The sequence below is a fragment of the Falco rusticolus genome, chromosome 1 (genome assembly GCF_015220075.1).
Source record: "Falco rusticolus isolate bFalRus1 chromosome 1, bFalRus1.pri, whole genome shotgun sequence".
NCBI classification, from domain to species: domain Eukaryota; kingdom Metazoa; phylum Chordata; class Aves; order Falconiformes; family Falconidae; genus Falco; species Falco rusticolus.
Window position 1 is genome coordinate 107,063,021 of NC_051187.1, and position 125,972 is coordinate 107,188,992.

Sequence of the window (125,972 nt, forward strand, 5' to 3'; positions counted from 1 at the left end):
CTTGTCATCTCATAGAGCAGTATCTGTTGCAAGACAAAATGGAAGAATACCTATCTTTTAGTAGCATGCATATATGAGGTACAAATCAAATGTTTACCTATCAAATATGTACATGTACAAATGCTTACCTACTAAGTTTTTACACTCAGAGGACATTTTATATTTGCCTCTATTTTCTGGAATTAATTATGAATGCAGACTTACTCTCAAAGCTATCTTATTTTTCTGTTTCTCCCCTACTTTTTTTTTTTTTTTAAAAATACACATTCCTGGGTGTCTGCCTAAGGGAATTTGGATGTTCTCAAAGAAAGGGATTGCTTAGGTCTGTCTCAGCAAGGGGAAATGAGATGTGGTTTTGCTGGAAATTGCTACAGGGGAAAGAAAAGGATTGGGGAGGAATCTGAAGTATTAAAACCCATGTAAGTCCAACTCCCTGTTGTGAATTCGGCAGTAGTCTACAGCCAGTTATGATGTGTGTGTCTTGCCTTCATTCTCCAAAATAATTTGCATGTATGTTAAACACATCCCAACCTCAACCTCTAAAAATGTTAAAACCTCTCACGAATGAGCTTCTGTGTAAGTACTGTTGGATAAACAATACTCAAAAAAGTTAAGAAGCTAAAAAAAATAATTGGAAATGATAACCGAAGCCATGAAATGCTTTTGCCAGAGGCAAATAAATTCATAATCTTGTCATTGTACCATTGCACATCTTATGCAATATGCTTGTCTTAAATATTTATTTAGACATGTGCAATAAGATATGAAGCTATGGTTTCTGTAAAATCCCCTAGAGGAAGCTTGTAGAGCCAACACATCAGGGTTTTCTTTTGATGCTGTGTTCCGTAATACCCTTTGTATGTGCTTCTCAGCTCTACATATATAAGATTAGAAGCAAAACACATCAATTCTCCAAAAGAAATGTTGCCATATGGCTTGAGAGGTGGCAACACATTCCTTAGTGTACTGTCACTCCACATTTCTTGCCTCCTTGAAAATTTTGTTTGGAGGTAGGCACTAGCAGTAACAATATGGGACGACAATGAAGCATCACTTTGAGAGTGCATTCCACTCCTTCAGGTGCATCCTGGGGATTTACTATAAGCACCTACACTAAATGTACTTTCAAGCCATAGGTATACTCTTTGTTTCTTCATATTGGCATATATCCTTTCTCACAAATATCCCACAGAGCATATTCCCACTTGTAACACAGAACCCATCTGGAAATTCTTCCAATTGCACACAGTTGCTATTTCTTTGTTGAATATATTCAACAAAATGACCAAGCCAAATTTAAACTTTTAAACATAAACAAGTGAAGCACAAGACAGTCTTCCTCAGATCTGCGCAGCTTGTTCAACCCCAGCTAAGCAGTTGAATTAACATTTTTATTGGACACCTAAGGACTCCCTGACGTTTCATTTGCCCCAAAGTAAATGATTTAAAGTAGAATATTCAAAACACTTTATCAATTCTGTGAAAATGGCGATGCAGTTTCATCTTGTTACTGCTACACATCATTGTGGTCAACTATTTTCTTTGCATCACTTTGCAGTCTGTAACTACTCTGGACTTTGGGGACAATAGCATGAACACAGTGTTATCCACCTCCCCTTTTACTTGACGCTCTCTTCTGAAAATATTCTGAGCCATCTGTTGTCAGCACCAGTAGGTCTGCAGTCCCTACAAGTGTGTAGATTAGTTCAGGGTCAAAGCACACAAAAAATCTCTTTTCCCAAATCTTGCTCACTGTGTTGCCTTGCAAGTCACATCTGTCACAATCTGATCCCAAATATGCTATATGCCCACAACTCATCACAAAAGCCATGAGCTGAATGGTTCTAAGATACTAGGGTTTTTAATTTAACTTTTTTTAAGTGTTCTCACAGTGGATCAGAAAAAAAAAAAAATGAGTGAATGTTCTGTTCATTTTTAGAAGGTGTGTGTTTCCTTGCTTTAGTGTTTAGTAGTTAATTTACTTCAATGCCATTAACCACAGGGAAGAAACAGCCCTTGCGAGCATCAAGGAATGATTCCCAGAGACTGCCACCACTGCTAACAGACGGAGCTGTCACCAAAGCAAGTATGATTTAAATCCTAGCTGGGACTCCAGGAACTCCCCAAAGCAAGCTATCCAGGAGACAAATGATGAAGTAGTTCTCCACTTCCCAGTTTAGCAACACTATGGTGAAGACAATCCTGATAGCTTTTGCATTAAACAGCTTCAGGCTTCAATAAGATAGAACAGGTTTGGTAAACCTAAGCAAGGACCTATAGCTGGGGCTAGATGTGGTCAGATGTGGATTGTGATTTTTTTTTTTTTTTTCCCTGACAGAGGTAATATTTTACTGCCATAGAGCCTAACGAAAAAAAGAAGAAAAGAAAAAAAAAACAACAACCTAGGTGCCAGAACATGCCTTGTTCACTTTTGTAAGCAGAGGATCAGTTTGGGACTTGGGAACGATGTCCTCTGACAAGGACATTGCATCCCTCTCCAGAAACTCTGCTTAGCTTAGGGAAATGTAGATTGTATATCAAAAATAAATCAAAATACCACAGTTCTCTCTGGAATAAGATGAGATTAGAATACTGTACTAGAATACCAATGGGGAAGATGAAATTCAGTTTTGGCATCCAGAACCAAACTCTGCAGCATTAGCACATTTTTTGGCTCTCTTTCGGCTTTTTTAGCTAGTAGCACTGACTCTGCAATTACATTTTTCGTTTATTGCAAAGTAGTAATTATCGCTCCCTCTTTTATTCACATTTGTCACAGCAACTTCCAGTCAAGTGCAGAAACTTTTTACAAGATAAATGTGACTGAGCAAATCTGAAATTCAGCATCACTTCTCCCTCCCTTTCAAGGCAGCAGATAAAGACAAAAAATATTCCTGGAAGAGTAACTTGATTAATAAAAACATCTGTAGGCCCAATGCTGAAAAAAGCCAAACTCCTCCCCTTACCCTTTTACTAGGACATCTACCAATATAGACCGATAAATATCTCATTTTGCTAACAAACTAACATGAATGAAACAGCTGAGATATATATTGTAGAGAGGCTAGAAAAAAACCCAGATAAGCTACAAATGTAATTTTGTGTTAAAGAGGACCTATCACTGACAAATACCAATGATACTAAAATAGCTATAGGAGACATACTGTAATATAGGCATTGTTCAAGCCGATTTGAAAACTCATCTGATTACACCAATTCCAAAATGGATAAAATGGGAAACTGTATCAGGGATTTCCAACTAATAGCTTTCCTAACTAAATTTCAAAAGGTAGCAAAAACTCATGGTGGTCAGACTGCACTATCGGATTTCCTTAAAATTTACAGAAAGGTCAAATGGGTTTCATAAATCGAGTGTTAAAAGCTATATCCAAGGAATAATATGGTTAATGCCCAAGGCCTGATCATCTGAATATTCAACTATCCTATCACAGGTTTCCAGAAAAGCATCTGACACCATTGAACAGCCCTTATCCTTAGCAGTTCTCAAAAAAATTGTGCTTTGGACTAACAACATTCAAAAGGCTTGAAACACTATATAAAGTGCACTGATAAAACAGATGGATATAAATCCTGCCCCTTTCAGCAAAAACCGTAAGTGCTTCAAGGATGTCTGCTTCTTCTCCTTTTAACTTCTGCTTGGAGACAGGCACTACTTATGCATACTATGTCCATATTACATTTTATGCTATAGGTAAAATATTGCTAGCACGATCTTCAGGCAATCAGAACAGCTACAATCAATGTCATTGCTAATATGATGTGACTGAGAGGAGACATAAAATATACTTTCAGGTCTTTGCTGTACTTTACCTGTTCTAGTCCACTTAGGTGAACTTCCCCCCCCAACATCCTTTATTCACATATTGTATAAATTGTATCAATATTTTTCCAACCATGCATGATGCCTATCAAGCATATCCTGGAATAAATCATAGCAAAAGATGGGGGGATTATAATGACACGAGAATACTGAAGTCAAGAATACCTGTAGATAAGTAACAAAGTAATTTTCAGCTGGGTTTTTTTGAGATAAGCATCTACGTTCTCAGCATATTCTACCCTTGGTTGCCCTTTTCCCCTCATTCTTGCCCAACAACAAAAATTGTCAGCATGCACCAGGAACTGTATTTCCTGGCACAGAGGTCATACATACACGTTTTCTTAGCAGCTACTGACAGGCTGACTGTATGCCAAGTATTTCATTTCAACTATTCTATCTGCTGTCTACAAAATTAAGAACTTAGATTTTTAAAAAGACTGATCATTATTGTCCAGTCTCAGCTTCCCTTACACTCAGAAGATGTCTTTAATACAAACAGACTCTGGCCAAACAGAGCACTTTTGAAAATCCCCTCCTCAGTGACAGGAGAGAAGCACAAGCCACCATAACCACATTAAGAAATATCAGAAACATACAGGCAGTCTGTTATCCAGATCTTTTCAAACTTAATATCCCCACCCAGCAAAAATGATACAGACCAACCTCTGGCCCCATGTGGAGATGATCACAGGAGTGAGGGTTGCATTTCTAAATAGATCCTTATGCACTCTCCACAAAGACTGCACAAGGCAAGGCAGAGAACAAAAGGGGCCAGAACAGCAATTTGTTCTGTATTCTTCCAGGATTTTATTCTCTTTCGTTTTAAAACATTCAAGTCTTCTTTACCTTTTCATTACTTGCTCTAAGACCACTAAGAAAACAAGACACAATTGTTCAATTTCCAGATGATCTCCTATTATAACAATTTGGGCTTATGATAGGAAGACAAATATTCCTGTTATTGCTTGTTATTCTGCCAGTTGTTCTTGTTTTGGGTTGGTTTTTTTTCTGACAAAAAGCAGGATTGACAAACAGCGGAAACTACCCTCCAAACAGCACATTATTCCATTATAAATGCAAAGCTTCACAAGTGGCGATAATGTACAACAGAGCACAGGAGTCACCGGCATAAGCTGCTGCTGCTGCTATGAAAACTGGTTGGAAAATGTTGCTTTCCCCTCTGGCAGGGTGCATGCATGCCGTGAGCAGAACAACCAAGCTGTCGTTGGGAATTCTGCCCACAGGAAAGGCACATACCACACAAAAGGATAAATAAACCCCCAATTTTCTGTGAAAAAAACTCATCAGGAAACTTTCTCTCAACCTTTGTAGGGAGTGCAATGCCTCACTGCGGATGAGATTCAGTTGTGTAAACATAGGTATCAGTGGCATTTCAGCTGCCTCGGGACATGTGAAAATGTCTCTGTGAGGCTGACAAATGAGACAGGACCTCCTGCCCTCCTGGGCAAATGCAGGCCCAAGTGAGTTGCCCTAGGGCATCTTCCAGAGCACAATAGGGCTCAATGCTTAGGCAACTGAATCCCACCCACAATGTGTGCCTCACCAGTATCAGAGTCTGCATGTTCAGATCTATTAGGGTAAATTCAACTTTTGGTTGGTTGGGTGGGCAGGTTTTACTTGAGATTTTGAAATTTTAAAACAAGAGTGCAAAAAGCATTAGTGAAGCACAGTGGTAACAAGAAAAGGTACAAAGACGAAGGGGAAAAAAACAGAGGAGGAACATGGACTGAAGTGTAGAGTCCTGAGATATCCAGACAGAGGTCCCAAGGCAAGAAATCCTACCTGCAAAGCTCTCTTTTGCAGCCATCCACTCCTGCAATTGTCATTCACATTTGCATTAACTTTCTATCTCACCTTGGAGAGTGGAACAGCATCTGAATGCTGCACAGTGGTAACAAGTGGTGATAATCCCATGGATTTCCTTGAAGATATTATGGGAAATGAAGTTTTCACTGCCTGGCCCATGCTACTAATTTAAGAATGTGAGCAAGAGTACAGGGGACAGCTGGGAGGGAAGGATCTGCTTCTGATTAGAGGGGAGGAATATTGCACACTTTGCATGAAGGCTACAGGACCAGAAATCATCCAATGTCAGCATCTTCCTCTGAACTTTAATGTTACAGACTCCGTAGCCATCTAATTCCAGCTGATGCATTTAGGGGCAGCTGATAGGTGAAAAGCTCTGCTCTCCAAACACATATTCTGCACACGGTAATGCTTAGCCATTTTGGAGGCACTGTGCTATTCCTCCACCTGAAGAAGGAAAAAAAAGAGAAAAAAAAAAGAAAAAAAAGAAAAAAAAAGAGAGAGAGTGTGAATGTAAAGAATTTATTTCTTTGCTCATCCTGAGCATGGAGAATAACACTAATGCCTTGAAGATATCAAAAGACTTATTTCCTGAGAAATATTTTCTGAGTTACTTCAGAGTGATTTGCTAAGAGATCACCACAGCCGACAGTCAAAATAAATCAAATTACAAATCATATTGTACAAAGGTCCTCAGCTAAACTGCCAATTACACTGAAGACGACAGGTATTACAGTATGTATGTCATAAGTTCCCCAAAGTATTACATTTTAAGCAAGGGTAGAATATTACAGTCTTCATTCACCATTTCTCCCCATACATGTACAATATGCATCATAACTAGATACTGGGGTACAGTTGTAAGGCAGTAAGAATCCCAGTCCACCCATTACCTGGACTGGGCAGCCTCTCTGGGCTGCCTGCCAGAGCTGCGTTGCACTGGAAGCTCCACTAAACTCAGAAATACAAAAGTGAAGCACACTTAAAAACTCCCAGTATGAGCCATGAGTTTGTACTCACTTTGCAGTGGTATAAAATCGTTACATCCAGCACAGGCAAGCAGTGAATCAGTCGTTCTGCGCTGCATATGCACTCACACGACAGGACCTATCTTGCAGTCAATGTAATGTCACATTTTATTTCTAAGGAGCGGCCAATGTTTTGTCCCTCCTCCAAAAAAATCACAGAGGAATTTACACTGCAGGATGAATTGCAAAGCAAACACCCAAGACTACGATGCACTGAGCTACCTTCAAACTCTGAAACCATTTAGTTGAGACTGCGCAGCCCTTTCCCAAATTAAGATGACCTGAAAAGTGGGTTTGCTAACTCAGGCCAAGAGCTAGGCTCTGCTGCTTCAAGTATCAATGCTAGTTTATCTATGGTATTGAGTTGCACCTTATGGCCTCTCCTAGTTAGGGCTAACTTAGAGGTATTTGTGTTCCTCCTTTTCCAGTTACTTTTGTCCTAATTATTAGCACAGGTTTATAGAGAAACCTAAGCAGCAAATGCAAAGGTTTGAATATTATGAAGCACTGGGCTCAACGAGTATGCATTCTGCTTAGTTCAAGAAAACATGACAAATTCATAGCACGCTAATTTGTAGTAGTGTTAACTAATGTAGAACGAATTTGTGCATTTTAATATCACTGCAACAAGCATCGTCAGGATTCGTGGATGCAACCACTTAGCCCATTCAGGAGAAAAAAGAACGAAAAATATTAAATGGTATTTAATACATGGCATTTCATTAGATGCATATCACCTGATCCAGACAAATTTTATCACAGAGGTAAACAAACAAGCAAGCAATACCCCCAAATATTTGCAACTGTGCCATTAATGCTAAATCTCCTCAAATCTAACCCGTTTTTAAGGGGTTCAAGTTCAGACTGTTGGAATACAATGTATTCAATGTTTGATGCTACAGCCAGAAAAATACAGACATTACCAGTTCCAAGTCCTTGTCTCAAATGCCTTCCATCCAGACCTTTGGTATGGATAGAGAATATATGCTGTTCCATTTCATGTCAGTGTCTCAGTTTACTTTGCTTCTTGCTTTACATGCAACATATGTTCAGTTATTAGAGGTTTTCTGCATATTACATCACTTTTACAAGTGACCTCATGAACTTGCACCACTAATTCAAAAGGATTAGCGACATTTGCATGACATTTGCTCAACATTTCTTTGAACTTACTTCTACTAAAGGATGGGCTGTTGAACAGAAGTTCATTCTCCTGCAAGAATAATAGAAAATAGGCTTTGGTATCTGTTAAAAACATGTGTATCAGCAGGCAATCTCCTGTTACAACAGGGTATTACTTTTGATAACACACAGAACTTTGATCAAACCCGTATATTCAGTTGAAATACATTCACCCCTATTGTCTTGTGCAGTTCCAGTGGCTAAGCTACTTCAGTTTCAATTACTGCACCCTGGCTCTGACAGATCACAGAATAAAGTAGCCACAGTAAATTATTCAGAGTTCTAGATTATAGCTGTTTCCTAAGTACTCCTGCAGAACTTCAGTACACAAGGCATTCGGCAGTTTACAGTTCTCAAACAACATTTTGCACTGAAAATACGTTTTTCTTTCTTTAAAAACAGGCAATTTTTTGTACTTTAGAGAAAAATCTACTTTCAATTAAGATGATAAAGAAAACATGCAGCCATTTCTCATTTTAGATTTCTAATGTGTTACTTCCCAGTGTGGCAAATGTTTTCCTGTTCAGATTTGTAAACTGAGAAACACAAGGAGAATGAACTAAGGACTAGACAAAAAAGAAACAAAACAGAGAGTGCAGTGCAAAAACAATGTACATTTTTTTTAACTGAAAATTGTCTATGTTCCATCTGGCTGCTAAGACAACATCTTTGCTGTAGCATCAGAAGCAAAGGTTCATAAAGAGGTCACTTTTCCAATTTGGGATTCACAGCCTTGGGTTATAAAACCAGCTTTTCCAGGGATAAAGACAGGCACAGAATCCACCTTTTAAGACAGCAATGCACCTACCTCCCTGCCTCTCTCCTTACAGTGGCACATCTCTGACTGTAACAAACTCCTTTATTCCAGGCCATTGCTTTGCAAAACAGGAAAACTAAGGACAAAATTCAATCCAAGTTCCCCAAGATCAATGTGTACACTCCAGTCACTGAAATACTGGATAAAAGGAACAGATGTCAACTCCTTGTATCTGTTCTAAGGGAAAGCCGCAACCGCTGTTGTGCTGAATGTAGAGCAGTTTTCTATTAGTTATATTGCCGGGACTCCTCCTGATACGAGCCTTCAAGAGATATAGGAAGTTACGTGCCTAATACATGTGCCCTACAGACTGCAAGCATGAGAGAAAAGATCCATCTTGTCAGCAGTAAGTCACCTTCAGCAACAAAGAGCTGCAGGACTTTACTCATCTCTGGGAACAGTATTACTAACAACCAACACCCTCCCAGGTTTAGGAAGCAATTAAACAGGCCTTAGTAAACAACATGTTTTGGGTCTACATTTAAGCATTAAAAATACACTGTCACCTGTATATATTTCCCAGAAAACTGCAGTAAATATAATACAGTTATTTTTAAAAAAAATACATGGAATTAAAACATATTGACATTTCTGCCTTTATTCACCTCTTTCTACTTTCCCTTCTAATTACAACTTTTATTGGAGCTGAAACCACATTTTTAATAATTTTTGATCCACCTATAAGTACCTACGATATACATTCTGAACACATGTACAATCAAAAAATCTTTAAGATACTTTGTACCTAAATACTTTTTGCAACACACACATTCAGTTACAACCTGCTGAGACTAATACAAGTACTTTACATCAGGACATGGGCACAGAAAGAATAAAATTTAAAAACACTTTTTTGTTTCTTGGCATACTTGAAAAATATTTGCTTTAGAGATCTTCCCAGCTACATTGCTTCAAAAGCAATGGCAGACAGGAGAAAAAAAAAAAAAAAAAAGCATATGGCCTGAATAGGGTTAGATTTTCACAAAGGTGAAATCACTTATCTAAGTGTCTGTTTTACCCTTTGAGTTTATGAAATCTTTAAATCATTAAATCATGTTTACTTTATATAGACAGAAGCATTGTCAAGAAAAGAGAACTGCAACTCAACAGAAAGAAGAAAAGCAGCAAGAAGAACAGGAAAGTTTGTTTTCACACATATGAAGGTTATAAAAATGAAAAGAAAATGTATGTTCACAAAGCACGATCTATGCTTTCTACAACTGTTCTTCACATCCAGCTCTGGCTTCTCCCTTCTTCAACCACAGGGATGACCACTTTTCTTATTATGTGCATACAGCACTTAGCACAACTGTCTTGACTTTACTAAAATGCAGAGAACAAATCAGAAAACGGAGCACATGCATTTAATCTCAACAAATCTCTACAGAGAACATTTTCCCTGAAACAATCACCCCTTTAAAGAAGCATTCATCTTCCACCTATTTGCTGTGCTTCGTAAGATCTGTTTTATAGAGAGAAAGATGGGGGGGGTGGTGGTGTTTGAAATTAACTAAGTGTTATGTCAGTCCAAGAATTTGACACAAAACAATACAATATACTGTCATCCTATAAATCTAATGTGGGTTGGAAATTGGCCAGTGCTGCGCCATTTGAAATACAATTTGCATATTGTCACATATTTTAAATACATGGGTAATAATACATATCAAAAGCATATTTTTTGCACATGGGGAAAATAAAATAAAGGAAAACTAATTATAAAAACATAGCCAAATTTTAAGTTAACCCAAATCCAAAGAACAATCTCCAGGCAACCATAAATTACGTGGTGTCCTCACTCAATTGAAAAGCCACTGCTGCATCTATGGCTTGGGGGACAGAGATGGGAGAGTTCTGTTGATCAAATAAACCACAATACTTAATGCATACTTAATATTACATTGTTATTTGAGGAGATAATATAGGCTGAGAATGTTAATTTAGCCCCATGGTATACAGCAATTATCCATTGTCAGCTACTTTCTCATCATCTACCCTTAGATCCCACTGGCAGTAAAAACCCAATGCCAAGCAATGTCTGAGAAGACATAGATCCTCTGTGCCTCATATTTATCTACTGAAGGCTGACCAAACTAAAGAACATCTCTTCTGAAGCCGATGCTCACCAGATGGCTATTAATTTTAATGATAACAAAAGAAACAATAATGAATGTGTGCATTGCATTTCAGTTCAGTACAAAAGTTTACAAGTCCACTCTACTTACTAAAATAACCCTCCCCTCTTCTCCCACTAATAAAAAAACAAAATACAAATCACAATGCGGCTGTCCTATCTCCTAATAATTTACATGTGGGCCAGTATCAATCTCACGGTCGATGTTGAGCAATCTTTCTATGGTCAGCAATGTCTGTGTCCCTTCAGCTCGGTCACTGAAACAGATCTTCAGCTAGTGAAAATTCAACCTAAGTGTCTTAAACTGTGTATGTCTTAGTTCACACACTACTCCTAACAAGAGCTGACAGTTTCATTTTGCAGCACAGTTTTGATTTGTCAGTCTTTAAATTCAGTTTTTACCCTTTTTGCTTGGATGCAATTTCCTTCAAAACTTTATAACAAGATATGCTTCCACAGGCTGTAACTCATCGTAAAGAAATCTCTGATCTGGGAAGTTTAAAAATATCAGGGGAGGACTTTTAAAGCTGTTAACAAATGTTTCAGACTTGAATGCCAGAACCTAGGTTCAGATCACTGTTTACACACTTGATCCTCATGGGAATTTAACACACTTGAAAATGGCAGACCTTATAAGAAATAGTTGCAGTTTCTTGATTGACTGCTGCCTCCTGAAATCTTGCAGTTTTACAACTTTGCGTTTCTACAGTGAAATATAACTGAAGAATACTATTTGAGGGAAATTACTTCGTCTTGAATGCACTGGCATTGAAACACATTTAACTATAGCTAGATAAAAAAAATCAAGCACGTTCTGCAAATTATTATGTTCTCATGAATTTACCGGAACATGAATTCACTTATAACAACGTGACTTACTGCTTTTATCTTTCAAGATGCTAACTGGTAAGCAAATTCCAAAGTTACATGCCTGACTGCATAAAGAAGATGAATTTTGAATCATCTACAAATCCCAACCGCAGACCACTCATACCCTTCTTCAATAGGAAACAGAAAATTGCCACATGACTTATCAGAAATTCAATGCTATTTGAATTTTGAACATTAACACACTGAAAAATGTGACTACAAATACCAGCATTGAATATGTGAAAAAGAATATATTCAGCCTCATAGATATTCCTTCAGAGGATATATAAGTTAAATTACTCAAAAAGCTATTCACTGTAGACTTTTCATTCAGATGTAGTTAAAATGTAAGCAAGCCTTGAAAATTTTAGTTTGTTTTTCCACTTCCTGTGTTATGCAACGTACTCAAGTTACACAAGGCTGTTTTTTCAGCTGGATCACAACATGGTAGCATTTGCAGACCAGTGCTGATGTTTCATTAATGATCTCCATAACAAGAAGATCATTGTTTTCTTTTATGTAAATGCTGGCTAAGTTACAATCACATAAAAATTTACTACGTTCTTTTTGGTGGCCCAGTATCAGAGAGAAGGTCATGCTTCCTACCAGTTAGGACACTCGAACAATACACGTAGGCTATTTTGGGTGAGTGCCTAGTGATTAAAAAAGCCACATAGTTAATGAAGTCTGCAAGCAAAAGAGGAAATCTCAGCTGCTCATGTCAAATCAAGAAAAGAACTTGGTTTGTTAGGCGACATTCAAACTACTCCATATCAAAAAAGGTTTTGTACAGCTGAAACTCTTCTCAGTTGAAGAGTCCAATCTAATAGCTGACTGACTGTAGTTTCAAATTGTAGCTTTGCCACAGACTTCAGAGCATGGCCAGGCCAATTCATTATTTCATTCCTCATTTACCAACCACAAATGAGAAACAGCATTCTTCCTTTTTCTTAATTATTGATCTAAACCATACACTCACTAGTTAGGCGCAAAACAATACAAAGTAAAATAGCATCCCAGGCTGTAAGTGAGAACAAGGCAGAAGACCACACTGCACACATCAAATAAAACTGTAATTCTTATCAAGTATCATTTTCAATTGACAGTGAGGCTTTCAGTTCAAAAATCACTCACAAACATATTTCCCCAAATCAAAACATTTTAGCATGGTAATGAACTACTACCATATCAAGAGAAATAAAAATAATTTTAAAAAAATCACGCTCTACACAGAGTCACACCTAGTTTCAGGTACAAACTGGCAGGAAAATGCTGACCGTTCACGTAACACTCAAACAAGTTCAAGCTGAAAACAAAGTTTTCAGAACAAATGTTCATTTACACTGTTAGCACTAATCTTACTGAATGGAAAAACACGCACAAAAATCCACCCAGTGCCGCCCTCACACACAGACTCTGACCAATGCTTAGAGAAGCAGCATTTATGTAAACTGGAGATGCTTTAGGGAAAAAAATACCACAAGATATAACAAATAAAGTATCTGCAATAAACAAGTATCTTTTTTAAAAAATACCAAAAATAAACCATGACATTACTAACAAATACTTTCAATAAATTTGCCACATTTAATCTTCTAATTGCCTTTGCCAGTTTCCTGAGGCCACAAGTCACGTTAAGAAAATGCTGCCACTAGCTGCAGCCTACACAAGGACTGCCACACAATGGGTCCTCATCCCCGTGTCAGGCAGGCAGCAGAGAAGCACCCCCAGAAAGACACACCACCTAATCACCCCACACAGTGCCTCCTTCTCTCATTAGTATTTGTGGGTCTCATTCAGCTTTTTCTTTTGGAAATACTGAAATGGTAAATAACTACAAATGTAGTAAGGAACTAAGTACCTTGGTAGCTATATTCCCAGTCACTGCTTAGACATGTAATCACCAGCAGCCAGTCTCAAGCACTCTTCTGAATGAACCTAACAAAGCTGACTGCCTCTACCCATGCAGCTCTGAAAATGTTAGAAAAACATGGTTTAAAAAAGACAGTACTTTAGCAGTTCAGTAAAATAGCTACAGCATGCAGGAAATAGTGACAGCTACAGTGCATCAAAGCAAAAAATACATTGTAAGGTGTGTCAAAGACACCAGAACATAGATTTCCAGGGACCTTGAACTCTCTCTGCATAATTACTTATAACAAACTCAGATGCAAAGGAAGTGTTAACTTTTCCCTACAGAATAACATTCCTGCTTTTACCACTTGCAGTCACATTTTCCTAGGTCACATCTTATCCTAGTAATCCACATCAGTGCATAGCCACAGCAGTGAGAGTTTGAGCAGGGATCAAGATCTGGCAGGTGCCTCTGGAGGAAGGCTGCAAAAACACTGTGAAAAATATTGGTTCAAGTTGTGAAATCAGCAGGGAATACACCATTCATTTTGGGCTTTTGTTCTTCTTCTTGGAAGGAAAATAGATGAGTGCATCTTTCCAGATTTCTTGGAGACAGATCTAAACACAGAGAAAGACAGCCAGGAAAGAAAGGGTTGAGAAGCTGACATGTGTAAGAGCAACAATAACCTGAAGGGAAAAGGCAGAGAAGGGAAAAAAACCAAACTTAAGAGGGAAACAGATTTTGTATCATACCTAATATACTCCAAAAATTCTACTAAAATAAGAGAAAAGGTTCACTGGAATCAAGAACATAGTGGTAAAGTCTTCCAAGGGAAACGCTCCTGGTGTTTGCAACAGCTAAAATTCCAGTTCCCTCTATTTCACATGCAAAACCACCTCAACTTAGATGAAATTGTAAGTTCCTTCTGGATCTCATTTCCTAGTCTCCAAGATATTTTCTCATAAGTGTACATACAAATCTATGGAAATCTACCTAAGGTTCCACGAACATCTCTTTTCTGTAGCTTTTTCACTTGTAGCCTACACTTACCTCAGAGTCCTTTACCATGTACAGACAAAGATGTACTTTTACTAAGTGTAAGCAGCAAATCCAAGATGTACCACAGAAATTGTTAATTGCTGCTGTTCTCCCTCCAGGCACAGCCACATCAACACTTCGGTACTAGACAGCGAAAGCCATTTCAATAAAATCAGCAATTTTCAGCAGGTGATGCAGTAACAATAGCAGATGGTGCAAATAACCTGAGCTGCAAGGAGGAGAAAATCCATTCTGTTATTGTACATCTTTACCTCTACTAACTCCAATGTAAAATGTGGAGTCAAAAGGATCCTGTCATTAGGTGACAGACTGGATTAAACTTCATTAAGATTGGCTGGAATAACACTGGGCTTTCACTTCAGACAGTTTTATAAACCCATTAAAGATGCTTTAGAGAGTAAAATAAATGAAACATTGCATACCCTTTCATGAAAAGCATGAAGGCCTCCTCAAAACATGAGCTGCAAAGGTGGGGATGTTTTACTGGGTATTTTTTTGACAGATCTGTGTGTCTTTACGTTTGAAATGAGAAGTCAAAACAGTACAGACAAGAGAAAAGAAGGAAGTCAGAGAAGAATCATGCTTATACCTAAAAAAAAGCTTGGATTGAAAGAGAATGTTTTATACTAACCACTAACAAGAAATTCTTGTAATTGCACTCAAAGACTTTTTAGACTTTTTTTTTAATGTTTTGGGTGTTTTGGTTTTTTGGTGTGTGCTTTTTTTTTTATTTTTTCTGTCTTCAGAAAAACAGTTTTGTACCTTCCTTGTGAACAAATAAAATCTCACTGAAGATTTTCTTTACATTGCCATCAGTTTCCTCTCTGACTGGAAATTCCCTGCAAAGCCCCATATTTTGACTATTTCTGCTAGAGAAGAATAACATTCTTGCAGTCTGTTGCGAGCACATTCTTGCTAGTTATTCCAGCAACAGCACTGCAATACCAGAGCAACAAAAATTATGTGAGGAAAAAATTCAGACTAAAGGGGTACATTAGCATTCAAAACACAAATATGGGCAAATGGAAGTAAGAAAAAATCTGCTGCTCAGTCACCAATGCCTACAGCACTTTGAAACTCAGGAGAGAATGCTTAAAATAAAAGAAAAAGGAAAAAAAACCCTCACAAGCTAGGAGGAAAAAAAAAAAGAAAAATCAGGAGCTGGAGATTTCACAAAAGGAAGCATCATTTAGAGTGTTTCCAGAAGAAAAGGTTGGACGATGAGTTGAATGGAAAACTAAAGCGTGGTTCATTCAGTTTTGCGCTTAGATGACACGATGCATGCTTAACGACCCAATGTCTTTACAATGCTGCCTGCAATCTGAAGCTAAATCCAGAAATGTTTGTAGTGTATCCAAAAGAGATCATCTACCTTCTGTACATGGTCAGGAAGGGCTGCATTGAACGAAGCACCTCCGTAGGCACTCCCAGAAGTGCAATTCTGTGCATCACTGCTTTAACTATAGGTTTATTTGTGGGTATGCCAATACTATAAGCCTATATAAATACTATATTCAACAGATTTAAGATTTTCAAGGCTGAAAAAAGCCCCTGTGACTGCTCTTTTCTTGGCATTACCGTGCTTCAAAAACCCTTCAGACTAGACACAGATGATAGTGTCCATGGATTGATGGCAGTGTCAGCAGAAAATCATGAAGTATTTTAAGTAATGGACATGTATTATTGAAGTGTTGTTCCACAAAAGGAGACTGGTATGTCACCTGGAAAGAACTTGTGGCAGTGGTTGAATCTATAGGGTATTTTCACTGATATTGGCAACTGGTCAAGTGTCCAGAAATACTACTGTGCTATGATTTCAGTAGCTCAGAGGCCCGGCCACAAACCTGGTGACACAGATGCAAATGGTCAGGTTGGTATAGGCAACCTTTCAGTGCATGTTTATTTATACCTGCATGAAATATACATTATTCTCTAACATATTGTGGGGCTCTGGAGAATTAAGACTAGAGGTAGGCGCATCCCCTCTGACAGTGTTCTGCCTTTCTTGCCAGATTACTTCACATGCAGGTGACTATGCATTTCTCAGCTCTGTGCAGCATTTCTAGTTCTCTCTTGCTTTTCACATCAGTCACTTGTGGTGACAGAGGAACTGCAGTGCTTAGCTAATGAGATCTAAATTTCCAGTGACACTGCAAGGGATTTCAGTGTAAGGAAACACACAATTCATTAGCAGCTTTCCTCTTTTCCTCTACCTTACATCTATACCTAGACCTCCGTTCTGTTCTGTTGCTGAATCATTGTAGAGGTTAGCAAATCAGATATAAACAACTTGGTTCACAGAGGTCCTAAGTTTCCACAGTTCTTGTTCCAGTCAATGGAAGTTGCAAGTGTTTGGATTATCAGCAAAAAGGGCAATTAACTGCCTTGTGCTTCAGCTCCCACATCCATAAAATGGGAGCAGTTATTCTTTCCTTCTAAAGTGCCAGCAGAATCTTACATGAAAACTGCTGAAAACTTCCTCTTTCCTACAGACCATGGTGGTCTGTCATTATGCCAGCTCCTTTATCCAGTGTCAGTGCCTGCCTAGCTGCCCTTCTATTCAGTGCTGAGAGCTGGGCCTCTTTAGCCTGGAGAACAGAAGACTGAGAGGGGATCTTATCAATGTCTACAAATATCTTAAGGTCGAGTGTCAGGTGGACAGGGCCAGGCTCTTTCCAGTAGTGCCCAGCGACAGGACAAGGGGCAATGGGCACAAACTACAACACAAGAAATTCCAACCAAAGAACTTCTTTACCTTGAGGGTGCCAGAGCACTGGAGCAGGCTGCCCAGAGAGGCTGTGGAGTCTCCTTCTCTGGAGACATTCAAAACCCACTTGGACGCGACTGGGCAGCCTGCTCTAGCAGACCCTGCTTTAGCAGGGGTTGGACTAGATGATCTCCAGAAGTCCCTTCCAACCCTGGCCATCCTCTGTGATTCCGTGAAACAACCAGAGCAATGGGCTGGAAGTCCTCAACAGTTCCTTCCTACTTGCACACCTTCCCACACAGCTATTCATGCCACCTCTATCTGGCTACTTTCTTCCTTTTCTCAGAGCTGGGGACACCTGTTCTGTTGCAGCAGGACAGAGGTAAAAACATGAAAAAGGAAACCATCAGAGAGCTTATTTAAGAGTAACGGGGATCTGAATACTACCTTACTTAGCCTGATAATTACAAAGGAAATGGCAGCTGATCTAAATCATGATTGGGTAGGAGGTCGCCTTGCCAGCAAATATGATAGTGCTAGCAGGCTCTGTTCAGCAGCTCTTTTGCTGTAAAAATATTATTTCACTGAAGTGAAATATTTTGGCTTCACTCCAGTAATAACCAAGGCAGGCTATTGTTGCTCTGGAAGGAAATTTTGCTCACTGTGATGGAAGCAGCCACTGCCTACTAGAAAGAAAATTCAGCAGAAATATCTCTTTGTTCTAGTATTCTAGACTGAGCCTTGATTTCTCTCCCTGCTGTCAAAAAAAAGGAATACTCAGCAAGCAGGACCTTAGCAGCAGACAGTGGTTTGAATATATGTTGCCTTGGTCTGGCACACTGCCTATTAAAACAGTTAGACGTTTTCTTACAGCCATAAGACCTTCTAGCTTTATTCTGAGTCAGACAAGTTCACCTAAAACAAAGCACAGAGTGTAAGTTAGATCTAGTCAGAGTGCACACATTTTATTGCTGGAATCTAACGAGCATCTTAGAAATCCTGATGCTACAGTCTAAGAATATAAGATCATTACAAATAATGAAAACATTTTGATAATTAGACTGTCAAGCAGAAAGCCTAACAGAACACATTTAGATATTCAAACACACTTCAGCTGCATGTGCATCAGCCCTTTGGCGGCCAATATACTGAAAAGAACATATCAATAGTTTGCAGAAACAGAACACAGACAAGATTCAGCCAGACAGTACTATAATGCTAGACTCTTTTACTTCCTAGGTTGTCACTGACACTGTCACCTTATAAAGCAATACTGGGCAGCAATTAAGTAGGGCTGTTATTCACCACTAAGTTAGCAAAGGAAAAGAAATGAATGAGCTTTCCCAGGTTGCAGTAGTTCCAGATTGTCTCTCAAAGGGCTGCATCAATTACTGTCACTTATTTGTCAGCAGTATGCCATGATTAATTGGCAAGATCCACATTTTTGCGTGCCTTACGTCATACACAGCTCTGCTCCCCCATCTGTTTTTATTGGTGTTATACACCAAAACGTTCCACACCATGTACCTTGTCAAAGCTATATTAATGTCTCACAGTGGAATCAAGCTAAAACAACTTAAAACCCAACAGATTACCTAAATGTGCTGAAAATAAAGATGTAAAGAGAAGTGACTGAAAGATTTAGTAGAATTGAAAGTTGAGATGCAAAAAAGAGCAACAGACTTCAAGCTTTCTTCAGCAAAATGTTATGTTGGTTGAATAAGGGAATTTGTTGTCAGTACTAAAATATGCTGAGAAGTTTTTCTCACTAATTCAGAGTAAGTAGCACTTTACAAAAACCCCCATGACATTTACAAAGTATATTGTTACTTTGCAAGAACAAGTGTGTCGAAAATAGCCTTACGTTTCAGTTCCTCAGATCCTTCCTTTCCTATTTAGGATGGTGTTCGAATCCTTCTTCCTTATTTTCTGAAAAAAATCTGCATCCTGTGGACTTTCCCAGAATTCCAACATGCATTTAAATGTTTCCTTGGAGTCTTACTGAACACTTACACACGTGTATGTCCTAGGTAGTGAGTAAAAAAACCCCACACATACATCGAAGAGCACCACAGCAGGACAACATACGATAACACAAATTTATGGTTTTAACTATAATAAAGGCTTACTGATCAAAACATTATTCAACATTTATGTGGTCATTTTCATGTGAAGACATGAACTTGCTTTAAAAAAGAAGTCATTAAACAAATGTTATTTCCATTCTAGCCTTGACAGCCACCAGGACTTTTTATATGCCTCATGATACCCATCATCTTTCTGAAAGCTTCTACTCAGAAATTGTGCCATTTTGAGATTCCAAGTTTCATTCTTTCAAAACACACTTCTCTCTCCCCTAGCTGGAGAAAAGGTAAAATATCTGAAATCTTCACGTTCAGCCTCCAGAATCCATCTGCTTTTAGAATCCACCTCCTTAGAACCACAAGATCCATTGCAAAAGATGCTGTGAGGGACACTACTGCACTCACATCGGAATTATGCTTGCCCTTCCACACTTCCTGCCTTTCTGATCATCTGAAGCACTCAGCAAATATTTACACTATGACCACCTTCTGACTTTTTAGTTGCATTGACTTCCAAGTTCAGAATCATGAAAACAGTACAGTGAGTAATTAGAAGTCTCATAATTATTGCACTATCCATTAGTAATTCTGCAAGGTTGGCACTTGTCTGCAGTACAACAGGAAAAAGAAGCTGGTTAGTGCCCCTAAAGTTGCATGGTTTTAGTCTCAATATATACACCCCCAATTCAAAAGCATTATTTTTCTTTCAAAGGAACTACATTTTTAATACACTTCTGTTGCTTACCCTTTAGTTAGCAGAAGTAATTGACAGTCCAGGCTAAACATTAAACCACCTGTATATCCTCCTTCAGATCCTCCACAGCTGTGGAACATTCTCTCTGAACCTGAATCAGTCCTTCTGAGTGAGCTAGATGATCAGTTACTCTTCTGAAAGATCTCATTTTTCTATTCCTGTGTCAATGAAATAATGCAGGGGAGAAAAAAGGAAAATGAGATGACCTTTCAGGAAAGTGAATATTCCACATTGTGTTCCCCCTAACAACATTGTCAGGTATTTAAAGCTTCCCACTGGGAGAACCATTGCTCCATTATCAGCTGGGATAAATAAATTCCTCCCAATAACAAGTCCCCCCACAACCTACAAGTGATTTTATAGAAACAGTCTTCTGATAAGCTTTTTAATCCTTCACCTGAGAATTCTGATGCTAAACAAAGAACAAACAAAAGCACAGAAAAGATGATCCCAGCTTTACCAGTCAAAACTGAGCTTACAGTTTCAAGAGATGCAAATGGTCTGTAATATCAAATACAAATATTATCAAATACAACTAATGAAATTTTACTTCCATTTCCACACATGTCACAGTATGGTAACAGCATCTTCCTGGGCCCAGGAGCTGTGGTCTGTTGTGATCTCCTCCAAAGAAACAGCATAGGCTTACTTCAATGCCTTTCTCAGTTTTTATCTGTTGTTTCACTACTCAAAGCAGCAAGGTACTACCTCCACCGTCACCAAAGTGACCTCTAAAGCCTCTGCTGTAATACTGCAGTCATGAAAATTACCACAGACACCATAAAACAAAAAGTAAAGAAAACGAACAACAAAACAGGTTTTGACCTGAGGAATTACAGAGATTAGAACAAGGTCTACATGAGGCAGCAACACTGTACGGTAAAAGCTTAGTTACCAACAAGAAATTAATTTTCATAGGCTTTGAATATTTTTGCTACTTTCTCAAAAATTATTCTGCAACATCATGCAAATGATGCAAATGTAAGCACAGAGGAATAAGGTTAAGTTAATGAGACATTCAGGCCAAAATGCAGATTGCCATGCTTTTGTGATGGCTATATATATACCATGCCTGCATAGAGATCACCATATCGACACTGTTGGCTCTGACTGTTACTCATCGCACGCTGTTGTGCAGATAAGAACAAAGCTTGGCTCTGGGAGATCTGTCCGTTCCCAGAAGGCAGGTCCCCCCACCTTGGTGGTGCAGAGGTGGCCCGCGTGTCTCAGGTGCCATCAGCACCTTGGACAGGGTGAGCCTGGGCTCACAAGTGGCACGGGTGCTGCTCACACACAAAATACCAACACAAGAGGCACCCTGGTCACCACTCACACCCCGCAACAGCTTATGGACATCTCTGCTATGGCCCAAATTCTCATGGCTTGTACCAGAAACATGTTGAATTTTTCCAGTAGGTCAGTTTGTGTGCATCCAGAAGAGAACAGGACTCCAAAAAAAATAGCGCAATTGATGCAAGCTCTTGCCAGAGACACTTTTATAGCATCATTGGCTGCTGTGCTCATTGAGCTGTTGACAGCAGCAGCGGTAGAAAACTGAAGAGAAAAAGAGCAGGATTAGACTGGGCTTTTGTCTTTACCTCCGTTCTGTTATAATGCCCTTCAGAATGCTCCTCCAGAATGCTCCCTGGTGCTAGAATACCTCTTCCTTTGAGGAAACCAGGAATCTATTTCAAATTTCTAACCAAGAATCCACTTTTCACACTTAATTCCTGACTTTAAGCCCACACTACTCATTTCTCCTTTCTTGTCCTTTGTCTGTTACATTTTCCAAGATATAAGCCAAGAGGCTATTTATATTATTTTGCATTGACCATTATATTGCCATGATGATACTGTCTGACAGGTCATTTTACATTAGCCGAGTTCTTCTGTCCCAGCTGCACACTATGAACATAACACACATCTTTCTCTTAGTTCTGTTGCAAAATACAAAATTGCATTGGCTTAAAAACCAGAAACACAAAGAAAGTGACAGATAATTTGAACAATCCAAATCCACAGAATGTTTTGAATATCTAGGCCCAGATTTCCATTTTTATGTATTATTTACTATATTCTACCTTGCAGGCTTACATACACTAATCCTCCTGGATGTATTCAGCACAGAGAGTGATCCCTGGCCTCTAGCTTTGAAGCAATTTACTAGTTGTGCACACACAGCAATACTTTAGACAGAAATTATAGACAGTATTGGCAAAGTGTTATGCTGTAGAAGGCTCTGATCTGTTCACCTTATGACCTTAGAAAAAGTTCCCAGAGCTTTGAAATAAATCAGTGGTATTTCATATGCCTTGGTATTATCTTTCAATTTGTGGTTTCCCGAGACAGTCAAATTTCAAGAGCAACTATGTGACAGCAGGGGCATGAGAAACGAGAAGAACATGTAAAAGATGTGGCAGCTATGCCAGTTTGACAAATATGGTTTAAAAAACTGAACAAAACAAGTTCCCAAACCACAAGGTAGGTAGAACAATTCTTTTAGTCAAACAATCCACTCAGAAGAACTGCAGCAGAAGCCTAGAACACGCACTCCCAGTTTTTTTCTAGATAACGCAGAATAGTCATAAAATCATTACAAAGGCCTGTAGTCTTAAAACCTGTATAATATAAATCTAAAGTATTTAATACATTTAAAATCCACAAGAGGGCAGAAGCATAGGTAAACTGAAGAAAGTAGAAGAGACACAGACAGCAAACAGAAGCTCAAGACCCTGGTCTTCTGAAATACGTGGTTTGTTGGTTTTGGGGGTGTTTTTAAGAAAAATTTGACCATTTGGTAAGGAAAATAAGATTCATAATTGCATTTAGATTCATGATAGCATTTACTTAAACATATAACCTTGCCATATGGTGAAAACATGAAACCTATTAACCAGGTTCAGGCAATTCTTCCTTTCTTCTGAAACTGGCTTGCTTTAGTTTCACAGTCAATCAAAATGACCACAGTCATTCACATTTGTTCATTGATTTCAGCTGGAAAGTGATTAATCGCTGCCAATGATATAATGACTTCTAAAAATACACAGAGGAAGCCTGCACCCTCAGCTTGGCAGTGATATGATCAGTTTGTACAACAGCTAGCCAAACTCAAATAAGAGTTGCAACTGGAGAGTTTGGTTTCTCACGTACAGTATCTCACGCTGTTTGCTGATAGGACCGAACAAAATTGTCCTATCTGACTTGGAAGCCTAAAACTAATCTTCAAAAGACATTGAAGTATTTGGGGCTACAGCCATAAACAGACTTACTCCCAGACATTGTTTCACCCAGCAGAACCTACAGTCCTAAATTAGATACCAAGATCCATCTTGTAAAACACATGGGAAGTATGCAAAACTAAGCACAAGAGGGAAGCTGGCTCATGTAATCAGTATAAAGTCAGAGGAATGATTAGCCATTTCATTTCAAAGCAGGTAAGCATCTACCCGATTAAGGATTCTTTACTCTAAACCCTGTTCTCTGTGGTGCCCAAGGACAGACACAATTAGACAAGAAAGAAACCTGCCCACTGCAGCCTCTCTACTAATGTTATCATTATCTAGAATATGAAAAATTTTGTTTCAGTTTTCACTCTTCTCCATTAAAATAAGGACTCCAACATAGCTATTTTGGGATCCAAGCCATGGACAGGGTCAATATAGATCAGATGTGTAACTCGCACTTTGGAGAAGTCTGTTCATACACAGGGATGCTTCTGTTAGTCTCTGGACATGGAAGCCATATCCTGTGTTTCATTAACAGGTTGGTCAATGAACTTCATCAATGAAAGGCCTTCTTACTACTGTCAGTTTTTCCTCACAGATGCAAAGCAGAGACAGACTGTTCTCAGCCTAACACACAGAACAGGTTTTCATCCTTTCCAGTATCAAGGTGGACTTGATTTGCCTTGTTCAGTTGTTATGTAAAACTTAAGTCGTATACATAACATCTCTTTCCTATTGCGCACACATTTTGATCTATGTATATGCATGTACATAATTTTTTTAACTTAAATATATTGCTTGTGCCTGTTGTAAACACAGAACTCCATAACCACGCACTTGCAGGTGTATTGATTATAGCAATTTCTTTTTTTCACACCAGTATAAATCAACTTCCAAAAGCAAAAATAAGTAAGTATGAGATCAAAACAACAAAATATGTTCCATTTTCTCAGACTATATATTCCCAAAATCTAAGACAGCTATGGATTCACCTAAGGTATGTCTGAAATGGAACACACACCAAAGGATTCATCTGTGATCTATTTTGCTTGGTTTCTAGAAAATGCTGGTCTTTTTGTCTGGGTTTTATCAAAATATGGCTGAGGGATACAGAGCAGAAAAATATGATGGTAAAAACTTTATCCAGCCAGATCTGCTTTTAGAAAAAGGAAAGGCAAATGCCACAGCCATTTTAAGTGCACAGCAAATATGTAGCTCTAAATTCTTTTTGAGTAGAGTGCCTACCTAAGTTATTTTTATCTTTCTGAAAACATCTTTTGAAGCAAAACATTTAAGTATTTATCCTCTATTGATAGAGAGATGAACTATGGTTAAAATGAACATCCTCCTTGCGAACATGACAGTAGCCCGTAACCTCAGCATACCTTGCCAGACTCTAATTTATGAAACAGCATTATTAATCATAGGAAACTTGCAATTACAGAACTGACTACTGACTAGGCTTTTACAGTCACAAGGGAAGTTGCTAGCAATTATGAAAGTAGTCTGCTAGGAAACACACATATTAAGCTTTCTTAGATTCAATAAACTTACACCTTACTGATAACTTGATACAATGATCAGTACTATGCTCAGGAGTAACAATTTAAAATTAGGATGAAGGACTCTAAAATCTATTACTTTCCTATTTGTGGAAAAATCTTGCCTTGTAACATTTAACTGGAAACTGGTTGTTTTACTGGCTAAAGAGCTTTCTGCTTACTGATGGCATTTTATCATTGATGAATGAGACATTATTGAATGGGAAAATACCATCTTCTACTGTTAGTCCTTTAAAAAAAAATAAAATCATAAATCCTAAAAGATAAAGATATACTAATATATATAATGAAGTCCTTATACTAATGTGACTGAGAAAATAGAACCCTGTTCACCGTCCATAGTAAGCCATCACATGGCTGGTAGCTAGCTGACTGAAATCGAAATAGGATGATGCTTTGTAACACTTGTTGATTTAAAAAAAAAAAAATTAGACAAACTCAGCTGAAAGGGTAGATAATTCATATTGTCACTGAAAAGATAAAACAGAAAGGTACCATTCTGGTACAAAGCAAAGGCACTAACTTACAACATGGAAAGCCAACATTTTTTAATTTTCCTTCTGATGGGCCATCAATTCTTTAAGATTAAAAAGAAACCATCAAATTTGCATGCCAAGCATAGCAGGTTTTCCATCGGACTGAGAACACCCACCAACCAACAGCAATCCCCTTTGCCATCTCTCCAGTGATTAGATGAGTGATGTCAGTTTTGTGCTGACACAGGCAGCCTGCTTTTTACAGACTGATTTTTAGATTCAGGCAAACAAAAACAAAGCCCAAATCATTAATTTCATAGCTTTTTTCTGCACCAATCCGAATGTGAATTCTTAACTGATGGAAAGCATTAAAGCAAGGAGGAGAAATCACTGCTTCTACCCATCCTTGATGCACTGTAAAGGAGTGGGAAGAAGAATTTACAGAAGCTTTGGTTTGCAGGTCAGTACAGCTGGCCTCATTTGTAGCTCTAACAGAGGGCTTGCTGATCATTTGGTCTTTTTCTATATTGAAGAGCTAAGCCTAGCTCTTCATTCAGCCCTATCATCCCATACAAATATTTTGGATCTGGGTGAGGAGATAGTTTAGAAAAGGATAACCTCACCTGCTTGGCTTACCAAAACTACCCTTCAAGGCACAGGAAACTATCCATTTGAGAAACTATCATTTGAGAAAGACTCTTAGGCCAGGTCACTAAACATAACTGCAGGATTTTCTCTCAGACACACAGTGACTTTAGAAAACAAAAGCATAGGAAGAGATTTAACAGAAGGTGTTCTTACATGACTCAAGGTTGCTCAAATCACAAGAAAGGATATGAAAACTCAAGCCTCGGCACACTTTGCCCAGAATAACTAATTCAACAATCTTTTATTTCTGTAAAAGCAAAACAGCAGAAAATGGCCTCTGCACAAGTGGTAAGTGTCATATGACACAATTAAGTTATAAACTAAACTCTGTGCTTAAAATCAAAAGGAAAGGTAGCAAGTAACCCTGCTCAGAAACAGGAAGCTCCAATAAATAACATATACAAAATTAAATAGATATTTTCAACCTTAGTAGTATTATTCAGATTTTTAAATAATTTAGTTCTAAGTGACAAAGAAAGAAAACAAGGTAAAAGTGAGATCCGTAATGACAAAGTTTTTCTTCCGTGCCCAAAAGGCTTTTATTATTTCATCTCAGCAGATTCAATCCCCAGTCTACCTACTACGAAACTGAACAAACTGCATACAAATGTAGAAAATAATTTAGAGATGAATTCTTCTGAGTTTTATCACAGTATAAATGACCTATGTTAAAAAAGTCAGTGTATACAGACAAATGGACTTCCATGTTTTATAACATTTAGAAAAAAGATGACATTTTGTGAAATAACTGGTGCCTCTTGACTTGCCAAGTAGATTTATGATCTACCTTGAATTTGACAGATTAAGTTTGTTAAAGAATATTTTAAAGTCTGAGGCACTACACAGAAAATTACCACAGTACCAAAGAGTTAACCTGGATAATGTGGCAGTGAAGGTCTCTAATCCGGCAGCAACATTACCTCTTGTAGCACTTTCTCCCAGTTTTGTTTGAACAGCTGTTAAACTGGAAATTAACTTGTGGATTTAAAAGCTTACAATCTTTTCCTTGTAGAAGGATAACCAAAACACCAAACAAACCCATAAACCCAAAACAACTTTTACTAATGATTCCTTTTTTCTGAATGCCCTTCTCAAAGAAAAACAGAAGTGAGCACAACCTCTCTTCCATTATCATTCAGCAAACATGTTGCTTCACGCTGCAATAAATGGAACAAGAAAACTGTGAACTCACAGTTCACTACTTGCTAGATCTACCTGATGCTAGTTACTGTACAAACTTACTTCAGGGATTTTATAGCTAAAGGGTATGAACACATGATCAATGATACTTGAAGTATAGCTATTTAAGTTAACTATATTGCTCAGCAGCTGAAACACCACAGCTAACCATGTATTTGCTTGTGATTTGAGATGTTTATGTCTCATGGGAAACTAATCTTACACAGAACCAACATGACATTAATAAAAAGGCCACAGTCTTGTCTGATTGGTGTTCTCATGGGTTTTTTTAAACAAAAGAAATATCAAATTAAAACTGTGAAATTTTCTGGTTATTTGCAGCCACATTAAATAAACAGTCTCAAATACTCGTTTCTCTATGAGGTCCTACTACCCTGTCAGCAATTATCAAGCAATGCCCCTATTATTACTGCTACATTCAGTACAGTAACTCAGCAAAGGCAAGTGCAAGTGGCTATATAAGCAGAAAAAAAATATTTTGTCTTGAGGAGCTCAGAGGCTAATCAGGAAGAAAATAGTGATGAAGAAGAAAACAGAGATATAGCAGTTGGTCCAAGTGGCAGACAGTCAAAAAGCAGATCCTGGAACTGAATACCTGCAATGCTTCAGAGTTCCTCAGACATGTTCCAGCCTGGGCCTCATGCTGTTCCAGAGAGCGAAAAGGTCTCAGAAGCCATGGTTCTGTTAAAATGTCTTCTCAGATAAACATGATTTGTTTTGAAGATAAAGGTTTCAATTCTCTTCTCACTTGTATTCACATGACTCTATTAACTCAAAGAGCAAATGTTTCCCATCTATGCTTCTATTTGTACAGAACCGAGTTCCTGGTTACCAGGACATCGTCATTAAGAAAAATCTTAGGAACGCAACCAAATTCCAAAACGTACATAAATCCCACTGATTTCCAGGAGCAGACACACAAACCAGGCTTCAGAGCTCTGGAAAACTGATCTCATGCTATCAGACTAGACTGCCTTTTATATATCTGACCTATACAACAATTTATGCATATGCATGCATTCCTGTTTGTGAAACGTGAGATCACACCATTTCAAAAACCTAGGTGGCAACTCTTACTACTCTTCTCTTAAATTTAAGAATAATGCCTAACTCCAGGTTTTCTTCAGGTTAGTAGTTATAAAGTCTTACAGACTAAGACCATGAGGTTCCATTTTCATCCTTTAAAAACACCTCATCTGAGATTTCAGCTGTATACAGTAGAATGGTGGTAGAATCTAACTTACTTGAATTAGAACAGTTTCAGTTTGTATGTACAATGCATCTCATGTACATTCCTAAGATATACTGCTTAAGTAATTTATTAAAATCCTATTCCACTCAGGACACAAGAGGACTAAGAGCAGTGAAAACTCTCTCAGGACTCAGTTGACTCTGGTTACAACCAACCATTGCATGATCAGCGCAGAACAACTGCGTTAACCAAAATTCCAACAGAAGTGGTGAAAGTTCCACTTTAAAATGAACATACGTCTCAATAACACACTTCTTGCCCACTCCTGCCACACAGTCAAACCAAAAGGTGTTTGTTTTTGTTTAAGCTACAAGCACTTGATACCACTTTCAAGGTGGGCATCAAAACACACTAGTACGGACATTACTACTGGTAAGTGAAACACTAAGTAGCTTTGGGTTTGTTCATCTTACTACCTAGATTTTTCTGAGGCGATCAGACCCAGGAGACATGCAGTGATGGAGAGCCAAGAATATTTTCTTGCCTACCTCAGCTGGAGTCCATGGAGAGAAATGGGCCATGAAGTCTCTCCTCCACTTGTGACATGGGTGTTTCCCCCTGATTTCTTTCATCAGTGGAGGGTGATGAGTTCATATATCATACACAGCCTCTTACCATTCTCCTATTGTAACACAAGAGGTAGGTGAGTTTAGCACACTCAAAGAGGCATGCTACTTGAACATAACAAACAGGGGTCAGTGACAGTGACACAACATAGCAGCAAATGCTTTGGAAACACCAAGTTCACCTGTATGTTGCCTGCCCTTGTTCACAGGAAATTACAGATTCAGTAACACCTTACAAGGGATCGGGGATGGAAAATAGACTGAAAAAATAGCCAATAATTTTTAATAAAATGAAGACTGGCAGTCCCAGGTTGAAATGTTCAACAAATAATTTTCCAGGTCAAGGAAAGTGTTTGCCAGTGACAATTTCTCAGCTGTTCCTGCACATCCTTAAATTACTCCATTTTCTGTATGTGCCACAACACATACAGGAGACAAAAACAAGCTGTCAGAATTCAAACATATTCCAGAATATAGCTTTACAGCTGTAATTGCTATCATATTCTGAGCTAACTCTAGCCTAAAAAAAAATCAGGCAGATTTCAAATCTCACTGTAAAGAGAATCCCTATACTTCTGTGCAATGAGTATGTAACTGAGCTTAAAAAGTTTTATTATAACCTGATCATACACTGACAACAGCACACTGAGATCCTCCACCTCTAAAAGTGAAGCTTTAGAGGGACTATCATGCTACTTCTTTTAAACTGAAAAAATAAAATAAACTATGAGGTCTTTGAAAAATAATGGTATTAGTAGACAGTGACACACGTTAAAGGTTGTGATTTAAAACACAGACCAGAAACATATTCTTATAACACCACAAATTAACTCACAGAACATACAAATTCCTTCAACTACAGTATGTCTGTACATTCAAATACGATGACATAAAATGCCTGGCATGCATGTTAACTTACACTGTTTCTGCCTTTGTCTCATTTCTAATTAGGACTTGCTAGTGTAAACTAAAGGATGCATCAAATGCTTCGCAATCTTATAGACAAAACAAAATTATAACATTAGAAGTGTGAAGGGTATTTATCATATTAATGTTTTGTATCAGCTTTTGGCCACACATCTGATCAGAATGGAAAGCAGAAGGAACTAGCAAGACTGCTGCTGTTCCTAACACGAGAGAGTGAGATCTCTCCAAGAGGGGTCAACTGTAATTGAAAAAATAAAGAGAACAAATTCAATGTTATGATCTAGAAAAAACTATACAATGTAAGGGGGGGGTGGAAATCACAGCCTTCTAAAATTGTAGCAACTACATGTTATTTCAGGAATATCTCCAGCTTTTCATGTTATTCTCCAGTGCATGACTGACTATGGAAAAGTCAGTATTTTGACTAATGATTAATTTTGTCAATTTGCCGTAGTGGACAGTACAGTAAAGCAAAACAAACACACACACTACAAAATTAACAATTACCTTTTAACTAACAGGTTTCAATTTCTCATTTCTCAAAATCAGGTGACAGGAATGTTCCCTGTCTTACCAAGTGGGAGACTGTCAGTGGAAATTTTTACTCAAAGGAGAAGAGTTTCTAGTTTTGTTTTTTTCCTTTGATGTTGTGTTTCTTTGTTGTTGTTTGGTTTTCTTTAAGAAAGTTATAACCAAATACAAATATATTGCATAATGTAAGTCTGCATTGCATATGAACTCAATTATACAGTTCACCACCATGAATTCAGTGATCTGCATAACATTACCTCCAACTGCGAGAAATTCAAGCACCTCATGGAAAGAACAGGGCAGTTCTTTTCGCGGAAACACCTGCAGCTGCTGAGCCAGGTGCTGGCTCTGTAGGAGATGAGGCAGACCTGCAGCCACTTTAACACAGAAGGAAAGTTCCTGGAGACCATGATCAAAGAGTCATCACCTGGAGCTGGGCTTCAACGTCCTGCACCTACTTCTTGTGTTTCCCATGAAGGTCTCCCATTTGCACACTAATCTTGTCTCTCTCTTGTTCTATTGAAGCCATTAATAAGATCAAAGCTTCAGGTATTAACTGCTGCTATTGATTACATACAGCATGATTAATCTTAATACATATATTGTAATTTGTCCAGTAATAATTAAAAAAAAAGTACATTCTCCTCTTCATGTACTGACTTTCAGCAACTAGCTATTTTTCTCAAATATAGCTATTAATCCTAACCATGTAACACAACTTTGCAGCAAAGATCTCTGGCAAAAACTCCATGCAAAATATGTAAAATATACCACATTATCCTTTTTTTAATAGCATTGTCCCTCAAAAACTGCTTAGAAAATCTTCATTTTTGAACTTCTGGGGGCTTTTTTCCTTCTGCTGTTCTCTGTGCCTTAGTTTGCATTGACCAAATGGAAGAAGGAAAAATATAAAGGAAGAAAAATATAAAAGATTGTAATCTCAGTTTTTCTATGACTAAAATATTGTCAAACTGATGACTAAATTGATGTAAAAAAGCAAAGTCACCTTTGCAATGTTGTCCCATCCCGGTCATGTCAAAAAAGTCAGAACCTATTTCTCTGTTTTAGCATAGAGTTAGAACACCATCAGACATGTCAATATATGGTACTGATTAATTACCTGAACACTTAAATTATATTAATTTTTTATAATAACTGTAGCAACAAATTAAAGTTCTCTGGACCTAGAAATATACTAGTCTGATAAGCTCTCCAAATATATAAAAGCTCTCCAAATAAGGAGAAGACGTATTTTTTACTCAACTTTATAATGCCTATTATACTTGTCTTACACACATACAACATATTTGATTTATATGAACAAATGGTTTGTATGGAACTGGTAAAGACCCCAAGTTCCACTTACCTCTCAGGAAAAAAAAGGGCATGAAGACAACTTAGTATGCTTTGACACATAGGTGGTTGTCACAAACAAGAAAAATATGGTTACACTTCTTCAAAATCTGCAGGAATGGTAAACAATTTAGAAACAAATAAGTGTATTCATTTCCACAGGCAAACTGAAAGCAGTAAGATATTCACGTGTTACTGAATAATCGTAATGCATGAAACACAGCTGTGCAGTTTGCCTTCAAAACTTATACTGCAAAAAATACTACTATAATTATAGGAAAATAAGTTCTATATTAAAATTTAAAAGAGCATAAATATTATTATATAATGCCATAGAGTTTAAAACATAACAAAATTAGATAACATATACACGTAGCAATATGCCTTTCTGTCACAAACCAGTGTAACACCTAAGTCACTTGTTCCACACTGAACTGATACATTACAGAACAACATTATATGAAATTGGGTTCTCCATATGCAGGTCTTCTCCCAGACCCTCTTCATATGAATTTACATCAGTGTAATTCCTGTGATCTATTTTATACAATTACATTATGGTCCAGATCATATGGCTGGTGCCTTACTATGCTTTAGTCTTTTTTCCACTCAGATCAGCCTAGGGGACACTGGATTCCAATTTTAAACCTGCAGATACAGCTGAAGGTTACCCCTTTGCCTGCAGAGACCTTTCAGACAGCTCATTCAAGCTAACTAGTTATATGCAGTTTGAGCCAAGGATCCTAGAAATAAATGGGAAGACATCATTTCAATGTTTTCTGCAATGCTGAAAACCGTGACAGGTCCCTGCTCAACTTATTAGAGTTGCTAGCAGTAACTGACCTGGTTTCGTTAAGCAAAGGAACCTGTAAACCTGAGCATACATCTTCCTTGTAAATGAGAATGTCTGTAAACTTTTCTTTGTTGTCATGGAGTGTTATAGGCTTCCACAAGAAGCAAAGGGAGGTTGAAGATAAACTGTTTCATAACAAAAAAGGAAGCTTACTATAAAAAACTAAGACCCTCTGACACAGACCCTGTAATTATAATCACCCCTACTAGTGGCATGCCGTCTTCAGCTTCTGAGAAAAACACAGTGTCTTCTGCTTATTTCTGGAGAAAAGTAATAGCTTTGGAAAAGATTACTATTGGGATCCAGTGCTGGGTGTCAAAACTGAACATGTAACATACAGATGTCCATGCAGAACAGGATCCAAACTATTAGTAGAGAAGGAAGAAAGTGTTAATGATAAATATATCAACATCTATTGCTAGCTATTTCCACTGCTAGCAATACTATTGCTATTCCTTTTTTGCTCTTGTTAGAAAATCTGCCATGTGATAAACAGATTTGAGAGTCTACTGTGAGATAAAGAATTACGCTGTTCATTTCAGCATCGTTTTTCCTGCTGCAGTTCAGAAAGAAGCTGAATTTTTTCCCATGAAAACTATAAGCAAAATGTCCCAATGCAAGTTAATTTTACAAAACATTGCCAGGTCCAAAATGAATACTAACAGTTTACTAATGACAGACCCTTAATATTAACTGCTGTTAACTCAGGAATTTGACATGCAATCACTCTCTGAAGTTAGTTTCACTGTCCTTGTAGATAAAAATTTCTTTACTATCTAGCTGTGGTACAAAAGGGCCTTGTGGGAACTCTTTTCAGGAGTTTCACTGCAGTAAACAACCCAATCTGGTAATGTGTAGAATTTGATTTTTACTTAGCTGTAAAGCAGTATTTTTTCCAGTGCTCATTAACAGAATTAAGAAAACAAAGGTAGTTAAGTGGGATGAAAAAATCCAGAGCATCTGATTCAGCAGGAAGAAACACTCTGAGAAGCAGCTGTTCACCAAGAAATCAAATACATGTTAACTAGGCAACTGTAGCTGCTCAAGCCACTCTTGTTAAGACGTCTTTCCACTTGCCTTGCCAGTCACAACAATGAGTATGAATACAGTACTTAAACTAAATTGCTCAAAGTTTTCACTTCAGTCTTGTTTCACGTAACCAGAAGAAATACATCCTCCTCAGTGCTCATACAGTAATACTTCACGTGACAGATTTCCACAGTTTCTGTACCCACACATTTTGGCATCTCAAGAACCAATTCAAGTTAATGAGTTGCATCTAGTAATGAGAAAGCTGTAAATAAAATGAGACAAAAATCATGTTACAACAAAATGCAGAATTAAGATCTAAATAAAATATGCCTGGATGCAATCAGCAGTCAATTAGAATGACAAATTATGTGTGGTTTCAAATTAAAGAATTTTAATGGAGTCTTTAAGCTTAGATACAGAAATACAGTTGCAGACAGCCAAGGGTTTAGTTCCAAATGTCCAGGATTTCCAAGTAATGCAACCAATACCTAAGTTTCTTCAGGCTCTAATTGAGAAGGTGAACTTTGTTTAAAGCTTTCTTTTTTTGTCTTTTTTTTTTTTTTAACAAGGATAAAATTTTCCCAAAGTTCTTTTATCTTCAACTTTTTATTTTCAAGCTATGTTTTACTTCAGGTGAATACCTTCCTTAGGTTTTTATCCTACTAGTATATTTTAAAAAGTGGAGAAAATAAAATGTGAACATATTACAGTTGTTTCTCCTGACTATGCTTACTAGTCAGGTGAGAAGTCTGGAGTTTGTACACATACAAATGGAGTACTTTCAAACATGAGATTCATTCTTCTCACACAGGCGGTAATTAGCTGTCAGTTTCACCATGGACATTTTCCATGTGCACTTTGAGGTAGTCATTTCTTGTAAACTTCTTGTGGCAAAGCTGGCATTCTGCCATTGGTCGATTAGGGTTGTGAGTCAGCTTATGTCGGATCAGCATTTTCTTTAGGCTGAAGGACAGATCACAAACCTAAGGCAGCGAAGACAAGACAAAGACAAAAGAAGTCTTAAAATTTCAAGCATGTATAATGCTCACTATGTTACATCACTGAGGCCACAGTCACATATACCTGAATATATGAGTTGGTCTTTGGAAGAATAACTCCTTCAGAGAGCACCTTAAAGATTATTACTTGACTGGTACCTTTCAAAGTTGTACATTAACAATGGTACCACAGGCATGGGGAGGGGGAGTAAAATAAAAAAATAATAAAAAAAAGAGGAGAAAAGACTCAATCTTCAAAATACTGCCACACTGAGGTGTTACATTCTGTTTCGTTACAGTTTTTTAATAAACCTGTTGGTCTATCTGGGTTGCAGCAAAAATTATGACAAAACATCACAAGCCTCTGTCAATTCATATTCAAGTATTTCTTTCCTGACCTCCAGAATGACATCTGTGGGTTCCTAAAAAAAAATTAGTTCAAACTGCTCAGTTACAAGGAAGGAAGAGTAAGAAAAGAGGCTCTGTAAACTTCAAGAAAGGTTAATAATTATTATAGAAGAAACCTCATTGTTCCAGTTTTCCTCTGCCTGGCCAAGAAAACAGAAGGTATCCAGCAAATGAAGGTGCAACTCCGTTGCTTTATTATCTGGTGCGCTGCTTCCCTTCTTCCACTATGCTCCAAGGCACCAGGTTCATTCTGCCATTTGAATAAACGGATAGAGGGATGAGGGACTCTGCCATACTAAATCTATCAATTCCTATAAAAATTCCTGTGCTGAAGTCAAAATGAAAGGTTAAGAACAAGTTCAGCAAAGAGATTTTAGAATGAAAAGTTAAGAATCTGTAGGCAAGCCATCAAGTCAATTGAAATCACAGTCATAATGTCACATTCATCTTCCATTCAAGTACATACCGTATGCATGAATTTCCCAAGGGGGGGAAAAAGTACAGAAAGCATGCTCCTGATTTGACAAAGGAAATAGGCAAGAGTCTTATAATTCAGTAAGAATGAAAATCCATAGGTTTGCAATCTTAGAATTCCAGGTTCATTCCAGACAAAAGTGTCTTCTGTGCAGAGGAAACTCAGGGAACCCAGCACAATCCCTCTTTAGGAAAATGACGTTTTAAACTCATATTGGTATCAAACTACTAATGAAAATGCGGAATGATTACTGATTCTTTTCGAAACCAAGACAGACTAATGAAGCTGACTATCCAAGTAGATAATCTTGACCTGCAGTATATGTATTTTATGCCAATTAAGGCGAAAACATAAAAAGACCATAAAAAGGCCAATTGCCAGAGGCAAGTCTCGTACCCAAAATAATTTTTCCCCAGACAAGAAAGCTGTATGCGCTGTTGCAATGGAACGCTTTTGAATTTATGACATGACGTAATACCAAGGACTTTTATACAGCAACTGTAACTCTCCAAACTTTTTTCCCCTCAATGTATAATTACCTCTTTCAGACCCAAGCAACAGTCACCCTTTTGTTATGCGATAGTGAACGTCACTTTCAGCATCTTAATCAGGTCTTAATTTTGCTTTTGCCAAGTACCATTTTCTATTCTGCTTCCACAGAACACACAAAGTGAACTCATAACATTTATCTAATCATAACCATCATGCTTGCTCACAAGCCCCAACATGTTAAAAGTATCATATACTTTTAAACGCAACATATTTCTTGAAAGACAAGAAGACGATCAAGTATATATGCACACACAGAAGATAAATATGTGTTCTGTGTATCTTACACACATCTCCATTTTTGAAGTAAACAGCTTATGATACAGACTTAAAGTACATTTTTCCGTTTATAATGCTTATGTAAATAGTATAATGTGTCCTGCTGTTCCTTCGAGGTTCTAGCATTTTCTACCACCTAACTTCAAAAAGAACATGGAATGCACAGGACTATTAAAGATATGATACATTTTGTGCTGTACTTATGCATAAAAGTTTTAGGTTTGTTTTTGTTGGGTTATTTGAAGAGTTTGCTTCATATTTCAATTTTATAAGCAAGACTGACATTTTAGATTTACAACCGTGCTTGCTAATGTGACTTGAACTCTAATCAATCTCTTCAAAATGATCAAAGTTTTGATTGAGTAGGGAGGATGGAAAAGACTGACATTTGAAAGTAAGTGTAGGGTCAACTAAAAGCAGAGTGGTGGGAAATACTGTACTGGAAAGAAACCAGGACAGGCAGTACCTGACCTTTCTGCCCCCAAAGAATAATCTGTTGTCTCTGAGGCAACTGAAGTTCAATTGGCCTTCCAGTAAAAAGCAAGCTGGTCTTCAGAGACCAGAAATATAATACACTAGAAAAAAACACATTTTGTATTTCCATATTTCAGTTATTTTCACTTTTCTATGTGATTAATATATTACAATTTTCACCTTAAAATGGTAACATTCAATTTCCACTGTCACCAGTGGGATGTGAGAGCTTTCAGTTGTTAACAGTAAGTTCTGAAAATGCTATTGTTGACTGATAAGACACAGAAATAGCCACATAAATAAACCCTAGCACCCTCATCAAACAGGGTACAAGGATTACTTTTACGTGTAGCACAATCTTGTGCTGTAATACCTGCTCCATATGCCAGAGAGTAAGAAGAGTGAGAGAGAAAGAGGAGACATGGCTTTTATTTCTGATTCTGGAAGAAAATTCTATTTAAAGCAAAAATGCAGTCTAAAAAAATTGGTATATAATAGTTTATTGATAATTATTTATATATATATATATATTTATAATGGGTGGGGAGAGATGCCTTGAATAAGTGTCTATTCCTAAGTCCATAAAATACACATTTCAATAGCCGAAAGTTTTCTTTCTTCAGTTCTTTGGCACTGGTGGCAGTTCTTGTTTGTAAATGCTAATGGTACTAAGAAACAAAGAAAATCCTGGCAGCATATGTTAATATGTTATTTAGAAGAGCGAGCTGAATAGTTTCTGTGACTGCTTCTAATGCCACACAGGAAATAAGACCAAACCCCTCATCCTCTTAAAGACACTTATCTTTCATAGTGGCTTCATGTATGATTACATTTATGAATATAGTAATCATTGAAAACACAGCCCATTTTCTCACCTTTAAAGGATTCTTAGTAGGTCTGGGCATTGGACTTAGGGACTTTTCAATTAGCTTACTGAGCAAGGATATGTCAATAGTATATATGCCTTCACCTCCTAAGACATGCAATGGAAATTGGGAAATGAAAAAGTCTAGGAAACGGTAACAAAAAAGATTACGAACATGGGAAGTAGTCATGCAAAGTTCTGGAAACAGAAACGACTTCAGAGAAGCTGACTAAGAAGGAAATGGCACATGTACAGAAAGCAATGAATGGAATAGCTTTTAACCCTTTCTATTAATGAAAGAACTAAAAGATAGTTATTGAAATTCCATTGCAGTAACCTGACACACACTCCCCTTGCCAAAATCTCTTTCCACAGTTAAGAATATCTGGATCCTGTTGCTATAAATTACAACTCAAGTAATTATAAGAAAATAATGAGAACATTTACAGCTATCTTTAGCCAGATAAAAAATTGTAGGTGAGAATACTTGAGTGTAAAAAGCAATCTTTAGTATCAGGGAGCCAACAATAAACGTCTCCCATAGGTCCATTTTTCTGTAACTGTCCACTACTGTTTTTCCTGTAACTTCTGCTGAAACGTCTGGTAACATCCAACACGCCAGACAGCTCTGCAGGAACAGTCTGCTCTGGGTGACATTTACTATGTCCCCTGCATCTGCAGAAGCAGAAGCCAGATGAAATAAGGAGTAACTACTGAAAACAAAACTTTCAACACTCTCCAAGTGTGCATGAAGCAGCAGACTGCCATAGGCACCTAGGCAACTGAAGGGTGTATGAATGAATAGTAGAGGCAACTGCTGACCATGTCCAAACCCTGAAAAGTCAGCAATCTCTGCAATATGCAGCTGACGAAAGCTAGTGATGAAGAATAATTTTGGTGAAACATGGCAGTAATTTAAAGTATTAAGAAAATCTCCAGTAAATGAAGGCACATAAAAATTCTCAGAGAAGGACTAGGACTAGATACAGATTACAGCTGTTTCTAGAAATACTTTGATTTGGGAAAATACGGTTTATCTAAGTAATGAGGAAAACTGAAGGAATAATTGAAGCAGGAAAGCATGCTTTCATGCAGCTCCTACTTTCAATTAAAGAAAGAAAAAAGAATAAACATAACCACTGCCCCAAATTGGTCTGGAAAAGCACACTGTGAATTCAAGACCAGTGGATCCTGGATCCACAGTGTGCAAAAATTTGCATTTACACTGCAAGGTAGCCAACAGCTGATAAACAGCACAGCAATCTGAAAGCTGAAAAAATTATTGACAATGATTTCAAAATAGAGAAATTCTCAAGGTACTATCTAGAGCCAGGCTGAGATTATCCTAAAACAATACAGCAAATCTCCTGACCTGTAGACATCAGCAAAATATCATAGCTGCAATTTTTCATTAAATTACTGTTTTATTGTCAGTGAAATGTCACCAGATTATTTATTAAAAGCCAGATCGATTAACAAACCCTTAAGACTTTCCTGCTAAATGCTTATTCTAATTTTGCATCTAAGTTTAGATATTTGTGAACAAATGTACAACTGTTCTGACTGAGCCATCTAGGATAAGGCTGAAAGCTGGCAGTTCCCTTGTGACTAGTTCATTAAGAGCCAGTATCACAAAACAAAAGCACTTATACTAATTCTATACCCTGTTCTGATACCCTTCTCAAAATCCTTGAGCAACAACTTAAATTCTTGCATTTGATCATTCTGAAAGACATTCTTTTCCAACAGTTTCTGCACATTCAGCCTCCCCACCTACCTTCCAAAAACTGTGAGATACGTTGTATATAGGATGGGGTATACTGAATGAAAGGTACTTGACAGTGATCTATGAACTGTAATATGATACGCTGCATTTCAGCGCTGCAAGCATACACAGCAGCCATGATTTCTTCATTGAACAATAAAAAAACAACCTATGAGCAGATGTTGAAAACATCAAACCAGATTTCACTAAACAGATATTAGAGATTTCTGAATTCATATTTGTGTCACTTGAAAACATCAGAAGCATTCAGATTCCATGTAATGAATTAGATACTTTTTCCTGTATAAGCTAATCTCCAACTATTATCCTGCCATACAACTTATACAGGAACCCAATCAGCATGAACTTGTAACTTGCAACATCTAAATTGTATTAATAATGGTGAAAATTACTCTTAAAGGATGCAAAACTACAAATAAAAGTGTGTGCAACACTCTTGGCAACTGAAGAGGGTACATAAAATTCCCTGAATGGTCTTTCATTAGTTGGGCAATCAAAGACCATACGAAGTGTAACTTTATGCCGCAGCCAATAGGTGCAAGGCCGTAGTCCCACTGCAATTGTCTTGCTGCTGCAATAAAGTCAAGGAGACAAAGGGATAGATCAACTCACATCACACTGAAACGGCTTCTCTCCGGTGTGGGTTCTCATGTGCTCATCTAGGCCTCGCTTTTGACTGAAAGCCTTGTTACACTCTGAACATTGGTACGGTTTTTCCTGTATGAAATGACAACAGTGAGCAAAAGTGAGTGAAAGTGAGTCAACACAGAGCCCAAGTCATTAAAGGAGTGGAATTCCATGCTGGATGGTGCAAGTTTTATATTCTCTCTAAGGGATTACAGTCAGTGAAAACAACAGAAAACGACTTTTAAATGATTAAGTGAAAGCTGGGAAAGCTGTGGCCTGACAGTTTCCACTTCAACACCCACTTATGAATTAATTATCTGTTCTAGTCTTTCAAACCCAGCCATTTTAGGAGTCTGTTTTTCGTAATGTGAAAGGTACAGAAACATAAAATTCCAATGTGCTTTCCTTTATCCTCCACAAAAGCTTAAAGCATAAAGAAAAGTAAGATGTCTATAAAAACCTCAGGTTACTTAGCAGGTTTCCAAGCAAGGGAAGAAGTAAGGAGAGGAACAGAGAGTACAATGAAAGCTTGTGGTAGAGAAAAGGCTTACTTTTTGAAACGTGGTGACAGAAGGTTAATCACATATTCATTGCAGAATCTTAAAAAAATTGCAGATGACAATGAAGCCATATGTATTTTCATTAGAACTATTGGTTAGCAGCTACTGTAACACACTATGTTATCAAAGTTGCAAGCTGACTGACCTCAAACAAAAAAATCAGAGATATGTATGGAAAACCACTTATATATTTTCTTCTTTGAAGTTCTTCCTTAATATAGGAACTTACATAAGGTGTAATTCCTCCTTTATTCCACTAAAGTTAAAAAAGAACTGTATGGAAAACAACATTTTAAAAAATCAATTAAATGTAAAAGTTAGTATTATGGCATCACACACTGCCTCATTAAAATTTTGATGCTCTAGAGGCACCTTTATTTTTTAATCGAACAATTATACTTCTTTCAACTCTCATTTTACTTTCTTCTGTGGTCTCAAATTCTGTATTGCTTCATTCTAAAATGTTTCTAATGTTTCTTCATTCTAAAATTCTAAATTCAATCTAAAAAAACCAAACACACTAAAGATGGCTATTTTAGACGACAAAGTAAACATTTTTTACTAAATTAAAGACTGAAAATCTATAGGCAATAAAAATGCTAAGTCTATGAACTAACAAATAATAGGCAGTAACCTTAACGGACTTTTGGGAGATAACGTGGGATCCAAGGATAAGTAAGAAGGAACAACTCAGCTTAGGTGTTGAAGTACAGTGGGAAGAAATTCTCTGGTTATTGAATTCCTACTCTCAGTATGTAGGGGACAATGAGGTCTCCATGTATTGCTGAATCCTGCCAGGTACACAGCATAAACCGTACACATATACATAATACAATGGGTTATAAATCAGTGTTGTTCTGGGTCTGCCCCAAGCTCTCTCTCTCTTTAGGGCAGCTCTTTGCAGGTCCAGAGATCTCAGTGGGTGTGAAGACTTGGTTAAGGCAGTGTCATAGACAGAAATGTCTCAACTTGTAGTGGCAGGAATCCTCTAGCTCACCAAAATCAGGTCATTAGCTGCGTACATAGGGTAAAGCATTTCTCCAGCAATTTTGCTTTCAGATATGAGTAAATCATGAGAAATAAATTTCATTATGATACAAGACAAATCTTCCTGCTGACACAGGCTGAGTACATGGTTCCCAGCTGCATATAATCAAACTGGCCTAAAGGGAAGCCACAAATGAGCTTTTCTGTGCAAGATTCTCCTTACACATGTTTATCATCTTTGTGTTTTTCCATCTCATCTTAATTTTGTAATCTCCATGATTCTTCAGTATAGAATAAAACATTAAAAAAACCCTAAAAAATCTGAGCTGACCTTAAAGAAAAAATCATCATCTAGACCAAAAACTTCATGTCACAGGGAGTTTCGCTCAACTGGCTAAGGACTTCATGGAGCAGGTCGGTAAATTTTAAGGAACTGTATGAAGAAGCCATGTGAAAAGCAGGTTTCTGATCACTCCCTCAATTGGTTTTGCTTTCTGGTTAACATAAACCACATTTTCTGTGAGTTGTCCGAAAACAGCCTTTCTCTGTGAAGGCTGTTCCACAGAAAGTGTAAATTAAAGTATATGTGTACATCTTACACACCTAGGAAAACATTCGTTATTGCAAACTGTACCAGGTGTACTTGCTCTTTTTATCATCTTGAGGTATCTGAAGAGTTCACTTGATCACAGTTACCTTATTCATCTCAAACTTAAATGGACTTCAGGATTCCAATTAGAAGAAAGAGGCATTATAAACTCTAGGAAGCTGAAGTCACAAACCTGGGCTGTAATATCTTCCCCTAAAGTTATGTTTGGCTATTATTCTCTATGGCAAAGAAATGTGTATCTAACCATCCCCTTGGCATTTGTAGTCAAATTCACATATGTAGTGCATGAAAAACACCAAAGTTGTCTTTGATCTAATTTTAGATTCCTTACATACGTATATTCCAGTGACTTCAGCAGACACAACTCTGATTCACACCAGCCCCTCCTTCTCTAAGCTATGTTGCCCTTCATTCACGTCTGTGTCCATTCCAGCAAAATCCGTAGTGCTGTCCAGAGCAAAACTTGGCCCTACATTTCTCTCCAGAGAAAAAGACTTTTTTGTCAGTTTAAAAGACGACGTCATTCTCAGAGCCTAATTTCTTCAAAACAAAACATTCTGTGCTTTTCCTTTTCTCTCCCCCTCCTTCCTGTCATATCAAATTTCCATTTCACAATACTTGGAGAAGGCAACAACTGTAACATGGAAAAGATGATGTTGGCTTGGCATAAGCATCACTGCTCTAAATGTGAACAGAAAAATAATAAATAAAACCCACAGTAATAAGTCTGAAAGAAAGTTAAAGCCACCACAGAAGGACAATAAGGACCAATGATGAGATTAGAAGCAAGCTGGACAAATCTAAAACATCAAGCAAAGGGAAAAATCTGCTAACTGTCAACAAAACAGGAGGTCATTGGGAAGATCATATAAGCCGGACTTCAGAGGAGTTATCAACTGCTTGTACTATAAATCTACCCTCTATTCAAAAAGCATCTGTCAGGCCACGACTATGGTAGCAGCAAAGCCAAAGGATTACATGTGTTTTCTCTTATTGCTGATATAAATGAGGAAGGGAGCAGAGACAGTGAGAGAGACAGGATGTAGCTGATACAGCAGTGATTTAATATTACATTAAGTATACCAGGTATAGAAATATGTAGATAAGGATTTATAACCATACTACTCTAAACAAAGAAAGGCCAAGGAGAGCCCAAATGGGATGTGGTATTCTGGAAGGTGCTTTGCTGTAAGACTGGTATGCTAACTTAGAAGCTTTCATCTCTGATAATTTTCTATTCATTACTTTAAAACTGGGAGGATTTCAATATTTTAACAATTATGACAAGTAAAACAGCAACTATAATACACTTCATCTGTCTGTGGATAGCTGAACCAAACAACTACCTTGGATTCTATGCAAAGTGTGCTTTGCATTAGAAAGACATCAGAACACAACCAATTCTCAAGGCCATTTGACGCCACCTTTAACAGATTGGCAGAATGTGTACAGAGTATCGTGCAACCACAGCACATGGAAATACTTAAATGCACAATATTTGAACTGCTAACTGCTGCTGTAGTTGACTGTATTCTCCCTTGAGAAATATAAATAACTTATATTAAAATTATATATTAAGATTAGTTTAGCACTAGTGCATATGTTTTTTTCTGTAAGCCTGGTAAAATTAATTACACAGTTAAAACATAAAGTACTTTGGTAGGAGTATCTCCAAATAACTTTATAGATCTGAAATTAAAACTATTACAAGAGCTCAACAGCAAGAAAAACATAAGCTAGACACTAATATATCCAAAATAATCATAGCTCAAGATTCAAATAAATAAGAGTTAAGAACAGTTCTAATAACTCTTTCCAAGGTGGCAGAAGCAAGTTTAAACTGGGCTGAACCCACACTCGTTCTTACCCCATTATTCTTTACTTTTTTGGTTACGTTAATTTACTACAATGATTACACACTTGTACTACTCAGAAAGTTAACTTATTGACTACAGAAATGTTACTCAATAATCCTTTTTAACACTTAGGTTTTAATTGACATGTAAGAGCATACTTAAAATCCCAGATCTATCTAGGATATAATCTCTCTTATGCTCTCTTTTTTATATCCTGAATTCAGCAGATTTACTTCAGAATTTCACATATTGCATGTTTCTTCTTGTAGATCATGTTCATATATCTAAACACACATTAGAATTACTAGCATCTCAGGGTAAGACATACTGACCATGATAAGTTTCACAGAACTATCAGCTTCCTGGGACTGCATTTTCTACATGCTGAAAACCAAACATTCAGAGAAACAAGGAAAACCCTATCAGATCTTATATTACTTGTAAACATTTATACTTGTGACATGAGTGTAAAAATTGCCAGACACAAAAAACAGCAATAGTACAGGATGAGAAAATAGCCTTTTTTTTTTTTCCTCTGGAGACATACAAAATTGCAATCTGTATAACAGACAAAGCTGGAGATAAACACGACGTATTTTGGAAAAATGAACAGTATGGCCCAGTGCATACATGAAGATTCTTGGTAAAACCTGAGTAAGCCTGAAAAAGTTTCAACCTGAAACCCTTGTGCTTTGTGTGTTTTAAAACTTATCCTAATGCCAGTAACACTTTTTTCAATTATTACTTAATGTTGATGTGTCCCTCCCAACTACACTCAGGAGCTCTTTAGCCAGCTGTACATGGCATGTATCAAAGATGGTGACAGCACAGGTATCATCCTTTAAAAAACCCCACCTGAATGTGAAGTGAAGGTTCAGGGCTACAACAGCCTGAAAAGCATGAGAGGCCTGGAGAAGAGTCCTGCAAGAGGCAACCTAACACAGGGTTCATGATGCATACCCCCAAGCAACCCACAACCCACTTTGCAGCCCTGCTAACAGCAAACTTCTACCAAAACTTCAGCAGAACAGTGATGAACAAGTAACAGAAGTCCTAGAGAATCAGTTGGATCTTTCTGCTTGGTCTAGAAACTGCCCACAGATAGTGTCGGACCATGCTGCGGGTCAGGCCAAGTGAGTAGATCTTTACAAGAAAACCTGTTAGACAGCAGCTGTGGTAACAGACCTTTAAGCCTCAGCAAATCCCAGTGTCCAAGTACAGGTTTTTTTCTACATTTAAGAAAAATGATGGGTAGTTTCACTATCAATGAAGTGCTGACATGCAATATATTGCTCAGTTCTTATTAAAAGACCAGTTTTCATCTTACCTGAAGGGCTGGGAATAGAGGTACTATACAGTACGAAAGACAGTAAAACATCTACTGAAACAAGGGTGGCTTAGGTAGCTGATTTTATTTTTTTTTTTAGGGCTGAAATGTAACTAAACAAGACTAAGCTGATTAATGTCAAAAAAGCCCATCAGCAATACTTTCTGCTAGGTCATCACCACTAGCAACACATCCCCCATTGAGAAGAGAGGCTGAGTCACTTAAGATCACAGATGGTGTGAATTAATGGAGTCCAGTTTTGTATTTGTGAAAAATGTGCAATAACTAACAAGATGGTCTCTTAGTAATTGGAAGGTTTCTGGAAGTTGCAGCAAGTGGCTCACCCACAGACAAGAGGCCTACTTGAACTATCAGACTTGCATTTAATTACTACAGTAATATTGACACAGGGAAACAAAGGCTGATGAGCATACACAGCTCTACAGAGGTGAGATTCGAATCTTATAATTATTAAAATTCAATAAACAATCACTTTAAAAGTACAGATTTCCACAGTTGAGAAATAAAATCCTTTAAAAAATATTTCCAATAACTAAGGCAGGCACAGAAAATCTCCTGTTGAAACAGTTGTGAAAGGATGTTGGCAAATTTTAACAAAAGTCACTTTTCTAACAATAGCATCAGTCATTTTTAATAAAAGTAAATTCCATTTTGGGTGTTTGGAAAAAAAATCTGAAATTCTTGCAATAAAAATTGTAACGAAAATAAAAACATGCATCTTTACTGCAATGCCTGCCAGAAGAATAAAAGGTATATTTCTTAAAAAACTCAGTATATGCAATTGGTTGGACTTTACTATATCATTAATTTCCCATTTTCCACAGTATTTCTGCCTATTCGCTACCTAAAATCTGTAAAGTTTTTGTTTCTTTGTTTTTTTAAAACCACTGAAGTAATTTCTGCCCCTAAGATTTAGTGAAAGGGGCTTATTTAATCAGCCAGGATGAAAATTCAATAATGTTGATTCTGCTCTTGGAAGAAGAACATTATCAATATAAAAAAAAAATAAAATACATTTTCACTCTGTGAGGAATAGATGATCATCAGTCAACATAACATAAAAAATGTGTGAAAATATAGGTGCAGTGGGATTCAAAACTTCTATATTCTGTATACAAATACAGATTCCACAGGCAAGGAAACCACAGCACTGGCAAAGTCATCATCCTCAGACAGATGTTTGGGAACTCACTCATGTCTCACCAACAGGGAAATACAGAGAAAAATCTAATATTGAAAAAATTTCAAAATTCAATCAACACCTCATATGATTTCAGTACACACTGTCATGTACACATAAGACTATATTTAGTACCCAATGTATTTTTTTATTTTATTTTTGGCAATAGCATGGTATGCTGTTTCTAGAACACATGACCTTTTTAAAAACTTTAAGCCCAAATATTTCATGGGAAATACAGAACAAGGGAAATTATTTCACAGTTGTCAATATTGTTCTTTTTTTAAAATTACTTCATTTTAACATTCTTCTGGGTTAAAAAAAAAAGAATAGAGGGGTTTGCATAAACTTCCAAATGTGTACCTTGGAAAGACTGTTTAACTCAGGACCTGGACAAGGACAACTTTCTTGTACTGTCCCAGCAACAAGTTGAAACACTGACTTGAATAGAACACCTCTCCAGGAGATTGCCTAGCTTCCAGACTTATGAAGACTCATAGTCCCATTAAATACATAAATAAAAGTAACTCGAGGTTGGCTAACTCTCTCACATACTGTGTCAGGCCTCGAGTCCTTAGCTTCTAAGGATACCTTTACACTGAAGTCACTCACGTGATTGCAGCGCATGCAGATATATTCATAAAATATACGCTCAGCCACCACTAACAAATTCACTCTGAGAAGGAAGTGTTCATGAGCTGACTTCAAAACATATCTAATACTCAGGCTACGAGATCACACCAATCCTTGCAATTGAGGCTACACTGCTAACAGTATCCAAGCTGCCCAGCTTCAAATGAATAAGAAATAGGAGACAAAGCTTCCTAAACACTACTGTGAGTACAGATAGCTTAAGTGTCCAGAAACTACATTATATCAACTGCAACCTATTAATCAGTTCCATGCAAAGTGTATACATATGTATATATATATATTTTATACACACACTGGCCAAGCATTTCAAATGTGGAAAAGTAAAGTTAGTTGCAGTGACCAAAAATACGCTTATCACTTAAATTGCTCTATTTCTTACAGTATAATCTCTGAACATTAGGTGCTTTTAAAAACATACTTAAAGATTAATGCATCTTTAAATAGTAGGCAGTTACGCATGAAAAAGAAATGTACCTATTAATACACTTTAATTTCCAAATAATATCTTAGAAATGTACTATTTGAGCATTACAGCCAGCCACTTTCCAACCACCAGAAATAAGATTTTTAAACAAGCTATAAAATTTACATGTGTCTGTTATACCTTCAAAGTATAAATATTCAAACCAAGCGATGAAAAAACATTTGCAAATGGCTTCTACTCTTCCTGTTTTCCATCACTGCCATGTATTTAACTGAAACAAACTGTAATAAAACTACCACTTCCAGAAGTAATGAAAACATCAATTTGACATGACAATAACTCTGGGCATCCATCAATGATCATATTTCAAAACATTAACAATTACATTGCAGTAACATACAACAATTTCTCTACGCGTTTAAGCTCAAACTATGCAATATTACGTCAAGCACTGAATAAAGCCTTAGGAAATAGATGAAGTTTACTGCACTGTGAAGGCTGGAAGTATGCATGTATTTCTGCAAAGCTGATATGGTCTGTAAATTCATTTCATCAAGAACTTCAATCAATTCTTCATGTATGATTTCTTTGGCTGTTATATTTCTTTTTCTTCAGGGAAAAAAAAAAAGCCAAAAAACCAAACCATAAACGAAACACATCTACTTTAATAGAAACAAATCAATACTCAGGTGACATTTCAATATTAGGTAGTTGAGTATTTTCATCTCCTTACACTGTCAGTAGGGGTTTTGGTTTACCTCCTCTGTTTACTTCAGAGTTTGAGTTGACACCTGTGGCCACCCAGGTTGTACTCAGTTTAGCAGCTGCCAGACCTTAATCAGCTTTCTACAATGATTTTTCCAGCAGCCTTCCCTGATCCACAGGATCAGGTTTGGCATTTAATCCCACGGGCAAAATATAGCTAGATTTTATATCTACAATGACATTTTCCCTTTTGAATGTTGTATTATTAATTTTAAGCTACTTCACAATTTTTCTGGCCAAAAGACCAGACTTTTAAAAGATATTTACAAGCATAGCCCTTAAGGGAGGGTGCTATGATTATGCTTATTTCCACATTACTGGGCTTAGCTGATACAAAAACACCTTCTGGATTTATACATCTTGTTATTTATTATTTGAATAATTATTTTACATGCAAGAATAAATTTCAGAATAAAATGTATGTGTAGGAAAGGGTAAGAAAAGGAATAGCCACCATCCTTACAATCTTTTGAAAAGTCAACATGTCAGATGCCTGAAGAGAGAAATTTCAAGTGTGACTTCCTGGGTTTTCTTGTTCTTAGAACTGACAAAAATAAACATTGGCAAACACGCTACATTTTTTATTTCCTGATCTTTAGTTTTGTGTTTGTTGAAAAGGCCTAAGATCATAGAACAAGTTAAAGTGAATTAAAATCACGTTGAGGAGTTTCAAGCTTTTTCTGCACAGGTATAATCTTTCTTCACTGGAAATGTTCTTACATAGCACAGTTAAAATACATCTCCCTTAGTGTTTGTATTCAGATCAGGTGTGTGCTTTTGAAGCACACTTCCCAAATGTCCCGTTACTGTGCTTTGGTGCACATTTTCAAAATGTTTTGGACTGCGTAACCTGGATTCCTTTTGAGAAAAAAATAAACCAGAAGGTTTAATGCATTCCAGAGAGTGCTATTGTGCATTCAGTCCATGGGACCATACTCCACCATCTGCAGTAAAACCCTTGAAAAACATACAAGATAAACATCAGGTCCTCAGCACCAACTGTTTCACTTTACATACCTACTACTGCATTCCTCTACTTGTTAATATGAATTAGACCACTACTAGCCTGAGCACTACAATGTGACTGCATGCATTCACTTCAAAAAAGATACATGTGAATCACTCAGAATTTTCAGTTGTGCTTCTACTGCTCTTGGTTAAAGACCTGAAACACTCAAAATTGGTAATTCAACTATCAGTACTACACAGAAATATGGTAGGCTATCAACCTCAAAGTAAACCATCTTAATATTCATAATACCTAATCACCTCTACAAAACAGAGTAACAAGACAATCTCACTAAATGAGCAAGACTGTCAGAGAATTGCCACCACCGCCTCCAGCAAATAGCTTGCACCTGCTTGAGGGTAAAATGGTAGCACATGAGAGAACACCTCTGGCAGTGACAACAGACCTGCTTGGTTTTGAAGCACATGGCATAAAATGTCAGTATTTCTGCACCTCAACTTTGCTAGCATCCCTGTGTTCAGAGAAACTCCAAGGCACATGATACTGACATTATCAAACTATTATATAACCTACATACTCAACAGCTGTTTTTCCTACTGAAAGGGTTTTCATTGTTTTTCCTGTATATTTTTCTAGATATTTTTTCTTTCAACACACTACTAAATTAAAAACCATGTATAAACACCACCAAACACACAAGGATCAATTATTTAAGTTTTTCAGCGTGTCTTAACAAGATCCTGAACGTCAACCACTACATTCCTGACAAGCATCAACCTACTACAAACATTAAATAAATCTTCATATTCTTGCCAAGCACACAAGTGCTCTTGTAAATGGTCTCTTTTCAATTTACCTCTCCATATTTTCTCTCCCCCTCTTCCTTCTTATTCCTTCCAAATACCCAAACTCCCTTCACCACTCCATTCTCTTTCACTTACGTCTGAATCGCACCACCTAAAATACATATTTATTCCCCTATGCCTGTACTAATATTGACTCATCTGAACAATTGAACTACAGCTTATTATCCTACAGTTCTGCATGAATAATGTTTTGCAGAACAGACACAGCATAAACACTTCTGACTTTAAAATCTATGAAAGTTCTTCATAAACTTTGCTCTCTGTTCTATTGTTTTTATTAATACTATTAGTCAACTTTTTTTCCTCTCCTACTAAAACTTTAAAATTTTTAGCTGTCCACTTTATTTAGATATTAAATAAGGTCTTGAAGTGTGAGGAAGAGGGAAAGTTGGGAGATGCAAGACTGTAGCAACAGGCTTTGGTTTTCAAAATTATTATTAATGTTAACATTATCAATATTTATTCTTATTACCTCAAAGCAAAAAAATTTTTTTTTGAGCTTTGTAATAGGAGTAGCATATAAACAGCATGACCACAAAAAGAATCAAAACGCCAAACCAAGGCCTAAAACCATCACAGTGCCTGCATATTTTAATCCTCCAGCATAATCTTAAAGTTTTTGAGTAGTCTGCTTAGCATACTCACAAGAAAAATTGAAATATAATGTGTTCAGATCTAGATGATCATGACATCTCAAGTATATGGAAACACTCATATTACATTCAGTGGGAACCACACTTACTTTCTGTAAGGATGATATTTTGACTACATGATACAGCAGAATATTTTATGAGACGTTTTAAATTAAATGTTATTATGCTCTTAGTGCAATTATGTTCTTAGCGCAATAAAAAAATCTAATTACAACATCTACATATATTAAAAAGGAATCTCCACTCTGTAAAAATCTGTTTTCCTAACTCTTCCCTTTCCTATTAGCCAAATAACAAACATTGGTTGAATTGTCCTTTTATCATTCATAATAAATAATAAATTATATTTATATATATAAATATAATAATTATTTTCTTTTTCGTCCTGTTTCAACATTAAAGTCCTCAGTTTGCCTTTCAGTCCAATTTTATATAAGCATTTTGCAGGCCGCCTGCAAATTTCAGTCTGGTTTTGTTTTGGTTTTTTTTCTTCCATATAACACAGGCAGAATATGACGAATATGGGAATATATGTAAGCAACAAGTTGCATAGAAGCAGCATGCAACCAAACACTAAATACATTTCAGAGCATAGCTAAGAGCAAGAAACATCCCAAGAAAACTACACTCAGCTAAAGAACAACTATAAGTTTTCCATTCAGTACAATTAAAAATCTCTACTTCAATTTTTCAATTGTTAACATAGTATTTATTACCTGCCCTCTGTGGGTAATCAGGACCTATGCATACAACTGAAAAAAAAACCCCACCCACAATTATCAACGGCTTTTCTCCACTGAAGTACTGCTTTTTCTAAGACTAGGATATGCAATCCTGCTGTAAATGACTTATCAATTAATTTACAGCTTTTAAGCAATGAAGATAATGTTTGTAAAGTTCTCTAACCTCACTCATGAGCATGGATTTTAGAAGAAATCATCACCTGGTATAAATCAGTACATCAATGGAGATACATCCTTACAGGCTCTAAAGGCCTATTCTTAACTCTTTTTGTCCTCTTTTTTTTCTACAGAGCCGGGGGGGGTTTGTTGTTCTTACTCAAACCGTGTGACAAATCAGGAAAACATTAAACTTGGCACTATTTCAGAGCTGGTCTTGTTTACCACTCCTCCCACTGACAGCCATGAAGAATATATACATGATAATGAAATTTCTCCTAGTGCAAAAACAGTAATATGGGACAGTAACAACAGAAAACAATTCCTAGCACTTCTTAAAGTGATTTAACAGCTGAAAAGAAGGAGAAACAACTAACAACATGGAACTAGCCTGCTGCCAATGAATCACCATTAACACCGCACAAACTATTAATTTACTTCTAAAGTTTGGGGTACTCAAGACCTAGGTAAAATGGTAGAAAATTAAACATTTTTGATCTTATTTTGAAAGCTATTCTTTCTGCAGATTTGCTCATGGAGAGTACTAAATTATCACCCTTTTCTACTTCCAAACAGATAAAGAACTTTCTTGGTTTGGCCTCAAGGCTGCCTTGACTGCTGTAAGCAGTAACAGCTCCCAAGGGATTACTAGCAAAAGCTACAGGCTACAGTATACTTCTATTTTTTTCATTTGCTTTCTTATGGTGGATAGGGAGGCCAGAGGCAGGTAGTATATGGAATGCTAGACCAGCCTAACCTGGAGATCTCCCTTTAGTAAGGGAATTCACATCTGGCAGTTTGAAGACAGCTCACCATCTCTTTGCTGGCTTAGTGAGGCCAAGATCTCGCCTTTGTCCTCTAGTAAACACACACACATAATAAGGCTCTCCCCTGAAACAGGGAACCTTTGTGCTAACTGAGGTTCAAGGTTCAAAAATAATCTTCGCAACATATGCAATTTGCCTTCTATTTTGCCTTCAGTTGTTGAAGTCATTTTGCAGCTTAATTTTTGTCATCAGTTACCAAAGAGCAGCTGCCACAAAAGCTCATAGTGATTGGATTTTAAGAAGACAGTAAGAACCAAAGCACTGGGTATTGAATTTTCAAGAATAGTGAAGCCTTTACAGAATTGTTTACTCAGTAAACAATCACATTGATTTGTATCTCGTAAATAACCACAGCTTAAAGGAAGAGTTACTTTATACAACATATAAGAAATCTAACACAGAAAAAAATAGGTCAGTAAGGGAGTCATAATTAGAATTTCACAAGTTAATGACTTACATCTTTGCCTCTTATTTTGATACGTATAAAAATCTTGGTTGGTATAGGCTAATCTCTACACAAACAGTAATTATTTACTTTTCTCCACACATGATTCATAGACAATCCTCAAGTAACCATAAAAACTGAGCTACACTTATGCTTATGTGGGACTTACCCTTGTGTGGGTGCGAATATGCATCTTCAATCCATCATTCTTGCTGAAAGCTTTGTCACAGTAAGGACACTGGTAAGGACGCTCACCTGAAAACAAGGCAGGCATTAGAATCAGTATATGAAGGCCTTGCAGCACAGTTATTTCTCAAATTGAGGTTTTTCTGGCCTCGTTTTCACTCAATTCAAACAAGAAGAGATCTAAGCATTAGAAAAATGACAAATAGAGGTCCACCTCAGCAGGATGCAGGGCTGGATGAAAATATTCCTCTTTGCTGCTTGATTCTGTTCTAGCAATACATGAATACACACAGAGAACCTTGGGGTGGGGGGCTGGCGGGGAAAGAAAGAAAAAAAACCAAAACACCTACTGCCCTTGCTCAAACACATTCTGCAGTGATTTACACATGGTCACTTTTACGGTTAGGCATTAAATGCTCCCAAATATTTCTTCTATTTCACATCTGGTCGTTATTAGAGCCCTCTGGGTGTCAGAATCCCAATGTAATATAAAATCTACTCTTTTTTTAATGCTGTATCTGAACTGTGTTAGAAGCCAGTTAATCAAAAGTTTCTGCAATTTTTGTGTTGCAATTTGTAACTGAAATAGAAGCAGAACAATCTTAGCATCTCCCTTGCAGCATCCTGTATCTTAGAGGTATTTAGTGTAATGCTCCATTAAACTGGTATCATTTAGCACAGATCTTCTGAAAGCCACATTAGTGTAATGTGGATACTGAGCTATTCAGAATCACATGAAGAGTTTCTAAGCTAGTTCCATAATTTGGAAGAAGTGATAAAGCTTTATAATTCCCTAAGGGCTTTTTAATTCTTAACGCTTTAGGCAATACACTGGAACCTGAGTCTATTGCCTCTTTTTTTCTGTACACAAAGCTTTAAAAGCAAATGATCAGGCTGTTTCTAGTACAAACACACAGTTCAACAAATATTTTCCTATTAAAAAAATCCTATTTGTTCTATGTAATCATAACACTGAAGGTGTAACAAACCTTTGAAAATACTTCTTAAGCAAAGTCTGTTCTGCTAAGACAATGCACAGCTTTCTGCTCATGAAAGAATCTTTGCATGTATAGAGAGGTTTAACGTAGTCCAAATGTCAAACACTCATTAACACTCACACTCAATCATGGAAAATAGGTAAGGAAGATTAACTACATTTTACACTTTAGAAGCCCCCAGAAATATTTCACCAATATGCCAAAGATCAGAGTGCAAGAGAGTGGCAGTAACAGAGATAAACATTTAAAGCTTCACAGACCCTAATAACAGGAATATTCATCTTGACTTGGAGAAAGGAAGTCTCATCTCTCTTCTCATCTTTTCTCTACATGAGGTATTCCCCCGTGATTGCTCAGAGGGAAGATACTGGATGTTTTCTTTCTTGGAAAGAAGATGTCAAAGGATCACAAAAACTATGTAACAGGGACAGCTTACAGAAACAGCTTTTTAGAAGAACCAGCTATGATTACAGTACAGCTGATCAGTCGATAGTCACTGTAGTACGTAAAATCTCCATATAGTTACAGGTTGTGTAGAAGTTTGAGGGCAGCTGAGATTAAATGGTTATTTAAGTAAGGGGATTTAAAAAAACTACTTAGTAGATAGACTGTTTTGTCATTACTGTTTAGATAACTCTGTTAATGACAGCAGCAAAACACTGTGTAGCAAAGTATTCGTGAAATACAAATATTTTTCTTTCTTTCTTGTGTTCTGCCATCTCTCAGAGAGCACACTTTTGTGAATTTGGCTTTTTTTTTTTCTTAGGACGATGACAACTATCACTGTGTTATAGCTGTGTTTTCGTCAAGCAGTTTGAAATATGATACTCTTATGACCCTCAGTGTCTTTAATCCATGCCTTCGAAATTCAAACACTCCCAACAGTTGTCAGTACTCAAATATTTAATTAATTCAGCTGACATTTTTATGGTTTAGGGCTTTTGAATGTAGAAGTTAAAGTTTCAGCATTTTGTAAGCAGATGAGCGTTGACAGGTAGGAGTCGTATCCCTCCTGCCTCTCTCCCTCATCCCCAAGTCTCTTTAAAGCGTAAAGACTTTTGCTTTCAAAGGATGGTTTGGAGTTTGTCTGAAATGGATTAACTGTGTCCTTCAGAAATTAACCATTGAGACATGGTAGCTGATGGGTAAGGCTTTGAAGAGCTTTCAGCAGATGCCAGTAGAGGGCAACAGTATGACTTCGTATCAACATGTTACACCTGAAAAACTCTTCCAGCAGTTGTTACATTCTGTGAATTTTCAAAAATCTCTGCGGTTCCAAAGAATCCAGTTTACTATGTAACTCAAGATTGTGAGCTCTGACTTAACATTAATGCTTAGTGACATCCTATATTTGTGTATAAGAAATATATGGATATTTATAAATTTTTTAAATAAATAATAACTTGCATTTAAAAATTCTTTTATCTGTGAAAAAGAGTTAAGATTCCCCTCATTTGACATCAACCTTGTGAAAATATATAACATCTGATTTTAACTAGTTGTTTGGAATCCCAGTGAAATTAAGGATAAAAGAAAGTTAAGATTAATTGCTCTCTGGAAAGGGCCTAACTTTGTTGCCTGTCTGAGAACTGAATAAACTGCCTTCACTCAAAGTATCTTTTTTCTCTATGTACTGTATCAGGAACCTAGGCAACCAATTCAGATTAGATGTTTGAACTTACAAGCAGCAGTTTTTGGCAAGATTGTTATAATCCTATTTCTTAACTTCTCTATCTCTGGTAAAAATTAACTTCTCTCCTTGCTTCATAACTAGATAAACTAGGCAAACATTATTCATCCTACCAGTTAGTTGCTCATAAAAATGATCCAAATAATAGAATCATCAATGAAATTACTGGTGAAGCAGGTATTCCCCAAGAGAAGTCTTATATAGTCTATCCCACATGAAGTCCTGTAAGATAAACAGGAGCAGTGAATCCTTTCTCCAATACCATGATATGTAAATGGATGAGACGACATCAGAAAAAGAACAGATTTGAAATAATGCATGCTAAATATATTCCTCCTACACATGGTTTGCTGAAGTGCAATGTCTTATACAGAACTATTGCCAACGTCCACAAATTAGAGGGTTTTGTGCTTTTTGTCAAAGTTTAGAATTGTCAGTAAGAAAAACTGGACAGCAAGTATGATGTGATGAAAGCTCCTGGGAAGGTGACATTATCCATCAGTGCTTTCACATTTGCCCCCAATGAAGCAAAGACCACCAAAAATCAATTATAAGCATCAGAATATTAAACTTCAGATCAACTCATGCACAATAAATACTTGCAGATTTCCAGATGTATAGCTTCTTTGATCAGAAAAGGAATGGATCTGTTACAAGGAGATTAAAAGGAAAAATGACTAAGATGAGCAAGTGAAATGGTGTTGGAAGTTGTTTATCTATCTCTTTCTCTAGTCCTCACAAAAAGGAGATACTAAGCACCAAAATGAAAGGAAGCTATTTCCCCTACAACAAACTACAATTTCTTCTTTGATTTACTGCTAGAAGCATGCTTATGAGACATGGTGTCAATGTGTGATAACATCATACTAGGAGGAGGTGCACCTTAGGTAAAGTTGTTGATGCCAATTAACAATTATGCCATTTGCACTCTACATTTTTATATAAATCTGTTTTTATATATAAATACATATAAAACATAGAAATATATTTATGTTTGGAGGCAATGATAAATCCTTACCAGGGGTATCACACTGAAGTAAATCTGTGCACTGTTTTTTTACTGTGATGCCTTTTCAATGCAGTCAATGGTAGAGTAAGTTTTCAAAGGTATTATTTACTATTTCACAAAGTGAGGGTGGTTGGTTGTTTCTTTTTTAAAAAATCTAATTTATATTTAAAAATATGGGGGGAGGGGGTGGGGGGGTGGCAGCGGCGCAGGGAATATTTTAACTTCCAAATACACTACGCAGCCTTCCTACCACTTCACATTTGGAAAATATCTGAAAAAAAAAAAACGCCTGACCTTCCATGTTGTTGTTTGCAACTCTGACATGAAACCAGAACTGAGACTATGATCCACATTTTTCACTAAAGCATTTCACCAAGGCTTTCTACTTTAGTACAGTATCAAAATGCAGTAGACATATTAAACATATCTTAATTTGACAGCTTGTCCAGTTAACATGACCAGAAGTAATTTTGTGAATGCAACAATAACCAAGAACAATTGCTATCATTAAAATAGCAAAACACTCAGATAAGACAGACATAATAAATGCTACGTTTACCCTCAAGTTACAGTTGACCGTCATGTCCCTGCTGTCCAAGAACAAACTGCTCAACACATTAATGGTACTACTGTACAAATAACCCCAAATAAATAATCCTTGGATAAATTGCAGTGGCTTTAATATAATGCAAAGTCTAGACATTCTACTTCCAGATTCTGTATGAACAAACCCAAAGCTTTTAACATAATAAAAATAAATTTAATCCTAATACAGGGATTACAAAAAACAATTCCACGATTGAAAACCATATGGGATCTTGATCTGAAAACATGTCATGATTGAACTGATGTATTTTTTTTCCTCAAGTGTGTACATGTCTAGCTTGTGATCACAGCACCTACTAGACCTTAACATAGCATTAAAAGTTAAACACCACATCCTTCCATTGCAGTTCAGCTAAGGATGGACAGCTTCCCACAAGGCATTTGCAATCAAAGGTGCTGTAAGGTAGTATTTACAATGAGGTTAGCACCCAGATTTCCCAAACTCACATACCCCTGCCTGGGAGCAAAACTATTAAACAAAGCCAAATACACATTAGTTCAAGATTTCAGTGACTACAGCTAGACATTTAATAGAGAATTTGAGACAAAGTAATTCAAATTAGTCATATGTGTTGCTATTTTTATCCTGTATTTTGTATTCCCTGCAGCCAGTTTAGCCACAAAAAAAAAGCTGATTACAAAATCAGGCTGATTAAACACCAATAGTAGTGATTACCTTGAAACAATGACCTCAAGTAAGATCAACCAAATATGTACTTTTCAGTGACAAATATATGCCCATCAAATGAGACAAATGAAACATGCAACAGAAAAAGACTCCTGAAAAAGACTGTTACAATAGCACCTGAAAAGACCACCAAACCAAAAAAAGATGGGTCAACAGCATGCTGAAGTATGCATTTGATGAACTACCACATTCAGTTTTAGAAGCAGTCTCAACAGAACTCTTTCAAACGCTCTACAGGCATTACTTCTTTTTCATTCTGTTAAATTTGGAGTCATATTTACTGTCCCCATTCCCATGCAGCTTGCTTGGTCACCTGTATATAATTCTCAGGCATGTTTATTAGCCTTCATGTACAAATTTCCTGGCTTTCTGTCTTTATTGCAACTGCTGTATTAAGGAATAAAGAATTTGAATTATGCAGTAAAATTATCAAGGCGGTTTTTTTGTACTTTTTACTATTTCTATGCTTGGTCAGTTGCGGTATTCAGCACCAGTGGTCTAGGTCAACATGAACATCAGGAAAAGATCTCCAACAGACTGCACTAAATGTCAGATCATGTGCAGCGTATGTAACTAAAAAGAAATAGTTTTCTTTGATTTTCTTTACAAAATTAACACATAATTATGGCAATGTGATCCCTCAGAATCTTCCACAGACCATTTACCACCATCTAAACATAGCTCCTTTTCAGATGTTGAACTACTTATTACAAAGGATTAGAAGATTATTTCTTAAAAAAAAAAAATATATCTCTCTCTGAGTGTATTATTTTAAAACGTCAATTTTCAGAACAGTTATGGTAAAGTACAATCCTTTTTAAAGGCCTAACTTAAAACTGGTGTAGGGAAAAGGGGAAGAAGGGAGACTCTACACAACTGTGGTGGAAAGAAGGCAGTTCACCTGCGGAGGAATGTGGAGGCAAGGGGGCCATCTGGATCACACATGCAACACTCCGTACCAGATGATCAACAGGGCAGTCCAGAATGGGAATTGCAAGAAGGCTTTTTTAGTCAGAGATAATCTGCTGTGATGACAGCATTCAACAGCAAGTAAGGATGGGCAAAAGGTTAACAGATATAACAAAATTATAATCTGTGACATATGCTTTAGAACACTATCTGTTCATATAGAGCACTTGACAGCTTTACACATTTATCGTCAGCTGCTGTTGCTCTGTATATGGTGTTCCCATCAAATTAAAAAGGAAGTTTGTGTACAGAATTAATTTAATACACCTTACAAGTATCTACACCACACAAAGTAACCTAAAGATACACGGAACTGAATTTCTCCCATATGAAAAGAACTTATTAGGAATTAAAGTTAAGCTAAATAGTAACTCAAGGAACCAAGTGAGTTCAACAGAACTTAACTTAGAAAATGCCAGAAATCCATTTATTGAGTGAAGATTACATATTCATACTTCAAGAAAATACTCAATAAATTTCACCACCTTGGTGTTGTACAGCACATCAAATGGCCCTTGACAAGACAAACACTTCTTCAAAATATTAAATTTCCTCTTGTGTACAGGTGGCAGTTTCTAGATACCAAGTAGCATTTTCAAAAGCATTTAATACCTGAGGTCTCTTAAGGGTTTTTATAATTTTGACCAGGGATTCTAAGAAAGGAAAAAAATGGGAGAATAATCAAAAAGCTTGGCCACTTGCAGCAGCTAGCTGCTCTCTTTATGACACCTGGACTAGTCTTAATCTGGAGTAGACAATAAAAACACTTATCTGGCTTATACAAAATTCTGACCTGCCTGATTTTCAAACATTAAACACTCAAAATTCAGCAGTTTAGAAGGTACAACAGTATCCACACAGGAGTAGCTTTCTCATGCCAAGAACCAAGCAACTTTATGATCTGAAAGATAAAATATCTGTGAATGACAGCTGAGACAAGACCCAGAAACACCAAATATACATGTAATTCTACACTCACAGTCAGTCAGATAAAGAAAGTGATACCTCTTTGACTGCTATGAGGAGAACAGTCCTGTTGCCTGAGGGAAATGGAAAAACAGTGCTCAGGTATGGGTCAATTAGAGACATTTCTTACACATTATTTACTTCATTTTAACCAATATTCAAACCTAGCAGACTCTGAAGACAAGAGATTATTTATTTTTCTTTGCTGATGATTAATAAAACTAAGTCTGTGTATTTGTGAATTCTTTTTAACCAAGCTCTAATACTTGTGTAATGTCCCAGCACAAGGAAGAATTAGCATCGTTTTTATGTGAATTAACCAAATGCATTTCCCATTCACTAAAAATGGTCACATATTTAATAAGAAAAAAACCTCAACTGTTACTCTTTTCAAAACCAGATTGTTTTAACCATTTTTTTCTGTTAATATTCTTTCTTAGAAGTACTTAGCCATGCCTTACTCTTTGAGACACAGAAACGGTATTTTCACAGCTGAGAAGTTTATTTTCTAAGTTTGGGGTTTATTCAGAGAACTCAGATTACCTATAGTTGAGAACAATAGTTAAAATGTTTGTCCTATCTGGTCCATCAAAATTATCCTGATATAATTGAGGTTTTAGTTATTTAGAACTAAATGGATCACAAAGACTACTAAAGGACCCTACACAAACTAAGGCTATCTGAATCTGTACCGAAAACCCTAAACTACCATTGTTACTTAGGGTTTCTCATCAGTTCCACAGTAGTATTAAAACTTTAGCCACAAATAAAAACCCAACACACTTTAAAAAATAAAACAGCTTCATTCTTTACATCTATCAGTAGCATTAAGCAATCTGATTTCCCATTAACATCTATGACTTCAGTGAACTCATCATGATCAACCAAATCGTTTAATGTATATGCATTAATCAATCCATAATTCATTTGATCTAAAGTTGTCACTAGCATTCAAATAATCTATCCTTTTAAGAACATTTCTTCCTTCATGGAAGCAGACAACAAGAAGCTGACAGCTGCATGAAACTTTACAGGTATTTCTAAAGATTTAACTGTTGTCTGGAGATAAATAGGACAATGATGTATAAACTGAAGGGTTTAGAAATGCAGAATCTTACCTTTGAGGCCTTCTGCAAGCTGCATTTTAAATTCAGTAGATAAAAGAGAGATCATTTATAAGTTATTGAATAGAAACAACCTATCTGTAGACATTTCCAAGCTGTTCATTGACTAGATACAGATACATTTTTTCATATACGTCATTGTGATAAGAGGAAGTTCCTTCAAGCCTTCCTTTTATCTTTTTTTTTTTTTTTAAATATAAGAAAATATAAATTACTTAAGGTAATTTGCCAGACAATTCACTAGAATGAGGATCCTGGATGTACATCATTTCTTACATACATGAATAAACAGTTGCTTTCTTAACTATTAAAAGTTCGGAGACATATTTTATACAGTAAAAAGTGAAAGTTACACTGTACTTCAACTCATTGCTTCCTTCAATTACTTTGAAGTATTATGTTCACAAATGATCGAACTACTGTTAATAACCAAAGATTTTTATTGTAATTCCACAACTAATATTTTGTTTGTTTACTCAGGAATTTTTACAGGGAACTGCAAAATTTGGACCCAGATGTTTATACAGTTGGACCTTAAACATTATTTTAAATATGCTCAAATGCCTAGTTAATCCCATTGTAGAAATGAGACTACAATGGCAAAGTTAGGACCATAACATCAGTGCAGAGGATGACAGACATATCAAGGCGGCAATCAGCACCTACATGTATAAGGGACAAGTATGAAGAAATGTTTTCATGAGCTTATAAAACAGTGTTTAGTTATGGAAATTGCAAAAGTAAGTTTAACTGTGTTGACACAAAGGATATGGAAGTCCGTGGTCCGAATGCTTTTTGCTGCTTTATTGTAATCTCTTGGTATTATCTTTTACTCACGTATATGAAAGCAAATTTACAAAGAACTTTCTCAACTCATTCTTACAAAATAAAGCTGCTTTTTCCACATACCAGAGAACAGATATGTACGAATGCCACATTAAGTCACGGGTTTTAAATGGCATAGAATAGAAACATTAATCTTTTCAGAAAATGTTTTGGACAGATGTAAACTCATAGTCATCTTACTAACTTTTTATCAGGACTTTGACTAACTGTGATGGAAAAAGCAAAGTAAGGTTACATTTTAACCTATATTTGCATGTACAAGCAGTTTCTAGAAGATATGTATGGTCATTAGCTGTCCCTCACCTGCCCCTGGTAAAAGGGAGTAAGTAAAAGACAGCATAGAAATGATAGAATTACAGTTAAAATACTCAATTCTATTAACTCAAAAATAAATTTACCTGCAAATATAAACCACCTCACAACAACCTGCATTGCTGCACAACTTGATGTGCTACATCCCAGCAATGGAGGGGATTAGGATACAACCAATTAGGAAAGTAATGCTATAAATATCAGACATAAAATGCATGTGTGCATGTGTGTAAATAGATATATTACATAAGCATACACAAATACATATGCACACAAACACACACAGAAGATGGCAATTACCAGATTTAAATAGCTACATGTAAGGCAATTGAGAAGCTGCACAAAACACAGCCAGAAACTGTTAACACTGAAAGTTGCTTGAAACTTCAGGGAAGTAATTAACCTCCTTGCCCCCAGTTTTCAAGCCCAAGGAGCAGACCATAGAATTTCTTTTACAATTTATGAACAAGCCAAGGAATTTATATCACAGTCAGAGGATTCTTTTGCTGAATTAACCCCAGCTCCCTCTGACCCTAAGAAGTCATAAACCAACAGGACACAGCAGAGGGAGAATGTGCTATAGTGTTTCAGCTGACCTACAGAGCGCTGTCTCTGTCATGCCAAGGCTGCAAACCCAGATGATGAATTACAGAGCAATATGCAAGGTTCAGATGCAAACATCAACCCCTTCCCTCTATACATGTACATGCAGACATGTTCACTCACCCCAAACCAGCTCAGTTTCTGCAAAAGGCCAAGTACTGTTAGGGCTCATTTACAGAGTCTTACTCTAAGGTAAAAGAGGGAAGAAAATTGCTTATCAAGGAAGCATATGTACATCTGTAAGTAACAGTGTTTAAGAATACATGCTGCATACTAAACAAAAGCCAAAAACCTATTGAGCTTCTTTTTTTGTGTATGGATGACTAAGCATATCAAAAATATAATTCTGAAGCAGAACCACCACAAGGGTACGCAAGAACCATGACTTTTATAAAGAACAGCTTTAGAAATAAGAAAGGACAGAAATTAATATACGAGTCTAAAAGAACCCTGTCTGGCTTTATTTTGTAAATACAGAACAAAGCCTCTTATACAAAGTAGCTAATAAAACAAGGTCTAGCTGACCACCTGCACAGAAAATGGGATAACACAAATGTCTGCACCAGTACCTCAAACCTAATCAGCTGTAATCACTAAGACATGAAGGTCTCTGCAATATTTACACTTACACTGTACTACCTAGTTGCACCAAAAGCTTAGCCCCAGCTGAAGGCTTATTCACAATGATGAATCATCTCTGGAAAACAGACTGGCTGGTTTCACTTCTAGCTCAGAATGAAAAGCGATACTTTGAAGTCTGACTGAAAAAAAAAAAAAAGGGCACAGTTGCAAATTGATTAATTCTAAACCACAGTATTCAATCAATACCAAGAGCATGAGGTATTCAACACTGCAACATTTAGAAACCAAACATCCATCACTGAATAAAGTAAGTTTGTGGTTCCACTGTCTCATGAACTGAAAATTTCTTACTGCTCAGAAAATCCCTAAAAATTAGGCAAGGATTTTCATGATGCAGTGAAACTTTATTACTAAGAGCCATCAAATGGGTACTCAACTTTTTTGTACTGTTTGCAGATGACACGAAATCGCTTCACCAATGACTCTTACTTTCTTTTGAAATGATGCAAGCTATTCCTCAGAAACCTATGCCTCCTCAGGTCCACTGAACATTGGACGATTTCCTCTTGTGCTTAATCTGCATGTATTATGATCATGGACAACTTGGCTGAAGTCTTCATGTACAGCACAAGTCAACACCACTTCCCCAGAAGTACAACGTGAATCTACCTGACATTTTCTCACTAAACCCCACATACGGCATTTTACTATATAACTTAAGAAATTTTTAATTTTTTTAAGCCACAAGTCACAACCCAGTGCTAACTCCCCCATCCCTCAGCCCCCCCAGTTTCATCAGGGTAATCAAGAAATGGTCAGGAATTGTAACAGAATGACATCAGAAACAACCCTGAAAATGTATTTTACTTGATTCTCCAGTGCAGGATGTGAATCACAAAACTCTCCACCAAAAATGTGTCTGAGATCAAAATAGCAGCTAGACTGGAAGAGTTCATTTATCACATGTCATTATAAATTAATTTACCAAGGCATTTTTCTTGAATTAGTAACTCTCTTTAAATAAGTGTTTCTAGCTTCTTCAGTGAAGAAAGAGGCCCTGAATGTTTCCTTCCTTCTGCAGTGTTATTCTTTCATAAGCTGTTTTCACACCACATGTTTTCCCATAATTCCAAAATGTATCATCTCCTGGCAAAGTAGTTTCTCCCACTATATTTAATTTACAAGTGTACTGGAAACCGTCAGTAACTTTCTACTTCAAGTAAGTTCAAAATGCTATAGTTTAGTTTTTCTCCTATAATAGTGGCCACAAATTTTGCAAGGCTCTACAGTCAAGGTTAGAGGTCTCTGGTGTGTGGTTTCATAAAACTCACCTTAGCCAACTCCTAAATTTAGGAAAGCCTGCTTGAGAGCTGAAACATTAAATGTAACTGGTAGCAGCACATGTGCTAAAAGCATTTTCCTTCAGACAGCTATAACGTATTTTCCCTAGAGCTGTCTGCACTATCAACTCAAAAAACTAGGACCATTCTACTCTGTGCAAACTGATGTATAACATGAATAGTACATAGAAAACATACCTAAAGTTTAAGGAAAGGGCCTGTAAAATAAGAAAATACAGAAGCATCATGCTAGTAAATGCAATAAAACAGACTTGCCTGCAAAAAACACTGAAATGTGAATCCAGGATTTTAATGAAGAATTAAAGTAACATTTTGATATTCCTATAAGCATTGGGGGGAAAAAAATAAATCTATAAAAGTTCTAAGTTTCATTAAAATCTAGTATGCTGAAATTCCAGCAAATTAAAGGGTAATGTAGTTCCTCATGAGATGACAAGATGAAGGTGAAGAAATATCCGCAATTAAAATGGAAAATAAGTTCATGAAAAAAGTTAACACAGGTTAGAAATGGAGGCAGCCGTATTCCTAGAAGCCTGGACTGATGTACTAAGCGACTAACTAATAATGCTACTGAATTGCTTCTTTTTCCTCCCGTCTACCTGATTCATTAAAGTACAGCCTAGGTGGGCAAGTGGTTGGTCCTTCCAAAAGGCACAGTCCCCAAGAGTTCTCTAAATCCTCACACCACATGCTCCATGAGCATTGGACTTTCTTTTCTTTCTCTTCTCTGCATCCTCAGGAAGTCAAAAAAAAGAAGAGAAACCCACTGCTTACAGGACAGAAGATTGAAGACAAAGAACAGGTGAGACGGTCCAGGAAGGACTTCAAAAGGAGTTGATAAGGTGGAGTTTTAGAAGAAAGAACAAGAATAATGAGGAGGAACGGACGGAACTGCATTGCAGTTCTGGGTCTTGACAACTTTGACCTTCACTGTCTTTTCTGTCTATGATTATACAGTACACAGAAACCACCTGAGCAGAATCCATATAGAGGCTTGTATATGTTTTTATACAGTTGCTATGAGGGATAAATGTTCCAAATATGAAATTTAGTACAGAATAAGAGCTGAAGATAAACATCAATTCTATCCTGACTGCAGGACAGGATAGAAACTTGCTAGTGTCTATAGTAGTCAAATCCAGCATATCAAAACCTAATAAAACCTGTAATCTTAAGAGGTGGTCTTGATAGACTGAAGTGGTTAAGACTTTTCCAAACATAATAGAAAGCCAAATAATTAAAAACACCGATTTTTTCATCTCCCCGCAAAGCAAATTTGATTATTCAAAATGAATGGAATGTCATAGGAACGTTATTTGTTAACTGATGCTTTGACTGTGAAAGGCAAATCTATATAATTTTCTGTTGGAAAAAAACTGCCACAAAGAAACCCTGCCACTTGCCTGAATGAAAGCATAAGCTTTGCCACAAAGAAACCCCTTTTCAGTTGCCTGGCACCTATTTGAACGAAAGTGTAAACTCAAAAAATGAAACATTACAACACAACTAATTTCTTTTTAGGGTGTTTACAGAAGAACATACACAACATGATAGGGAAATAATAATGCAATCTGGGTGGCTATATAAAATAACTTGCATAACTCAGACCCAGAAATGTTAGAAGACCAGCAGAATGAATCAGATGTTGCAACAGAAAATAAATCTTGAGTCAGAGCATCAAGGTAGAACATTCTACCTTGGGTAACACACAGGTTGTGATAAGGTCAGAAGTTACATTAATATGAAATCAGTTTCAAAACACCTTAGCAGCCACAGCGGTGAATGAACTCATAACATATACACATATAAATATACACACATATATATGTGTATATTTATACATATACACATATATATATACACACACATATACATTCATACATTATTAGATTTGAGAATATAATCCAGTTTTACACATTAAGCAGGTAAAAAGTCTGAAAAATATGCTGTGTTAGGCCTACTTGTAAATTTGCATTTCTGCTTGTAGACAGACAAATTGTGGACATGCTTAGAGACATCTTGTTATATATTTAGAAAGTCTTTTCTGTTCACTACAATAAAAAACACTGTACCTGTATGGCTTCGAATATGAACTCTCAGTGTTCCATTGCTTGCAAACTTCTGTCCGCAATATGGGCAAATCTTCTCTTTTTCTCCTGTGTGAGTCTACACGGGGTGGTGAAAGACAAGAATGAAAGCTTAAGCATAGCTTTAAAAGAAATGAAATATGGAATATTTTAACTGTATTGACATTGACCATTATTATCTCCATTATATATTTTATATCATAACATCAGGCACAGATTCTAGGAATCAGCTATAGGTGCTCTTTCGATTTTCTTCTAAAATTTCTAAACAAATCCCACTATTGATGGCAAAATTAACTGGCTTTTCAGTTCCTAAGTTTACTATTTCCTAAATAATTACTACTAAAAAAATGCCAAATTCGCCTTTGTGTATTTTCATGATCACAAGAATAAGACACCTACTGTTCAGTTTGATATCTATGACAGTGGTTTCTAAATCAGCAAGCAATAATTTGGTTACCTAATAAAATCAATCTTCATAAATGGGTCTATTTTTAAAAGTTTATAATTTCACACAATTTTATTACATTATGAAATGTAGTGAAAACAGTTTACCTAGCCCAGTATAACTTCTGTTGCAAACTAGAATTGGAAGTTTAAAAGGTCTCTGTGGAGATTTGTGCATATGATTTCTGACTATCTCACGTGAATGAAACACAGCCATCAGTTCATCTGAAGTGTAACAGACAACAATCCTTCAAAGTGCATGTTTTCAGTGATTTCAGTCAACACAAATTGAACACTGGACACTATCTAGTTTGTAGTAAGTGCTGGAATCAGATTGCATTTAGAGAACTGATCACAAGAAGTATAATTTCATTGTCACTAACACTAAATCACACACTAATCTTCTCTTTTGAGATCAAGCTTTTAAGGCTACAGTGTCTTCCTGATATAAGAAGAATTATTTCAAAATGGAAAAAACAAATAATCACAAACTCTCCCATCCAACTTGTGTGGTTAACAGCCAGACCACCTTGAAGTAAGTTATACACATGGGTTCTCACCATTTTTCACACCGTACTTTTAACATCCGATTCTGAACTGAAGATTTATCATCCTATCGAATATTTTTTCCTTATTACTGTGACTGCTCTTTTAGTGGAGAATTTTGGATTACTTCATTTATAAGTGTTAACTCATTTAAGTGGGATAGGAAAGATAACTAAAAAGGAAACTAAATAGGAAAAAAGGAAAAATAACTAAAAAGATAATTAAATTATATGTACAGCTGACTTTGGGTTTCAAGCTTTGCACATGACTCTCCTCAAATAGGAAAATTAATTCTTATTTTATGAAAGACATTCTTCATTATATCATAAAAACCTTATCTCACACAGTACATATTATGCTGCAACTGAAGGAAGAGTAAATGAGATCAATACTGGACAGACTTGCATAGTTTTCATCCTCTGGCATTAGGGATATGAACGTTAAATCCATCTTGATTATTTGATGTCACTTATATCTCTAACAGCAACATCAGGGAATACAAGACAGACAGCTATTAATTCATTCCAAACAACAACAAAAAAAACTTACATTATAACTACAAGGCTCACAAACATACAGCTAGTCCTAGTCTGACAGCAGCACAAAGCAACAGCAAGTACAATTAAGAAGGAATGTTAAAGAAAGAACAAGGATAAATAATAAGCACTAGCTGTTTTCCATTAAAATACAAATACAAATATATATATGGCCATATTTAATGAGAAATAGTGAGTCATACTGAATTATTTTTTTTAGAAAGGTATCTGAGGAAAAGTTTAAATACTTATGCAGAGCTCATCAATGATTCCAGATAATATTTTTGATTTTTGGATCTCACAATCCATCTTAGCAAGATCCTTCACAAAAAGTTAACCTGAAATCAATGCACCAGTATTACAGGCTAGGTCTGTTACTCAAGTGATTAAAACATGTAGATAAGGATGAAAAGGACTGTGTGTCCGAAAAGCAGTCTGTTTTTTCCAAACAAATCAGCTTGTCTAATGAAAGATGCTATACCTTCCTAAAGTCTTGCTCCCCAAGAAGACAATCAGAAACAAATCACAAGTTTATTTTGTATACCCTTTATTTTTTCATCACAGAATCACAGGATGGCCAGGGTTGGAAGGGACTTCTGGAGATCATCTAGTCCAACCCCTGCTAAAGCAGGGTCTGCTACAGCAGGTTGCACAGAGTCATGTCCAGGTGGGTTTTGAATGTCTCCAGAGAAGGAGACTCCACAGCCTCTCTGGGCAGCCTGCACCAGTGCTCTGCCACCCTCAAGGTAAAGAAGTTCTTCCTTGTATTTGGTCGGAACTTGTCATGTTGCAGTTTGTGCCCATTGCCCCTTGCCCTGTCACTGGGCACTGCTGAAAAGAGCCTGGCCCTGTCCACTTGACACTAGCCCTTAATATATTTGTAGACATTGATAAGATCCTCTCTCAGTCTTCTCTTCTCCAGGCTAAACAGGCCCAGCTCTCTCAGCCTTTCCTCATCAGGATGATGCTCCAGTCCCCTCACCCATTTTGTAGCCCTCCACTGGCCCCTCTCCAGCAGTTCCCTGTCTCTCTGGAACTGGGGAGCCCAGCACTGGGCACAGCGCTCCAGGTGCGGCCTCCCCAGGGCAGAGCAGAGGGGGAGGACCACATCCCTCCACTTGCCGGCCACGCTCCTCCTCATGCCCCCCAGCATCCATTGGCCTTCTTGGCCACCAGGGCACGCTGCTGGCCCATGGGCAACTAGAACTCCCAGGTCCTTCTCCGCAGAGGTGCCTTCCAGCAGGTGAACCCCCAGCCTGTACTGGTGCGTGGGGTTGTTCCCCAGGTGCAGGACCCTACACGTGCCTTTGTTGAACTTCATTAAGTTCCTCTCCACCCAACTCTCCAGCCTGTCTAGGTCTCACTGAATGGCAGCGCAGCCTCTAGTGAATCAGCCACTCCTCCCAGTTCTGTATCATCAGCAAACTTGTGGAGAGTACACTCAGTCCCTTCATCCAGGTCAATGATGACCAAGTTGAAGGTTAGTTCCTTACACCAATATATTCAAGCTTGAAAGACAAATGTGCTTTAACACTCCTTATTCTAAAACTAATGTAAAAAGAGAGGAAAAATGTCCTATAACATAAAGTTCTCTCTATTACAGCAAAACTCCACTGACTTCACATGCTGAACAACTGATGAACCAGGTTATTTGAATCTCAATCATCTTATACTACATGTACTGGAGTTTAAAAACAAGGCGACCCCATGTCATTCCAGTTCTTCTGAAATACAGCCGAAAAATCTTCCACTAAGTGTATCTGGGAGAAATACATCATGGTTACACAGTTATGTCACTCATTCACAGGAAATCGTTTTCCAGAAACTACAATTACTAAATAACTTAATGTGTATTTAATACATGAGACAAGCAGCATTTAAAACAGACTGCAGGCAGACGTCATATGCATTAACATGCATTTGATGAACTACCAAGACCTTTAAAAGACACACAGAAGAAAACGAAGTGACTTTTTTGCAACCTGTAAATATGTTAAACATCAAATGCACAGTAATGATGCAGTGCCATCCATTACATTAGAGAATTCAATAGTCTGCTATCTGCCAACAACTTGGTTTAGGCTCCAAAGACATGTGCTAGTTCCCACACCTGTAAGACACGGTAGGGTTGGCGAGACATTGAAAGACTCCTTTACATTTTTTTCCTCAATTTTAAACATAGATTTTTGTTGCCGGGCACAGTAGTCACCATAATCATGTGCTGAAAATATTGTACCAAGTAAGTCAGTTATACTCAGTTTTGTTATTACAATTTTACATGCATATATGAAGTGCATACAATATGACAAATAATATATGCATGATTTTCCAGCAAACTCACAATCTGCATTTGGTGGCAACACCCAAGCTGATTCGTTCTTGATTCAATTACTTTCTTCGCATTTCTTCCCTGTAACATAAATCTTACCTCAGGCCAAAACCAGCGAGCAAGCTTTTGTCTAAAGTTTACCCCAATTCCATTGCAGACATCAGTGGAAAGGAGTATGGTAAGAGCAATGCAGCAAGTCTCATCCTGTCACACACCTCATGATGGGGTACCTCCACTGGATTCATTCGTATGCACCTGCTGCAGATTCTACATGCTATCAAGAATCCCACTATTGCAATAACCATTTTAGGATGTTAAGCACCATCATAGCTTTCCAGTGAAAAGCCAGAAATGCAGAAGCATCTGGGGATTTTATGTTTAGTCACGACCCTAAGGACACAAGGAATTAATATGACAGAACTGATTCTACTCACTTTTTTATGACTTTTCAGGACTGAGGGTGTCACAAAAGCTTTGTCGCAGAGATCACACTTATATTTCTTATGTCCATCATGTACAACCTGAATATGAACATTTAACGTGTCCTTTCTTTTGAAAGTAGCATCACAGTGATCACACTTGAAGGTCCTCTCACCTTATAAAGAGAACAACAAGGTTTAAAGAAACCAGGTTTTTGTGGATACGCTTATTGTTTCAGAAAAATTAATAAAAGCAGCAAAGAAACAAAAAGCTGGGTCTTGAGAACAGAAAGAAAAGGAACACCGTGTCAGGTAAAATTGTCATTGGGAAATTAAGAAGTAGCAATGACAACCAAGTAGCCAGAAATATGAGATTAAACTCTATAGCCTAAGGTGAAATGGCAACCACTGGAAATGGCTTCCAGTGAAACAGAGCAAGGGTTTTACCAGCACCTCCAGTAATAGACTCTCTTTATAGTAACAAGCAAAAAGATGAACTAGGCTTCCTCTTTGGAAACTGAAACAGTAAGAGACATCTTCCTGAATTTGAAATAATTTTCAAAACAAGAAATACTTCCTTTGAGTAACCTATCTCACCCACATCAGTAGAGGAAAACTCATGTAACAAAGATGAAATAACTTCTGTTATTGCAGTATTACTATTCAAACTGCAGTGATATCATTGAAGGTTATGGCAGAGGCCATGTTAATATTGCTAAGAGTTTTAAAATTCAAATGAATTACCTAAGAGAGGGGAAGAGACATTGTATTCTGAAAATCTGCATACATATTTTCGGGAGAAGAAAAAGAAAAAAAAAAAAAAAGAGATGTGATTCTTCAGAGAAATCATTACAATGAGCCTTCTTTTTATGACTACTGTGGAATGCAGAAGAGAATATTCTCTTCTAATTGTTGACTTCTTGATTAGAATTACAAGTTAAACATCTGCAACAGCACTCATTCAGAAATCCACAGTTGAAACTGGAAATCAGGTGCCCATATCCCAAAAAACCTCCCAGGCAGTTACATCACAAAGAAAGATGGCCATAATTTAAGGTCCATCCTCCACTTTTTATTTTTCAAGACAGAGGTCTGATCTGCAGCCTCCTGATCCATATGAGTAAGACAGACTTGTATAAGCACAAGCTACTTTTTCCAGTAGCAATGATGCACATGTAGAGGTACACTCATTTCTTTCCTATAGCTCATTAAAGGATAAAATCATCCCAGCCTTGGTCCCAGTGCAAAGGCCAATAGGAATGGAAATTGTTTTCAGTATACTGCATATTAAAGCCCATTTGATGCTACATGTTGAAGCACCAAAAAACTTTTTTATTATATATTACACATGTAATACACACAAGTGAAGCTTATCAATACAGTGGTGCCTCAAGTACCCACATTCCAAAGCCTAGATAACCTGTTTCGCTTCCCATAAATCAACCATAACTGCCCCCCTCCCCACAACCTCTCATTCTCTGTTGGTTTGGAAACAAAAGTGGTTTTGTCTTGGATGACACAAGAAGAATATGATGAAAGGTATTACAGTCTAAGTTGTGTTATCTTAAAATACTTTCAGTGTAGCTATTCGGAAAAAATTTTCAAGGTCAGCAGGGATGCAATTTAATATGCTGTTAGGTGGAGGTTTAACGCTGTTACTGCTTCTAATGTTCAGTAAATCACTTCAGTCCTTGTCTTGGGAACATGAGACTACCCTGCTAACAAAGTGAAGTCATTACTTTTTTTACTTAAGTAACATGCAATTTTCTACTGTTCAACAAAGGAAAAATAGTCAAGTAATTTCTTTTAAATGTTACTTCTTATAGGAACTAGGCTTCTCTTATGATTTCAGATCATAAACAACTTTCAAACAACAACAAAAAAATAAGGTAGTAAAAGATCAACCAGTTTTCAAACAAAAAACCTCCAAAGTCAGGGAATTTCAAACTAACATACTGTTCAACCACATCTCTTCTGTGTGTACACATTACAATACCCTTCAACTATATATAGCTGCAATGCCAAGTATGTATTTAACCAAGTCCTGGCTTCAGTTTAGCAAACTTTTTCAATGTGCAAAGTAATGGGAAGCCTAGAATTAGGTATTTTTTCAAAAGTTATCCTGGATGAAGTCAAATAATCAGTGTTTCTCCTCAGCTTCCTTATTTAGCAGAAACCCTATATCTCATTATAGTAGAGCCATCAAAACACTGTCTCCACTCACTGCTGGGTCACTGAATAGTTATGTCTTTTTTTTTTTTTTAAGCCATAGACAAAGATACACGAAAACTTCATAAAAAAACCCTAAAACACTAATACACAAGTTTGGAAGTTTTGGAAGGGTCCTGAACAGCATAAAGCAAGAGCCTAAATCGCTTCCAACAAGGTGCAAGTACTGAAACTCCTTGAGCAGCTCTGAAAATGCTCTTGTAGAAAACTGCAAGAAAAAACAGAACTATGCAACCTATTTCATGATACCTCATTCCTGGGATAAGGAACGAACAGATTTCATATGATAAATGTAAGACTATGTCTGTTGCTTAAGAACTATCACTGCCAAAACATAAACTCTTTCCATTGCCTTTGGCAGGTAAGAGTAGTATTAAGGTTACCAAATAAATTTATGTTATAAATGTGTAAAAAATAAAGAATTTCCATTATGTATTTTCAGTCAACAGGTTTGCACTGTGCTAGATCAAGAGGTTTGTAACAAAATAAAATAGCAAAAGAGACGCACAGATTCTCTTCAGTGCCTAGGCACTCTAGAGAATGGAAGTAAACAAGAAAGTAAATCACTGAGTTCAGCTCTTGAAACCACCAAAGGAGGGAAACTTTTTCAGAGTACTTGACATAAAACTATGATATCAATATCTGTAAATGCCTCCAAAGATGAAAAACCAAGCACTGACATAATATATCCTACAGTGCTTTCCCCCAGTAATCCACAACATAATGAGTGTCTTTACTGGGACTGGCTTTATCCACTTCACTGATGCACTCTCCTTACGACAAAAGAAGACAATGAAAATCAGAGCTACCTGTGCTTTACGTGAAATGAGCAATCTTCAGTGCCCACTTCTGCTGACCTTTATAAAAGGAGCTAATTAGTGTTTCTCTTACTAATAAACATTCTGCATGTAGATTTTTATTCTGGAAAGCACATATGTAAAAAGGACGATGCCCTTGTCAACAAATGCAATACTGTTCATGCATGTCTCCACAATCCTAGACAACTGAATCACCCAAATGAAGATGCTTAGGGTTACTCATTCTTGTTAGCCAGGTCTCTTACAGCCTCATGAGGTAGTACTAGCCAAGTATGAGCTACTATACACTTATGTATCACATATCCTTCCAAACTCTACAGCTGAGAATAAAGAGTCAGCCCTGGCATTGCCAATGACATAATGACAGCACCGCCATTAAAAGCATTATCAGGAGCATGCCTAAGACAAAAAGCTTGTCTGTCACAGAAGACAAGTTATGTTCACACAGCTAGAACTTGGGGGGGGGGGGGGGGGCGGAATTTTGGATTTTTTTTAAATTATTTGTTATTTAGACATATTTGATCTCGAATTTCAGCAGTTGCACCCATGACACCTTTTCCAATTTTAAGACAGGAACACCTCAGAAGTGAGTTTAGGAAATACAATTTTTTCCATTAAATTAACTTTGTAAAATAAAATTTAAGTCATTCTACGTCATTCTACAGCGCCTACTTCTAAAACAAAAAGGAGACACTGAATTTAAAAAAACATATGATGTAGGCTGAACTTCAAATTTCCCCAGAAGTTTCAAGCTTCTCAAAAAATTTTTCCTTTCCCACAACACAGAACAGTAAAGCCAGCTAAACACACCTAGAGATACTGGTTTGTTTCTCTCCTTTCTTTATAGACCAGGTATATTTCAGTGTTATGAGAGGGACTCACCCAGCTGTAGCAGGACAATGCCTATTATTCTGAGTTACTTCAAATATGAGAAACTCATTATCATGGCAGCACATCTTATCACTCTGAGTTAGGTCACAAGGGGAAGAGTTCTACATATCTTCACTGGGAACACAAGCTCTTCTCAGACAATAGCAGAAGCCCCTTGTTTCAATCACAGCCTTGAACGGAAAACTGTTTATTCTTCAGTTCATCCTAGTAATGACTTTCACTTTGCTATTGGTCTGTCAACGCTTCTTTTATAGGACTCTACAGGCAAAAGAGACACAGTATGGCTATAAAAGCTTTGCTTATATTCTGCTGTATTAAGGCCGCCTTGTGAAGCTGGTCAGCTGTTGAGTTGGCAAAGTAAGAAAAAAAATAAAGGTTTCAAAATCTTCCCCATGATTAATAAAAACACCAAATATTATCAGTTTAAGACTTTGACTCATTCTGGAGACAGTTCTAGCCAATATGGCAGAAGTTATCACCTTCAAACACCTACCCTGTCCTTCAGCAAGACAGGTCTCCTTTTGCACCAAGGAAGACTGACTAGACATTGTACCACTACATTTCACAGTCTGATATATTTAATATTTGCTTAAATAGTGGTGGTTCAGGAACAGCTAAACCTGCCACAAATCACAACCCTAACTTAAAGATCTCAAATTTCCTGAGCTCCCAACCTCTTCAAAGAAATGGCCAAAGTATATGTTTTTAGAGACCTCTTCCAAGGCCTACAACTCTGCATACTGTGAATTTCTGCTTTTGGATATTCTGCAAATCTTTGGTTCATTACAATACACATTACTGAACAGGGTTTTAACTCTTTCCCCCATCATTTTTAACATTGCACATTGGAAAAAGATTGTACAAAATTTCAATGCTTTATGAAATTCCAGCAACTTTGAAAAATAACTGTAAAAGAACAAACAAAACTCGCTGGTCTAAGCTAACAGAAACATTGCTAAACAGGATTAAAAAAAGAAAGGTTTGTGGTTTGTGTCCTTCTAAGCTACAAGGATTTTAGATCACAAATATTTTCTAAAAATCTAAATTGCTGACATTCACAGGGTTGAATGGTAGTCTAAGGCTCTGTAAAGATGGAGAAAATTCCACCAAAATCTTTTTTAACAGTCAGTTAAAAACCAGTACAAAATGCCAAGAACAAGTGGCTCATGAGGGAAAACAGCCACAGCATTTCTCTGGGCTCCTAATTCTATGCCAGGGGCAGAAAACATCAGCCTGGGCTGGCACAGGAGAGAGACTCAGTTTCAAGCTCTAAACTGGATTACCTACAGAAGCTGAGTAAGCCACCAAGTTATCTTTGCTTCCATTTCTCCTTTCTTAAAATGGAGGTAACACTATCACACTTAAAGCAGAAATAAATCTCTTGTCATCAGACCTCAAGTCATTGCTAGATTTTCTACAGCATATCTGGATTTGCATTTAAGTGCCTTTAAAGATGAGGTTTGGATTTGACTCTGAATTTTCTAACTCCCTGGGGTTAGAGTTGAATAATAATACTAATTTAATATAGCAAGTTGCATATTGGAGCAAGGTGCCATATGTCTGTTTTTCTCAGTCAAATGTGAGAAATGAGGAAGTTCTTCTTCCTCTCTGACTTAGCACTTACTGTTATGGATTAACAGATGTCTTTGTAGAGAGAATGGGGTTCGGAACAAAGCTTTGCATTCCTCACACTGGAATGGTCTCTCTTCAGAATGCGTCTGCAGATGAAAAACATGTCAGAGGAAAGGCTCAGCGAAATCAATTAACTGTCATTACAGTAATTATAGCTAATTTTCTAGACTGGATTCAGGAGGGGTATCATAGCAATTTGAAACTCCAGGGGATGAAGAATTAAAACAACCATTCTGCCATTATCCAGAATCCTGAAAGTCAGCATAGCAGCTACTGCACAAATTTACCTTCCCAGTTCTCAGAAGTGTTACAGGAGGTGTGCATATAAAGAGAAATAATATATAGAATAACCAAGGGGAAAAAAAATAGAAGCTCAGTTGCATTGCTTCATCAGTACTAACACTGGGGCCTTAAGTACTTAATAATATGAATAAATCCTTTAAAATTAAACACATGTACACAAAACCTTTCTTCTCAGTTATGTTTGATAACTGACCTGATTATCTCAAGATACCATCTAAAATTTGGCAAAGAAAATTTCTCAAATTATGAGACTGGTCTTACATATCCTTGTTTCAGCTTCTTGTATTAAGAGATAAAAAATCCCCCAAAAAACATAGAAGCATCAGTACAGAAGTACTTGTTTGCTGTAGAAAAAATTGTCACAGCTGAGAAACAGACTCAAAGCCATAAATAAAATAAAAGGTTAAGCTTGGATGAGTCTCAAACTGCAGAGTTCCTGAAGAAGATTTCTTTTCTGGAGCTTGGGAAACATCCAGATTCATCCTACTTTTTTAAATTTCAAAGCACTTTCCCTGTTTCCTAGTGTTATTAAGGGCTGTCCCACTGCAGATAGTACATTAATCCGTACAATTTATTATCTACCCAATTTCCTACTATTTTTGCAAAGGAAAGCAAGCTTTTAAAGCGTCAGTGTCTAAACATTGTATTAGCTCACAAGGACCTTATGCAGAAGCTGAAAGGCCAAGAGGAAAAGGGGATGGACAATAAGTGTTTCATAATATGAATGAAATTAGGTAGATGAATTAATTTTGTAGACTGAGGGTAAATATTAGCATAGTACATATTAATATAATCTATGTCTGCTAATCATACCTTATGACATTTATAGCTACTCTTAAACTATGGAGAAAAAAGGACTGTGTGGAGTCAGCATATTTATTTTGATGTAGACTGAGGGCCTTGAACCCAGATTATCTTTAACACAAACATCCTCTTACGTACACAACAGTACCAAAACATTAGAGTACTTGCAACAGAATACAGAGGCTTTGGATTCAAAGTCAATTCCTTGACCTCAGCCTATGTCACTTAGCAAAAAGGCAACTGGAGCACCATCAAATGTGTGGAATATATCACACATTACATAAAATCTGCTGAATGTTGCAGTTCAGCTTCCATAGGTTTACATCACAGTTTACATTAGTTGACACCCTGCTTGGCAGTCTCAGCAGTCAGGCCAAGGATTGACAGGACATGAAGAGACTGAACTACCTTCTCACCTCAACAGGTGGTTCCTCCAGAACAGGGTTGAGACATATTGACGAGACACTGTGGGGAAGCTCGCAGTGCTGCTGTCTGTGCTGTACCTGTTCTGTGGATAAATAGAAGGGTTCAGTCTCTAGGGCTGTCAATCTGGCACCTTTCACGAGCGCAAAATTCATCTTGTTTATTTAAAAAAATGCCCTTTTTTAGAACACTCACCACTTGAGTGATAGTTCTGAAGAGCACAGTGATTTGTACAAAATTCCTACTTAGCATCTCCCTGACAGTTCTCCTAGTCTTTCGGTCAAAATACAAGTATTCATCTGCACATTTTAACTTCACTACAAATAAAAACACCTAACTAGGCATACCCACATGCAAGGGTATACAGATCATTTGCCTCTTTTGTGAATGACCCAGAAACAAGCTAGGTCTATTACAAAAAGCCACGCAATTCTTAATGAGGAAAGGTATCCCCCAAAGAAGCATGTTGGTTCTAATACTGTCCTTTTTTGTACAAATAGGTTCCAGATCAGAGGTGGCTTCCATTCAGTCACAACAGGGGACAGCCATACAATTAAAGCAACTGAGGATGGGCTCTTACGGAATATTTCATGGCAGCCTTTCCTACCATAGCATTTGTGGAGTCTTAAACACAGCCCAAGGCTACTTATTCCCAATAGAGAAACTGAGGGAACACAGTTGTTTCAATTCATTATGCTCCACAGGACCAAATAACCCTGGATTAACCATAAACCCTTTAAAATCCTGTGTCTGCTGACCTATTTCTACTTACTGTCATATCCTCATATTTTATTATCTGAATTCATCCTCTATACATAGCAACAAAGGAGCAGATGGGGCAAAAACTTCACCTTCTCCTGGGTGGAAGTAGTCTGCGTTATATGGCACAGAACATGCACCTTCATCCAATGTAACCTGGATGAAAGATGGGTACTTTTTTTCTGTAGCACAATCCAATACTGCATTTGCCTCTTTGAAATTAAGATACTATTCTCTTCCCTTGTCACAAAAATGGAACCATATTCTTCATAGGATCACTCAGTCATATAGTCTGAGCTTTCTCAAAAGACATCTGAGCTAGTTCCACTCGCATAACACTTCCCAGTGCTGACATCCTCAAGAAGAGACCAAGCTTTCACGTGCACCTACACAGAGCAGCATACTACCTGTATGCAGAAACAGCACACCAGAGGTACTACAGGAAGACTATGAGTTAGCTCCTGCCTCTCAGATCTGTAGCTATAAGGATCTAACATGTGCTAAATTAGGGTTCCCATCACAATGCTCTACTGAACAGAGCAGATAAATGGTGGAGTTGCTAAGTGTATCTCCCAGTGAAATCCTGTGAAATGTGAGGAACTAATCTCCTTCCGTTATGACCCAGACATTCCTTCTGAATGACCCAACATTCACCCACACCTGAAAAATGGTTAAAAGCACATGTTGCGGGAGCCATTTTTATTCTGGTACTTCCAACACAAAATTGTATTAAACCACCCCCATAAAGGAATCACAAACAACAGCAACAACAAATTTCCATCCAACACACAAAATAGGAATTCAAAGGCATAAAATGTAGATGTATCCTGTTTCCTACTATAAATAAACAGTACATAGCGCTGCTCTAAAACCCAAGAGTTTTTTCAAGCATGTTGCTATCCAACCTGAAAGCATGTTTTCTGTTAAATGCTGTTGATTTAACTGTTTTTAACTACTATACCCATCATTCCTAGTGCAGGTTTCTAAGTTCCCTGCTACCAGCGCAGTAACTGTGTCCTGGAACTCAAAAAAGCACTGTGAACTTATTCAGAGTCCAACTTTTCTTCCTCCAAAAGAAAACAAAACCTAGGAGGACATCTTAAAGGAATACACACCTAAAGAACCATTAAAAACCCAATTTGAAGAAATACACAGAAGTATGATACATGGTAAAGGGTTTAAATTTCCAGTTACTGGATCAGCATTCCTGTGAACAAGCAAAAGAACTATCATCATCTCCTAGTAGTAGTGCAGCCCTCCCAAAATCATGGCACTTAAAACTATTTTGGCATCCTAAATTACCACATCCTTGACTTATTTATACCTTACAATTCGTTTTGTGTATACACATCCTTACTCCCCTTCATTATCTACTATGTCTCCTTATTTACACTGTTTAATGAATGGAGGCATGTCTAAAGAAGCCATTCAGGACAGGACATCTATGTCAATCTCCTGTCTCATGCTCATCTCTTCATTTAGCAAGTGAAATTAGAGACCTAAGTGTGGATGGGTGAATATTCACAGCTGTTTGGGTAAACTTCATGTAAACATAGGAATAAGTTTCTTTCATTATAGGACAGCATTGATTTACAGCCAGTACTATGTGCAAACAGGTTCAGGAAATAAGCATTCCAACATGCTTTAAGGAATTCTGTCAAAATAAGGCACTCACTAAATCTATCTAAATTTTAATATTTTTCCCATTAGTGAAGTCTCTAATCCTTACTTATGCTAGTGGTGCTGCTGCTTTAAACACAGAATTGGGTCAAAGTGTTTACTCATTCATACTTAATCCTGAAGTCCATTTTCAGCCCAAACCCCCTACCAGTCATCCACTGCAAATTAATATAAGGAAACATGTAAAAAATATTCATTTCAGATATAGAAGTATCTTTCCAGATAGTATTTTATACCTTTTCCTTAGAACATATCCAATTTGTGAGATTTTTGCCCCATTTTCTTAATAAAGTCTAAAAAATAAGATACAATCACAGCATAATGGGGAGCTAATCTTGTCCTTCAGCAGGCTTCTGCATTCGTTCTGTTTTAGACAGTCATCACCACTTCCATCCTGAAAGAGGCGTTATTATTACTCTTAGATGATTTATGGCTGAAAGTGCAAGAAATGGTGCAAAGATCCTGTGCCAAATTCCCAGATGACATATAACGTGAGCCAAACTGCAAAAGACTTGTAAATATGGGTATATCGGGGGCGGGGGGCGGGGGGCGGGGGGGGGGGGGGGGGGGGGGGAGGTGTCCCCTTTCTTTTTTAGAGTCTTGTAATTCTGAAATAGCAGTCATGGATATAGCCTTGCCATTAAAAATGTAACCCCAGGTTAAAAATAATGATAGGCATTATAGAAATTAGGCCAAGCAGATTTGAGCTTAAAACAACAGAAGCAGAGCATCCCTTCATAAGCCTATTTTTCAGGTAATGTTTCTTCTCATGTTTTAATGTGTGAAAACTACCCAGTGCAAATACAACATAGTTTGAAAGCATCTACTGCTAGGTGCAGCAATGACTGCAAGAGGACTACACTCAGTTTTAGTCAAATATGGTATTTTTTTAAAAAAACAAAAGTTTGAAGACATTTTACATTAGTTACATTTTGACTCAATAACCTAGTACTAAAAAAAAAAAAACCACAAAAAAAAAACCCCACACAACAAAACCCCCAGAAAACTCAAAATGGGGATTTACTCATGCTTTTAACTGTGATTTCCTTCTGCTTATTTAATTTTTTTTATTTTTTTTTTAACTAGAATTCATTTAGTATTTTGAGATTTTGGATATAACAAGTAACACTAAAAAATACATTCTCCAATACTTCAATCCCATGTTTATAAGCATGCCAGAGCTTAATGATGAACCACTTAAAAGAAAAAAATAATCTGCAAATCTGAGGCTGGCAGACCTGTAAACAACAACAGCAGAGTGCTTTACCTTCTTGTGATTCTTGTAAACATTTCTGTGGGCAAATCCCTTTCCACAAAGCTTGCATTTATAAGGTTTATCTTCACTGTGTATTATTTTGTGTGCAGTCACTTGATCAAGTCGTTTGAAGGACTTATTGCAAACCTCGCAGGTGTAGGGGCGTTTTTCTGCAGAAAATGAGTGGGGGACATTTAATCTCCTGTTTATACGGGGGGAGAAGATGAAAGGCAGAGACAGTCATCTCCTCAGAGAGATTTTTGCAATTAAGTCAACCCAATTAAGATTAAACCAATTAGAAAGACATCTAATGCCCTCTATATTAGACAGTTAAGTCACTTCACAAAAGATGAGCCATGGTGTATCTCAAGAAATTGGCACATTCTTTGCAATAATCATCACTAAAACTGAATTCTGATTAATTAGCTTAAATCAAAAGAGAATGACTTCAAAGACTAAAACTCTGTTTCCAGATTACAAATGTGAAAGAGGGCATGACAGTTTAAATGTTTTAAAACTTAATTAACAATATACATATTAGCTTCCAAAACCAAAAGTTCCTATGCAAAAAGCCTTTATGCTTCAAATGGTGACTGCAACTTAACTACATTAGTGCTCATTCAAAAGTGTCAACAGAAAGCTAGGAGCCTCTGAGATATAGATTATGTTACAAGAAATGAGCATTTGGTGAGGACTGATACCAAGAAAAGTTAAACTGTAAGCCTACGCAGCTGTAAAAACCTTGTTCTAAATGCTAATGTATTTGACAGAACAATGTTTGTGTTTCCGTTGTGTTGGTTGATGTTTCTAATCACTGGTGAAAGATATAGAAACACTAGATGGCAGCGATCAGAAATCCTGGCAGAGCCAATTTGTGTCATACTGGCAAACCTAGGGACAGGCCACTCCCCGCTCACAGTGACCTGTTCTGGCAGAGGACAGGCACAATGAAACATTTCTGTGTGGTCTGTGAAACTGTGTGGAGTATGAGCTGCTTTCGTCCATATGAATGAATGTTCCCCTTTTTATCATAGATCTCTGTCTGACAGCATACCCCAGCTTCCATCCATTTCTCTTAAACGTGAGATTGTAACCATTGGTTCTTCACCTCCTCTCTAAGCCAAAAAGCAGTCTTTTGCCCCATCCAAGCTAACTGACATCATCTATCCAGCTAGCATGAAAAAATCATTTGACAAAGCAGCAACAGAAAGACAACTATTAGCATTACACCTGGATTTTGAAAGGCTTAGAAAGGATAGCTTAGAAGGTTTCCTTGGAACCTGAGATTTGCTTAAACAGCTCAGGACAACACAGAATTTATCAAGCCTTCTATGAGAAACCAATTCGGGTAAAATTCAGTATTTGTTAAATTCATATACACATATAGAGAGGTTTGCGTTATTTTTGCACATTACCTGAATGAGTTATCATATGGCGTTTTAGCTGGTTAGCTGAAATAAATTTCTTGTCACATTCCTGACACTCAAAGATTTCATGGACCTGCAAAATAAGTGTTTAATGATAAATAAACATGCGTCTCAAACAAGATCACGTACAGAACTTCTCTAACAGCCCGTAACTACTTCTTAGTCAGCAGCTACACTAATACTTACAAATATTCTGTGGTTCCCCCCTCACTAGTCCCTTGGTGAAAAACAGTATCTTTCAAAAAATAAATATTCATAACTGCAAAGAAAAAATCATCACTAAAACTATATTTAGAAACACAAGTTATGCAAATTTGCAGTATCAGATCTGTTTTAAATAACATTATTATGAAAGCATTAAAAATGAAAGCATTAAAAAAACAGATGCAGATTACCTTTTCAGAACATTTCCTTCCAGTCAAGACATAAATAAAAATAACACAGTAACTACTTCAGAGCTGCTATAAGAATTTTAAAAAACAACTGCTATCAAACTCAGGACTGTTTTTCTTAAAAGCTTTTAGAGGTAAGACAGTGGAGGGGCAGCAGTGGCTCTTGAACCGGAAATGCAGTAAGCATTACCAAGATTTTCAACATCACACAGCACATAACGTCATCAAGGACTAAATATTGGAAAATAGAAGAGGCAGTTGAGAGCTGAAACTTCTGATATTAAATAAAAAAAAAAAAATCCTGTCTTTTATTGTTTGCTCCCCCCAAAATCACAACACATACATAGTTCTCCACCTGCTAAGATTACCATTCACCACCTGCTCTGTAACACATTTGCCATCAGCAGCCTCTTCTCAGCTTAGCTACAGTGCAACTCAATATACATTGCTTTTTGAACTGCAGCCTTAGACAGCAAAACTTCTGTAGGAGGATCTAGTGGCTAAAAATAACAAATATCAAAGGTTCAACACAATACTCTGATACAAAACATTTGTGAATATCACAGTAAAGAAGCTCAACTAAGACTTCTACTTCAAACAAACAAAAAACTCAAAAAGAGATTTGCCATAAGTATTCTATCTCACCATGTTTATATGCTGCTACTCACAAAATAACTTTAGAGCAAATTAAATGTTTTAATAAACTAAAAAGTGGTTCTTATTTCCTACAACATCTGCAACCTTGCACACTTTGGGAAGTGATGCTTAACCAAGTGCTCAAACAGAATCAGGTGGTAAGCTCAAATGAAGATCATTCATTCTAAATATTCTGTTTACCCAGCTGCATTTCAGATTCATTTCTCTGAAATGCGCACACAATCTACTGCTCCACCCTTTCCCCAACAGATCCAAATTTTACTTTAATTGTTGACTGAAGTTTACATAATTCTGCAACCAAGCACTATCAGAATCCCCTCTGAAACAATTAATTGAAATAACTTGTAAGTAATTCTTAAACATAATATTTAATACTTAATCAGAACCCAGACTGTGCTTTAACACTACAAATGTCTGATTCCAGCTTAGGAGCATTGTTCAATAAACAGTCTCATTTATTATATCTGCATCAAAACAGAGACTTCAGAGCATGTGCATTAAAAAGGTACAGCTATCAAATATATATACCATAGCTGATACTCTAATCAATTCTTTAGAAAAGAATCAGACAGACCTGTGTGCATGTGCATTAAATAGCTGTAGCTATCAAGCACATATTCTATAGCTGGCACTTTTTAATTAGTTCTTCAGAAAAGTGCACAATTACATGGTAAAACAATGGTAATAAAATACAGCACAATACTCAAATCGATTTTCATTTTAAGAAAACTTGTCAAGCAACATGCTCCACAAGTATACAGGCTGTAATACCACAGACAAGTACTCATGTAATGGTTTATTCGTATAACAAAACTAGTCTCGTTAGGGGTCTCTAACAGCTATCAGCTTTAACTTCTGCTACATTAAAGTCAGATTATACCTACAATAGTTTCATAGGCATTTGAAGAGCTACACCTTCAGATAACAACTTGCTAAGTGCTATATAAAACAGCAAACATCTGAACAAGATTAATATATGCTTAGATAAATATACTCCTTCACTTAGAAGACTGATGATCTTAAAATTTTCATGAGGTCTATTGAAAAGCAAGAGGTCATTCAAAAGTTTTAGGGGTGAAACTGAGCTAAAACTTTGAAGATACAAGTAATCCATGATCGGCTTCTCCAAAACCTAATCTGAATTTCAATCTACCACTCCAAGAACTGGATGAGACTATCTGTTGGAAGGCAGTGCTCTGAGAGAACAAGGATATGAGAATATTGCATCTAATTGAAATTATTAAATGCTACTGACAATTTTAGAGTTGTGTTCAAAATTTAGTTTCCTCTACCTTTCTATGGCTTTCACAGTGATTGTGAAAAATAAAGATTGCACAGTAGAACAAAACACTGCCCAGTGTTGAAAAAAAAGGGCAGGAAAAAAACCAACACAGAGACACTTGGAACCAGTAGGTGAAAAAGTGGGGGGATGGGACAGGAATCACAGGTGATGTTTAAGGGTGACTCTCCTCACCAAAGTTTTGCAAGAAGTCCAGCTCTACAACAAAGTTAAAACAGAATCAGGGATTTTTCATAAGCAATAAAACACTCTCAACCTCTTAGAACAAATGGTGAGAGCAGGATCCTTCCTGGTTCTGTTGCTTTCTCTCCAGCAGAAAGGATACCTCCTAATGGAATCTTACACATTCATTTAAGAAACCTGCTAAGAAATCTAAAAAGGCAACAGCACTAACTAGTCTTACCAGTGATGCACAATCCTACATTTCATACAGGCACTTGTTTCATGACTTTTTCCAAAGTCAAAAAAACTTTATACTGCCTGACACTCAAAGGTGTCCTTAATCTTCTTTCTTAACAGGAGAATTAGCTACTTTATCGCTGAAAACACCTGCCTACAACAAGAGTTAGAATCTCACTCCACTGCTGTACAGCCAGAAACATACCCCCTCTGTCTACTAACAAGTACAGAAAGTGTAGCACTATCAATTCTGACTGCATCTTCCTGGGAAAAGAACAACACTGAGATTTGTTCGAACTTTTCTTCCCTTTCCACTTAAAAGAACAGTAAAGCCTCAGTGAAGAAGCCTGGCAGTCTGTGCTATTCACACGTATATGCTCTCTTTTAAGTTCAAGTTCCTGTAATCAATTCAAATCCCAAACATGAGCCACCTATGCCTAAGGTACAAAAGGAACTCTTTAGCAAGAATCTACATCAATGAAGGCAACATTCCCCTTGCTTGCTTGCTCACTATTATCACAGTTGAATGAATGCATTTTGCATTTTACTTAAACTTTGGAACTTAGTATCAGAATATAATTCAGGTGGTGTTTCATTTGCTATGGCAGGAGACATCAGAAACTCACAGAAAGGAGATTTTACAGCAATCTTTTTCATTCTATTACCCAGTCTTCTGTAAGCTCCTATACAGCATTTCCTGAGTCATGTTTGCTGGGAATTTATTCTTTTTATACTACTGTATCACTTAGCAGCCCAAATCATGGACTGTTATGAATATCAGACAGAAGGATATCACATGACAATTGGAGGATAAAGAAAAGAGAACAGGTGGATATAGACAGAATAGAAAACAAAAAGATTACAATCACCACAAAAAGCAATAATACCAGTGGATTAACATTGTAACTGTTGCTAAAGTTTTGTAGGCATCATACAGGATGAGGATTGTATTATGGTAAGTAGTTTTGGAAATCAAAAAACCTAAAAAGTGTAGATAAGACTATTCTAGGTAGGACTGTGATCACTAAGGAAGACAAGATCAGAATCCAAAATAATTAGAACACTGAATAAAGTGCCAAAATGCTCAGTATATAGGAAGGAGAAACTAAATGAACAAATGCTACATGATAACCAACAGTTTACATAGCACCACTAGAGAAAACATTAATGAATTCCAAACAAAATACTAATAACAAGATTGATGATGCTGTTAGAAAGCACTGTCATTCTGAGATGTATTAATAGACATATTCCCTGTATTAATAAACTCAGGACAATCATTCCTCTATACTTGGCACTACCAAGTGCTCAACTAAGCATCACTGCTCTTCTAGTTTGGGCAGCTGACTTCAAGAAGCATACAGATAAAAAAAGAGAGAATCCACAGGAAGAAAAAGCTTCCTAGAAGCAGAAAAAGCTTCCTAGAAGCAGAAAAAGCTTCCTAGAAGAAGAAGCAGAAAAACAGATGTATGAAGAAAGGTTGAGATAATTGTTCATACAGCCTAGGAATTGCAAATGGAGTTCACAACAACTGTGCAATATGATAACTGTTACAAAGGCAACAGTGGTGACTTCTTTGGCATTCTCTCAGGTAAGACAATTAACTCAATCTACAGTGAAAAAGACTTAAATAGACATCAGCAAAAGAGAACACAGGATTAATGAACACATTCTAAACAGCTGATGGCACTAAAGCTGAAAGTCAAAGAGAGATCTATGGAGGTGGTAGAACTCTCTTTAGTGGAACTTTTCAGGAGATGAAACAGTACATATCTAGGATGATTGAAGTACATGCTGACTCCCCTTTGTGAAACAGAATGGGCTAGAAAACCTCCTGAGGTGTCTTCCAGGCCTACATTTCATTGAATTTATTGAGATAAACTTAAAAACACAAAACAGAAAAAAAAAAAAAAAAAAAGGAAAGCTGAGCTACCAAAAATTAGCATGGTACAAGCAACAGTCTGGAAAACAAGAAGGTTAATACTAAAGGACAGGCAATGATGACAGCAAAGTTTAATTATATATGGCTAAGAAAGGGCTTATCTTTAGACATTCAGGCACAAGCAATATGCAAGACACACAAAGCTAAAAATGGGTTTCAAAGATAACATGAAAGCTACAGATCTGAATAACCATGTTTTCAGAGAGTAAACAGATCTCAATCCCCCCTATAGCCACCCTCATTACCTTCTTTCTCTATGTTTGTCAAATTTCTCTCTTTCTGTTGTATTTTCTGTTATTCCTAAACTTTACCTTCATATTCTCTACTTTTATTTCTTTACACTGAAAGGAAACAGGTGGAAAAAAATAATCTCTTTTCCTCCCTGTTTCACCTACTATTTTCTCACTGGTTTTATTGCCTGTCTAAATATTTTTGGCAATGTTGGTAATGGTTCCCACCCCACTTCCTACAAGAGCAAAGTAAATAAAGCAAACGGAAGGCATGAGTCCCACATACAACCTCCTTCGCTATCTGATACAGGTGTGAATCCAGAATATTTTCTGGATATCTTAAAAGAGGATCCAATCAAGAAGAGGAAATACATTTTTATGCACAAAATCTTCACGGTGATTTTTAAGATAAAAAAGCACTCAACTGACGTACCATCAATGCTACTTGGAAAGCCTGTTAGTGTGTGTCATAGTGTCTGAACAGAATTAGAACTAATGAAACAAAACAAATATTTTAATAAAATGGACACACTAACTACGATACTTTGCATTTTTCAGGGCCAACATAAAGGGTACTGATGTGTAAAAACTTCTAATTAGATGTGACCAGGCATACCACCATTTGGTTTGAGAAGTAACAAAGTATAACCCTGTTACAAAAGAAATGCAGGGCATATTAATAGAAGCAAAGAGAAAAACAAGTTTAAAAAGGGGGGAGGGGGGGCACTATTTCCCTTACAACAACATATTTTAATTGATATCATCTATATCCTCAATGGATTCAGGTTATAACCAGAGCATTATTAAAGACTTACAGTTAATCTGATAAACAGTACAATGTAGCTTTTTGCAAAAACAGAATCTCCTGGGGTTTAGTGATTCATCAAATTAATCTTGCAGGGACTTCCTTTGGGTATAATGGATTCAGAATCTCATATTCATAGTCCATCTGTATTTCTGTATGAACACCCTTATTTCCAATAGATGCTTTTCAAACTGTTAACCCCTCCTGTTCCGATTATAAAAGATTATGGGCACCAACAAAAAGACATTAAAAATACGGTTTGGGGGAAGAAAGTTTTTTACTACAGCACAACTAAATTACAAACAACACACCCTTACTGTTATGTCACAAAGTAATAAAGACTGAATTCATTTTGTACAAAACCTGAAGGCTCATAAACCTATTTTATGGCCTGTATGTATCCTATTGTTACATCATTTAGCTTAGTGTTTAAGAATGCAGTAAGATATTTCAGAAGTTTAGAGTTTAAGAAGAACAACAGGCAACTTTGACTTAATCCTGGAATGTGTGAACAATAAAAGCACAAACATCTTTGTATTTGGTAAAAGATGCATTAAAACTTTAGGAAGATTTCTGGTTTAACCACTTGTGATTACAAAAATAAATACCCACAATAAAATACACTGGGTTTGCAACCATGAAAGATTACCCCAAAGGTTTGCATTACAGCAGCTTTTAAGTGACCTAAGCAGCACAGTCTCTCATCTTAGTGAAGTCAAAGCCTGCTGTGGGTTAGCCTTCATCTTACTGACCTTTCGATGCTCTTGGAGATTTGTTGCTGAGGAACATTTCTTATTGCACACGGAACACATCAGCTTCTTCCTAGAATTTCCTGAAACAGAAACAAAATACCACCACCATCTTAAAAAGGAAGTGCTAAGAAAGAACCTAAATATTTCCACTGAGTCTGTGACTTTTCACTGGTCATTTGACTGACAAGATTTTTACATTTGTATCCCATCTTCAAAGTGTTCCATATCAGTTCTCTGTGGGTGTCCAACAAACCAGTTACTGATGGAATGTAAATCAAGAAAAGTAGAACAATAAAGAAAAAAAACCCTTCAAATAGATGTTATTATGTATCATCAATCCAACTCGATGAGCACAATTCAAAACTGAGAACAACTCACTTCATAACTAAACAGTTGATTTCTCCCAGTAGGAATTAGTGCAGCAATGACAAAAAAGATCCCAAACTGAAGTAAAAACCACCACTTCCCCTTTTTCTTTATTCAGAAAGCATTAAGCATTCTACTATATCAAATATTATTAATGATCTTCAACTGAACAAGACAGGGAAATTGTATTAGCACCAGATCATAAATTCAAATCTCGTCTAAAATGTAAATTATAAAACAAGTTACAGGTCAGCTGCCAGATGTATTTTCGTTCCCTTTTCATAGTTGCTTTAAAAAGTCACCGAGCATTTAATTGGGTTTATCTATTTACCTTTTGAAATTAATTTTAGTAACCCACAAGGCTATTTTATTACAAGACAAAGCTACCACAAACTTAATTCTTCGTTATAATTGCTCGTGCAAGATATTTCCTAGCTTATGTAAAAAGTACTCATACTACATTGAACACTAAAAAGAACAGGCACAGAAAAAAGAGGAGTACTCCTTAGTGAACCACACAGCAAGTATGGATCATAAACGAACTCCTTAAGATAGCTTTCAGCTCAGTTTTTCAGACTCTCAGCATCCTCTATCTTTCCTCCTCTTACTGTCCTAAAGTATTCATATTATGTTGATTCTTCTTACTACAATGCATCCTGTCAATTGATTGGTTTGATACTTAAGTTTGTACTACAAAGATATACTTAATCTCACATACGCATTTGCTGTTATAAAACTTACAAGTAATTATATATACTGATATACATATAAATACAGGAATACACTTATTAGTACTTCAAGTTACAAGAACATTAATGATACCTTTTCAGAGGAGAGAAGGGTGATAGTGAGTATCTGTTCACAGCTTTGCATAACAGTCAACACACATAACCCATTCTACTTTCCCTTGCCTCCAGGTAAACACAAAGCAGGAAGGAATTCTAGAAGCCTCCCTCAACAGTAGTAGGTTATTTTCCTTCCTGCACCGACATCAGTTGTGGTTTCTGTGACTCCCAAGCAGTAAAATAAAAGCTCTGCTCATTGTGCAGCCAGAGCAAAAATATCTTCCAGGCATGTGCTCTCAGTCATGTCTGGAGTGATCATTCAAGAGAAATGCGGAATTTGTATACTAATACATAACTGACCAAAGTTAAGCCTAAACATAACAACGCTCATGGATGAAGAAAATTCTTAACTGATACTGAAAAAAGGAGATAATCCTTTCTAAGAACAGTTTTGGAAGGGTTTCTGTACACTGTAAGGATTTGGCAGAAGAAAGAGCTTTCATGTAATGAAAAATCTTACAAAGCATCTCAGTGCTGTCATCATCAACTAAAGACTGTTTTCTTTGCACTCTGGTATTCTGCTGTCCCCACACAGACTGATCTGCCATTGACATTGAGAGGGGACATGCAGAGACCAGAATGACAGAACTGAGATCTGCATTGTGGACCTGAGAGCAGTATTTTGCCCTTTCATGAAAACAGAGTGAAGCCTGATTGAAAACTATTGATTCAGAGTGCACAGATATAAAAACGCTACAGCCTAACGGGACTAGTGGATTGTCTGATCTGGCTTCCTGCACAACAGAGGCTATAGAATTTTATGCAATACCCTCATCAAGCCTAATCGTTTGTGAAGCATATCTTCCAGAAAGACATCCCATTGTGTCTTGAAAATACCAAAAGATCAAGAACTCACCACTTCCTGTAGCAGTTTGTGCCAGTGGTTGACTTTCCTCAGTACTGAAATGTTTTGCTTTATCTAATATTTGCCTAGTTTAAACTTCCCCAGATTCCTATTACATTTTCTGCAGTAGACTAATGATTCATCAGGTATACAATAATTTGTCCCTAGGGGAGGAGAAATAGGTATTCTTGCAATTCGTTACTTCTTAATTTTCTTTTTGCTACAAATGAATCCATTAAAAAAGAAACCAAAGAAAATGTTTACCCTGATTTGCAAATTCAAGGCTAGAAACATGTTAGAAGATTGGGTTTTTTTACAAAGAAACACTAAACTCTTTCTTACCACTGTGAACATTTTCTTTATGTTTTTTCAGGGCATCCTTACTCTTGAACCTCTTCCCACAGCTATCTGCCTTGCATATGAATCTGGCGTCCCCTCTGCATGCCTCCTTGTGCTGTTCATAACTATACAGGGTAATTGGTAAAAAAAAAAAAAACAACAGAAAAAAAGCAACACATAAAGCAGTATCTACAGAAACCAGACACATCACAAGTACTCTGAGCTTAATGCATGCAGCACTGCAGAGTTCCAAGGCCACCTCATGCATTACTTACAGCAAATAGGAATGAAAGCATTTGACTTCTTTCACTGTTAGGATTCATATAAACTAACAAGCTTCAAAGCTAACATGCAAAGGGAGGCCAGCAATGATATGACAGCAGTCCAGTAACTCAGACACAAAACCTCAATTCTGAGCTGAAGGAAGTATTGCAAACAGAGCACTGAAAACTTCTTGAAGAGTCTCCTGGGCTGACATTCTCTGTGCACTGAAGTACACTACAGCAAAATAAAAAATAAAAAAAATAAAAAAACACAAAATAAGAGGAAAATTCTACAACTTACACAGGCTTGCAGTAGCTAAAAACATATATACAGCTCTGCAAATCTTTAAGTGAGTAATCTGTTCCATATGTGAACTCTTCTAGAATTTAATGGGACTAATCAAATGCATAAACAGCAAGAGTCAGGATCATACTTCTGTATCCTCATACAGATAAATCTTACTTTGCATGATGTAAAATTTTACTTAACTAGCTGTACAGCACAAACCCAACTTCCACTATAGACTAAAAGGAACAAATCTAAGTTCAAGAGAAAATATTTAACTGCCTCCACCAAATATTTCTCTGCTATGTAATTTTATTTATTTCCATGAAAGAACACAGAGCTCATACACAGCTGCCAGTTCTAGGAACGTTTACATTATTTAGATGTAAGAAAGAACAATTTATTACAAGAGCAGCCTTAAGGGCATTCTATGCAATATGAATCTGATTCTTTCCAATACAGGAGAGTTAGATTAAATTACTATCTGTAATTACTTAAGTATCTAATGCACTATCTGTAATTAAATGTATAATAAGTAATATGTCTACTTTATTGCAAGTAAAAAATATATAAACAACAAAAGATATAAACAGTTATAGTTTTGTACAAAAGTGTAATTGTAAGACATATGACTTTAGTGACAAAACTGTACATTTACATTATCAAGAAAAGTAAAGATGGGGTCTTAAATCTCACATCTTTCATGTTCCTATTTGTTTTTTTACCATCACCCAAATATTTAGTTAAGCTAATATGAACCATCTTTTTTTTCTCCTGAATCTTACTTCAGTTCTGTAACTACACTCACAGTTTAAAAATTCCTAAACTACTAAATAGACCACTGATGGAGACCAATGGCTCTGCATCAAACAGCAGCTCTGATCTGATCTACAGTGTATGATTTTGACACTTTAAAACTATAGTGACACTTTTGCAATTCAAATTGAAGTCTCCGATAAAAGAAATTAACATAGTAAAGGACTAATGTAAAGGGTAAGGGTACAAATACATAAACATAAAAATTAAACCTTAAATTGTCGTTAAGGCAAGAGAAACAAATGATTGAATAAAATTGTTTTAAACTATCCCCAAAATGAACACTTCTGTTTTTACTCACTGTCTTTGTAGAGCTTGTTTAACAGGGAATTTCTTTCCACAGTTTCTGCACTTAAATTCCTTTTCCTCACTGGGTTTTTGGTGCAAAGTCTGAAGATGTTCAGCTAGAATCTCCTGGCTGGCAAAACTGGACTCACAGTTTGGGCACGCATGGTCCTCTTTACAGGTAAGGGGATCTGCACGATTGGAGGCAAAAACAGTAAAGGAATAGTATTCAGGGAATATTTTGATTACATTAAGAGATACTCTGCCAGAAACCAATTATGCAAAATGGCATTGCAAAATTCACAAAAGACATTGTCTCTGAATGGATTATAGGCACACTATCTTGAGTGGATTACCACCAGCATTACTGAAAATAGATGCAAAATATTAAGTTGGGTGCTGTTAGCCTAAATTAGTCATCCAGGTTGTCTCTACTTTGACAAAGATGCTGAGAATTCACCAGACAGCTCAGGTCACCTACCTTTTCTTAGACTTCTAACCTTAGGATTGGCTGAACAGGTTTATGAAAAGGTTTATTTCTCTCCCATTTAAGACAATACCCCTCTCAGAGCAAAAAATTAGCTTTCATAAGACTATATGTCTTCTCATGAAATCTAGGCTCACTCATTTACTCAGTAATTCATGGGACTGGCTGCTCCTTATTAGGTAAAGAAAAGAACCTCAATTCAAGCCAAAATAAAAAGATAAAAATAATACCAGAGCTCAGACTAAACCTGAGGATTCCAGTTCCCCAATACTATATAGTTCAGTGTTCTCTTTCTTTGTTACTTTTTTTTACAGGTTGCTTACCTGCAATTTTTTCACCAGCTGGTTGCACTTCTTTATTGTTGCCACTGTCTTCATCTTCCTGGATAACAGTTACTTCTTCCTCCTCCTCCTCCTCTTCTTCCATGTCACTGTCCAAGTACCCAATCAGAAGTTCTGTGTCTGTTTCAATATCTTCCACAGCCAGATAGAAAATATTTTCCCCTTCCTGTTGCAAACAATAGAGTACAAGCAATGAATAATTACGTCAGAAAAAGTAAAATCTGAAGACAAGTATAGGACCCTGTACTAATATTAGCCCTCACCTATGGAAGGGCTGGCTCCATTTCTCAGGGACCACAATGCTAGGACCACCCTTCAAAGACTTCTTTCCATGTGTGGCTGCATGGACAAAGTGCCCTCGTATTCTGGAAATAGTCCCCTGCCTCATCTGTGAGGCTTTTCCAATAGGCACTGTAGCCAAGACCAAGGTGAACGCAGTCTTCTCCTGCCACACTTTGTCTGACAAGGACTTCAGAGTTTGAAAATGAAACATTTGAGTATTAGAAAAATATTTTTTAAAATTTTAAAAAATTTTAAAAAATATTAAATAACTAATACAGCTTTAACTCTGTCCCCTGTTGGTTGCTTGAATTATAACCCAGCTTTCAGTAACATGTTTACATAGTGCTATTTTCTGTCTCTCCCCCTCCTTAAGATACCCAGCCTCCTTCATGAACAGGTTTTCAACCCTGGTCAGTTATCTTCACTCTCAAGTTAGGAGGCACATCTGTAAAATGCACTTTAAACCACTGGATCAAAATGCTTTGCTGCTTTAAATCAGTGTAGGTACACAGATCCACAGAAGGACAAAGATCCAGCCCAGATTCTGTACGAGAGGGCAAACTACATGATAAGTCCTAAACCCTCTACAATGAATAAGCAAGCTTCCAAATACGTAAATAAGCTAACAACTTTGGTCTTTGACAACACTTAAAGTTACCAATTTTGGTGTGGGGAAGGGGGTTGAGGGCAGAGGTCTATAGCACTATAGCAAACCCATCTGTTTCCTAAACTGATACACAAAGCTGCGTTTTTTTCCCCTATGCAAACCAACTGCTTTAGATACTAGCCAAAGCACCAAAGGAGACTCATTCTTATGCAATGAAGACTTCCAACTTCTACTGTAAATCTTAAAGCTTATCTGATTAACATCCAGAAAATTTAATTGGAAGCTTCTTTACACTACATCTAGCCATATATTTTTAACAAGCTTGCTAGCACAAGGACAAGATAATGATTTTTAATTTTGTTAATATACTAAGATTAATTTAAACTGTCAACAGAGATGTAACATTCTTTGTGCTTTAGGTCTGTTATATATTACACAAGTTAATTGTCACACAAGAGTGAAACCTATTAATTTCAACAGACTTGATACAGCTACTGTTTTCAAGGACACAACTTTTCTGTTTTTAACTCAACTGCAGCATCTGACAAAAAAACTATGTGTTTTTTAAAGATACATTCTGCAGTCCAGATTTCTATCAGCATGTTAACCTAACTTCTGCATACATCTAGAAGTTGCTGTTTCTTGTATGCTTCTGTCAAGTTGCAGAGACCTTTAATTTAATACAGTCTAAACTCAAATCATGTATTGAAACTCTTGACATGAGGAAAAGTAAAAGGCCCTTCTACTGACAGTCCCCGCTTAAGATAAAATCACTGGGGTAAACCTTCAACAGACTGCTCTTTAGGACAACTTTATTCTAAAAGCAAGACAACCTTATAAATTGAAGCATATACTGGCTTGCAAAATGGAAAAAGAAGAGTGGGAAAAGGAAAAAGGAAGCCATGTATCCCAGGCAAAAATAAAGTCATAAACTTACACATTAAAGAACCAAATAGAACACCTTCCAATTGCATCATACGTAACACATCGTACACCGCACAGTGAATCTGGGAGAACAGCAACCATAACTGATTATTCCGGTTAACCTAGACCAAGTGTACGAATCCCAACAACTAAGCTCTTATCAGTATTGCGGCATCCTCACCATCTTTCTACTACCCTTATGTGCATCTGGGGCTTAATTTATACCTTTTGTCTAAAACCATACTGGTTCCTTCCCACTTGTGTACTTTTAGTTAGCAAAAAGATTAATGGAAGAAGTACTAAGAACTCTCAATGCTTGAGTACTCTTGGTCGCATTTGCATCGAAAAGAAATTAGCTTTGGTGCCAGCCCAAACTAAAACACAGCTCAAACTCATTTCTCCTCCAAGGCTAATTTGTTTGGCTTTTCCATCCAAACAAATGCTAACAGTCAGGTATTCAGAGCACTAATTAATCCAGATATACCACACTGTAGTAGCTCCTCAAGGCAGTAATTTCTGTGAAACCAATGGAAGCTCTCCAGAAACCACAAAGGAATTTAAGTCTCTGTCTCCAGTAGCAGCACATGCATGAAGGACACTTACCTACATGCATGCAAACACAGTGAACGTAGTACGAAATATTTTGAATAAATTTAATAATCCTCCTGTTTCTAAGAACACATGTCCAGTTGTTCTCGCTGCCTATTTGCTTAGGCCAAGTTGGCTGTTTTGCTAACAGCATTCATCTACAGTGGGCCACAACCTCCCTCCGAGCTATTGCCAGTTTATTATTCCACTTCGCTTCTCTCACCCCCTGCCTCAATTGTCATCTTTTATGCTATAAACCACACTGATCTGCCCAGCAAATACACTTTTTTTGTTCCAACAGCTCCTGCTATTCCATTTTTGCTCCACTGCAGGCACCTCTCCCATTCAGATTCTTGGCTTTTCCGTAGTTACTCTTCACGTGTGCTTTGTAAGAGGGTATGCTGAGAGGGAACATGAGACAAGTAGCACTGACAGCCCACCACACATTCATCCAAAAGCGTAAGACACGCGTGTCATCACTCCTGAAAGCTGAAAACACAGGAGGAGGAAGCAGACAGTCTTGTATTGCCTGAGGGGAGTAGTGCTTTTTTTATCCTTCAGAGCTCTATCAGTGGCTCCACCTCAGCCTTCCTAATCCTTACCAAGTTTCCCCCTGTGCCCATAACAACTCCTCTTAAAAGTGCTACCTGGCCTCCCTCTACACCAAGTTGCCTGGCAGCAAGCCAGCTCTTCAGCCTACCTGTTCTGCCAGTTCTCATTTGCTACCTCTCCAAACAAGCACACTCCCTTTCCTGATCTTTGCCTGCAGCTCCAGGACGTCATGTTTGCCAGAGTAAAACCAACCTTGACAATGTCTGTGATGGCAGAAACCCCAATCCAGGAAATGCATGGAGGTGATTTCTTGCGGGCTGTGGCAGAAGATAAAGCCACAAGCTCAGGCACAGGAAAGGTCAAAACCAGCATGTGGTGCAAGGAAAGACACGATCAGAATAATGAAGCCTTCCCAAGAGAGAAAGCCAACCAAGTACCCCTTGGGGGAGAGTGGGTGAAGCCCACCACAGCCTTCCGGAAGTGATGCTGGGGACTAAGAGACTCTTGCCCCTCCCTGCCGCCCACCCCACCCCCCAAGCGAGGAAGGGGAAACGGATGGCACAAATGAAGGAAGCTTTTCTGGTGTTCACACTAATTCATACACTGAAAAATGCTTGACTAAGGCACATATCCCTGTCCCACTCAGTCTACTGCTGGGTGTGCAGCAAGTTTGTGGCTCTCATTGGCCAGGAAGCAGATGGATCCCAGAGAGACCTCCCTTCAAAAAAAAACCAAACCAAAGCACCTTTAATATACACGTGCAATGGAGACATTCAGCCCAAGAACTCTGACTATATTTAATTGGAAGTCAAACACCTGAACCACAGATAAGGAGACACAGAAGCATCAGGTCTATCTACTAATTTATTCCTGTCATGCTGTATTGCATGGTAAGGTAGGCAGCCTTTGTGGTAAGGTACACAAACTTTGAGATGTGACCATGAGATTAAATAGAGCACAACATTAAACTAATATAGCAATTCCTACATTTCTCCTGTGTCCTTATGCCATACCGCAGATTTTAGCGATAGTGCCCTGTCAAGGTTAGAATAGTTTTCCAGCTGAATATTCTGTACTATGATAGACTTTTTCTGCTTTATTCTTTGGCTGCAGTTATTATCTTGCGTTAAACTAGAAGTAATTGCTTTTAGTTTCCCATCTGCAGAAGAATATGTTTCACTGCAGTAATGATACTACATACCCAAATCTTACAGTTAAACTCCTCAGGAATTTCAATTATGTGTACAGTAGCAACACAAATGAAAGCTAGAAGAATTTGTATTTTTTTTCCCTGCCCAAAGGTATTCCTCCCACCCTTCACTGTATGTTTCGATTCAGTACACATTTTCCAATCTTCCAACTTAAAAATATAATATTCTTGTTTCTCTGTGGGAAGAAAAAAAAACTAAAATGGGAGTTCAAAAAACTAATTCCAGCAACATGCCAATTCTGGTGGCTCAACAGAGAAGCACTGGAACTTTTGATTACTCTTCTCACTGAAAACTTTTGTTGTGAGAAGCATGTCCCCTACCCCGTACCCACCCCCACTGCCCACCTTGGGAAGGTTGACATCAGCAGCATTTTTATGACATGGGCTCTGTACGTGCCCAGTATGTCACTTCTTCCAGTACTAGCAGATAGTAATGAACCTATAGAGTATCCTGAACCAAGACACTGCAACTTACTCTTGGAAGTCTCCTTTAGAGGCTCTGTGAAAAATATAAACCATCAATTGCAAAAAAATAAACCATTTGCTTAGATTTGGGCAATGTGTTTACATCCTTCTTTTTACAGATGTTTTATAGAGGAAATCTACAGGGTTCCAACTTCAGTTATACCTTCTCTTAGAATCACGGAATAAAAGCACCTCTGGAGGCCATCTCACCCAACCTCCCTGCAGAGGTTTCTCAGAGGTCAGATGGTTTCTCCCCATTTCTTGTTAGATTCCCTCTGATTTACCAGCCACTCCTCCCAGTTTTGTGTCACCAGCAAATTTGCTGAAGGTACACCCTGCCCCATCATCCAGAACATTTCTCTTTTGATATATGCACTCTTCAACTGTTCCACGACATCCTTGTACAACTCTAGTAAGAGAATATTGCTTTTAGCACACATCCTTTGCAGAGGATGTTAACCACTCCAGCAGTAATATACAATTCTCATTTCATTATTTCCAAAGCATCACTGAAGTGACCCTGCATTTTTTGTGCTTTTTGAGTAAGCTCAGTTTTTAATTTCTTTCCTTTTTCAACTGAAAAAGCGGAAGAAGCCAAAGCCATAGGTATTCCACTTTGGATCTAAATCTCAGTTTTCCCCACAGTTTACAGATGTTCAGATTTAGTGTCCACTCCAAAACCATGTAAAACAAATAAAGAAGTTCACACATGTGACTTGCACTGCCACAAGTAACCACTGAACTCGCCAGCTGGACAAGCTCTCAACAGCAATGAACCATCCTGTATGGCACCACACACTGCAAGGGATGCAAAAGCAGAACTTGGGAAGAGAGGCCCTAAGAAATCCATGGAGAGATGAGAATGGTAGAACTTTTTGAACCTTAATATCCCACTCTATGCACCAACTTAGTATTAGGAAAGCCTAAAATCAGAAATTAGTTACATTTAAATTAAAAAAAAAAAAAAAAAAAAAAAAAAAGGACACTGTAACCTCCGTGTTGAAAAGGGTCTAAATGATTTTCACATTCACAGTGGCTTCATATTACTGAGGTTCCTGTTGCAAAAAAATAAAAACCTAACAGGCATATTTTCAGGAATCTCATGGAGAAAACCATTTATTTCACTTTTCAGAAACTTCTCATTTTGAATTCTTCAGTAACAGAATATCTGAACAGCACTGGTATGTATTCAACAACACATAAATGCATATGACCCTGGAATGAAAAAGTTCTCTTTTTTCCCCCACAAAAAAAATCAATAATCAAGCAGATTTCTAGTTCTCCACTCTAAGCGTGCAGGAAGCCAACAACTATGTTCATGTTCCTTCTTACACTGCGTAACAAATTAATCTTTCCTTTGTGGCACTTAAGCCACCAGTAAGTTTCAAGTAATCCTGAAAAGTTCCCTGCAGTATCTAAAATTTAGCAGCCTAAACAGTTTGTACTTGCTTTCCTTGTGTTTTCTCTCACTCCTGCTTTTTAGGTAGTCATTTTTACTACATTTCTTACAGCACTGTCTCTCACATACTAATCTTCCTCTGAAGACATTTAGTGTTACTGCGCTGGGGTTTTTTACCTCCAGATCAACCTGTGCATCATTGAATTATGCCACAATAACAAACACGCATTTGTGAAATATGACTTTAAACCACTCTACCACCTCACAGTAAATGTCCTATTCCACATTAGGTTTTGCTATTCATTATTCTAACTCACTCTTTTCTAAATGACAGCAGACCATTTCAGTCTCTGCTTGCTAATGAAAAAATATTTGCATTTAAAGCTCTAGCTGGCTGCAGTTCTGTTTATAAAAGTTCTGATGTTAACAACAGGATCTGTTTTGCATAGTTATCGCCAGCAGAGAGTATTTAATAAAATTACAACTAACAATCAATAACTTATCCATTCTGGATAAAGGAATATTGAAAATATAATACTGTAGCAGTCTAAAAACTGAAAAAAAAACCAAAAACTGTGGTATTTTTGATAGGAGCTCTTTCCTTTTGAATACAATAATTACAATGCATTTTTGCTATATATCCAAAGCCATATTTATAAGTAAATAGCTAGGAATAACCAAGGGCAGAAGAGATTACAATTCATACAGTTTGTTAGTGCAAAAGTTGTAATTCTAAAGCTACTTTAAATATAGTAGAGGATTAACTCATTCAATTATTACTTGAAATAAGTTAGAGAAGCCTCCAGGAATTAAGCTGCACAAAACACCCAGAAAAGAAATTCATACGTACACAGGTACCCTCCAACCTTTCCATTCTCCTCTAGCAATCACACAGTGGTATTACTCACCAGACAGGTGTTAAAAATATTCCTGTCCCTTCCCAGTCAAAACCAACCCAACCACCACAGCTACCCCTCCAGAAGTGGAGGCAGAACTCAGCACTCAGAACGCTCCCCACTAGACCTCTCATCAGAACATGGGTTTTACTACATATGTAGCACTACAGGGAGAAGAAAACAAAGAAATACCAAAACCCACACCAAACCAAAAAACTCAAAACACCCTCCCTGCCAAAAACCAAACCAACAAACAAACCAGAACGAAAACAAAACAAACAAAAAATACAACAAAACCCCCCAATCTTACTTAAAAAAAGAATCCCATGCCCTCTAAGTTGCTTTTTCACCACAGGAAGCATTTTGCACAGAACCTAAACATGATTATTGGGTACAATTAATTTATGATGAACTAATCATATTTTGCAGTCAATCCAGGATATGGTTTATTTTATTTGTATACAGGGATATGCACTCACTTCATCTTCTTTTAAACTGAATACTGAGCGCTAGGCAGCAAAATGATTATTAATCACGATTTCAGATATAAGATTATAACATTTATCACTACTAGAGTGACGCCATCAGGACTGGAAATGTTCTTAAAGTAGACCAAAAAGCCCCTGTTGGAGTATTTGGAGACTGGAAAGAACCCTAGTGTGAAAGATTTTTAGTAGAAATTAGAATTAGTGGGTATAAACAAGGAAATCATTATTTTCCATCCACATTTTTGTTAGTTCATACAGTATCTCCTAGAAAATTGCAGAGGGGCAGCTGTGAAGCACACAACCAGTGTTAAGTCCCTAAGCATTCACAGAACAGACTTAGGACAAGCAAGAGAAGTCCCTGTTCTACCACTGTGGTTTACTTAATTTTCACATTTTATAGGCTGGTAACATTAATCTTGGTCAAATACTCTCAATGAATCAATTTTAGTTTGTGAGATTCACTGCTGAAGATTCACTTTCAAGAGCAAGAAATAGAAATGAGAGAGAAAAATTGAATACTTGTTTAAAAATTCAGCCAACTGCACAAAAAACTTCATAAAATACAAATGACTGGAGAAAAATTACATTTTACATGGGTAATTATTAATGGGCTGGTTAGAACACAAAAGTCTTTAACCATCTCTAAGTATGCTATCTAGTTAGTGAATTAGCCCTTTCTATAGCTATGCAGATATAGTCTACTTTATTATACAATATGGAATCACGCAGTTGGTTTAAGATTAGGATTTTTTTTGTTTGATGTCATTATCTCTATTATTAATTTTCCTATTTTTTTTAATTAATTTAGGTACTTGTTCAGCAATGCAACTTTTAATTTTCACAGCCACATTAACTTGAGTAATGATAATGAAGGTAAAACAACTCTACTGATGTAATTCATAACTGCTTCTCTTTGCAAAACATCATTTTATCATCTTAGTGGCAAGCAGGCAACTCTCAATTCAAAGTAAAGGGAATCATTAGTGGAAACATTCCACCAATGTTTTACCCACCAATTTCATAAAATAAAGTGCTACTGCACCAAGTGGCCTTAAATGTGCTTTATCATTACAGACAAAAATTGTGGAATTAAAGTACTGAAGGATTTGTGGGCTGTGTTGGTTTGGGTTTTTTTTCCCCCTAAAGGAATAGCAAAGCTTTGGGATTTCCATCTCCATCTACTAAAGTGAGATCAAACCCTGCAAAGAAATACATGTGTATTCAGTTTTTTTCAACACAAGTAGTTGAAATATATTCATGTTATATGCAATTAAATACTTTTACATAAATATGTGTCTACACAGCTTCAAGGTCACTCATACAGAATGCAAAAGTTACTTTGGCAGCTAATTATTGATGGTATTAAAAAAGCCTGAGATGATTTAGTAAGGGGTGGTTTTTTTGATTTTTCAAAGTTTGCCTTCCCTATAATTTTCATCATTTTGTACACAACTGTGTTTACTCTATTTTTCCCTGTAATTTTTCCCAATGTTTTCCTGTGGAAGCTTTTATAGGACTAACATTCTTGCCACTCTTTTTTCTTTTTAAACCATTCTTCTAAGTCCAGTATGACTCTTTAAAAAGGCATGTAAAAAGCACTAAGCACACTCTCAGCAAGGTATAACATCGTGCAATACAGAATAACAGTTTCTTTCCATTTCTTTATTTAAATAATCATTTTCATTATCAAAAAAACCCACTGGTACACACTGCATATTCCATTAAAACTTCTACTCAGAAATTCAGGTCATTTTAACTGAGCATTCTATGGTCATTTTAACTGAGCATTCTATTTAAAATAGGATAATGAACATTAATTGTTCACACTGCTCCCTCTTGTGAACCTTACTCTGCATTTGCTAACATTGACTGTAATTTGCTATCAGACTGCCTATGTGCTGATGACATGGTAATTACTGACTAATGCCTAGGACTCCTCATGTATGAGGACCTTTCATATTTGGTACTATAAGTAGGACAACAGATCTTTTGATAGATCTTGGTATAACTGAGAGACAAAGACAGAAGGAAAACATAGAGAAATAATTGCATAGGCAGTGGTCATACCAAATTAACTACTGACTCGTCATAGGCATCAGGAAAAGTGTAATAAAGCAGTCAGTCCTGACAAGAATTTCTGCTGAATGGATGAATAGAGAATGCTCTCTTATCTGTTGCTCAAAATTCAATTGTAGTCTGGACGTTAAGACTTAAAGAGGTCTGAACCAAAGACAACAACCTAGAGTACAGGCCCAGAGGAAAAGCAGATGATGAAGCTGTCCACACTGACCTAAAACAGCAACAAGGTCCAAGGAAACAGTATCAGCAGCAAAACTTCAGTCACGTTCAGCCAACAATATCTGATGGAATGTCACACACAGACATTGAGTAAAACTAGAGCTTTGGAAAGTAGGAGCAGCAAATCAAGCGAAGTCTGGCAGATAACCAGGTAGGTTTCCCCAACACAGTTCACTGCTAATAGTGGCATTCAACTACTGTGATAATGTAGCCAGGCAGAAGAGACATGGTAGGAGATACAACAACAGAATGGAAATCCCAGAAATGCTCACAACTGGGACAGGAAGAGGGAAACTGATACCAGGTCTGCAGCGGAACTGGCAGCACCAACCTCACTGGGCAGTGATTGTTTAAGATCCAAATAAACACACAGTCCCTCTGATGAGTGGGAGATTTAAGAAGTTGCATAGGTCACCAACACAGAAATTTAAATTACTAGTGCTGAGTGCCACTGAGTATGAATAGAGGGGAAGGGCTAACGGGGAGAACAGCAATAATGCATCTTTCACAGAACTACATGCAAGGACTTTACCAGCATTCTCTCTCTACTTAGTAGTTTTAAAATATTTTTTTTTCCTGTTTCATTTCATCAGAAATAAACTTAGTTTCCTTGGCATGGAAAAATACTTTCATTTTGTTTTGTTTTGCATCAAAATAAACTATATTTTTCTATACAGTATAAATACTATTATATAAAAAAATACTATCATAAAAAACTATTGTATAGTTTTCTATACAATAAACTATATTTGCCTGCAGGCAAATCCTAGAAAAAAGTCATCTCATGATGAAAAAGTAGAACAATAATTTCAAGAAATGCTGATAAATAATTCTCCTTTTCCTAATTTTTTGCAGATTTGGATTACATCAGCAAATAGCTTGGGTTAGCCTGTAACAACATTTTGGAGAGTATACATTTTGAGCAAAAGTTTTAACACAGCTATGTAATTCTTACTTATGTGGGACTGGAAATTATTGTACTGTAAAACTGAGCTGTTGAAAACAAAAATGCAGGTAGTTCATCTCTTTCAGAATCTCCAAAAGGACAAGAGCTGTAACAAGAAAAGTATTTCTGCCTTTGTTGCATTCTGCAAAGCAACAGAATGCTTCCAAAAATGAGAGATTAAACAGACTAAGACTCTTCCAACTTGAGAAAAGAGCTGTCAAATAAGAGGGTTCTATGAAATCAAGGATGGCATAGAAAAATGAACACAAAGTAACCATTCACTGTTATAAAAGGACTAGAGAATCAAGTAAAATTAAGAAGTTTCTAGAAGAAAAACAGAAGCATGTTGCAACATAATGTGTAATTAAAACAGTAGAACACATTACCACAGAATGCTGCAAACACAAAAATGTAAAAGTAAGCTGGAGAAACAGAGATCCACAGCCAACACTAGAAAAAGAAAATTATCTTTTTTCATTAATTTATCCTCAAACACTGCCTGATCATCCTATCAGATAATTAGATCCTTCAAGTCTCTGTTTTCAACTGGAATATTTTAAGCACCACGCTTGCTTTCAAATCTGTTACACCTTTATATTAAACTTTAAAGCAAGCGCCTGATTTTACTGTCCAAACACCTAAGCGCATACCCGAATTTGGCATGCTTTTGTTCTTTTTTTTTTTTAATGTAAACTGTTCACTTTAAGCCAAGAGAAATAGTTCATATAAGTGATTCAGTGCAATTCCAAAGAATATCACATTCTAAGGACCCCTTTGGTCTTTCATTCTATCTATCATATTTATGGTATTATATTTAAGCACAAGAGTTCACTTGTAAAAAGAAAGGTAGGAAAAGGAAAGTAGTTTGCTACTTTTCTTAGACCTTGCAATTTTACTGCAAGAGAAAAAAAAAACCAAAGAGGATATCCAATTAGTAAATCAGTAACAGAAAGCAAATGGTAGAAATCCACTAAATCTACCTGGATGGCTGCCAGGTTCTTCTGTTCCTGTGATGGAGCCTCATGGACAAAACGCAGCCAATTAGAATGACGTGGATTGCTTGCATCCAGGATATAAAGGACCTCACCTTTACTCCCACGAACCTAAAACATTAAAAAAAAAAAAAAATCAAGCAAAATTCAAACTGTTTAGCAAACACACAAACATGTAAAACACCAAGACATGCTTGTACTCAGCATGGGAATCTTGCATTCAATGGATACTTGTAGCTGTGGTGCACATTCACCTTTTCCTATAAGCATATTTATTCACCTCAGAACAGGGGGGCAACTTAAATCCAGCAACTGGTAGCAGCTTCCTTTATTGAGCTCCCCCTCTCTTTTCTTAGCCTTTCCTTTAGTAAACATGTATTATGACTGACTCCTGGGTCTCCCTAATCTGACAGCACGGTCACTGCTGCTCATATTCTTTCCTCTTTGTTCCTTCAGGTTCTCTTTTTCTTTATAATCTTGCCAGAAACAGGTACAACCCAAGAGGTCTTTTCCCATTCCAACCCTATGATTCCTTTTCCACTTTTCCCCTCCATATATCCTACTATATAGTTCACTTGAACATCTTCTATATATGTCCCTCTAAATGAAATATAAATACGTAGCCTCAATGAGTAGCAGCCAGTCTTAAACTGTACTTAGCTGAAATTTTATGAGAATAGGAGATTATTTCAGTAAACAAATTAGAATACTATGTACGTGAAGGGCTGTAAATTATTTTGTAGAGGAAAAAAAATATGTTCAGTTTTTGTCCACTAAATGAAAAAGCCACTTTAAAAAACTAACTGCACACACAAGGTAAGTCATGTCAATATGAGAAGCTTTTGGCTGTCATTGCAGATCCATAGAATTTCTATAACTGTAAGAAAATTCCAGCTTACATTGAAAAAATGAAAATAATAGAAAGAGAAACTTGATAATAACCAAGTCATTTTTCCCCCTCAAAACACAAAGACATACTGCTGAAAAGAATACAGCTGCCACTGACATATAAAAAAATGGCTTGCTTTGTTTTAAATAAAAGATCACTTGAATCTCCACTGATAAAGAAGATAGAGCACCATGCAAAAAGGTCATACAGCCACACTATTATTCCATGTGATTTATTTATATAATGAACATATTTTCTTTTTCATCTGTCAACAAGAAGTATCCCGTGCAGGTATTTCCTAAGAGCTAGGGATTTCAACCATGTAAGATCAAAATCAGATTGTCTTCATGGCTTTGTATTTAAATTGCTCACATTCTCACTGTATTTGTTTCTAATAAATGCAATATCATATTTCTTCAGTATGACTGCTTAAATTACCTAAACATTCAGGATATCATTAGAAAGAAAAAATTGTATTCTATTACAATAATAGCTGGTAACAGCATGTTGTTCCCAGATTAAACCAAAAAAACCTACTGTAGTTCTGCAAACTGTTCTTCCAAAGGAAGGCATATGATAAGAAGCATATGTAATGGAAAAAGTGTCAATATTTCAAACTTTAAAAGTTATTTTACTTTCAAACACACAGATTAACCACAGTAAACAGTTATTTTTATACCATATATTTAAGTGCACCTGGAAACAATATTATCTAACACTAAGCACTGCAACAGGTTTCCCAGCGAGATGTAGATGCTCAAAACCTGTCCTGGGCAGTTGGCACTAGGTGGCCCTACTTGAGCAGGGGGATGGGACAAGATGACCTCCAGGGCTGTCTTCCAACCTCAGCCATTCTGCCATTTTGTGACTATCACCTTCAGAAGTAATGCCTGCTCATTATTGGAACCCTTATTTTCATTAGGAACATGGGCAGAACAAGTACAATCAAACCATAAAAGCAAGCTCCAAATTTATACAAAAATACATGCCAACAGTGTATTCACCTCCTGAAAAGCCACCTGTCAAGCAGAAGCACTTCATTGATTATACTGTAATAAACATCCAGTTCTAAATAGGTAATCTACAGAGAAGAACTTCACTTTGAGTGAAAATGGTTAACATTGCAGATTAGTATCTTTGAGTAATTGAAGTCAAACTAATGGCTTTCTGATTTAGCTACCAAAGTATGGGTTACAGAAGCCAACCATGTAGGTCCTATAAAGGTTTCCAGCACATCTTGACTTCAGTTGGAAAAAGATGCAATCAAGATCCTATCATAAAAACCATAGTTACACTATCCACCTTTTCATCCATTTTTCATTTGCTTGATCCTTGAATTATAAGAATAATTTATATTCACTTCAATGATACATGATCATCCCAATTCTGCTTTTTCAGCCTCTGCCAATCCATAAAGAGATATCAAATACAAAGCAAAGACTTAACACATAAGGAAACAATTGATAAAAGAATACAATAAATCCCTTAAAGACGTGCTATATTTTCCTATTGCTTTTTTCACCTCATAAAGAAATAACGCTTCATCAAATACACAGATGTGAGGAAAAAAAGTCAAGGAAAACAGCCAAAACATTGTACTTAACACAGACTAGACTGGTCACATTTACCACTCCTTTTCTCACTGGTTGCATGGATAGGTGAGTTTCCTAAATGAACAACCTATCTTGAGCACCACAGCTGTGAATCCCAAATTCAATCAATATTTAAAACAAACAGACAAAAAGATCATCTCCTGCTTTGCATATATATGTCTCAAACTCAAGGCCAGTACAAGCTAATCATGGCAGTTAAATGAACTAAAAATAAAATAAAATTAAAAAAAGCTAGGCTCTACATTTTCAGTTTAAAATAAGTGCACCAAAATATCATCCATATTGTATCATTAATGAATCAAAATGGAATTTGAATATGTCCCAAAGGATGCTCCCTCCCCAATAACAGCCCATAAAAGTCCTCAGTCATGCTTCTGCTTTGTGGCACAATCATCAAACAAGAAAATCAGTTTAATTAATAGATACATCATCAAATACAAGCTAAAATGCTTACACCTGGGTGTGCCTGTAAATCTGTTCTGATATCCAGAAGACAGTGACAGCCATCTCTGATCCTAAGACAGATGTTGCACCATAGGCCCACACAATTCTGCCAGCCACATAACAAGGAACTTTCCCTCCTGCACTCCTCCTTTAGTGATACTGGATAGCACAAGAAACATATAGTGTAGCTTCAGTATCTTCCCCCAACCCTGGCAGCTGCACCAACTATAACAAACAGCAAGGGGAGAAAATGATGTGACAAGCTGCTTATGTGGTACTCAAGAAACTTAAAAGATCCTGCAATTTACCTCTCTACACCCAGAACTAGGATTCAGCATGTACATTTCTAGAGCACGGCAAAAAAACTCCCCATACCGAAGAAGGTTTCTTGGCTTCCTTTATCTCCGAGGACCCTCTTTTACGAATATTCCCATGCATATCCTTACCACTTACTCCATACAAGAGCTGGAGAACTAAACAGGATTTATTCTGCAACAAAGCTTCCAGTCCGCTCCAAGAGGACTCCCTTCCAATCACCCAACTGAACTAATTTAGTCAAATGTTTTCACAGTAAGATGAAATACCTGAAATTCACTGTTACTGCATGGGGGGTGGGGGGTGTTACCTCAAGATCAATCAGGAAATCATTGAATTATGACACATTTACAAACACCATGTCACTATATAAGTATTTGGAAAAAAAAATGTGGCCCTAGTCATTGTACAAGCTACCATGTGAAACCTTGCACAGGTCTAAATGACGTCTCAGCTGCTTGCAATGCCCATCAACAACATGCACTACTCCATCTGCTAGCTATGATGAAATTATCTCCAGATTTTCAAAATATATCCGAAATTGTCATGTATGCTACTTCAAAACACTCATGAGTGCAATTTCAAATGCTTTACCATGCACACCTGGCAAGAGAAGAAAAAACACTTCACTGAAAATAAGCAGATGGTTATTTTTGCTGAAGGCAGTAAACACACGGCCTGCTTTCTGGAAACCATTTTCTAAACATTTAGATTTTATAAATCTAAAAGCCTATGTTCATTCAAACAATCATGTAAAGAATAGTACTGTTTTCAGCACTGTACTTTTCTGATTAGCTGAAAACATGACTTTTATTGTTAATAGTATAAAACAGCTAGATGCAATACTTGTACATCCTCAGTTTCAGATCTCTATCACAGAACTCACTGTAGAGAAGAAACATTTAACATTGCTGTAGGAAGTATTAAAATAACACTTGCAAAGGAGACCTGAGGCAGGAACTGTTGATTTGATTACTCACTAAGAAGTACAGGGACATAGACAGCACATGACATGTTTCTTCAGCCAAAATATACAGCAACAGGGAGGTTGGAACTACATGATCTTTAAGGTCCCTTCCAACTCGAAACATTCTGTGATTCTATGATAAGCTCCTTCTGGTGCATGATGTTATTTGACCTTGTCAGAGACAGAGCAGTTCAGAAGGCTCATTGGTAGACTTTCACTAACATTTTGTGGAGTTTTCATAAGAAGGGTTGAACTTCATGTTAACTGGAAGGACACCCAAAACTCTTAAAGCAAATTGTGTTATCGTCTATAATAAGCTCATATTAGAACCTATCTGCCTGTGCTTTCTAACTTCTTAAATAAATCACATAACTGAAGAGGTGAGCCTAATATTCTCAGTCACCTTCGGGAGCAGATTCTTCTTATCACCAAAACCAGAAGATCATTAATGTGCCTATCCCAAAAGTCACTGTAAGTCATGCACTTAACATGAATAAAGATGACTAAATCAAGCTTTAAAGGAGTTGATTAATGAAATTTTGCTAAATAAACAAACTGGTAAGAATATTAATAAACTACCTTAGACACCTACCTATCCCAATGGAGATGAATTTAACAAAATTGAAAATCTAGGCTTCAAACTTGCAAATGAGATAGGGCATGAATATCTGACTAATTTGTGGCAAAAGTTACTTTAAATGCAACTTGCATAAAAATGCATCCAGATGCAGTTGTCTAAAAATGAGAAAACCAAAAACATTTCTGAAAGTTAAACAAAGAATCACACAAAAACATTAAAAGTAAATAATATTAAATGTAAATACTACCAGAGGAGTAACGACTGGGAAGGTAATCTTTATACAAAAAACGTAAACACTACATTGCTGAGAAGTAGATTTCTAATCTTACATTCTCATCTTGAGATCAAACACAGAATTCTTCAAATTAAGATTTGATCATGAAACTGAGGACCTAATTTGACTTAATGTATATCAAAGCCTTCCCATGCCAGAGCCAAATTTTACAGGCAAGATACCAAAGAAAAAAAATTAGAAAAAAAACCCAACCAAAACAAAAAAAACCCCAACCCAACAACTCAAAAACGCTCCACCATTAGCTTGAAATGCATAACTTCTCATACCTCAATCCTAAACATTAAAGCTCTGATCTAAAGTTGGCGTGGCCAATAGAAGATTTTCTGTTGCCTTCACTAGTTTTCAGGCAGGCTTATTTAACTGAAAACAATTGTCACTGCAAAAGTGGTGAGAGTTAAGCAGTAGAAACATACCTTCATTTCATTTTCTATTATAAACATACATGAACATTAGCCTCCATTGAAAGACTGATCTCCAGCATGTTTCTGTTCTTCCTTGCTTTAACATAACAAAGAAGAAAACATCATCTTGGCAGACAGACAGAAACCAAACCTGCAATATGTAACATTCAGTGTTATGTGCTATCCAATCCTGACCAACATTTCCTCCTATTACGTCACAGTATTTTAAGGAGGACTGTCTTTCCAGCCCTCCCTGTTTTAACATTAGCCAAAGTCACCACCAAAAGTATATGCTTGCCACAACCCAATAGTAGTGAAATGAATACCACTTTCTTGGTTAGGGACAATAAAAAAAATAAACTGAATAGATATCTTCCCTTTGCAAAGGGAAATCTGAGCCTCCAGAGGCAAAATCTTCTGTGACCTTTAGTACCTAAAGATTATTTTGTTCTTGCCTTAAAGCACTTGCTCTTCCAGCAAATACACATAATCTAAAATTGCAATGCCAAGTATACCAATGCAGACCAACAAAGCAGTATTTAATCAAGGTGTTAGTGGGATGCTAAGAATAAAGAACAAAGCTCTCAACTCATCACCAGCCACTAGCTGGGTACTTAACTAGCACAACATGTAATTCAGTCTGAGAGATAATGACATGGGGACTAGGGGATAACAGGGAGGTGGTTTTTTGACAGAAAGAACAAAGAAGCAGCACAAAGCCATTTGGACATTTCCCTGGCTTTTTATTATGATTCCTAACTATATGGTTACCACAGGTTTGGGATTTTTCCTTGTCACATCACTTGTAGCTAAAACATTTCAGCATGTAGCTCTTTACAAAGATAACAGCAAGACCAAAGGTGCTTCCCCTGCCCCAGTCCTCTGGAATCTGTTGAATGGGCAAGTGTACACCTTTGATTTCTTCAAAACTATGCAAGTTACAGCCAGACTAATGGCATTGTGCTATATTTAAATTAAACAGAAACTGTAACATCCTCAGAACTTTATTTAACAAAATCACTGGACCCAACAAATGTTTTGACTGCCATATTTTCAAAAAAAAAAACCCAAAAAAAACCATAACATGTACAATCCTATCTCAATGTGACATCTTAAAGATGGCAACTCACAGTGCTGGTCTTGGAGAAAAAGGAATAGCTTGATCAAAACAGACCACATCACAGACCGCTACTCTACACAACTAGAAATGCAGGCGATAAACTTCCTCAGAGAAGACTATTCCACAAAATCGAAGCTTAGATCACATGCATTACGTACCAAGAAAAGTAATATTCCACTAAGGTTGATTTTTACTTGACTTACAAAAAAGCATCTACTACTTAGCTTTCTTTATGAAGGTGTCCTCTCTGAAAATGCATTTTTTTGACTGTCGTAAGGCTGTGAGGTAAGGCTTCAGTATGCCTTCATCCAATAGTCTTCAAATTAATTATTTTTAATATCTTTCGTACAGCTGACTACACACAAACTTGGCTAGTTGCTGTGACTGCCTCCCACAGTCTCTGGAATAACCACCTACTTGGACTGTTCAACTTTTTACTTTCTGCATTCCCGGTCTTGATTTTCAACTTAAGACTACCCTCAGCATGATTTAAATTATATTGTAAAGCTCATGTTCAGATCAACTTCAGTAAACATGAACAACTCTGTTTCAAACATTCCGGAAGTCATAAAATTTGGTATGCGAGAATCTTTTCAAGACTCTGAAAACTAGGTTACAATAAGATATTATGAAATGGTTTTAGACACGCTAATAAAAAAATAATTTTTTGGCTTGCTGTCAATGGGGTCATGTTAGTGTCACCAGTAAATACATGTATTTGCCTATTATTTTCTATCTTACAGAAACAGATAAATCTCATTTAATCATCAGCAGTGACAAATCTGGAAAATCATATGGTTTTCCAACAAACTTGTATTAAAGACTTTCCCATTGCTATAATCAACCCACCATCCCTTCTGAAAACCTTGTTCTAGCTCAAGTATTTTACTGATTTAAAATAACCTGCAGAAACATCATGAAAAGTCAAGTGAGACAGGGCACATTAACATGTACCATATTCAGCAAACATTTGTAATAAAAGCTCATTGTATTGTTTTGTCTTCAGCTGAAAGTAAAGAAGATTAAACAGTTGCTCTGAGCATATAACCAAAGGTGAGAGGGGAACAAAGCATCCAAATCTTCTCTTGGAAAGGATATCTTGGGCACACCCCTAGACTGAAAAACTTTACAAAAGGGTGGGAAGGGGGAGAACAAAGGCACAGGGATTCACAGAACTGAGTTAGTACCCATCTAGAAATATTCTGCCACTCACTGTATATATGTTGAGTTTGGGTTTAATGAGATGGGCTTTTACCATTCTCTCAGTCATTTTTCCAGTGTGTATAATCTATTTATAGCTCTGCTAAAGAGTGTATCAATACTATGCTCTCTTTATAAGCTGCTCAGTGATGTTAATGCTACAGTTTTTTTCAAATAAACATTTATTTGTAATAAATGCACAGGCAGTGCTTTAAGCCAGATATCAAACACAAGCTTTTTTTTGTACAGTGGCACACAACATAAAAATCAGTCATCCTTCCACCTCTAACCACAGAAAGGTGAAAAAGTAGGAAATGAGTCCCCTTCTCAGTATAAAAAAGGACTAAATACGCATTCAATAGAAACTGCTTGACAGGGGCGGGGGCGAAGGAAATGAATTTGCTGAAAGAACTACAGCAGAAAAGCAAGATTACAAAGATAGAACAGAGGCCCTGAAAAGCAGGTGTTTCTAACCAGGTGGAAATGTTGTTATTGCAACTATCTTTCAGTTGGTGTAATCTCAACTGGTAAACTCAGACAGATTTTTGCTACAGGCAAACAGCTATGACAGGAACTAGGATGGGTTAAGAACCTAATTACAAAATCTAGCACATAAACTACTGTTGCTGCCTAACACATATAAAAAAATTTTAGAAGAGCCCTGAAACTGATGTCGTCTTCATCTGCCTAAAGCACCAAGCTTTTATTCCTCTAAAGATCTCATGGCAACACACTGCATTACAAACTTGCTAAAATTTAAAAACTTCACTTACACAACTGCCAAACCCTAGCACAAGTGCCACAGCAGGAAACGTTTTATATTGCAGTTGGAGGAAGCTATCAGCTGACACCTGTTGATAGCACAAATCAGTATCTCAGTAACTTACAATCATCTTCCCATATTCAAATTATTTTAGTTTTTATTATTTTCATATTTTCCAGTAATTTTTCAAAATTATATCTTTGTGTTTTGCTTGATAGCTTTCACACTTCATTGATTACAAACTATAGTTTGCTATTTCTTTATTGTTTTAAAGAACTCAATCCCCCTCTGCCTAAAAAGCATATTTTAAAAGCATCAAAAGCACAAAATCTCACTATAATATCTTTAAATTAGGAAAAAAAAGAAAAAACATTGTTACAGTAAAACAATTCTGAGAACACTTTTTGCTCTGTGCGATGATGTCACACACACTACTCACTTCCCACATGAGCCTGCAGTCTGTGTTCTCATCCAGTTCCTGCGGCATTCGCTTCTCCCCTGCAAAGGGGCCAAATTTTTCACCCTAAGGAACAATTATAAAAGAAAGAATCAGTGTGGGGTAGGGGGGGAAGGCAAGTGAATTACCAAACTCCACCAGAGGTATCATTTTTAGCTTCAAATGGAAAAGGACAGGTTTTCTTTGTCATCGTAGTATATGTCACGAAGGTGCACATCCATGAGGGTTCAACTTCAATCTAATTCCCATTCTTTTCATACCTCAGAGAATATCTTAAACCCAAGCCTTTCCTCTACATTCTTGTTTCCCCTTTAAAATAAAGAAGAATGCTTTTTCCCAAATAAGGCTGAAATTTAAAATTAAAATTTCTTATATTTCTTACAAGATTTTCAGGAAGCACCTTGCAATAGTCATCCAACTAAAACGTAAAGTATTTGGCAAGCACAAAGTTTACATTAGATTTATCTGCAAGATTATTTGAAACACTACTTTTTGAAGTGCCACAAATCAAAATACTGAATAGCTGAGGGTCTGATCATAGATTTGTTTAAAAATCTAGGGAGTATGCACGTGTCTATGAATTAATTCAAGCCTTCATAAACAAAATTAGAATGTTACACCACCTGCTAGTCATAACACATGCTGTGAAAGCATCCACTGATATGTTCTTCCAAAAGTATTGGGTATCGGTGTTTTTTTCCTTCACAGACATCACACCAGCAGCAGGGCAAATTACTCAAATAGGACTTTCTTCTTACACAGGCCAAACTCCCCCCCTTGCCTTGTCCTTATTTGCAGTGACAAGCCTTACAAACCGGAATGCAGAACGCTATGTTCCTTTAGGCAGTATTCAGATGAAAAAGCTCTATATACTTCTAAACATTAGATTATAACTGCATTATGAAAAGCAACTTCATTGTTTCTTTAAAAATAACAGTATTTTGGCTAATAGAAGTATCGATCTTGTCCACATATCCCTTCCCTCAGGCACCTTCCATGATCCCAGAAACAGCCTGCTACGTATCTTCTCTCTTGCTTAGTTTTTACAGACTGCCTACAGGTAGGGTGGAGAGGAAGAAGTGGAATGGAAAGAAGAATGAAAAACTTCCAGGATGATTCCTTTCAGAAACAAGGAACCAAACCAAAATAAATCCTTGTATTTAAAGTCCAACCTAAAGAGTTTAGTTTAACATTACATTGTTAGGAAACAAATGAAACGAAAACTGGCATTACATAACAAGGCAACAGAACTGAGAGGCAATATTTTTAAATGCGCACAAAGATTTCATTAGGAAGAACAGCAAGGCAGAAGGTAAAAACACAAGAACAGCAAAAGATGATACCTGGAATCCAGAGCAGTAATACAGATACGGGCAGCGATAGCAAGAACTAGCACTATGGGGCATCATGTCCTTCACCTCTCACTGACCCCCATACCACCCTTCGGTGTTTTGCTAATCAAACGAGGTCAGAGTTCCTCCCCTGTCAGCTTTACAAATCCTGGGATTAATACTCAAAATGAAACTTCCTTCTTTTACCTCATCAGCAGTGAAAGTGAAAACAGGTGAATACAGTTACACGTGAAGCCATCAACAGTTTCAGCCTATGCTGCATGCCACCCCAGCAAACATACTGCTGTCTAACAGGGGTCATGCAGCTATTATGTAAGAAGCAATTTGCTTTGATTGTGTTTTTCGCTCGGTTTAAGGAAGAGGAAGAGTCAAGATGGTAGCAGAGGAAATCTGCTTTGGAAATGTATGGTCCTACCTAGCTCAGTAAAGATAAGGTAGGCTCTTTCTGGAGCAGACACCTCCTGCCAGGCTGAGCTGGCTTTCCTCATTCGCTTAGAAAGCAACAAGTAGTTTTGGTGCAAGAGGGAACGTAGCTCACTACAATTGCTGAGATCTAAGAGAGGGCATAATTATATCTGCTGGATCTCTCGTTACACGTAGCAATTATCAAGATGAAAAGAAGTTTATCAGACTGTAATCTAGATTAGTTCTATAGAAAGAAAAAGGAAAATAGCTCCATAAATTTAATAGAGAAATTATTGAAAGACAATGAATAAAGAACCTGAAAAAGCTAGTCTCCCACACTCATTTCAGCAACAGAGTAACACTTCTAAAGAGAACATAAAGAGATTAATTTCTTCCTTAAGTACTTTGGAGGCTTCCACAACCCTCACCTCACTAATACTTACATCCTTGCAATCCAAAGGACCCCTAGATACATTATAAAGCGCGTACAGTGTAAATTTTGCCCATCACTGAAGCACACCACCTCTGGGATGAAGCACAGCAACAGCTTAATATTGCATACCGAATCAAAACAAGAAACACCATACATCATTCCTATCTCAGCTAATCCAAACCAATAAACCTCTATTGCAATACGTTTAAGACCTTCTAGAAGCTCAAAACTACAGCAAAAGCAAAAGGCATAATGTCCACCTCTAAATGTAAAGTGAATGTAACATGAACAGTAGGCACTTTTTAAAGCTTCTCAAACTTGGAGAGAAAGCAGAAATTATAAACAGCAAAATCTGGTATCTTGGAACACAAAGGTCCGTGGGGATAAGTGTAATTATTCATCCAGTCTTTCAAGGCATTTTCTTTATATTTCTATATATTTATTAGTCCTAGTTAATAAACATGCTGCTGTATGCCTATATATATAGATCAAAAAATGTGCTAAGACTTCAACTTTCTCTCTGATCAATAAAAGTGAGGCATACAACATAGTCTAAAGTCAACCACAGAAATGATTCAAGATATGAAGGCACATCACTCAAATGTTATAAAAGCTAGTTTCAACAGTTGCTTTCAGAAAGCAGCAGTGACTAATCATCTTCCAGTCACAGCAAAACACTAAGAAATGTAGGTAGCTTCGATGATTATACCAAAGGACTTACAATACCTGTGCTGTAACCAAAGGCCAGCTGTTGAAAAGATTCAAGAGAATCACAGCTTTTGTTAAGGTAACAAAAAAAAAACCCCAAAAGTTTCCACCTTTTATGATTACAGACAGAAACTTGAAAGCACAGCACAATGCCTGAAGGCGCAAAAGCAGATGGCAGACAACAGCAGTTGAAAATGTATTATTACCAAAACTTCGCTAACAGCAGAATTTTCAGAGGCCTACTTATGATTATCGAGCACTTGGGGAGTTGGTACTACAATTTCTGATTATAAGATCATCTGAAATGTGTTTTACTTTCAGTTAAAACAACTGCAGTTGTGTGATAGCAATAGAGAGAAAATGGTACAGTATTTCCTACTCAGCAACACAGATCTTACTTCACAATTAAGTGTCATATTCAACAACTCCTCCCAATCCCAAACCTCCAAGGAATTACTTCAACAGCTATTAGCTACTCTGTATCACAGCCATGAAGTGCAGTACTGCTGCCTCATTACAGGACACATTGAAAGCATTTCAGATGTGTTTTTAGTTTCCATTGAAAAGCCTAACACAGTTTGGCTATATCCAACGTATCATCTGTTATTTACACATCCACCCTCCTCTGAGCAGCCATGGCAACACACAGTGCTTAGGTCGCCCACCATTTTTAGGAATACCTCTTTCAACCACTGCCCACAGAGCAACTCAGGAGCTGGTTCCTCAGCCTATCAAAAACCACTTCTGACCAAGGCTTTGCATACCACAATTGTCTGTCCTACCAGCACAGAGGATTCAGTGCCACAGGACAAACTTGTAACAAACACTGTCACCAAACACTATTAACACAAATAGATCTTAACTATAAGTGCCTCTGCCTTTACCTTCTGCATTCCATATGCAATACCTTCGCACTTGCAACATTTCAGTTTTGCTAGGATGTCCTGAATGACATGCTCACAAAGGAAGAGCTGCGCAGACAGAGCTCTAACAGCATATGACTTGCCTGTACAGAGTTCAAAAACAACTTGGAGTTCAGGAAAGAAAACGCTCTGGTTTTCCAAGCATGCAGCTTTAATGGTTTAATTGACAATAGTGTAAAGTAAGGGGCTCAGACCCTGAACTGACATTCAGAATTTATACTGGCATGCGAATGAGGGCTTCTTTGAGCTTCACTTTAGAGCTCGCTCTATTTCAGAGTCCAGGGATTAATATACACTAGTAGCATGCAACCTTCCTTGCTACATGAACTCCCAAAGTTTTCAAATGAACGTTCAGAACCTCTGAGGAAAAAAAAAATTAAACCACGCGATATAAAATTGTTCCCCTTCCACTTCCCATTAACACTTAGGGGCATCTTGAAAATGAGAAACCCCTACCCCACAGTATCTTAAGTCTTGTTGATGAAACCACTGAAAAGTTAGGCAGCCCTTACAACCCTTTCAGAGCCAAAACCAGGACAAAGATGGAAAGCACATAAATAAAATACATAGAAGCATATACTAATGCAGGGTTCATCATTTTAGATATGCCTTTACCTGTTCTAACAAGTCACCTGGTTAACTAGAATTGAGATTTCAGACAATCAAGAGACTTTCAATTTAATTACAAGGTGTCAAGGGGCATGACCCGGTTGGGGTACGAGAGACCTGCAGTTTAGCTGAATCATATCTTCCACAGGCCCGGCTTTATTATTCCGAAACGGTGAACGAAGCCGGCCACCCCACCGAGCTCCCGGAGCGGAGCGGCGGCAGCAGCCCGCGGCCCAGGGCGGGTGCCCTCAGCCCTCACCTCAGAGGCGCCTCGCGGCCTGGGGCCAGGCGAGCGCCAAGGCGGCAGCCCTGCCCGGAGCCACTCTGCCCGCAGAACGGGGCCAGAAACACAAACGAAGTTAAGAGAAACGGGGAGAAGACAAAAAGCCACGCAGCAAACATTCCGGCGGCCCCGTAGGTCGGCCGGCGGCCCGGCCCGGCCGGCCCCGTTACCGGGGGGCGGGCGGGCGGTGCCTCCCCTGAGAAGAGGGAGCGCGGGAGGACGGAAGTGGAGGGAGGCAGCGCCGGCTCGGCGGGGCTGAGGTGAAGCGGGAGTGCGGCAGCGCGGCCGGCGGCGGCCAGGGGCGGCGGGGCCGCCCCGCTCTCCTGTGATACGTGGCAGCCGCTCCCCGCCGGGCCGGGACAGGCCGTTACCCCGCTCGCCCGGCCGTCACCCACCTTTTTGACTCTGCGGGCCGTGTAGAGCCCCATCCCGTCCTGCACTTTTGACGACTTCAGGGCAAACCTATCCGGCACGTACATGCCCAGCATTTTGCACCGACTCGGGCCGCCGCCCGCTACCGGGGAGGAGGGTTACCGGGGCGGAGGGTTACCGGGGCCTTCCATCCCACCAGGAGAGCAAGGAGAGAGAGACCGGGGGAGGGGGCAGGAAGAGGGGCTGGTTGCGGGGCTCTCCCGGCTCCTGAGGAAGAGGGGCGGAGCCAGGCGGCTGGCGGGACGGGGCGGGGCGGCGCGGCGGCAGGGGGGCGGCGGGACCCGGCCGCCCGCGCGCGCGGGGGCTTCGCGCCGTCGAGGGGCGGCGGGCGGCTGCGCTGTGACGGGAAACGTGGAGCCCTCGGGCTGCTCAGGCCGCGTCCCGCCGGGCCGCCGTGCGGTGTGCTCAGCCACGAGGCGTAAGGGCGCGTTCCTCACCCGAGGGTTGGCGTTTGTTTCCAGAGAAAGGGGCTCTTTGCCACCCGGTTGCAGCCCTGTGGTCTGGCACCATCCAGGCGATGCCCACAGCCAGCGGGTTGGCTTGTGGCTTGGGTGACCGCAGCGGTGCGGCCCACGGCAGGTGTAAGGAGAGTGGCAACGGGGTCCTGCTGGGGCTTGGATCTGAGCAATGGAGGTGCTTGCTTCACCCTGTCACGAAAATCCAGTTCATTGTTTTTAAGACCTGGGATCTCTCACAGAGGTGCCAAAAACCATGCATATGTCCGCTGGTACTTACCGGTACGACTGCTTAAGAGTACAGGAGCATGCTCACCAGAAACAATGCCCAAACAGACTTCAATGCCAGGTAACACTTCCCATGAACTGTATGTTTTCCTCAATCATCACTCTGACTTATCCTAATTATTTTTCTGTTGCAGGAATGGGTGAATGCAGATTTACATTCACTTTTGAAGCTATGTAATCCTTCACTTTCATGGATTGTTTTTGAGGGAACTCCAAGGGAATGCCAGAAATTTAGCAGCCCTAAAGGAACCATAACATAACACTGTTTCTGTCTAAGAAGTAATACCCTATATATTCTTATAACAGCACCCAACAGGGGCATTGTATTCTGCCTAATACCACAGACAATCTAGTTTGAACAGGGAAAAAGAAGTTACACTTAGCAAGTTGCTTAATAAAAAAAGAGAATGGATGCAACGTAAAGTACAATACCCAACACTGAACTTTTTCTAAAAAAACTGAAGAACTCCAGTTGGAATTTCAGCCCACATCATAACTATTGATGCTTTCTAAATTGAAGTAGTGTTGTAGCTGGAAAAGGGATTTGGTTACATCCGATTATGTAGTTAAAAGTAAGTTCAAAGGCACATGCGGCAAGCAGAGGGAAAAGGAAAAACCTGAAAAAAATGCTGTATTTATAGACATTTTAAAATTGTGCTGCTAACATTAATAATTAGACCACTGGAGCATAAAAATTTATCTGTATTCTTGCAGTGACATTAACAGATCTATAATTAGAAGTTAAATATTACAAGTCTCTAGTTTCCACTGAAGTATTAAAAAAGTTTTGTATTGATGTCAGCTAGAAGGAATGAAAAAATGTGCAGAATTTTAGTTATAACATGGTTATAACTAAGATAATTGTAAGGCACTATGTTGTTTTGGATCAGTTGGATTTCAGCCAGTCCATAGGCTGACATCTAGGGAAAAATAAAAGAATCAAAACCAGTGCTAGGTGAACACCAGAAAACCTTTGACTACTTTCTAGTGCCCTTAGATGTTGTGCACAATGATGCCATTTGGTTTAGTATCTACAATCATATGGTAGCTATCAAAGCTTAAAAAAAAAAATGTTACCAAAATAATGTTTATTCTTGCCAACACACATATATACACAAATAAGTATATGGTGCTGCATGATGCCATTCAATACATGAGCAACTGCTCCAGTACATTAGATGAGGCCCTCACTTTGAGAGGGAAAAAAAAAAAAAAAAAAAAAAAAAGAGAGAATCCAACAATATGGTTGGAAGAATAACTCTGGGAATGAAAACAGACACACAGGTTTTACACTTAGATTGGTAGCCTAGACACCAATTGTTAATTTAGCAAAACGTAAAAAGAATGAAAATGAAGTATCTGAATTTATGTAAGAAAGAATTCTAAACACCTCAAAAACAAAATACATTGAACAGAGGAATTGATTTGCTTGGGGCAACTGTTTCATTTTTAAGAGTAAGAGCATAATTTAACTATTCTTTTAAAGATACAGCTTCAAAGCTTCAATATGCATAATTCAACATACTTAATACCTTTGTAGACTAGAATACCTTCTTGAATGGAGACCAATCTGCCTTAGTATATCAGATTAAAGTGTTGGCATCATTTGCCCCTGTCTTTGACCTTTTTCCAAGGGCTATGAAAATTTTAAAATCATTTTCCACTTTATGAAGGCCTCAGTATTCTTCTCTTTAAAATAAGAACTTGGGGGTTCTTAATTTTGAACCTTGGGTTACATTTAACTTCAAAAAAAGGAAATAATGCAGTGTAATTTGCAATGCATTTGCATGTTTTGTTTTTAAGCTCTTGAAGTATGCAAGAATAACTATTTTCATTTATAAACTTCATCCGCTATTATCCCAACATGAAATGCAGTTTCCTGTATCTCATTCAGTTGAACCATAAGAAAAATGCTACAGCACTGGACAAAACAGACACCAGTATCTCCTTTTGTAGTTTAATGGGTGTTGTGACATTAATCAGATATTCACAACTGCCTAGCCACCTGTACCAACATTTTATTTTTTTTAATTTAAATTAATCAGCTGTTGACCATAAGGTCTTATAAACAGGCTTCATGCCCTGTTGGTGTTGGTATTTTTCCTTTCTGGTTCATAGAAGGGCCACTGGAGGAAATAAAGTCAGCCTTGTTGAGCATGAAGTTGATGAGTGCTACTCCAGCAGGCATGTATGTTACAACTCTGTTCTATCTTGTCCTAGCTGCAGTCGCAACAAGGATGAGGTCTGAAAGTTCCAAATGAATCAAATTGGACCAAACAAAGGTGAAAGACATCGCATCATGCTGAATGTATGCTGATCCCTAGTCAATGGCAGGAGTGGAGCCCTGTAAGTTTCAATAGAACTATTTTCTATTTGGTACATAAATAGTATAGGTGCATATAGGCTCTTGTAGTTGCCCATCATGAACAACATCAATTGCACAACATACCTATGCCAGGATTGCCTTCAGCTGAGTACACAGCATACACTAGTGAAAGGTGTTTTCTTACTGACATAGCTAAATCATCTCTAAAGTGACCAACTGAATGAGTGAATACACACTTCTGTTACAATCTCTGCAGATCCACCAGGGTTCGCTGGCATAGCAGCTGAAAAATCTTACCCTCCTCAAAAAGCAAACATTGAACTAACTCATTTGCAATCTAGCACAGAGAAATTGAACATGTTGACCCCGCTGTTTCTATGTAGCTCCATAGCTGCTTGTTTACAGCTACATGGAACACTAAGGAGAAACACAAGGGAATCCAGCAGCTCTCAGATTTGAAGCCTAACGGTGTCAGGAACTATTTACATAACTTTCTTGGAAAGAGAAAGAGGTATTTTCAGAATAAAGCTCTTACATAGTCATGGAAGCTGCTGTGCCCTAAATGAAATACCATGGCAGGAATCCACATGTGGTGACAAAATAATTACGAGATTTGCTTGTCTCGAGTTACAATAATTGTAACAATACATACAAGAAGCACAGTATGATACTCAGTCAACCCAAGGAACAGTTAAGGGTCTACTTAAGTTCACATGTCACAGTCTAAGAAACAGAAAGATTTAAGACAACAATGGTCTTCAGGATTCCAGACATAAACATGCCAGCCACTGAAGTATCCAGCAGCTTAGAAGGAAAATGTGTTCTCCAGAGGAAAGGATGGTTTTTCATAGCTAATCCCTTGTTCAGATGGTGGTGTTATCATCCCTAAAGGTTTTCAGGGACTTCACATCTCTTTCTTCCCTCCTCCTGCCCCTCAGGCAGCTGGACTGAAATCAAAGAGGCTAATTGTTTGGGGGGTTTTATCCTTTTAGGAGTTCCTTGCATCCTTAAGTATTAAAATAGTAGCTTTTGCAGTATCCATAGCAATACCAAATTTGATTCTGGCAGCTGACAGATCTGAGAAAGGGTGTTGTTCATAAATAATGGCTCCCCCTTCCAAATCTGTACATTCACAAATGGTCCACAAAACATTTCTGCACTGCAGATTCAATGTGCAGCTACTGTTTTGAATCAAAACTTCCTTCCTCGATCTACATATCTCCTTTCCAACCCCAACCACTTCCTCTTAACCTGGCAAGATCAGGATCAGCACATTAAAAAATCTTTTCTTACCTGGTTTGTACCCCATTTGCAGAACACTTACAATATTATCAGACTGTTCCCTTTGTTCATGTATATCTGCATGTTTCCAGTGTGCAAATAATGTTTAGCTTTGACCAGGTATGCTAAGATTTCAGTAAGATATTTCCCTGGAATTCGCCAAGCCCATTTCTCTGACTGGGTACAAGGTCATTAACTTGGTATGGGACCTTTGTTCTTTTTTCATTGTAAATGACTTCCCAGACCTTCTACACTGCAGTATCCGGACCAGGATGGAAAAAGGGCTTTGTATTTTCTCATTTTGCATTGAGGTTTTCAGGAAACAAAGGTTTCAACTTGTCTGATGACAGAATCTGAGGGGAACATTTGAAGTGGAATAGCCTACAGACCTCTCCGTTTTTTGTTCTTTTCTCAGTTGTGGAGTTTAACCTAAAAAAAATTTTTATTTTTTTTTTTTAACTACTCCATTCCCCAAAGAAGCCAGATAATACACATATAGGAAAAATTTCCCCCTTCTTTAGAGCCAATAGCAACAGCTATGATACGCAATGCTGACAAGCTGAATATGAAACAGTATTGCTTTAGTCCCCACAATATGCCAGCTCATGCAGTCAGAATGACTCTT

General features: G+C 37.3%; 1 protein-coding gene across 5 annotated transcripts; it reads right to left on the reverse strand.

Moving 5' to 3' along the window:
- Positions 1-34,154: 34,154 nt before the first annotated feature.
- On the reverse strand, positions 34,155-121,192 carry PRDM5 (PR/SET domain 5). 5 transcript variants are annotated; one of them, XM_037394522.1, is made up of 16 exons: positions 120,961-121,192; positions 115,835-115,918; positions 106,797-106,919; positions 95,144-95,327; positions 94,350-94,524; positions 93,089-93,181; positions 92,687-92,808; positions 90,290-90,369; positions 83,801-83,885; positions 78,685-78,776; positions 77,154-77,247; positions 71,607-71,767; positions 67,300-67,393; positions 53,457-53,542; positions 40,229-40,333; positions 34,155-34,765 (listed from the first exon to the last, which is right to left on the reverse strand). In XM_037394522.1, the coding sequence occupies exons 1-16, from the start codon at positions 121,051-121,053 to the stop codon at positions 34,601-34,603; spliced, it is 1,836 nt and encodes a 611-aa protein (XP_037250419.1). In that variant the 5' UTR covers positions 121,054-121,192; the 3' UTR covers positions 34,155-34,600. The 5 variants fall into 5 exon arrangements, 4 of the variants coding, with proteins under 4 accessions (XP_037250419.1, XP_037250412.1, XP_037250429.1 ...); XM_037394515.1 differs by lacking the exon at positions 78,685-78,776 and adding an exon at positions 82,398-82,555; XM_037394532.1 differs by lacking the exons at positions 78,685-78,776; positions 93,089-93,181 and adding an exon at positions 82,398-82,555.
- Positions 121,193-125,972: the final 4,780 nt, after the last annotated feature.

What these genes read in the sequence shown, in the direction of transcription:
- PRDM5 (XM_037394515.1), bottom strand. Translation starts at nt 121,053, where the DNA reads ATGCTGGGCATGTACGTGCCGGATAGGTTTGCCCTGAAGTCGTCAAAA. An exon ending in AAACAAGCTCTACAAAGACA is followed by an intron (nt 93,182 to 94,349) that starts GTGAGTAAAAAC and finishes ATTTTGCTGTAG; the next exon opens with TGTACTTCAGTGCACAGAGA. An exon ending in TCCTTCAGCTCAGAATTGAG is followed by an intron (nt 92,809 to 93,088) that starts GTTTTGTGTCTG and finishes TACCCTGTATAG; the next exon opens with TTATGAACAGCACAAGGAGG.